Raw genomic sequence first — 113,408 nt, 5'->3', positions numbered from 1 at the left:
TAGATATTAGGAAGAATTTGACAGGTTATTAGAGATTTCAGATTAAAAAAAGGAATCTGGAATAAGTTGAAATCTAGAGATTAAGTGGACATCACGCAATGAACTCTGAAATGGTGATGGCAAAATTAGTGCTTAGCTTATACAAAAAGTTCTTATATCTAGTGTATACGAATACAAAATATGAAGTCACTTTGGGCAAATGTATGGATATTTTGTTTGACTCTTTACTATAAAACCTAGGTTACCTGATAATCCAGTTGTTCCCATTAGTGGAGTCATACTCAGCAAAGGAGAGGACATTTATCTTCCCATCAGTGTAGATCTGATGTAATAATTCTGGCATCTTCTTTAAAGACTGTACATTCTATAATGTATGTAAGATCTTGGTGTAGGGAAATATTCTTTAGTAATGCCTCATTATCATTAAAGTGAGGGGGAAAGTCAATACTTTTTTATCCAGAAACTCCTATCTATATTAATTTTACAGTATTTAAATCACTTCAGAATCAGCACAAAAGGTAATAAAGCATTAGAGATGCACTTTAAGTAGACATAATTACTGAATATCAGAATAATCTTCAAAGGTTTATGTCCCCAACCTCAATGAGAGATTTGGTGATTGCTGTCCCTGGTTCGTGCCATAGATTTCAGAGTAATGGGAAACATAGACAAAAGAATATAGTATGTGTGTACTCTAGAGAGCATAAAAACAACACTTGGGACACCTGGGTGGCTCAGCGGTTGAGCATCTATCTGCCTTCGGCTCAGGTCGTGATCTTGGGGTCCTGGGATCGAGTCCCACATCGGGCTCCCCACAGGGAGCCTGCTTCTCCCTCTGCCTGTGTCTCTCTCATGAATAAATAAAATCTACAATAAACAACACTTGGGTAGCCACCATGTAGGTAAAAAAGCCTGTTGCTCCTGCCTCAGATCTCAGCTCACGTTGCCACTCTGGAGGAAACCACAATGCAAAATTTTGGTGGGAACTATTCCCTCTTTTTCTCTAGTGTTACAACCTATCTGTATTTTTCTAAGTAACATGGTGATGGTTTGCCTGTTTTTAACAGTTACTATAAATGGACTCCATGTGCTTAAAGGACTTTTTCAGTACTGGTTTTGAAATCCATCCACGTAGATGCATATAACTAGAGTTCATTTAATTTTCCTTCCCAATATTCAGTTGACATGAGGGTCATTTCCAAATTTGAGATACTATGAGTAGGACTCTGTAACTGTTACTGTATGTATGTGTCTCTGGGCATATGTGTGAAGAGTGAATCCAGGTGGTAGGGTCAGGTACAAGCGCGATGGATACAGATGCCAAGCTTCCCCATCCCACCAGTGGGGGACCTTCCCCATCACCCTATTTCCAGCCACGTTTCAACAGTCTGATGGATATATCACTTCACAGTGTTTTACTTTGCATTTCCTTGATTATTTTATGAAATTGAACATATTTAAAACCCTTTTTATTCTGTTTTGTTTTCAGTGTATCTTTTTCTTACTAATTGGCAGACTAAACAAATTTTTGTCATCTGTGCTTGCCTAATATGTTCAGTTAATTTTCTTTTCTTTTCTTTTTTTTTTTTTTTTTTGGCCCTGATTCATAATTTAATGGCTGTGTGGGCCTTGGGCTCTTATTTCTGGCGCTCACGGGCCTTTATTTTCATTCTGTTTTTTGTGATGCAGTTTTAATGTACCGGATTTCCAGCTCTTTTTTTCCTTATGATTTGCATGCTTTGTGGCTTAGTTAAGCCACACATTTTTTAGTTTTACTAATGAAAAAAGTTGATTTCAGTTTCTAACAGTATTGTTCATGACTGGATTCATCCTTCCTACCCTGAACAATTCTAAGCAAGAAAAAGAAATTCGGGACTGTGGCTTTTGTGGCCTACCAGAGAACTTACTGATTTAATTTGGTTTGGTTAGGATATACACATTTTTGTAAGTTACTGTTAACACTGAACCAATACCATGATGTCCACATTATAGAAATGGATTCCTGAGAACCCTGTAACATTAGTTTGGGATTACAAAAACTGTTCTATTAATCCACCATTTTAAAGCAACACCTTTTAACAACTTGGTACTGCGATCACCTTGTATCCATGTTAATAGAAGTATTTGATGGTACCTCCCTCTCTGCTGTGATTTCATTATGTCCTAATTTTTTGGAAATTAACATTGAAGCTACAGAACAGCCTTTAGTTTTCTTCTGAGGATATTCCAGAAAACACCCATAAAAAGCAAAAGAAAGAAACAGAATGACAGTTTTTATTTGCTAGCATTCATTGCTAGGTTAATTTATTACAAAGACAAGGATATTCTGTTGAACTTGGTTATAATTAAACACACTATTTCAATTCCAGATCATTATACTTATTTTGTAGGTAGGGGTGGAAACAGGAACTTTGCACCAAGCCCCACAACCAGCTGTGCTTCAAGTGAGTTTTAAAATTCATTGGTCCCTTCCTTGAGGAGGGTCTGGCTCATGAGAATCAGGAACTGGTACAGCTTCCATGGTGATCCCCACTAAAAACAGTATCTAGAGGACCATAAACTTCTGAATGTTCATTCATTAAGGTTCCATTGTAAAACTGAACATCCTTTGTGGTCCTCATCTGCTAGTCTTTTTATTGCATGTCTGGAAAAATGATCAAAACTAGACCTGCAGTTTTGCTAGTGCTCAGGCCTTAAAGCAGGGCTCCTCACTTGAGTGCACAAATTAATGCTATTAGGTCCAACTGTGAGACAAGCTTGATTATAAATACACAATTTTCAGAGTGACAGGCACTTAAAGTTCATTAAGTAAAATACAAAAATAGGTTATATTAATAGGAAATACTTAGTGTTTATCAAATTATAAATCTAGGCTTTTACCATTTTTAAAAAAGTACTAGAAACTGAAGAGATGACAATTGAATAAAGTGAACAATGCATTTTTTCATTAACTTTCATTCTGAGCACAGAACAGTACAATCTAAGAAAAAGACTTACCACAAAGCACCTAAAATAACATTTGTAGATGGGTAGGAAGGTTGTCAACCATTTCTGTTTCCCTCCCATCTCTCAGTATCAAGGCATCCAGAGGACATTCCACAAACGATTGTCAGCATTCTGAAACCAGGTCGTGGGCCTGTATATCAAAGAAGTTGAAAACCTTTAGGGGGGTAGCTCTCCTTCCTGGGTGCTCGTCCCCCAAAGGCCCAAGAGAGTTATGCTTCAGATTCTGCGCCTCTATTTTCACTTGGACTTCCGTCACTGTCATCTGGTTGATCGTTTAACAGTACATATTTTCCATCATTGGTTAGTGGTATGGACAGCATTAACTGAGCCAATGCTTCTGGATCCTGAAGTTAGAGAAGTTTAAGAAGGAGAAAAGAAAACGCTTAAAATGCACTTAAGACCCCCCGCCCCCCAGGCTTGGCTTTCATGATGTTTGTAATCTGGCCTCATTCCTTCTGTGTGTGCCTTCAAGGGAAGTCTCCTTGCTTCTCTGAAAAAACTCAATTGGCATTACTTCTAGAATCTAGCGCAAGGTTTTGCTCTCAGCCAAAAAATATTGTTCATGTAGACAAATCATAATCATCTTCCCAGGAAGAGTCCAGAGAGGAACTTCCTTTACAGTACCTTTGTTTCTGGATCTTTAACTCCCTTCTGTCTCGCTGTCCCAAGAGCTGGCAAACCACGGCCATGTAGGCTCACCGCTTGTTTTATATAAAGTTTTATTGGAACACAGTATTCCTTTACATACCGTATATGACTGCTCTGGTGTTCCAAAAGATGTAAGCCTAGAAGGCTGCCGTCTTGCCCTTTACTCCTGATCTAGACCATAAAACACTAACTCGCACTGCCTGCTACTATTTCGTGTGTGTTGGCCTTAGTCCTTGGCCTTCCTACCCCCTCACCTCCTAACGACTGAACTGCCAGTGTGGTACTCACTAGCTGCTTAAAATAAAATGTAAAAATCCAGGTCCACGGTCTCATTAGTGACATTCAATCTGCATATTAAGCAGTGCAGATACAGGCCATTTCCACGACCGGAAGCCTCACTGCACGTGCTGAACCAGAAGCCTCCTGCAGCAGGACCTGTATCGCTCACTGCTTTAATTCCAACGTTTTTCTTTTATAAACTCGGCTCTCAGATATGTGTTTGGTGAATGGAGGACTGTAAGCGCCTGACAGGGAGGGGAGGTATGGGAACCTTCACATCTAGTGCATTTCCAGGGGAGTTCTGTGATGCTCTGAGGAGCAGAGCCCTTGAGCAATGGTAGACGTTTCCATCACCTTCATTTGAAAAGGGATATCTAGCCAACAACAGCAAGCAAAAAAATCAATAATATAAAACAAGAGCTGCAGCAGTGGTATTTATTAAGAACTCCATGTGTGCCACCTGTGATTGTGGACCTGGCTAGTCTGGTGGTTAGAATGCACACAGGAAATCTGATTTGGCCATGCTGCCTAGTGAACATCCTTTCTTCTTTTTGAGAGAAATCTGAGTATGTATATAGATCTTTGGAGCAATTGATAAAACCAGGACTAAAATGCACCTTACCTTCTGAACCTCAATGATTTCTTTTCCCAAATTAATAGCATAACATATCTGCAAGACAAGAAAAGCAGTGTTTGGCAAAGGTGGAAAAGGATAAAGAACGTTAGGGGAAAACTGATTATGGAAGTCCAGTGAGGTCACTGCTCAAGGACCTGGCTGTAGGAGAATCATCACACAGGGCTTCCTGTTGCCAGTGTGTGCAGGTTCAGTGGCAACTGAGGTTATCCCAGAGCGTACATTTCTTAAAGGAATATCTTACTGCTTTCTCTCATAGTCAGCCACAGCATGTTCATGGGCATGACAGCAAATGGGTATTTGCTGAAAGAAGAGTTGGTTAATTTTGATTAATTCTAAGTAGTGAATACATTCACAAGATTTTTCATAATAAACAAGAACAGTTTCCTGATGTCTGCTTCCTTGGCTTGCCCTGAAACTAGATTTTATTTATTGTAACTTTTGTTTTAATTTTAAAAGAAGAAACTTGAAGGCAATTGCTTTTAACATTTCCTGACACCTCTTCTAAATAACCATATCCCACTGTGAACATTCTTCATCACTGTTTAGGATGACGTGTACTTTCTATGGGGAAACCATATTCCAGTCGGTTTGCTTTCAGTGGGGCCTTCCTAGACGTATTCTCTAAACTCACTGCGGAAACAGCATAGTCATCTAAATATCCAGGGAATGGTACAAAAACCCCTTTAAATCTCTGTCTGGACAGATTATGGAATCCTAAGATGAAAAAAATAATAAGACCTTTTCGCCTTCTGAGTTGCTTTCAAAAATGTATGTGCTGAGAGCCTCTCCCCCTGTGGATTCAGGCGTGCGGACCACGAAGCCAACCAGCCTCTTGTTCTCTTGATGAGCAGCGAACTGGGTGACACTGGTGAGTTCAAACTGGAAATAACAGGAAGAGACTGAGTATCACACAACTGGAATTCAAAAACACAAGTCATTCTCCCTGGGAAACATCACGGAAAAGGTGCACTAGTAGAGACAGATATTAGATTTGGCAAGAGTGATAAAGTGCCAACTTTGACTTAAGGAATAAACTAGTAGAGTCCGTATGTATGCAGGTACTTACATTGGCCCTTGTTACTTGAGTCTGAGGATCTATCAACCTGAAATTTTAAGAGATTCATTACATTACACACGTTGGATAAACATATGCTTAGAAGTGTCTGTAGAAGTTCAGAATGCAATCACGAATCTCCAAACATGGAAACAGAAGGCCTGGCTGAGGCCAAGGTGACATGGCTCTGTGTGACTGTCCACAGGGAAGGAGCATGTGCCATGGCTCCTGCCTCTGTTGAACCCATGTAGTTTAAAGCTCGGGGTGTATCTTTACAGAAGAAGACAACAAAGGGAGAATTTCATGTTTCGGGGCTCATCCAGGAAGGCAGCTTTGTCATTCTGCAGGGTGCTGACGTAGAGCATGGATGGGTTGGGTTCTGCACAGCACGCTTCCCAACAGACATTTATTGACTACAGGCTTTCCCTTGCAGTGTTTGATAAACATTTTTTAAAAATTAAATCTGGAGTGGGGTGAAAGTAATGGACAGATTTTAACAAAACTATTCTGTGTCTGTCTGGATGTGCAGAGAGTACTGTTTATGAAGGTGTCCACGTGCATTCCCTGAAGGGCACTTAGAGCACCACCTAGTAACAGGTTGATGTGTCTGGGAAAACACACTGCATCCCACTGTCTACTGCTGTCATATATACATACAAATCTCTACTTTCTAAATGTGGTATATTATCTATTGCTGATTTGCTATAAATTCTGTGGGTGAAAGCAAAAAGTCTATTATCTGTGTTTAAAAAAATGGTTATAATTCCATTTATGTGAAGTGTCCCAAACAGGCAAATCTATAGACCTAGAAGATTAGTGGCTAATGGCTGCCTACAGCTGGGTGGGCTTCAGGGGAAAGGGAACGGGTGCCAATGGCTATGGGTTTTCTTTGGGGAGGATGAAAATGTTTGAAAAGAGTTTACGGTGATGGCTGCACAATTCTGGATATACTAAAAATACTTTAAATGGGTGAATTGTATTTAAGTCATATCTCAGTAAAGCAGTTATACATGCAGTCATACTTGTTAAAACACAGGGTTTATACTCAGAGGACTATAACCTGGCTGCTCAGCACTGATTTTGTGCAGGTCACCCTGACTTCTCAACTGCTTTGTTTGTAAAACTGGGATAAGAAGCCCCACTTCAAAGAGGTGGTAAAGACCAGGAGAAAATGTGTATGGAATTTTTAGTAATCTACAAAGCTAAATAAATGTTATATTTTTATACGTCCCTATTAATGAATATGAATTTAAAGATAAAAAACATACATCATAAACAATTTCCCTCAAGTTGGGTTAAGTTTAGGTATTTTGCAAAATTTTTTCATAAATGCAAACATATTTGTAACAATCTAAATCAGGTAACATGGATTTCCCTCTTAAGGTCCAATTTTCTGTGGGACTTCTAAATTGTCCCCAAATGTGAATTCCAGTTCAGGGATGCGTCTGGGTGTGTACTGCGGTAAAATACACCGGACATAAAACTGATCACTGTTGACATTTGGTACATTAACCCCATTGTACAACCACCACCACTGTCAGATTCCAAAAGTCTTTCATCACCTCACAAGGAAACTCCGTACCCATTAAGCAGTCCCTCTCCATTCATTCTCCTCTCAGCTTCTGGCAACCACTAACCTGCTCTCTCTCCCTCTGGATTTGCCTACCCTGGATCATTCGTGTAAATGACCATACACAGTGGCGGACACTGTGAGTCTGGCCTCTTTCACTTGGCAGAATGTTTTCAAGGTTCAACAATCACCACGTGCGAGGACTTCATTCCTCTTTAAGGCTGACTCGTATTCTACTATATGTAAAATACCACGTTTTGTGTACCTATTACTTTGTTGGCAGACGTCTGGATTATTTCCATTCTTTGGCTATTGTGAGTTACAAACATGAGTGTAAACGTTTTTATTTGAACACCTGTTTTCAGTTCTTTGGGAATTCTGGGTTTAATTCATGGAGCACTGCCAGACTATTTCCTATAGTGGCTGGACTGTCTTAACAATTCCCATCAGCGATGGATTCTTAACTAGTGCTTTTATTTTCCTTTTTAAAAAAATTACAGCCATCCTAGCAAGTGTTAAGTGATATCTCACTGTGGACCTGATTTGCATTTCCCTAATAACTAAGGACACTGAGCATCTTTCTTTGTGTTTGTTCGCCATTTCTATATCTTCTCTGGAGAAATGTTTACTCAGGTCCTTTGTCCATTTTTTGTTTTGAGGTCTTTTTGTTGATTTCCGTATGAGTTCTTTATATACATGATTTGCAAATATTTTCTCCCATTCTGTGGGTTGTCTTTGTACTTTGATAGTGTTCTTTGATGTACTATCATTTTTCACAATACTTTTGTATGTATTTACTCTGATCTTTTTGGTGGAGATTATAAGAACAGGGAGCCAGTGCCCATAAAAGGTGCAGGACATGCTTGGAGAAAACCTTTAAATAAATATGTTTTATTATAAGGTTTTAACCTTTATTTTATAAGGTTTTATTTATAGGAAGTTTATTCTCACTATAAGGTTTATAATAAAAAGGACTGATTTTAATGAATGGGAGAAATTATATTCTGATTGTTAATGAAATCCTGCTTACCTTTTTAGAAGCTAACATTTATTGAGCATTTTCTTTGATGCCAGTTGTGGTTGTAAATATTTAAGTGTATTTTATGTGTATTAACTCCTCATGACTGCACTATGAGGTGTGGATATGGTTATTTTCATCTTACAGCCGAAGAAACCGATGCACACAGGTTAAAACTTGCCCAGGTCGTACAACTAACAAAAGCCAAAGCCAGGAATAAACTAGACATTTTGACTCTAAAGCAGGGCTGCTGCTCACAGAAATAAAATATAAGTTTTGTACATAATTTAAAACTCCCTAGCCACATCAAAGAGTGAAACCGGGAAAGTAACATACTTTATTTAATCTAAAAGATCTAAAATACTACCAGCTAGACACTTTATTAATATAAAAGTTAATGAGCTATTTTGCATTCTTTTTGGGGGGTTGGTATGAGATCTTAGAAATGAGTTCTGTATTTTACACTAAAAACATTTCAGTTCACAATTTAGTTCTGTTGCAAGTGCTACACTGAGTACTCCTAGATGGTGCATATGTTAGCGAAGCCTACCTATGCCAACCGCGGCTTGATAGTCCTCTGCCATCACCCATCTAGATCTTATTAACCTGAAACCCCAAATCATGTAGTTAACATCACCTGGCTTTATTTTTATCTCAAAAAATATTAATCAGATTCTACTGGTGGTGGTTTAGTCAACTCAGGTAGGTTCGTGTTCTGTTTTCACTGTTGTGAATTTTAAAAAATAGTGTATTCAGAAATGAAAAAGACCCTTTCTTTTTCAAGCTCTGAGATACACAGAGCAGCTCTGGAGTGATGGCACCTTATAAATAGTAGGATTCACTCCACTAAATTTTGAAGGTATCCATTACTTAGGGGAGCAGCTTCTTCCCAACATACCTTATAAGATTAAAATATAAAAAGGAATAGGGCAGAGATGAGTAGCATCTTCACTTACTCTGATCAAACGAATATTCTAGTATGAACGTTCTAGATGAGTAAATGTGCCTTACATGGGCAATCTGCCAGCACGGTAAGACCGCCCGAAACAAGACAGCATACCTCAGGGTCTGGCTGGTGACCATCAGGTGCGATTCTGTCATTCGGAAGATGTTGTGAATAGCCCGAGCAGCCAGCACTTGTCTCATTGCTTCATAAATCACTTCGGTAGTGGTGTCTGTTTTAACTGCCATTGATCCCAAAAACCGAACTATAAACATCTGTTGCAGAAGGGAATCTGCAAGACAGTGACTTCCACTCAGGAGCACATTCTCTTCCTGCCTGCCGCCAGTCACCGGTGCCAGGCATGGAACGGGCTGCACACCTCAGGTCCGCTTTGCCTCCTACAGAGGCTTTCCACCAAAAGTCTCAACACTGTGCTTGAATAAATCCACACTGCCAGAGCCCTGAAATCGCCTATCATCTACATTTTGTCTCAGGAACTACTACAGGTCTAGAGAAGCACCTCTTAGTGCATCTATAGAATGAGACCTTAGTACCAGATGACATCCTTCTAGCACTAAAACTCTAGGTGACTAATGCCGGTGGCACTATATGCATCTTTTCTCTGAAAATAAGAGCTTCTCCACCAAGATGATAGAAAATTCTTGGGCCTACTGACAGAGTCCTAAAGAAGAAAATATCTGAAGAACAGAAGACCTGATAATTGGGGCTCCTTCAGTGTGTGCACATCAGGCGTTGCTGCAGGGCAGTGAGGGCACCCCATAAACTAATGCACATCTTAAACGACTTTCTTATCTGATTCTAGTGAACCAGTACTGGCTTCCTGGTCATGGCATGTAACCGACAAAACTGAGTAACAGCAACTGTGACTGCAAAATCACGAAGGTTTAAAGGCTTTTTTTTTTTTTCCTTGTAAGAACAATAATTCATTTATCTACCATTTTACACAAAGATGACTGCTTTTTCCTCACTTGCCCTATTAGTGTCCTTGCCCTTCAAAATAAGTAACAAGAGATTAGGAAAATGTAACTAGTAAAATTATAAGTAGTTATTTCCATAAGAAGATAGTTTCCGTAAATTTGACTTTATGGTGTGAATTATATAGAAGGTCAGCCAGAGACAAGCGGAGGGGCAGATCTGAGGCAGATCCTCCCTCCCTCTCCACTGACCCCCTTTCTGGCTAATTCTGTAAGGAGTATCAACTCTCAGGTCCTACTTTTAAATTTAAGGCCATTTTATTCTAATGAGTCTCAGGCTTCAGTCATGAGGCAGTGTGAAAATGAGGTCTTGGCAGCACTTCTAGCTCCTAAATTGCCTTGGCTGGGAACTCAGGTTCTGCTCTAGGGAGCACCAAGTTTCAGTCAGCTCTACTCTAAGGATGTACATCACGTGTCAAAAATCTGAACTTAAATTCCATTTACACATATCTTCAGGGATCCCTGGGTGGCGCAGCGGTTTGGTGCCTGCCTTTGGCCCAGGGCGCGATCCTGGAGACGCGGGATCGAATCCCACGTCGGGCTCCCGGTGCATGGAGCCTGCTTCTCCCTCTGCCTGTGTCTCTGCTTCTCTCTCTCTGTGTGTGACTATCATAAATAAATTAAAAATATTTAAAAAAAAATAAAAATAAATGTACACATATCTTCAAATTCAAGAATGAGCTGTGATGTGTGTCTTTGGCTAAAATGAAACAGCATATTTATGACTCACCGTGATTGCATTTTGTTGTGACCATTTCATTCTCTCTGGATCTGTTTTGGAGTAATCTGATACCTGGTTTAGGCTCGGGAACTTTCTATGTGGGAGTCCCAGAAAGGGCATGGATGAGGCCAACAGTGCAACACTTGCAGAAAATCTGCCCACTTCCCCTCAGGTTTGACCCAAGACCTGCCTTAACTGCACAGACCTACTGAGTTTCCAGAGGACAATCAGTGGGTCACAATTTTGCTTCACAGTCCAAGTCCTGGCTCCCTGGACCGTGAGTGCCCGTCTCCTTTCAGTGACTCGCGGCATTCTGTGAGGGGGAAGGAGTGCCCCAGCCACTCACCTTCTGCTTCTGGGAATGTCTCGTCCTCGGTCTCACCGAAAGGGTTGATGCGCCTAGGGGAACCGCCAGAGTCCGACAATCAAGACCTTTTCGGCTAAAAGGACGCGAACTCCCGAGCTCTAAGTCAGAACAGCAACAGCCTTGGCAGGTGGTTGCCGGCACCGAAGACCTCGAGAAGACCTCGAGTTTCCTCTCGTTTCTCCAGGAGCCCACCCCGCACCCCCCTCGGGGTGTACCTGTTCCCTCTGTTCTGCTCCAGGAACTCTGTGGCAGGAAGGACAATATCGAACTGGATGGGTGTCCCGGGTGCGATGAGCTCATCGGCCTTGGGGACACGGAGCTCTGCTGTGGGAACAATCCTGTCATTCTCCATCTCGGAATTTCTCAGGTTCTGGCTGGAGTGTGAAACGGGGAAATCACATCCCTCTTAACCTTGTGCCTTTGCAAGCAAATGAGCACGTGCTCAGCGCGGTGTGACATCTACAGACCAGGGTGAAGACTTCAGCCAATCTTGAACTAATTTTACAAAGAAAGCTTCACGGAACAGCATTGGCGTCCTTGGTTGGACTCCTTCCGGACTCCGGGACCCTGGGACACCCCCGCCCGGCACAGCATTCTGCACCACGACGTGCCAGTGCCGGTCAGGACGTCACCTAGGCCTTCTCTGGCCTCCTCCCTGGGAGGCAGGCCTAGGCGCAGGCTGCAGCTAAATCGCGCTCCTACCCGGCCCCCAGAAGGCACTCCCAACTGCTCGGTGCATGAATGAACACATCCCAGCTCTGCCCCCGGACGCACCCCACGCTTTTCCCGGTAACCTTCCCAGCCCGGCACCCTCTTTCCAACAGCCGCTCGAGCTCCCTGTCCTCCGCCGAGCTGTGTGCAGCCCTGTGCCGCCCCGGGAGCCCGGCCGTCCCGTGCACGGAGCTGCCCAGAGCCTGCGGCAGGACAGAGGACACGGCCGGGGACGCCACGGGCCGCGTGCTCCTTCCGTCGGTGTCACGATGCCGTCATCTGACCGGTCCCATCCTCACACCCCTCCCCGGCCAGAGCGCAAGCTCCTGCGGGAGGCTGACGGCGCCAGGTGACCTGACTTCCTAGCTCATCTGGCACGAGGCCCCGGGCACCTCGCTCACCCCGGGTGTCACTGCACGGAGTGACTGGCACGGCCCCGCCAGGGGAGTGCCGGCGGCCCGGATGGACATGCTGCACGGGCGGGGCCCGCAAGGAGACCCCCTGCCTTCGCCCCCGCCGTCACCGTCACCGTCACCGTCACCGGAAGAGGAGTGTGGTCTCGGGAGCCGCGGGAGAGCCCAGGGCCCCGCCGCCGAGGCCCCGCCGCCAGCTGGCACGCCCTGTCACACGGCCTCCCGCCCAAACAGCAGGAGCCACCCGGTCTCCTCCTCCGGGGGCTAGGTTCGTAGGTGGGGAGCCCCGAGTAGAGGCTTCGCGGGAGAAAGGGGAGGGGGCCCACGGCCTTGGCTCCCAGCGGCTGGGGAAGAGCGCGCGGCGCGGCGACCCACCAGGCGAGGCCCGCACTGCCAGTCGAGGGCACGGCGCCCCGGACGACTGCACACACGAGTGACGCGGGGCATCACTGTGACCTCCGGCCACCACTCTGGCAGACACGCTTTGCGATCAAGGTCCCACAGCAAAGCGGCTCACAGTGGAGCTCTCCTCCTTGAAGCTCCTCTTCCTTGGTTCCTCCTCACACCACTTTCCTTCTTGTTTCGCGGGGGCTTTAGCAGGTTCTTCCCTCCACTCCAGACGCTGGAATTCTTGAGGCTTCTACCCGAGGCCCTCCCTCGATGGCCTCGTCTACCACCACAGCCGGTGTCCACATCCCCAGCCCTGGGACTCCCTCAGGGCTCCAGACCTGCGTCATGGGTTGACCGCTTGACAACTGGGATGCATCACGGGCTCCGCAATGTTACATCCAGAAGACAAGGGACTCTTGGTCCCCACGAGCAACTCCTTTCCTCTCTCAATATGCCACCATCCATGTAGGTGCTCAATCAGATGACGGTCGTCATCTCATGTGTCCCTTCCACTCACAACTCACTGATCTCAAGTCCTACACATTGTGCCTCCAAAACAAGTCCCCAAATAAGTCTCATCTCCTGTGCAGAGACCCTGCCTGATATAAGATGCCACCGCCATCACCTGGGCTGCTGCCATAGGCCCTGACTGGACCCCTGCTTGCCCAGCTCTGTGTGCTGTCGTCCATCGTAGCCACAGCTGCCCTCAGACAACATACCGTGGATCATCTGTCTTGACACACACACACCTACCTCTCTTCCCCCTCGACAACTCTCCAAGTTCCTGACTCCCCAAGTTCCTTCGTGATCCATTCCTGCCTCCCTCCCTCCCCAACCTCACCTGGCTCCCATCCCTCTGTGCCCACACTAGCCATCCTGGACTCCTTTTTCGGTTCTTCAAGCACACTCTGCTCTCTCGGCTTCTAGCCTCCGTACCGGCTACCGGAGACGCAGGAATCCGGCTCTGCTACTGCTCATCTTTCACCTCTGGCTACATACTATCTCTGCAGGCAGGCCCCTGTGCCAGCGCCTTCGCCTTTAACACCAGAGCACTCTTCTCCATTTTCACAAAATATTTATTTACCTTCTGCCTGTCTTTACCAACAAGACTCTGCGACCTAGCCCAGCGCCTGGGCCCAGAGCAGCTACTCCACAAACAAATGATACTTTAGGAGCCAGATAATGCACGAGTCCTGGAGGCCTCGGGCTGCAGAACAGCAGAGGCCCACACGGTGCTCACTTAGAATTGAGTGGCACTTTGTTCCCAAGAATAGCTTCTCCGCTCCCCCGCCTCAGTGGCATCCAAACATTCATTCTTCACGAGCTGACCCTCAGGGACAGAGGAGCCCACCTCCAGCACCCACACCCTTCCAGTCTCTGTGTTGGTTCAGCTGGCTGGCTAGAGGTCTGTTTTGTTTGTTGCAGGATTCTTCTGTGTGATTTACTGATTCTACAACTGGGAGAAAAATCAGTTGCTGAATAATTAAATCTAAGCTACACGTTTTTTAGGAGACCAAGCACACCTTTAATTACTAACGCTAGTAAACTACACATGGCACTCTAGAAAGAGTGCTGCTCGAACTGGAAAGGGACCAGGACGGTGGCCTAGTTTTGCATCTTCTCGTATCATAAAGTCAGGGAGACAGAGGCCGAGGGCCGAGCCATCAGCATGTGCCCAGCTCCTACCCCCACAGCCCCCGGGGAGCAGGCTGGCGTGTGCACCCACGACAAGGCTGGCAGCCTAGCTGGCTGGCCCGATCAGTATTTCCATTTCCACTCAAGGCCCTCCTTAGAGCTGCCTTTTGTGAACACACTGCCTATGGAAGGGTTGCACCCAGCACTCAGGTGTGACCTGTTGCCTCTTGCCCCTTTGTAAGCACCTTTCCTCAGGTTCTGTGGTTGTTCCAGCTGCGTTGTGTGGGGCGTCCCTGCCCTGCCTTTCTCCCTGCACACCCCAGATCCAATGTGTCCTACATGCACAGAGCCGCAGGACAGCCTTTCCCCACCCCTCCTCACAGCCAGTTCTGCCCCACAGCACCCAGTCCCCTCACAAAGGACCCTGGCTACCCTCTGGCCTCCTCTTCCATGGCTCCTTCCCACGCACCCAGGGTTCTGCGTGTGCACACTGGCGCCCCGCCGCACGGCACTGAGACTAAGCTAAGGGGGTGAACGCTTAGCTTTCTTTCTTTTTTTTTTTTTTTTTTTTTTTAACGCTTAGCTTTCTGATGACTTCTGTCTGGACTCACAGATAATATCTGTGAAACATTTATTTAATGGGGTTCTTTCTACCGTGCTGCTGAAAATGGACACCAGATACAGTCCTAATTTTAACTTACCTTTGGCATGACCAATAATACAGCCCTTTATCAGTTAACTAAATGGTGGTAACTGCCATTAAGTTAAAAGGTGGGATTCTTGGAATAACCTGAAAGCTATATTCAAAACAGGAGCGAAGCTGGATGCATGAAAATATTCACTATACATGATAATAGCAGAGGAAAAGGATGCCACCTAAATAGTCAATGGCTAATAATAATAAATCATGAAAGTCTATAGTGACAAAAAGGAACAGTAACAAAAAATGTAAAAATATGAAAAATATACGTGAGAAGGCAAAAGTAACACACATGTGAAAGCACCTGTAACACAGATGTGGAAAGGGTGACTTTGTCCCTTATTTTTTAAAAAAGGTTTGTTTTGGTTCTAGAACGTCGTCGTTGCTGACAGAAAATGTGAGAAGCCCTGACCAGCTGACCCTCGAGGCAAGTCGTGTTTGCTTGACTGCAGCCGAGGTCCAGCAGGCAGGATGCGCTGAGGTCAGGCGGCTGCGGCTCCTGGCTCTGCCCCTCATTGGTGGTGGGATCGGGCACATACCCCACCTCCCCAGCAGCCTGAACTCCACCCCTAGGGGGGCTATGAGGACAAAATCACTCATAAATACCCCGGAACCACTTTCCCACGGCATTTAGTTACCTGGGGCACGAACTTTCGTGCTTTTTTCCAAAACTTGTAATGGGAGTTACTGCTTGGAGAGCCGTCTGATTCAACTTGATGGCAACTGCCTACAAACGCACAGGAGGTCCCGCTCAGTCCAGGACGGGTGCTCACCCTTCACACTGAGCAAGGCCGGGGGTGCAGGGGAGGAGGCACGAGTTACCTCTGGGTTGTCGGTCAGGTAGATCTGTCTGGAGATGTTGTTTATGGCACATATCCACTGTGGAGAGAGGACAGTAAAGAGTCTGCTGGAGCCCAGTCACCCGCTAGACTAGGACACAGGTGAAAAAACAAAACCTTTACCTCTTCGTTTTCCTTTCTGCTTTCTGCCTGGAGGATTATTCCCCTGAAATAAAGTGCATCCAAGTCAGTGCTTCCCAAACCCCTGTGACTGAGGCTTATTCACAGACACTGAACTCAGTGGTGGCCCCACAGGAAGGGCCAGGAGGCAGCATGACAGGAAGGAAAGACAATGGGGTTCTGGCTCGCTGTTCCATCACCGTGTGATCCTGGACACACACGTACTTCCCCTGGGCCTGTGCTTTCTCATCTATAAAGTGAGCAGCTGGGCTCAGCTCTACCAGCTAGAGGCTGTGGGTCCTCAAGCATGGACATCTCGTGGGCTCTCAGACGCTGGAGCTGCCAGGAGCCCCTGGTCCCTCCTCCCAAACATGCCCACAGGGGTTAGCAGACACTCCACACCTCCCTCCCCATGGGGGGAGACAGAACGGGAGGCAGGTAACACTGCCCTACCTGCGGTGGGGGCTTAACCCTTTCCAGGGACTCCACATCTGTGGGAGGTGGGGAGCATAGATCCCACCCCTGTCTTATATCTGAGAAGACCAAGGAGTTAAGTGACTGCACAGGACCACAACTGGGATCCCGGTCTGCTCCTGCCACCCAGGAAGAAGGACAAAGTCTGAAACCACCCTGCCTGTCCAGCAAAAGGTCGGCTTGCACCAGCTTGCCCGGACATGCTCCTGTCCACTTAGGATCTCAGCTCAGAACCCCACACGGAAGCAAATGCAAATCCAGCAGCAGCAACCTAAGGATGGGCGGCTCTGGCCCTTGGAGCACAGTTTCGAACTACGGCTCAGAGGGGTCCCCACTGTAGTGGGATCTGTGAATGACACCAGGTGACTTCTGCTGGGTCCCGGAAGCTCACGGGGGTCTCTGCGGACAGTGCCATCACTGAGCCCACCATCCCATCTTCAGTTTCAGCTGCGGGGCAGGCAGGAGTGGCCACAGCCTTCCCCAAGCCTCTGTGCTGACAAACAGCTCCTTCCACAGCTGCCTGCCACACAGGGGTCATGTCTCTTCCAAAGCCATGGGGCAAATCTGCACCGGGACCCCTTAAATAAGGCAGAGTGGATCCCACAGGGGGCCTGTGTGCTTGCTTAAACAGGACAGAAAAGCTTCCTCCCAAAGAGCAGCCGGCATGGAGGGACGAGGCCCTTGGCAGGGTTGGGTGGAGTCACTATACTCGCTCTCCTCCCAAGGACACCCGTGTGGCCTACGATTTTCCGTTGGGCGTGGTGATCTGGAAGCAGTATCGCCGGTCTTCACAATCCACCGCCATCACGGAGCAGTTGTCCAGGTCCTGGATCAGGCCTCCTGCCACGGCGCCCCGGGGTTGACACATGAGGTTCCCACCTTGTGTGAAGAAGTAAAGCCTCTCCCATGTGGTAGTGACCAGCCCTGTTTTACTGTAAGAATTGTGGTTTTAGAAAGCCTGCTGGTACTGGGGAGTGCACCCAGCACCTCAAGTTCTTGCTGCCTCTGGATGAGTACTAGTGGCATTTTAGAAATAATGCTTCTTTACATTAAAGCAAAACTGCTTTGGAAATAATCCAAATGCAAAGGAGCGGAAGAGGTACCACTTAGCCTGAGTGACCTGGAAGTTATGGGCTCTGCTTACACGGGAGATGCTGGCCCAGGGCCAGCTCCGCTGTGGGATGGCACGTACACACCCACTGGCAGCCAGACACTGGCTCCTCCCGAGATCTGGAAACAGATCAGTCCATCCCCACTGGAAACTGGAAACCTAGGTGGTCATTTCTCAAAGACACAGAGCCCAACTGTTCTCAGTCAAGAGAGAGTCACCAGGGCCACCGTGGCTCCCAGCACCCCGAATCCTGTGGGACTTTACCACACTGAGTTTTGCTCAAACTGGATGTTTTATGGGCTGCTTAGAGGAGGAATATCCAGTAACTGGCAGGTAACACCAACCTTGTAGGGTACTCTAGCCATACAAACTAAAGGAGAGATTTAACTCATGATCTCGTTCCACCTTGGTAAGAAAACAGCTGGCAATTTCTCTCTGTGGAGTCTCCATTTGAGAAATAGCACTTACTTGATTCAGTGCTGATCAAGTAGCAACTATGTGCAAGGCACTAGGTTTCCTGCTTCAATAATTACAATTATTTCCAAAAACCAGTAATAGCTAACATCTGAGTGCTTACTATCTCCTAGGAATGACCTACTAGGAACGTTCTTGTAACACCTTTATTTAGAAGGTGTGATGAGCAGCTCTGTTCTGTGGGTGATGCAACTGAGGCCCAGCTAGGAGGCCTGACTGAACCTAGGTCTTCACCCCACCCAACAGCCTCCGCCTGCTCTTGGACACAGGAAACCTCCTCATCCTCCCTTCAGTTCAAAGTGCCCAGAGTGTTCCAGTGTGGATCAGTCTGTGTGAACCGGGATGACCTGAATGCTTGCTGGCCCACAGACTCTGGCCTTAGCGGCAGGCCTCAACCACACAGCAGTCACCCCTCTGGGGCCTGGGCCAAGGGTGGGGAGGGTCGGTAATCCTATGGTCCATGATGATGCTGGTTAAGAGTGGGCTATCTGCACAGGCCCAGAGTGACGAAGGCCAGGGGTGGCCCACTACTCCCCAACCTGCCCTGCCCCCACCCTCCACTGAGCGGATGCCCTGTAGCCACTCTGAGGGAAAGCTGATTTCAGAAAGAGCAAGCAATGGCATTCTCACTTTCTCAGATTAAGGTAACCAGCCTTCTGGATGAGGTTCCTGTTGATCTGGGGGGCAGCCACATCAAAGTCTGGGGCATAAATAGACTCATCAACGGAAAGCAGTTCTTGCTGGGACACCCGCATCTTCTCTGCTTCGGCTTCCAGTTCCCCCTGGATGCTTAAGACAGAAGGTGTCAGGTCAGCTGCTCCTCACTGGCCGGCCTAGCACCAACCCAGCACCACCCAGAAGCAGATGACAGAGCCGTCCCCAGGGCTTCCTGCCTTGTGAAGAGAGCTCAGGCTCCAGACACTTGGGGGTTGTGGGGACTTGATTCTGCATTGCTAAGTGTTTATATGACTGCTATTGTAAATCAGAACATAGGAACACCACTGGATGATGCCTGAACCCAGTGAAATAGCTTCTGCAGTTTCTCTGCTGACAAAGTGGTATCCAGGTTCAGAACTGTTGGTGCATTTTTTTTTAAGAGCCATTTATCCATTTTAGAGTGTGTGTGGTGAGGGGAGGAGTGCATATGCATGTAAGAGCGGGGGCAAGGGCCAGAGCTGATGTGGGGCTCCACCCCACCACCCAAGATCACCACCTGAGCCAAAACCAAGAGTCAGTTTAACTGACTGAGGCACTGAGGTGGACGTTTAACTGACTAAAGACACTGAGGCGCCCCACGCTCATGCAAATCTTAGGAAAAAAGCTTTGATCAGCCCATTCTCAGGGCTACAGGTGCAGACCACCTGCAAAAGAGTTGGAAAGGAGACAGCAGTCATTCCTGCCGCCCTCCCCCCCAGCCCCCCTTAGGTGGAAATGGCCACTGGAGATAGGAAATGAGAAGGTAGAATCAAGGTGCAGTGACAATGACAAAGACAATGTTCTTCCTTTTCTGGTAGCCATACCACTGCCCAAGACCGCAGGGGCCGCCAGCCAAGGACTGCCCACGCTACGCAGTAAGGGTGGGAGGCCAGTGTCCAGGCTCTGGCATGTATGCACGCTGAGAGGTGGAAAACCTAGAAGCTTTAGCTCCAAAGAAGCAGCTGTCCTTTCCTCCCACAGAGCAATGCCCCGATAGCTACCCTACCCAGTGGTGAGCCTTGGATATAAAAGTCCTGAACACCATCTTGCCCAACGTGGCCCATCCACGTGAGACAGCGAGGCATACTTCCACTCTTCCATGGTGTTAAAGAAGGTAAGACTGAGTTACAGATATTACAGTCTGAAGGAGCTCTGGCTGGCCAGCCAGTCCACTGTTTCTCAAAGTGAGTTCTTCAGGATTTTCTCTCAAAAGGGTTCTTTAAGTCTTATAAGAGTTTGTACGGTCCATGCTCTCCCCTTGGAGTCTCACAGTGTACATAGCCTATATCTTAATGCAGCTCAAAGCGAACAGTCTATCTAAATTAATTTTGGCTTTTTTGACATTTGAAAAGAACAGCTGGACACCCCTCTGGTAGCCTTAAGACAGGCAAGCTGAGAACAAGCCTCATTGGCTCACCTGCGTGTCACTGCCAAGACCGGGAGAGGAGAATGAGAGAAAAAAGCAGGACAGGAGGTGGAAGGAGGGAGCCAGAGTATACAAAACCACTTAGGTTCTTAAGCTTTCCAGGGTGAGAAGCCCCCTTGAAGACCCAGAGAAAGATTAGGACTGCCTCTCCCAGAAAAACACTCATGTGTGCCAGCATGACGTCCTGCACACAACTCCAGGGAGCGGTCAGGGACTGCCCCTCCTGCTGCCCACAAACCCTGAAGACTCCGCTTCCAATACCCAGCTTGAGCAGGGCTCCCAGAACCCAAGGGCAGAGTAGGAAAGTAACTTTCAATAGGTTCTCTTCCAAATTTTTTTTTTTAATAAGTTTAACTGAATATCTATTAGAGCAGCAGCAGGAACCCAGAATAAAGGTAGAAATGTGTCCCCGTGGGGTTAGGGACTAATCTGGCTCTTTGGGTGACTGGAAAGGCCACTGTGTTGGTTTAGGCTGGGTTCTGAATCCCCTCACATCTCGATACAGAGGAGCAGGGCACTCACCTCCAGGGGAAGGAGGGCAGTGCCCTGGAGCCCTGAGCGGCACAGCAGTGTGGCAGCAGCACCACCCCCTGGCTGGAGAGGAGTGGCAGTATGCATCCACTCACCAACCTAAAGGTTAATCTGAGTGCTTTAGTTATTGGAACCAGGAGGTTCAAGTGCTTCCGGGTTCAGCTGGGAACACTGCCAGGGGGCTGTTGCCTTCCTAATGAACTAGACCTTGTTAGGCAGCAGAGGGACAACTCACAGACCTGGACCAGCCCTTGAGAGAAGGCGGCACAGCCAGGGTTTCACGCTTATCACATGGAACTGCCGAAGTGACTACTATGCACTTGGGCTAACCTGTACCAGCTCACAGAGATAATGACCGGGGTTGGGGGCTGGACAGAGGCTGTGAGATTTGCAGGGAGATACACCACAGCATCTGAAACACCAGCGCCAATGTCCTGCCATCTATAAATAATAAAATCTAGTGCATGAAAAACTTTGAAGCACAGATGGTTCTCCTAGGACACAGAAAGCCAGGAAATTCTGGGAGCTGAAGCAGGGTAAGAAAGAGGCAGTGAGAGAGGGCTGGGGGAGAGAGAAGGTGAAAAGTGACAGTAGGTGCCTTGCCTTCCTCTCTCCTAATATTTGGTGGCTAACAATCAGATTAAAAGGCAGGAAGCTAAAATCGGATTTCAAAGTGCTTTCTGGCCTCATCATAAGCCCAGTTTACACCTCTGCTGCCAGTGGCCAGGGACAAGAGCTCAGTGACTTCTGGGAAGGCACAGATGCCTTCAAAACTGCAACCTTCCTGCATGCTCATATGAATGCTGAGCTCTGATTTTCTTGGGATTTATTCTTTTTTCAGCATTTGAGGTACATGTTTACCTAAACAGAGTCCACTGGTTCACCTTAAGGTATTTTGAAATGCACGGACCCCAGTGGCTCAGTCGGCTAAGTGTCCAACCCTTGGTTTTGGCTCAGGTCATGATCTCAGGGTTGGGAGATGGAGCCCTGCATCAGGCTCCATGCTCTGTGTGGAACCTGCTAAAGTTACTCTCTCCTCTCCCTCTGCCCTTCCCTGCACTTACTCACTTGTGCTCTCTAAAATAATTTTTTTTGGAAAAGGTATTTTGAAATGCAACATCCTCAAGAAAGTGAGTGGCCTTCCTCCATTTTTCCACACACAGTAAAATCCTCCACTCCTACTTCCATTTTGTCTGTCTGCTTATCAACTTATCTCCTCTGTCCCCTACTTCAGAAATCACGGAGTGCTCCCAGAACCAGGTCTGCAGTGCGAGTTAAACAAGCCTCCTGTCGCAGACACTGGCAATGGAGGCAAAGGGCGTCCAAGCAGCCATAGCATCAACTAAATGTGGCAGGACAGCCTGGAGACAGGATGCTGTGTTTTTAAAAAATAAGCCTTTGCAAGGCTGAAGTGCAACTTGTTAAATTAATTCAAAAGCAGCTTAAAGCCTCATTTATCTAGCATAAATTGGCAGCTAGCTTCCGGAAGAGTCACAGCACTCCTGGCGATGAACCCCATGGCCCCAAATGGGAAGCCAGACCACTTCCAAATCTACTGCAATCCTACACTGGGTCCTGGCTTGCAGGATGTGAAGGCTGGCTGTCAGCAAACACGAGACCCTCCCTCAGCACAGGACTGGAACTTGATGGTTAAGTCCCCTTCTGGACAATTTCTCTTTAGCTATCTAACCTGTTCACCCTCGGTGCCCCCACGGGTGGGAACGGTAGAAGGCATTACGTTCCAACAACAGTATTCCCGAATACTGGCAGCTGAGAAGGGGGCTGGCTGCCCAGACCTCACACAGGCGGGGCTTCCTGGGGCCCTCCCTGCTCCCAGAGAGATGGATTCAGCAGGAAAGGCAAAGGCCCACCAGACTGGAGCGCAGCCTTACCTCTGAACCATGTCCGCAACTGAGGATAAAAAGTTGTTCATACTTTGGGAAAACATCTCTGCTCCCTTCTTGAAAAAGTTAATCTGAAAGACAGAATCGTGATGCTGAAAGTCGTCTAGGAAAGGGGCTCAGGGAGCACAGCCGGTGTGAGCATACAGCACAAGGGCAGCTCCAGAGGCCGGCCTCATCGTGTGCATGTGCTCCTGGGCTTCATGGGCCTCTGCTGGGCCCATGCCAGTGGAGCTCCTCCCGAAGCCCCAAGTGCACTGCAGACTAGCTCTTACTGAAAGGCCATCAACACCAGGGATTACGTGAGTGCTCTGCTTGGCACATACCAGGCCAGGTGCATCAGTCGTCACTACTGACAATTATCTTTGACATTCTCATCATCAGCTCTTTCCCTCTAAATTCTCGACAGAAAGCTTCTAGGGGGCAAGGAGGTTTTCACCTTTGTGTCTCCAGGGGCTCCATCGGTGAGTGACACATGACGTGCACAGCACCAGCAAGAAACTGGCGAGCACCGGATGTAGCGCAGTGGGTGGTGCTTAGAGAGGCCCACCCTGAAGGCCACCGCTGACCCCTCTCAACAAGCCATATGCAGCTCGGAACACGAGCTGGACAGATGATATGGTTGAGACACTGCGAAGGGGAAACAGGGCTACAGACCCTTAAGAGGTTCTTCTCACCCTGATGTCAACCCAGAGGGGACTGTGCGTGTGGACGATGCAGCGGAGCTCTGGGCCCAAAGAGGCGCTCGACACAGGTGAGCTCCCTTCCTGCCCCTACGTCCTGGGATGCATGCTCTCTCTGCCCAAGACGGGGGACCCCAGGAGGGCTCAGTCTCTTTGAAAATAAAACTTTAATTGCTGGCTTTGGGGGGACAAATAGAAGGAAGTCCTGACTTCCTGTGACTGCTGGGTATTCACATCCCAGAAAGTCTGGGTTGCCTCACAAATCCCAAAGGTTTGGGGAATAGGGGCCACCTTGGTGCACTACTGACGTCAATAACCATCTGGTTCCAAAGCTCAACTCTCCATTTCTTTCCATGGCCACGCCTTTAAAACACCTGGATACTAGGTGCGAACTGCTCCATCTTACGTGCTATTCACAGAGCTAGAACAGCTGCAAGCCCAGGTCGTGAATAAACAGAGAAAACACTCAGCTTGGATGTATTTCTCACGCTTTATGCCAGCTCATGTGTCTGATCTGGAAGCAGCCCTTGCCCTGAAAGGTGGGCACGGAACTCTAACACATGCGCCAATGAGGCTGACAGGTGTCACCAGGGCAGCTCTGACAGGAGGCATCCTGGGGACGTATGTGCCCCCAAACCCTTGGTTTTCATATTATAAAAACAAGATGATCACAGTTATCCTCATGTGAGGTATAATAATGCAAGAAGCTGCTCTGGCCCTTTTAATCATAACAGAGATCATAACCTTTTAATCATACAGAGATCAAAACAGTAAATGCCATTTGGAATCTCTGAAACCTCAAAATCAAAGTCTATTAAATGAGCCTTCTGCATTTCTAAGGACACAGCCTCACAGTGGCTTTCCTCTCCTTTCCCTCCCTGAACTCCTTGGAATTTATCCTCTGAATTCCACATCTTAGCTCTTCTATTCTGTAAGCTCCTAGGGCAGGGGCTCATGCAATCCCTACCACAGTCTGATCTGAATGAATGGAAGGGAGGGATGAGATCTTGGCCACCTTTCATAGGGTCTACTCAGTGAATGTGACACTACTGTTGATTTCTGTGATCTCATAAACCTGCACATAGCTACAAAATCTTGGTTTGTTTCAGGCATGATGACTGATTCATGATTTCATTGCAAACCTGTTTAACAAGGGCCAGGGAAGGCAGAAATAAAGTCGGACAGCTTGCACTGAAGTGGGTGGTACTGAGAAGCCTGACCCAGATTCACGTGCCTTTCGTGAGCCACAGGAAGTACAGTGGTCACATGACTATCGGCTAACAAGGGTGGACACCCAGTCAACGCTAATCTCAAAGGGCTGATGAGTCAGAAGGAGAGTAAATGCTTTGGAATTATCCAAAAGATTCATGTGGTTAGACATCAACTGGTCTAGGCAAAGGAGCTATAATTTTGGCAGGATTCAAAGTCTGCAAGGGGAGGGACTATTTGGTTTTGTGTCTTGAAATTTGGGTATTTTGTGCTTAAAGTGAAACGTGCCACTCTCCATTGTCAGACACCTGCCGCTGTGGCCTCCCACCCCAAGGAGAAGGTGTGCTCTGTCCATTTCCCCAGGCATATTGGCGCTCTGTGCTCTCGAAGCAGAGCCCCCTCTCCCTGGGGCGGCCTCCACTTATCAAGTGCAGGCTGGGAGAAGCGGTGTGGTCTTTACGGTAAAGCAGGGTACTAGACTTTGTGAGGCCCCTCCCTCACCAACCAGGCTCCCCAACCACTAGCAGATCAGCCTGCAGCTGCTCAGCTCTCTGAGGCTCTCAGTCCAGGGCCCCCGGGCCTCTAATTAGTTAGGACTACCACTCCACCAGCAAGGGCTGTCAATCCTCCCTGGACAGAGTGACGGGGGCATTAATGAAAGCATAGCCAGGCGCTCTGCCGGGCAGAGCTGCGGGACCTAAAGAAGGAGGGAGGTGGGCAGCGGAGTGGGCAAGGACATAGCATGGGCACTAGCGCCCACAGCAAGGAAGCTGGATGCTGTCAGGAGTCTGCTGCGGATGGGAGCCCACGGCTGGATGGGCCTAACTTTGGTTCTCCCCAGCTTTACGCAGATGACACAGACTACAGCACTCTCCTTAAATATCACCTCTGAAGAGACAAACTGACTTTAGTCACCTCGCCATTCAGCAATGTCATAATCACATTAAGAAGGAGGATCTCCTGGAGACCCGGGATCGAATCCCACGTCGGGCTCCCGGTGCATGGAGCCTGCTTCTCCCTCTGCCTGTGTCTCTGCCTCTCTCTCTCTCTGTGACTATCATAAATAAATAAAAATTAAAAAAAAAAAAAAAAAAAAAAAGGAGGAGGATCTCTGCCCTTGAGGATCCTCTCTTATTCCCCTTTCCCCGAATGCTACTGATGCTGTTTTTTGAAACATTCGTATTTTTAAAACGTATTTAAAAATAATAGATGCTCTTATTATAATAATAGATGTGTGTATTTTAAAGAGTTGCTGACTTTTTTCTTTTTTCTTCTCAACATTCTTCTTCCTGACATCCCTTTCTGTCCCTAGATTATCAACTGAAAGAAGATTCCTGGGTGTCTCTCTGGCACGCTGGAGCATGGTGGGGGAGGGGCAAGCCCGGCCCAGAGAGGAGGGGCAGAGCTGCCTGGCCAGGGCCTTAGCCTACCGCCAGAGACTCCTGGCAGCCACATGTCCAGGAGATACTAATTGGGGGGAGAAGCTGCCCACGTCCCAGACAGAGGCTTCAGCAAGCGGTGGCAACGTTTTGCCATGCCCCAGAGGCCAAGGAGCCGGCTGTGACCATGATGGCAGCAATGATAAGAGCCCAGCCCTGGGTGGCCCTCACCACGAACACAGTGCCCTAGGCTGTCAGCCCAGCTCCAAGCAGTCAGCTGCTTCTTTGAATGGCAGACCAGGCCTGGCTCTCACTTGGCTCAGAGACAAAAGGGCCATGCCAGCCCCTCCCCACAGGAGACCTGGGATTGAGGCCATCACTACCAGCACGTACAGCCCAACAAGTCCAGCTACTGATGAGCCAGCCCGCCTGGAGGCTCTCTGTGTGCTGGATCTAAGGCAGGCTCCAGGGTGGTAGTGTGTTCACGTTTCTTTCTCTGACAATGCTTTGGTTTCTCCTAAACACGACCTCTGCATGAAGGCCAAGCTGCTCTCCCTAGCTGGCTCAGGGCTCGGCCCTCAGGGGAAGGGCATGGCTTACCTGTCCGTGGGCAAAGCCTATCATGGGCTCCATCATGGCTACACGCTTTCTGTACTGCAGCGCATTGAGGGCACAGTAGTACTGCAGAGAAGAAAGGTGCTGCTTCCGCCGCGCCGCAGCCACCTCTTTCACAACCTCAGTCTTTGCCTGGGGGAGAGAAGGGAGGAACACATGCGTGGCAGTTCTGTTAGAGCATGATCCTACGACAATGTGCGTTTATTCATGAGACCCATTTCTATGACCAATACAATAAAACACAGACTAGGCCCCACCTTGAGTTTTAAAAACTCCCACCTAAAAAATACCAACATAACAATATATCCGTGCTTGTGGGGTTGCCCTGGGGTGAAGATCCTTTAGGAGAACAATAGAGTGGCATGCATGGAAAGCCACAAACATTTTAGTTCACTCATTAATATTGTATCCCAAGGAAATAATTTAGCTCAAGGAAATCATGCAACAGAAATAAGTTACGTGCATTAAAATGTTCAATATCATCTATAGTAGCAAAAAAACATGAGTTGAAGCAGAGTCAACACCCCGAGCAAGAAATTCAGGTAACCTGAATAGGTATGAGGCACACAAGCAGGAGGTACCAAGCTGGAGTTGAAATCATTGTGCAACTGTAATTTTACAATGGTTTCAAGTTGGTGTTTAATAAACCAGTTTGAAAAGCTAGAAAAGGGAGGTAGAAGTCTACTTAGGAGATTCAGAATAAGTAATTAAAAATCTATGTATATTAAAGCAGAGAAAGAATTCATTGAGGTACCTCTCAAGGCCACGAATTTCACAGTAGGAACACAGAAAAGGAGCTTCAGTAAACAAGGTGAAGAACAACATGTCAGGTAGGTTCTTACCTTCTCGTTTTCCTTTTTTTTAGGAAGCCTGCTATATTTTGCCATTGAGAGGTCATGCTCTGAAAATAAAGAGGCATTTTAGCACCCAGATGGGTTGAAAGGCAAGAACATTCATTCAGCATCTCCACCCACATGAATACTAAACCCACATGCTAAGAATCAGAGAATGCCTACCATTACTGGCGAGTCCAAAAAGATCCTTTAAAGTGCTAACCTCTGGAGAAAAAAAAAAAAAAAAAAAAAAACATCTTAGAGCAAAGAAAAATAAAATATGCCAACCCAGAGTTCTGTGCTTCCCCGAGAAAATAAAAGTCTATGTGTGGAAGGAGAAAAGCTTTGCGAGCACCTCCTCTGGACCTCTGGCCTCACAGGGCTCCGGCCTCCCGGCTGGGAATCCTAGTCTGACTGGATCTTGTGGCTTCAGCTGCATCCCCAACTTGGGGATGCAGTGACCCTCACTGAGCTTCTGGTCACTCCCCGTAGATAGCATCCGGGGGGTCTGTAAAGCAGAGGGCACTCTGGGGATGTGGGCTCTTCATGGAGACCTGGAGTACATACCTAAGCTCCGATTCTTCAGTGCCCAGAAAGTTTTAATACCTCTTTCCTCAGAATACCTGGACCATACCTAGAACCTACAAATGCCCTGTTGCTGCCATTTTAACACGTAGCAAAGCCACCACTAATAAAGGAGTATGGGGTGCTAGTTTTAGTGAAAAAGTCTGAAACCATCTCATATCTGGTACTTGGGACAAGCCAACCACCACCACTATCCCAGGTGGGTACTGCACTGTTAATGTGGCGTAACAAAGTCCAAGACCAAAAAAAAAAAAATGAAGAGGTCAATAAAGGAGGGCTGTCCCAGGTTAAAAACTTTAAAACACAAAGACACCTAAAAGAAAGCAACACTTTCTACAACTCTACCACAGTCCAGTTTTGCTTTGTCAAACAAAGGAAAGCATTTTCATAACTTTTATATCGTTTTTCAGTTTGACTCAAAACTGCCTCCAGTTTGTAAATTTCTCTTCACATTATTCTGCCTCTTTCTGGTAATGGGCTGCTTTCTGCCTTTGTTGGCCTACATTTCCCTTTCTTCTTCTCTCCTTCTCACTTCCTATTGGAGCACTTTCAGGGTTCTTGTCTTCTGGGGTCAAATAGCTTCCTTACTATCTCTAGGTTCTCTTCATTCAGTTATGTACTTGTATTGGTGCATAAATGAAAAAGGCAGTGAAATATCAGGTAAAAGCTATCATGCAGTGGGGAGGCCAGATTCTAATCTGGTTCCCAGGCTAACTCAGGTAAGACCTGGGCCAAACCCTTCAAACTTGTGTATTGGCGTCATCAGAGAATATTACTTTGATTCACAGTTTCCATTGATACCTAGAGGCTTCTCTTTTTACTACTATTAGACAGTTTTATTCTCTTAAAACAAACAAAATCACCATCCTGGGCAAATACTATTAATCCACACGCTGAGCCCTTCGGGATTAATGAAGCTCTGGTCATGACCCTCTCCTCCAGGGCTGCCTCCCACGCACAAAGCTGAAAGACACAAATCTGACAATGTAGGTCTGGGTGGTGTGGGGGGTGGAGAGGGGACTATTTTCTGTCTAAAAGACTTGGAATTTGTTTTCAAAATGATATCCCCACACATTTCTATTATTTTATTTAGAGAAAGTCTTCATGAAAAATGCTTTCAGTTCATATTGGATGATCAGCACAGGACGACATGGAGCTTTGGGAGTTACATGCACTTACAGCAACATTGAAAACCATGAAAACCCCTGCTCAAGCAAGGTTTCTCCCTATACAAGCTGACATCTCATTTCCTGTTCTTTGTCAAGTCTTAGTGCTGTCAAACTGCCCCTGGGAAAAGGTGATTCTGTTCTACCCCTGCCCCCTACAGCCTCAGGTGATGTGATCACAGGAAATCTCCAAGGTGGGGGAAGGGGGGGACACCCTCTTTAAGATGTATTGCATCTTTTCTGCCTGAACAAATTTTACGTTTTAAGGTGATATATATATATATATAATAAATATATAATATTTTATATATATATTTTATATATACTATATTTTATATATAATATTATATATATCATATATAATATTTTATTTATTTAAGAGAGAGACTGAGCACGAGAAGGGGGGCAGGGCAGGAGGGATAAGCAGGCTCCTCGCTGAGCAGGGAGCCCAAAGCAGGCCATCCCAGGATAAGGACCTGAGCCACCTGGGCAGCCCATAAGGTGTTATATTTTTAAAGAAGAGATACTATATTGAACAGATCTCTTAGTACTCAGGTTTGGACTTTTTGGGCAGCAATTTCTTACATCAGTGTTCTAGAAAATACAATTCTTTAATCTCTAAGCAATGGATATTTTCAATGACATAAAAAACAAAAAGACTAGGAATTCGAGATTCCATTTCATAATATCAACTACATTTTTCCAAGATTTTTAGTTCTTTTTTATTCAGTTTTTGGCTACCTTGATTTCCCAGAGATATAAAATTATTCTAAAGTTTTGTTCTTGTCTTTCGCTGAAGAACCAAAATGAGTCCAAAAGGGCAACCACGCTCTCTAACTAGTCCCAGGTATGCCTGCTCACTAACATGTGAGCTCCAGGAGATCTGCCTTGTTCCCGGCTGCAGCCCAGGGTCTGGCACAGATAAAGCAAGGTCCCCGCCCCTCCTTCCCTAAGCCACCCACTTTATACGCCAAAGCATTCATGGCTCCCCCAAAACAGTATGCCTTCAAAATGCTCCGAACCAGTAATATAAGCCTTGTCATCTCTGCCTCCTTGGTAAACACTACTCATCTCTCAAAAGCCAGCACAGAGATCACTTTCTCCAGGGAGCCCTCCTTGGTACTCTAATATCAAAAGGGTAATAACACCTTCCTGTATGCTGTTTTTATTCCTTGTACCTCCCTGTCCTGCTGCCCTCATTACATGTTATGATTGTCTGTTTCCAACTCCATTTTCTCAGCAGCCTATAACCTCCTTTAGGTGATCTAAGAACTTAGTGGGGATTCAATGAAAGTTAGCTAAACTGAAATGCTCAGGAAAAAAAGGGCATCCCATTTTTCAATGATGCATGCATTTAAAGAAATTAGTACAGTCAGAACAATTATGAAATGAATTGATATTCTGAAGGTAATTGGCACTGAACTCAGTAACTTTACCTGTGAGATCCTTTTCTCGAAATTGTATAATAGGTAGAACCATCGTGTCTGCCAACTGTTTAGCCAGCTCTGTATGGAGAACATTAAGCTGAAAAAGAGAGAAATCTTACTGAAAAAAATTATATCCACTATTACTGACACAATCTGATTTTGGCACAGGATCATACTGAACTCTTCTGTGTGGTTCAAGAGTTCTGTTACACTCCCTTGGCAAGTAAACAACCCTTCATAAAGCTGCAAATGATATAGGCCTAGAGATACTAAAACTGAATGCAGGTTCTAACTGACCCAGTATCAGTTAGGTTTACTAAAGGAGGCCCTGAGCCCATGGCTACAGTCTGTTTACTGTAAACCTTGGTTCTGTGTTCTCAGTCGGAGCCACACCCGCTGGAGGAGGACACTTTCAGTGTGCTTCCAGTCAAGGCAGCTCACCAGGAGCACTCACCGCAGGTCATATTTACCAGGCCACCCTGAGCTCTCTCCCTCTTAGAAGGGGGCAAAGTCACACTTGAAAGACCGGCCTGCTGGGAGCCCATTAACCCTAAAATCAAAGCAGCTGCAGGCCTGGGAACTACTCTGGAGAAAGAAGGCTCCCCACTGAAACCTCAGATCCCAGGCCTCTGTTCTTCAGAAAAGGATCTTTCCAAGAACAAGATGACTGTATTCAAATGTGATCCCCCTCACCAGGTAATTATAATGGCTCCTGATTCTTTCTCTTCTTCCACTTTGTCAAGGCCTTTCTTTTTTTTTTTTTTTTTAATTTTTTTATTGGAGTTCAATTTGACAACATATAGCATAACACCCAGTGCTCATCCCACCAAGTGCCCCTTCAGTGCCCATCACCCAATCACCCCAACCCCCTGCCCACCTCCCCTTCCACTACCCCTTGTTCATTTCCCAGAGTTAGGTGTCTCTCCTGTTTTGTCACCCTCACTGATATTTTCACTCATTTTCTCTCCTTTCCCTTTATTCTCTTTCACTAATTTTTATATTCCCCAAATGAATGAGACCATATAATGTTTGTCCTTTTCTGATTGACTTATTTCACTCAGCATAATACCCTCCAGGTCCCTCCACGTGGAAGCAAATGGTGGATGTTTGTTGTTTCTAATGGCTGAGGAATATTCCATTGTATACATAGACCACATCTTCTTTATTGTCAAGGCCTTTCTAAATCCTGTTGTAAATGGTGCAGGAGAAATAAAAGTCATCCCCCTCAGTGCTACCATTTTTGAGTACTTTTTGCATGCCAGAGTTACAGGTTTTATATCATTTGGTTCTCACCCACTCCGAGAGTTAGGTTTTATTTATTATACCCATTTAACAGACAGGCAAACAACTCTCCAAATCCAGACTGCAAAAAAAGGTGGAACAGCTGGGATTTTCATCCTACTATACCGTGTTGGATATAAAGTCTTTTATGCTCACAAATGTTTGGTAGTCTGGACATCAGCAATGAACACAGATATTACTGAAGATGTTCTGGGATTCCTGCTTGGTGAACAAAAGGGAAATCACCCAGCAGTCTTTCTTGGCAGTATGCATTTGGCAGTTTCTTTCAGCGGTGACTGGGTGACCGCAGTCACATATGAAGCCCTCATGTGCACACAGTTGTCCCTCCAACAGATCTGGTCCTTCAGGGCTGTGCCTCCATTAGAGCTGCTTTGATAAGCTTACAGACAATCATTTGTCAGGCAGGGGAGCTATCAGCCAAGCAGTTAATGGTCTATCTTTCAATCAAGCTGAAGCATGGCAGCTTTATTCTGCTGAGAACACATGAAGACAGCCACACCAATAAATGCCACCAGGACAAAATGTGTTAACTATTTTTCCTGAATAGCTTCAGTAAGAAATGTATTTTTCTACTAACAGTTAAATGAATGAAAGTCAACAAGTATACCTATTATGTGTCTTGCTACGTGTTCAATACTATCATATACATCACCTAATTTAATCTTTACAATAACCCAGTTAAGGTGGGCTTTCTGGATGCTGCCACTTACAGATGAAGAAACCAAAAACCAGGGAGATTAGGTGGCTTTCCAATTATTATGCTCTTCAGGAATGGCAAATTTCCTACCTACTCATTGTCTTCCTAATTTCTTAAGGATCAAGGAGTTTGTCACCAACTTTTTTCCCATCCAGCTTCTGAGAGGTAAGGGACAATCACTTCTAAACATAAAGCTTTTGCTCAGTAGAGTGGAAAGGGACTACCTCTTGGAACTTCAGTATTGTCATCCTGAAAGTAAGGATAATCCCATCTTCCCTGCATGGGTACTGTGAGGACAAAACAGAAAATACTCAGAGTAGAGGGCCTGACACATACTTGTTAATGTAATCTGTAATGATGACGACTTCCTGTCTCAGGCACTCTCCATGGAACTGATCTAGAAACTCTGCCTTTGAAGAAATCCACAAGGGCAGAAACCTCTGTATGTGTACAATACGAAATGTCTGGTTCCTAGGCATTCCATTAAAAATAGAAGCCACACAAATCTCTACTTCTAGTCAGTTTTTTAATTTCTGAGTCAGGTAACTTGTCTTGAGACTTTTCAACCTAGTATAGGCCCAGGTACAGAAAAACACCTGAAAAGCTACTCAAAAGCTTCCCACCTGAGCTGCTCATGCATGTAGGTTTCCACACCTGAGGCTGGTTTTGAGAACCCAACAGGGCCACCATACCACCTACTAAATCACATTTTCAGCCCTCCAGCCTTTGGAAATGATTCACTCCTCACCAAGAGAATCATCATTCCTGCCTGTGAAAGGAGGGTTGTAAGTATCTTAAACTGGAAATATCAGTTCTGGGAGTTTGACAACTAACCACATTTCCTTAGCAACTAGCTCTAGTCAGGAAAACACCTGACTTCAGGGGTGCAGCCCGCTGCTTCTCCCCCTGCACTTCTTATTCATGGTCAGACATTCGTCTCCTCACTGCCAAAAAAATTACTTTTTGCTCCTCTCTCATTACTTTTTTCCATTCACGCTCCTCCTCTTCTGGAAAAGATCTCCATCCATTTTAAACATACATTCTAAAGAGAGAGTTGTGAGAGAAAAGATATGTTCAGAAAGAACTGGATGACATGTGTCCTGTATACTCCTAGAGCCTAGAAAAACACCTACCACACAGGTGTTTGCTGAATGAATAACAACTTGTTGGTCTGATTTGTTGAATGAATGACAATGTAATCAGTACAACTTTATGTGAATATTAGTTTCTCATTTTATGAACTGAAGACAGTATCTCCTTCAGGTAAATGGCACTTGCATACTCTTTTTCACTTATTCTTAAAAAAAGATTTTCTACTCTAAGTATTGCAGGCTCCTTGAAAGGTGAAATAATGATTTCATACAGACCCAATTCTGCAGAGGGTTCTGCCCAGCATCAGTAGCATCTGAGCTGGAGTGTTTATTACAATTAGGATTTAAATGCTTCTCTTATAACAATACCTGTTTTTCATGAACGTTCCAAATGTATTATACAATACAGCTAAAAGAACAGTTGTATGAAACCCTCTGGGCTGTGGTGAATCATACCTACCCTTCTCCTTCCCCCAAAGAAATGTCCATCTGAATATGTGGAGTATTCAGAAACAAGGTCTTTGCAGATGTAATGAAGGACCTCGAAATGAGATCATCCTGGGTTATCCAGGCAGGCCCTAAATCCAATGACAAGTGTCCTTTTAAGAAGAGAAGACACAGATGGAAAGGGTGAAGTAGAGTGGGAGGAGGAGGCCATGGGCCCAGTCAGAGGCAGAGACTGAAGGGATGCAGCCACATGCCAAGGGCCACCAGAAGCTGGAACTTTTCCTTTCCAAGGATTCCTCTTGGGCCTCTGGAGGGAGTTTGGCCTTGCCAACAACTTGATTTCATACTTCTGGCCTCCACAACTGTGAGAGAATAAATGTCTACAGTTTTTAAAGCCACCTATCGGTAATTTATTACAAGCAGCCGGAGAAACTAATACACCCTTCTTAGGAAACTGAATTCTTAGAAATCTTTTTCTTAGTCCACTGTTCATGTATAACAAAGCCTTTCTCCTCAAACCAGAAACAAACATAATCACATCCAACCTGTCCCGTGAAATGAGCCTTGGAAGAGCAAGTTGAGATATTTAAATAGATATTTAAAAATGGAAAGTGGGCCAAAACAAAGATAAAAGAAAATTCCAGAGAGAATCAAATAAAATTTTGCCATGTTGCAATCTTACCTCATCTACCACTTTGGAAAAACAGTGCAGTGTAGAAATTACTTCTTCGTCCCCTTTGCCGAGAGCAAAATTCTAAGACCAGAGAATAAAACACCCAGGTGTTAATGCTTGGGGAGTCAATGCTCCCACCTCACCCACATCCCACCATCCTCCACACCAGCTACCATTCTGCTCCCAGGCACACATCATGTCATGGTGTTATTTGCAGAAAACTAATATGCTCACCTCATCCTGCCCCGGCAATGCCCTCAGGCACCCCTGCCTGACTACTCCTTTGTTGGCCATCACCGTTCTGTCTGGACATAGCACTATCTTTGAATTTATTCCCCAGAACTGGGTTATTTCCTGGAATTTGTTTCATTTGTAGCCCCTCAGACCATGAATTCTCAAGGCAGTGGGTTACATACGTAGGCTAATTAGAACATATCCTACAAGACTTCGGGATAATCACCAATTAGAATTTACCAGGGGAAAGGAAAAGGCAAGACAAAATAAAATAAAATAAAATAAATGAAATGAAATGAAATGAAATAAATAAATAAATAAAATAAATAAAATAAAATAAATAAAATAATAAAATAAAATAAAATAAAATAAAATAAAATAAAATAAAATAACATAAAACAGGAGTGGATCATGGACCAAAAAAATCAAAGTCTCTTAAGGATGCCCTTGGGGAATTCCTTAAGAGAACTCCACTTACGAGAGTCCCGAGCACAGCATCCTATGCCACATAAATAGCCAGTTACCTGTTTTTCATATGCCAGCAGCTGCTTTGAAAGCTGTTGAGTGGCCAGGCACATCTCATTCTGTGGGGAGAAGAGAAAGGCAGGTAAGATGTGTCCCACACAAGTATAGTCACTCACACACACACACACACACACACACACACACACACCCACCCATGTCACCTCAGGGAATTCCTTAAAAAATGTATGTTTGTGTCTGTAAAATAATAATTTGTTCAGAAATTATTTGGAAAACAAGACCAAAACAAATTTAAAAGGTTAAAGCTTACTTTTCTCCCACCATTTATAAATTACTGTTCCTTCTGGTCAGTCAGTACAAAAATGTAACGAGCAACTACGCTGTGCCCAACATCCAACAACAACGTGGTTCCTGTCCTCATGGGATTTATTGGGGAAGCAGACATCAAAAAATAGTTACAGGTATGATGAGAAGGAAATCATTGATGTGTTAGGAGGCTCTAACAGGAGGTCCCAGATGGTCTCTAAGGAAGAGAGGTTCTAAGCAGACCCCTGAAAACAGACTAGGAGTTAGCCATGGGAACAAGTTTTCCAGAAGGAGGGACAAGCATGTGGAAAAATTCACAGTCTGTCTGAAGAGCCATGGAGCAGAGTGTAGCTGGAGCAAGGGGTACAGGCGTGGAAGCAGGCGAGGCTGGCAGTGCAGGCTGAGTGAGGGCATGCAAGCCTCCACGGTCCAGATTTAGACTTTATCCTAAGTGCAATGGAATTTCAACAGCGCGGTGACATGAGCAGATGCTGCAAGCCCAAGAGTCCTAGGTAGGTAATGCTGGATGGGAACACGGGAGCACAGCTGCAATGTCCTGGGAGGCCAGTTTTATGCCACCTTGCACTGGCCTGTATTGTTCATTATTCTCTTCTCTGAGTTATCCCTCTAATCTAGGTACAGGGCAGTTCTGTACCACTAGTCTCCCACCATTGATGTCCTCTGCCTAGAAAAGGTATCTTAATGTTTCTAAAGCTCAGTGAAAGCTTCTTTTCAGATTCATGACTCACTCAGAAGGATAGAGCCACAGGGTCTGACTGGAGAGAAGGAAGGGTGGGCACCAGCTGGCCTTGGCCTTGGGCTTCGCTTACTTTCTAATTCTCCTGGGTTTGCTGTTCCATTAGGGGCAAGGCCTAAACTCTGCAGGAGCTTGTTTTCTTTACCATGGTCCTCCTTTGCAAGACCCATCAGAATCCTAATCCTACTTTTTTCAGCCCTCTTTGCTGACAACTAGCCAACGTTCCCTGACTTCCTTCATCAGCCCCAAGGGACATGCATTAATCAACCCTGAAACATGGCTCTCTCCCTTTTTCCCTAGAATAAAATTAAGCAAATATAATAAAAGTTCTGGCTTTGGCATCCTACCAGGGTGCCACTCCTTTCAAAACAAACCAGAGCTAGTGGCCACAGAGCCAAGAGGAAGGCAGGTGAACAAATGCATTTAGGGAGGGGTCTGCAACAGCTCCCAGCACATAGCAGACTCTCAACAAATGTATGATGAATGAACGAACAAACGAGATTAGAAGACTCATCTAAATTCCTGGTTTAAAACAATACTTGGAATCAGGGGTCATGGGAAGTACTTCCTACTCCTACAAGGTAACATCATGAATGGGAGGGCAGACAATAAAATACCAAGAATAGACAAGCATGATTCAGCTAAGAAATACTGCCTGTCAATCACCTCCAGCAGTGCTGTCTGGAAGGTCAGAGGGCACGGGAACAAGGGCTTCGGCCTACTCCCTGGGCTGATTGCCTGCGAATCAGAAAATCCTTCACTCCTCTTCTCAGAGTTAGTGACGGAGGGTTTAACGTGGATTTGTTCAAGTTACTTTGGCATCTGCCTGGGGGTAGCACCATGTGGACTGGGATTTGCAGACCTACAGAATCATCCTAGCAGCAACTAACACCATGCCAGATGCCACACCATGTGTATTCCACGCATTACCTCATTTAATTCCAACAATCCTCTAAGGTAGGTTCTGATTATTAACTCAATTTTATAGTTAAAGAAACTGCGGCACAGAGAGGTTAAGATGCTTGCCCAAGGTCACGCAGATAGTCAGCAGCAGGGCTGGGATGTGAACCCACGTTTGTCCCATTCTGTAATCCACACACTTAACTACTATTCTCTAAGATCCCAAGTCCTGCTAAGAGCTAAGGTGACCTACACTTTAGCCTCAAGTTGACAATTTTTTTTCTCTAAGGGGCCAGAGACGTTACTTTTGCCTTGTGAGATATGGCACAACTGGTGTCACAACTACTCAATTCTGTTGTTGGAACACGAAAGGAGCCATAAACAAGACAGAAATGAATGAGTGTGGCTTCCTTCATTTAATCATTATTTACAAAAATAGGAAACCAGCCCAAGGGTGCAAATCGCTTGCTGATCCTGCTTTAGACATTAAAGATCTCCAGAGACCTGCCTCTCAGGAGGCTCTACATTAAGCTACACTATTTCCAATTCAAGGAACATTTTCTACTCTTTTAAGTCATTCTTTATTTTAGCTAAGTCTACAATATTACTGCCCCATATCTATATCCTTTAGAGACTGGAAAACAGACATGATAACTACCCTCCTTGCCTTCAAAATAAGAAGTGGGCTACTTGAATTCTTCTCTACCACTTTGTGGCAAACACTCCAATCATCATGGAAAAAGCTGCCAGAATGCAGAACCCTGGACTGTACCAGGCCAGGGGAGTGCTCGTGTGTCACCTGCACAAGGCCAACATGGGGACACGACAGTCAACAGCTGCTTTCCAAAACCACTGTACACAACTGGACACTCTGCCAGGTCTCTCCTGCAAATACCTTATGGAAATACTGTGTATTTTTAGACAGCTCTGATTTCAGGCTGCAAGATTCTGTTCTGCCAGTATGATCTCACTGGCGGCCTGTCACGGCCCTGAAAAGAAGTGAACTTCTGTACAGAGCACAGTCCATGAAAAATCTTCTGAGCTAGACCAACTTTAATCTTACTCATACTTAATCTATCATACACAGAGGTTCTATGAAATGTTTTGCCATCATCAGCCAATTAATCCACACCCAGTGAGGTCGGCACACACAATTATCTCTCCATCAAGGCTTGCAAAACTAGAGCTTGGGTGCAGAGTAAATATCAGTAATAGTGATCATGCAGGCAGCTGCTAACACTCAGTGAGTCTTTTCTAGGTACTTGATGGTACTGTTAAGTGGTTTTCATATATTATCATGCTCAATCTTTACAATGCTTCCATGGGGGTAAGGACTGTCCCAAGGAGACAAATGCTCAGAAGGGATAATAACTCTTTAAAATCACATCTAGTATCTGGCAAGGTAAAGACTTAATACAGATCTGCCAGACTCGAAACCTAAATGCCACGTTTTTAACTCTATGCCATTTCCAACCCAAAGTGCAAAACTGTTACCTGGCTGGTCCTCAGTGGGCAGGCCTCACTGGGCCTATGGATGGGAACATAAATCCCACACCTTTCTAGCTGTGGTTCAGCAACAGAAGTAGCCTAAAATTTAGACTCTAAATGGAGTTCCACAGGTAAGTTTTTTGTGACATTCTGGAACCACTCTCTGGCTATTATCTGTGCTCATTATTGATGCCTCATAAGAATCCTTTAAAAAGATAACCCAATGGAGTATTTACTGACAGCATCTCCTATATTAAATAGAATCTCCATGGCTCCTGCCAAGGGAGAAATACCAGTGGTCAGCAAACCTAAAAGAAGAACCAAGCTTTTAGCAAAGGAATATTTATCTTGGGGTGGCACAGAATGCTCATGGAACTGTAACAATCACCCCAAACCACCCAAAGGCCCCTGCTGGTGGCACATCTATGGTGAACAGTGATGGAGAGGCTGGGCTCAGGGTCAGAGGGAATCCACTGGGGTCAAAAACCACAATGTAGGCACTTGCTCCCACCCAGCAATGTTGCCTCAAGCCCAGTCGTGGAACATCTCGGTCAAACCACGTGCTTGCCACAGAGCCAGGGTCCAGGATCCCTCGAGCTGGGTCATGCACAGGAGTGGTGAGGGGTGCCCACTGTGTTGGGGGCTGGCCATGAGGGGTGCCTCCTGAGGATGTGGAAGCTACTCTGAAGGGAACACGGGGGCCCTGAGGAGCATGGGCAGGGGAGTGACAAGATCCACCAGGAGCAGAGGAAGGATCAAGACTGGCTGTGGTGAAGAGGAATAGAGAAGGAGGCATAGCAGGAGGGTCAGGAGGCCACCTGAAGAGGTAGAGCGAGGGAGGCAAACAGTCTGAGCCCGACGCCATAAGGGAGAAGGTGATGGAGGACTGTGAGGTATTCCTGAGGCAAGAACAGCAGCCCACAGGGAGTGAGGAAGGAGGAGCAAAATCCAAGAATAGACCACAGTGGCCCTAGCTGGGAAGCTGAGGACCCATGGGCATAGCACACAGTGGGGGTATGCTGGCACTGGCATTCAATGCAGATGTCCTGGCCCCAGTTCAGGCCTTTATTTGACACCTACGAGCCCTCAGCTCAGATGCTCAGAGCAGCCAGGCCTGGTGCGGGCCCTGGAGACAGTCTGCCCTCTGGGATGTCACAGTCCAGAGGGACAGGGAAACCGCACTCAATGCCCCAGAAGTGCTCAGGGCAACAAGTGCACACGGCCCTGGGCACTCTGGTACGCTTTGGCTGAGAAGGGAGGGAAGGAAGGGCAGGTGCCAGAGATGTAGCAGTGGCAAAGCAAAGTCCCAAGCCATGTAGAGAGCCTGGCATATTCTGGAACAGCCAAATGCGAGGCTAGAGTAGGCTGATACTCAGTTTGTGAAGCGCTTTGTGCACCTTGCTGAGGAGTTTGACCGCAATCGTCCAGGAGCCATGGAAGCGTGTGAAGATGAGGAGGGAAGGGAGGTTTTGCCGGAGGAGGGGCTGAAGCGGGGGACACCTCCCAAGGCAAGAAGACACACCAGGGGAGTGTACATTAGGTAAAAGCTGAACACTCATTCCCCACAACACCAACAGGCAAATGTCTGGAACAGAGACCCAGAGACAAGCACTAGAAATGGATTCTCAAATGGCCAGGCTGTCTGAACGGCTCTTACCCCCGGAAGCAAATAGAGATAAAGCCAAGGAGGATTCCAGGGCAATTTTGTAGAACACCAAGACTTAAGGGGCAGGAGGCAACAGGGTGCCAAGAAAAGAGAAAGATCTAGAAGGACGGGCAGAGCACTAGAAGGAGACTAGAAGGGACCTTGTCACAAAAACCAAGGCAAAACCGCTTCAGGTCATTAAAGAATCAGAGGCTGCTCAGGGCCCGAGGGAGAAGAGGCAGTGATTTAGGCACATGGCCACCCTGCGGAAAAGGGAAGAGGGAGGCCAGGCCCAGGTGGCTTGAGACGCAGGCATCAAACGTCCAGCAAGAAAGTGAGGAGAGCAAGTATAGACTGCTGCGTCAACAGTCAGGCTCAGAGGACTAAGCTTCTACTAAACCCAAATAACAGTCCCAGTGTAATGTGCCCTCTTAACTATGGTTATTACAAGTCTCAGATGATGATTAACACCCCTCGTGCCAGGAACTGATCTTAGCACTTCACAGGTCACTCTAATAACCTTCACAACAAACCAATGAGGCGGCCACGATTACAGCCTCTGTTACCTGATAAGGAAATTCAGGCAAACAAGTTACCCTCCCAACACCACACAGCAAGTGGCCAAGCCAACACTGGAACTCAGATGTGAGTTCAGGGTTACACACTTAACCCCTCTACCTAAGTGAAAGAGCCTCACCCAGAATCATCTTTCATGCCAATCTGAAGGCCTCCAAAGGCTTCATGAAGAAAAGCTGTAGGTCCTGCATGCAAAACAAGAGCAGGAATCCAGGTCTCTGTAGTGGTTTCCAGAAACTATTCAGGCTCTCTGCTCCCTCACACCTTAAGCTACATATGTATTTCTCCTCAGTCCCTGAAATATCAACCTCAATTTGACTGGCTCTCAGGACTATTAAAATGCACAGACTAAAACAGTTATGCATAAAAACTAATTCAACTAGGGAAGTTACTTTGGGATACAAAAAGGAATTGGCTCCCACCTCTGACATAGTGTGCCCCCATTTCTATAAGGGACACATTCCCAGACACTCAGTGGATGCCTGAAATTGGGGCTAGTGCTAAACTTTATATATACTGTTTTTTCCTACATACATAACCTATGATAAAGTTTAATTTATAAATTAGGCACAGGGAGAGATTCACAATAATAACAAAATGGAAAAATTACAACAGAGTTGACCCTTGACAACATGGGTTTGAACTGTGCAGGTCAACTTACATGCGAATTTTTTTCTGTAAATACATACAGCACCATAAATGTATTTTTTCTTCCTTGTGATTTTCTTAGTAACACTTTTCCTCTAGCTTATTTTATTCTAAGAATACAGTATATCATATATACAACATACAAAATATGTGTTGATCAACTCTTTATGTTACTGGAAGGCTCCTAGTTACGCTTTGGGGAAATTAAAAGTTGTGTGAGGATTTTTCAATTGTGGGGGTCAGTGCCCCAACTCCTGCACTGTTCAAGGGTCAATTGTATACTGTAATAAAAGCTATATGAATGTGGTCTCTTTCTCAAATACCTCATTGTGCTGAACTCACCCTCCTTGTGATGGTGTGAGGTAAGATGCCTACATGGTGAGATGAAGTAAGATGAATGAGGTAGCACCAGGCTACTCCTGAGCTTCTGATGATACGTCAGGAGGAGGAGCACCTGCTTCTAGACCACAGTTGACCACAGTAGGTAATGGAAAGATCAGAAACTGAACCCAGTTAAAGGGGGAACTGTTGTGCTACAGGGCTGTTTGGCTGTCCTATGGTTGGGATTGTTCTATAGTGACAAGAACAACCTCTGAAAGCTCCTACTTCCTTTGCCTCTGCTGCCATGCCACTTCTAGAGGCCAGTATGTCAAAAGAGTAGTGCATAGCGGTTCAGAGTGAGAGTGCAGGCCTTGGAGTCAAAGACCTGAGTGCAAATTCTAGGTCTGCCACTGTGACTTTAGGCAAATTATATAACCTGAGTCTTAGTTTACTGATCTGCAAACACATGCTATAGCAATACCACTCCTTTCTTGTGAGAACTAAATGAGATTCTACAAAGGAGATGCTGAAAAATCACGGACTATCGCTTCAATCTAGCACTTAAATCAAATAAAATTTAAAATTTCCCCCAAACCAGCTACAATCAGCAAAAAACGCTCACAGAACTTTCTTCCAGTTTTCCTCACTCTTCCTCTTTCTAAAACTGAGGTCCAATGGCATTCGCCCTATCAGAATACAGAAATTTATCATGTGGTCTGATTCAAAGTACCTCTTATGAACATTTATCATCTATCACCAGCATAAATCTGGTTTTTAAAATATAATGCAAAAACATCTAAGTACCTGTATTTTTAAAAATGAAATTATAAGACCCTATTAATTGAATTCAACATGTCTAGGGGCAAAATATTTAAGGAATAATGTTAAATAAATCAAGAAAACATATCTTAGGGGGAAAAAAGTTGAATGAAAACATTGATAAGTATTACTACATATACATATATATACCCACACACCCACACATACATGTGTATAAATAAATTGACCAAAGAAGAGTCAAGAAAGGTTTCTTTTTTTTTAATTACAAAGAAACAAAACAAGATACCTAAGCCTTGAAATAAACCTGAACACCAACTGACCCTGACGGAACTGATCTGGATGCCGCTGGCCACTGCTCGAATGTGTCGCTGAGCTTGGCAGCACTAACTGGCCCTTCCCGCCAGCTTCTGCTGCAGGAAATGCCGAGGCAGGAGGAAGGGTTTCTAGCCAGTAGAGAACCCACGTGATGATCATGTGGTGTGAATTAAAAGCCGGTTTACAGACTCTTGGAATTCACGACCCACTTAATTTTGGCAAAATGTAGTTTTCTGGCTCAAAAGAAAAAAATACGCATAAGAAAGCATTTGGATATCTCCAAGTAAATGATTCTGACAGACGTGGAGAGGCAGAACAGAAGCTCTTGGGAGTAACAGAGACACTGTCCCTTAAGTTGTGGGGCTCCCAAACCTTAAACAGGAGATGATAATATTCAACTTACTGAATAGCAAGTTCAGGCCCAAGTCCAGTGGAAAAAAATTTCTATTTTCTTAAATTTTGAGTATGTAGGGAAAAATATAAAAACATACTATATAAATAAATAGGGTTTTAAAAAATCAACATAGTATGTCCCCAGTTTCTGAATGTCTTACCAAAACAAGTACAATCACACATGAGCACATGATTTGTTTGGGTTTTAAAATCAGTTCCAAGTAAGTTATATTTGCATAATATAGTATAGATTGCAAATCAGTATCTCCAGCCTGAACTCTAGATCTGAATTTTCAACAAGCTGTCTTTCTCCACTTTTGATGTCCCACAGACATCTCAAAATCAGCCTTTCAAGAAAGAATTCAGATTGGCATCCTTGCCATTACACAGACATACATTCACACCATCCATATCTTCCTATGTGCTCCCGACTACTCACCCTGTTGTTCAAGTCAAAGACCTGGACATCATTCTTGACTTATCCTTCACATACGTGCCCTTCACATCCATTTAGTCACCAATCTGCCTCCCGAACACCTCTGAAATTCATCCACTTCTCTCCATTTCTATTGCTACTTCCAAGGCTGCCCCAAACTTCATAGCTGACAATTTGGGCTTCAGCTTTGGGCTGACCTGCTCTGCCTTGTATTAATGGGGTGGACTTGGACAAGTTACTTGTCACTGGAATCCTTAAGTCTCCTAACCTACAAAATGAGGATAATGACAACAATGCCCACCTCAGAGTTGCTGGGTAATTTAAATGAAGCGATCCATGTAAAAGTTGTGAAATCATCCCCAAAAGCTATGAAATATTCAATTAATCTCGACTGTCACAATCATCTTCTCTTTGGGTGCTATGCACAATTCCTCTGGGTGAGGCGACCTCCTCTCCTAGTGGCATTAACACTCTTAGATAAATGTTTTCTCTGTCTCCTCACCTAAACATGAGCTCTCTAATGGCAAGGACTGAGTCCTCTTCCCATATATAATATGAATGAATGACTAATAAGACAATGATAATAATGAATGATCATATATGAATGTTAAGAGCTATATAATAAGAAATGACTACACAAAATTATTAGTACATATTACACACTGAATGTATTTCTCTAGAGATCATCAATGAGAAAAAGAAACATTAATGCATACAGGTTTAAGTCAGCAAGGAATCGATAATCAAAGGCTCAGCTACCATAATATTCTGACATGCAACATAATGAATTTTAAATAAGTTCTAAGTTTTCCCTTAGAAAATAACATATACAGGCACTTCTCGATCTTAAGAAGATTCACTTTTGCTACTCAGCAATTTATTTTCCATTATTTGGCAAGTCAGAGATACTTGTTCCTCAAAACAAAGAAGTCACTCGATAGTTTCAGAAGTGTGACCCAACCCTTTTTAGAGGAAGCATGTGGAAAACCCTCTCTACCCGCCTGCCCTGACGTCTAAGGCTCCCATTTATGAGAAAGACAAAGAGGATACTGACCCCGGTCATTCACAAGTAGGAAGAGGAGATTCAAATGTTTCCCTCTGGGGCCGAATTTTTTAAAAAATTAAAACCAGGGATGTGCTCCTTCTCTACTGGTTTTACTGGTTACAGGAAAACTGCCCTCTTTCTTAAGCAGTGAAAACAGATTGTCCTTAGTGTTTTTCATGTGAACAGAAGTGAGGAAAACAATTCTGATTTTATTTCCAAATTTTAAACGGTATTGTTCTGACTCAAATTTCTCAGCCTCTTGAGAGAAGTTCAAGATGAAACCAGGGGCCCCTACTCTACTAGTCCTCAGGTGAGGGCACAGCAGGATACCTGGGCTCCATAGACACGCTGCATCGCCTGGAGCAACTGGTTGGTATAATCCGTGAGTGTGCCAGCATCTTCTTCAAATACACTCAGTAAAGAGCGAGTCTACAAGAAAAGAAGAAAGGAAGTTAATTTTATCTCTAAGAGGAAAAGTTACAAAGGAGGTAGAACAAACGAATGAATGAATGAACGCTCCTCTCTGAAATGGGGAGGGAAGGTGCCTCTTCTCTGGCTTTATTCTTTTACTGAGAATACTAGTAAGAGTTGATTTCTGGAGCTTTAATTTAGAACTACTTTTCTAATCCTTCAGACTACAACACAGGGGCAAGCTGAATGCAATTTATTTGAGTGTTGGGGCCAGAGAAGGAAAGCCAATTTTTAAAAAGTTAAGACTCAAGGGCTAATATCTGCTTGGACTCAGCCCCTACCTAAGCACCAGGAGAGTCCATCTAACTGGGGAAAAAAAAGGGGGAGTTAAAAAGGCAGCCTCTCCTTTCCAGCCCATAAACTGAACACAACACCAGGCCTGTGTGTTTACCTGGGGTGTGGACGCCCAGCAGTGCATCACCCCAACAGCTAACCATCTGTCTGGTTTTCTGCAATCTTAGACATCTTGCAGGAGTGCGTCATTCTTTCCACTTAAAATGCTACAGTCAATTTCCATGTCTTTCATCATCTTTTATTCAAATGATTTTAAACTTGCAGCCAGGAAATTTCATGCACCCCAGGTCCCCCAGCAGCAGATCCGAGCACAAAACTGAAACAGTAGTTTAACAAAAATGGGAGCTCAGTTCCTTCAGGAAGGCTAACTACACAGTGCCCTGAAGCAGCTGAGCAATGTCATTAAATGGAAGGCAGTTCCTATTACTCTTGGGCACAGAGCCTGACACCGTTGAACACTGAAGAAATATTTACAGGACGCCTGGGCAACTCAGCTGGTTAAACGTCTGCCTTCAGCTCAGGCCATGATCCCAGGGTCCTGGGATGGAGCCCTGCATTGGGCTCTCTGCTCAGAAGAGTCTGCTTCTCCCTCTTCCTCTGCTTGCTGCTCCCCCTACTTGTGTGCACACGTGCACTCTCTCTTAAAAAAGTTGTTTTTACATATGAGATGGAGTCAAAATAAGTATCAACGTGTCACATAAGTGACCATTATCTACTGAAGAGACTTTACTGAATGTGTCAGTACAGTGGAAATTTAAAATATTATGTCAGCAGCACCAGGTGGCTCAGTCAGTTGAGCGTCAGTTAAGTGATCATCAGGGTCATGATCCTGGGGTCCTGGGATCAAGTCCCACATCAGGCTCCCTGCCCAGTGGGGAGCCGCATCAGGCTCCCTGCCCAGTGGGGAGCCTGCTTCTCCCTTTCCTTCTGCCTACTGCTCTACTTGTGCTGTCTCTCTCAATCTGTGTTAAATAAATAAATAAAATCTTTAAAAAATAATAATAAATAATATAATATTATGTCAGTGATAATGGGATCTCTAAAAATAACCCCTTAGGCACAAAATGGACAGTAAGTTACAGAAAAGCTTTTAATAAAATGGTATCAAAGCACTTTACAAAGAACAATCTATTAAGGCTCATTATTTCCCTGTAAATGAATTTCAACTCCTTCTTTCTCTCAGGTAAGAGAGTGGTGATTGACCTCAAAGCACCCTCAGTCACCTGGGTATTTAGATCGTTTTCTATCCTGTATTTTGTTCCCCAAACTCCAATGATGCATTTTGCAGCAGGACACAATTGTCCTGGCTTTGCCTGAGGCCCTGGAAACTAAAACTACCTTCTCTGAGATCAATGTACTCCCTTCAGTATCAATCCTTATCAACAGAGGGACCAGATGCAATGAATACAGAAAATGTACAGCAGGTTTTTAAGAAGCTCTCAATGACAACCCATATCAGAGCTCACACACTATGTAACTCTTGTGCCGGAGTAGAATTCTTCAAACCTTCTAAAATTAAAAACAATGGAACAAAACACATTTTACCAAACAAGGTTCATCATTAGTATGCATATACACTTTGACTTTTTTCTGTTCTATTCCAGTCTCTTCCATCTGTAAACATACATCATGATTGTGTTCCACTGGCTCTCACAATCAATGCATGGATGTCAACCAGTACATGAAAAGCGTTGGTTCAGAACTCTTCATTCTATCTTTTTAAAATGTATTTTTTATTTTGGAAAAAAAAAAAGATTGTATTCATTCATTGATGTATGCATTTCTGCCCTCATCCAGGATCTGCCGAAACACTGTGCTGGAAACTGTGTTTCAGAGGTGATTAGAACCGACTGTGTTCTTCAGGAGCTTAGAGCCTGCTGCACCTCTCAAAGTATTCGGGATCCCCCTGGTACCATGTCAGTCCTGGGTCCAAATTCAGCCTCTAACACTAATTTGCAGAGTTCCTGAGATAATGAATATATATAAAGTGTCTGACAGTGTGTGACATATGGCAATAGCAGATGATATGAACTTGAATTGATTGCTTGCTACAGGCTGTACGCTAAGGGCTTTCCATGTAATTTCATTATTTCTAAGTGATATCTGAATTTATTGAAGATATAGAGAGAGCAGATATGGATGGAGCATCTGGGAGAGACTTGGAAAGGAAAGGAGCATGAGTCTCTATGATTGCATTTTAACACCACAGCAGTATTTATCTATACAGTTATCTATAAATGTTATTAGTAAAGGACCTTTTTTGTCTCTTTGTATTTATGGTGTCAATGCTGTAGGGGCTCACTCACGTTTATATGATTCTGGCATCTTTCTTTGCTATAACCAACATGTCTAGGAAAACGAGAAGGAAAGAATGATACAACTAGATTGAGGACATTTAATTTTTCTAAATACTACTGATAACTGTCCAGTCAAGTCCTACTTATTGTTTTTAAAACTCTTGGAAATAAAATAGAATGGAAAATGAGAAGATGAAAGAGAAGCTTTGTCGAATGTTCTCCACAAAGAGAAGAGACAGAAAACAAAAACTCCCATTTACTCTGTACCTCCTGCATCTGAGACATAGTGCTCAACACTAAATACTTGCTACTTCATTTAATCCTTCCAACAACTTTATGAGGCAGATACCATGGATATTTAACCCTACTTTACAGATAATAAAACTGAGGTTCAGCAAGGTTAAGAAACTTGCTCAACCTCCCATTGCTGGGAAGCAATCCAGCTGGGATGTCCATCCAGGTTTGACCAGGATCATTGGCCACACTTCACTGGCCACTGCAGGAGGCTGCACCTGTCACCCAGCTGGCTGAGCTTCAACGGGCGTGCTCTGTGGTCCACAGCCCAAGTCCTGCCTGGAGCTGGCTTCTCTTTGGTCATCCTACCGTCATGCTCTCACCTATAATAACTGCCAAATTTATATCACAAGTGTTTTGTTTTGTTTCCTTATACTCTGGACATGTATGTTTACCATGACCCCTATTAGCCCTGGCAAGAAAAATCCAATCTTTCTAACTAGGCTACAATCACTACTGAAAAAACATCCTGCTATCTTAGGCACTGTTCTGATTTCCACATTATCAGCTCTATACCTGCTTAAATTTATATCTGGAACAACAGGAATATTCTACAACTGGAACATACAGAAGGAGACAAAGGGGCAGCCGAATGTACACCAGACATTAGACTCTACAGAAAAGTCCAAAAGACCCTGATGCATATCACTTATAAAGATAATAACAGCAATCGTTTATGGAATTACCATGACACACAGGCATGAAGACACTTTACACACCTTATTCATTCTTCAGGACAATTCCATTAAATAACTATCTTTACGCCGAGCCAGAAAAACCAAATGCCCTAAGGATATAGCCTCAGCTCCACAGCATCCCTCCATCGTAAAGAATCTAAGTATTACCTAATAAAATAGTTCTTAGACATTTTTTGTTCTCCAGAATAGCATCTGATTATATAATGGCATAATTTTAATAACTCTGATTATAAAACATACACATTATTCTCCACAATGAAGACATAACCACCAGGTTGTTTTGAGGCATCTTGCTTGAGTCTAGAAAGCCTGGTTTGGTCAGGGAGGGCTGCTCCCAGTTGGACCACTGGTTGCATAATCTCAGAACTAAGTCTTAAGTTTCCCTGTGCTTCAGTTATTCCAACTGCAAAGGAAACAAACAAACAAAAATCAAGAAAACAGCAAGCAATAGCGCCTCACCTTATCTTTGGTCTTCACCTTATCTCAAAAGCGTACTACTTACACAAAAGAGAATAAGCCCCTGAAGGAATCTACGCTGCAGCTGCTCAAAGCTGCATTTGTGTTCTTATCAGAGCGCATTCACACAGTACTGGCGCTGCTTTCCTTATCTGTCTCCCAGTACAGACTGTGCACCATGGAGGGCAGGCACTCTTACCTTGTCACTATATTCCCAGCATCTAGTAGCGCCAGACAAGGAGCAGAAGCTCACAAACAGCAACAGAGACAAGTATCTCTGTCTCCAAAATATTCTGCTTCTCACGTATTAGATATAACCAGAAATAATATGTGTATGCACAGACTAGTCTTCGACACACCATGCAGTACTAAAAAGGATGAAATGAATAGATGTGTCTAAGGGCGGTCAACTGCTATTCAGTTCTTCTTGGGTCATTGAGTTCAATTACAAAAGCTTTTGTGTTCACTTAATGAATCATGTGCAGGTTGCTGCAGCAACCCTCATAACTACTCTTCATAAAACTAGAAGAAACAAACAATAGATGGTTTCTTAGGATCTTTTCCTTTCAGTGAAACATTTTAGGTCCCCAATGATAGAAGGGTCAGGTGCCAGGTAGCTGGGCCAACTTGAACAAAATAGGCAGACTGCCTGGGTTCCAATCCTGGCTCTGCCACTGTCTGGTGTATAATCTTGGGCTGGCTATTTAACTTCTCTGCTTCTTGGTAATTTTAATAGGAGACCTACTTCAAAAGATTGATGGGAATATTAGGTGAGCTAATACAGGTAAAGGATTTAGAATAATGCCTGGTACATAAAATGCATGTGTGATATAAGTGTTTGCTGTTGTTTTTATTCTGTACACATAAAAGGAATTAGATCTGCTTTTCTCCACTTCCTAATCTATGAGTCTCCTCAGGAATAAGGCCGCTTTAGGCACACCCCCCATATAAGACTGCTAAATAAACACGTTCTGATGATTATCAAAGAACTTCTTGAAAGTTAGCTTCCTCTGAACAACCTATGAAAAATCCTAGTAGAGTGACACCAAGTCCCAAAAGCAGTAACAAATTCCCTACATTAAGAGGAACATTATACAGGAATGGCAATGCCACTAAACTTCCTCTTCCACTTATGAGCTCAAAGTTATAAATCATGCAATATGATAGAATTTTAAGCTTTTAAAGCTCCTTATAAATCACCTGTTCCACATCCCTCATTCTGTAAATGAGAAAACTGAGTCAGCCACAGAATGAGAATAAGCGACTTGCCCCAATGACATGGTAAGTTAGTGACAGAGCAAGAATTAGGATGCAGTTTTCCTGACTTGTTTGCCAGTCCTCTGCTTCCTCCCAGCTGAGAAAACCCTGCAAAGCACTCAGAAAAATGGTACATATGCACTTATATGAGAGTCAGAAATGCAGAATGTGACCTATCAGCGAGGGCAGCATAGAAGAATCAGTGTTTTCTCTCTGACCTGGCTCGGCCAACACCACGATCAGTTAGGAAAGCAATATATCTGCACTTTTGGACTGTAAAGCAAACGGAAATCCTCGTTCAAAATGTTATCGTTAGAAGTTCTACATTATTATCTTCATATCTCACATAATGTGTGAGGTACAGACAAAAAGACTTCTCCAAAGGGCTTCGGTCCCATTAAAATGCCACAAGTTTAGAGCCTTCAAAGAGGTCTTTAAAAAGTCGATCAGACCAGCGGATGCCAATTAGAAAAAGAAAAAAAAAAAAGTCACAGCTTGCTCAAGTTTCTTACTTGCCTACCTAAGATCACAAAGAAATGGGCACAAGGCAACGAAGCACACAGTGCTCTGACACTTATTCTGAACCGGCAAGATGCAAAGTGAGTGTAGGTAAGTCCATCAAAAAATCATCCTGGGTGCACCTGGGTGGCTCAGCTGGTTAAGAGTCTGCCTTTGGCTCAGGTCATGATCTTGGTGTCCTGGGATCCAGACCCCTCCCGCTCCCTGCCCGGCGGGAGTCAGCTTCTCCCTCTGCCACTCCCCCCTACTCTGCTCTTCTCTCCAGGTCAGACACATACATAAAATCTTAAAGAAAATAAAATACATTCCTCCCGGGAGTGCAATTTGCTAAGAAAAAGGAACCGAATAGAGATGGAAAACAGGTTAATCTCATTTGAATTTCTGAAGAGTTGAGACATCGCGGGCTAAAAAGACTTATGAATAACCCAGGGATACAGAACCAGGAGAGCTGATAGGAAGCCAAAGCCGGGGAAATGCTAATGGCGAACAGAAGTTCCCTGAAGAGAAGGGCATTGAATTATGAACTAATGTCATTCAGCACTCATCCGCTACATTTACACGGCAGCTCTCATCTGCAGAGCTCGAAGGACTTAACTTTGGTCTCGCTAGTGAAATCCCTCCGTGCGACAGCGGGGCAGGTGCTGTCATATTCTCTTGACAAAACAGGAAAAGCGTGCGGAAGGGTCCCGCTGGGAAAGAGCTGGGCTCTCTGCCTCCCATCTTGGCCCTAAACCCACTAGGACCCATCGCATCAGTAGCAGCAGTAATAATACTAACGATGACAACTTCTATACAGGACGGTGCCCGCCAACAACTTTACTGGCATCCTGACAACTCCATGAGGCGGGTACAATTATTGTCCCCGGGTTACCGATGACAAAACTGCGGCACACAAAGGTCATTTGTCCGAGGCACTCAGCGGAGCGGTGGAGCCGGAGTTTAGGCCGGGCAGCGTCAGTGTCGGCTGGTCCGAAGGGGGTCACGGCACAAAGACTCGGGCGGCGGAGGGCTTTCTCGGGTTCTCTAGCCCCGCCTGAGGGGTGCCCCCTCCCGGCCCCCGGGCGGCCCCCTGCGTGCTCCCGGCCTCCACCCCCGGGCTCGAGGGGCCGCCCCGGCCTCCAGTCCCCGCCGGGCGAGAGCACCGGGGCGGCGGGAGGTACCTGGGGGCTGTCCTGCAGCGCCTCCTCCAGCAGCAGCTTGTCCACGGCGGGCATGGCGGCGCGGGGCCGGACAGAAGGACGGAGTGCGGGACGCGCGGCCGCCAAGGGTGCTCCGGAATGAAGCTACGAGGCACACTCTCCGTGCCTGCCGCGGCCCCGCGCGCGCCCACGCCTGGCCAGAGGCCGCCTCCCGCGCCCCGGCCCGCCCCCGGCCCGCCCCCGGCCCGCCCCCTCCCCGCCCAGCCCTCCGCGGAGCCGGATCAACAGGAAGTGTGGCGAGCGCGCGGCCGCGCCGCCGGAAGTGTGGCGGCCTCGCTTCCGCCGCGCCGCGCCGCGCCTCGCGGGACCCGGCCGAGCCTAGCGCCGGCCTCGCGGTTCAGGGGTCGCGGGAGGTGTCAAGGTGTTCAGCGACGTAGTCGGGTGCGTGGCGCTGGTCGCGGCTTATTAAAGCCCCAAACGGGGAACTCGAGGGCGGAACGATAAGGTTTTATCTACTTGGCACCTACTCGGGAGACTTTCGATTGGAAGGACTTAGGGGCGAACAGGTGTTTGCCGCTGTGACCCTCGCCACTTCCTGAACGGGAGGGAAGAGCCGGCACTTGCCACACCACCTTTTCTAGATAAATCCCAGTGCCCCGTGACCGCTCGCAGCGCAGAGGTCACCTAATTGTAGAGGAGGAAAAATAAAAAAGGATAGTTGAATCACCTGCGTGCGCCGTTCTTCCGATGTAGGCATGGTGGAAACCAGAGCTCTAGGATTGGAGCGGTAGAATCGGACCTCGTCCTCAGGGTTGCCTGTGTTTTCTCATTTGGAAAATTGATCAAGCTGCTGTTTAGAGCTGGAAGGCATCCATCATCTAGTTCAGTTGTTCTCATTTAGAGGTAAGAAAACGGCCCCCAGAGTGAGGGACTTGGTCAGGGTCACACAAGGAAAGGTGGAGGAAGAGGAGGGAGGAGGGGGGAGCCCTGGGGGAGTACCTGCAAATGGACCGTGAGGTCTTCTTATATCAAAGGCAGGGGTTCAGAAGCCCCTTCCCTAGGAATCCGTAAGATTCATCCAGTAGAGGGGCGTCTGGGAGGCTCAGGGGTTGGGCGTCTTCCTTTGGCTCACGGTCCTGGGATGGAGTCCCTCATCGGGCTTTCCTGCGGAGAACCTGCTTCTCCCTCTGCCTGTATCTCTGCCTCTCTCTATGTCTCTCATGAATAAATAAAATCTTTAAAAAAAAAATTTTATCCAGTAGAACACATTAGCAAAATCAACAGGCAGGATAGGATAACATTAGATGCTATAGAAACACCGAGGTGTTTAAGGTACAGGCTGAGTTCCAAACACCTCTGAAATTCTGATGGCAGGCTGCCTGGTCACTTGGAGACTCCAGGGCCATTATTCCCAGTTGGCTGTAGCCAGCACCAGCCTTTCCTGAGCCATCGTATGGCCTCCATAGGAAAATCATCCAGCATCCTTTTCCCTACTATATTCTCTTCTTGGGTAGATTCATGCTCACACCATGTTTCTTCCTTCTCCTGTATTTTCTATCATTTCTATCATGAGAACCGTTCAGTTAATTTCATCTTATCTACTCTCTCAACTGTCTCCTGACCAAAATCCTCTTCCAAAGGCCAGACTCCAGCTCTTCCTTCCCCGTCCCTGGCCCCAGAGATCACTACCCACTCTGAACAGCCATCTCCTTGATTGACATCCAAGGTATCTTACCAGGTAGTGCCTTTTCTTTCTCTGTATAGATCCCACTCCCTGTGTAAATAGTAAGCCTCTCAAGAGATTAGTGCATCATCTTCTTTTTATCTGAATACTGAGACATGGGATAACAAATACTAGTTTGCTGTTTATGACACTCATCTCTTACAACTCTTTTCCAATTACTTAAAAGAAGTTTCCCCCCAACCATCCATCTTGCTTTGTTCTCATTCTTGCACCCAGCTGAAAACAATTATTAATTGCCTGCCAGACAATAAAGATCCTGCTGATGATAAGAATGGTGTAGGATTATAGCAAGAGAAAGAAATGCATACACTTTAATATGAAAATAGATGTTAAAAAAGACACAATCCCCTCCATGATCATTGAAAGGTCTCAGAAGTCTCCTAGGGAATCACCACAACATTTTTATGTGCCACCTTATTTCCTAATTAAAGTCACTTTTCCTCGAACACCTGTATTCAAAATTGCTTAAGTGTTTTTACACAATGCCATTACTTTTCTACATTTTATTACTACATTATGGGTAAACAGCCTCAGTGGGATTTCTTGTCACTTAAGTGTCATTTATAACTTTGTTTCTATAGGAGGATTCATCCCAAATTGAAAACAACTAAGTTACAAAACCAACTCTGGGAATACAATACATTTGCAAATTGTTCATTCATTCATTAGTTCATCTAATCATTCATTTAATTAAATGTAGACTGCTCAATATGAAGCACTGTCTCCCACTTACTTTACTGTCTTTAAAATAAAATGCCTCTCATATAAATTCTGAAGCCAAATATCCTCCTCTTCAACAGATAATCTGTGAAAAACTATGTAAGGAATTTTTATGAAAACATGAGAAAAATTTTAAATGTTTCATGTAAAAGTATCTGTCCCTATTAAACTATTGGGAGGGTGGATTTCAAACATCCATAGCCACTGTATCTGAAATCCCTGGGTGACAGGAAGTTCAAAGATGGACAGTTTAGAGTTTCCATGTCATCTGGGGAGAACAATAATGAACTCCTGAGCTGGAGCCTTTTACCTACTGAAGATCAGTTGGGAAAAAGACACAAGTTGTTTTTTAGAGATATTGATATAGAGATATAGATATAGGCACCTATCTAGATTTCCTATATTAATCAGGCCTTTTTCCATTGGAAATGACAGAAATCTAACTCCAGTTAGCTGAAAGAAAACATAAAAGTCTGAGAGAAACCGAGAAATAAGGAAACTACATTTTTTCAGTTATTTGTAAACTGAGGAGAATGCCCTGGAAAGGTGGGGGGCAACTGAAGATAAAAAATGATATGACAATTGTAGGAGCATGGTCCTTGAGTAAACAAAAAAGGAGTGAGATCCAAATCACATGTGATGGTGATAGAAGCAGGGACAGTGTGCTCAGACTGATACATGTGACAGGTTGGTAGATTAAATGGAGGAGGGTGAAGGAGCTCTTTTCTGATTGCTTTTATTTTCTCAGTAGAATAAGAAGCAAGTCCATCAGCTCAAAATAGTGATGGTGAGTGGGTGTTGAAAGTTTGAGGAGAGAGGAAGGGCTATGGTAAAGTCATCGTGGGGAATGGGAAGATGAGGCATAAGTATCAATATCCTCATTTTACAGATACTACAATTGAGGCTCAAACAGATGACATGACAGAGCCAAGGTTCTAAGGGCCAGGACTGTGCCTGCTCCACTCAAGAAATTGAAAATATCTGTCCACGCCAACACTTGCACATGGATATTGATAGTACCATTATTTATAACAGCCAAAAAATGGGAAACAGCCTGAATGTCCATCAACTATAGGTGGATAAACAAAATATGGTATTATAGTTCCATACAATGGAACATTATTATAACAATATTATTTCATATTATTAGGTAGTAAAAAAAAATAAGAGTACTTATACATGCTATAATGTGACTGAATCTTGAAAACAATATGCTAAGTAAAAGAAGCCAGACATAAAAGGCCATGTATTACATGACTCTAACTACACGAAATGTCCAGAACAGAAAAGTCCACAGAGGTCAAAAGTAGATGAATGGTAGCCAGAGAGGCAGGAGAGAGGAGGAAATTGGGAGCAACTGCTACTAGATATGGGGTTTATTTTAGGATAATGAAACGATCAGGAATTGGTAATGATGATCATACAACCTTGTGAATGTGCTAAAAAAACACACACACAATATTGAATTGTACACTTCAAAATAGCAACTTTTTTGATATGTAAATTATATCTCAATTAAAAATAAAAAATAACTTCTTTTTTAAAAATCAGGGATTCTATTATTGAAAGAAAAGAGGGAGAATAACAATTTGGGGACAGTGGTCTTTGTCACAATTCCCTAGAATGAGTTAATCAGATAAGAGTCTCTTTGGACTATTTTTGGGTTAATGGAAGAGTAGAGAAAGAAGGTTCTATAAAGAAGAGGTGGTATAATAAACAGAAGCAGTCTTGACAAATAGTCACAGAGAGATGCTCTCAAGTTCCAAAGCCTTGGGCTCAGTTTGTTATCACCTCCTTGTGACTCTCGCTGGGAATTAAGACTTGACTTTCCATTTGAACTCATAAAACAAGATGAAGTTTAGAAAAATGTTTCACTCATAAGGTCACTGACTTTCGACTTCTGCAAAATTAGCAACTAGGCCCTCTGCTACCAGTGACTTTTAAAGTGGGAATAGTCAGAGCCTGGGAATTGCTCCAGAGAAATCACTGGCCTATGAGGCTTTTGGTCATTAATCAAGAAAGTTGGAAGTTCGGTAGCATGAATGTCACTGACTCTGTCATTTGAAGCTCTGCTTCAAATTTATAGAAATGTATAGAAAAGAATGCTAAGAAGGGTGTTTGGGTGGTTCAGTCAGTTAAGTGTCTCTGCCTTTGGCTCAGGTCATGATCTCAGGGTCCTGAAATCAAGCCCTATGTTGGGCTGCCTGCTTAGCGGGGAACCTGCTTCTCCTTCTCCCTCTGCCCCTCCCCACACCACTCATTCATGCTCTTTCTCAATTAAATAAATAAATAGGGGATCCCTGGGTGGCTCAGCAGTTTGGCACCTGTCTTTGGCCCAGGGCATGATCCTGGAGTCCTGGGATCGAGTCCCGCGTCGGGCTCCCAGCATGGAGCCTGCTTCTCCCTCCTCCTGTGTCTCTGCCTCTCTCTCTCTCTGTGTCTATCATGAATAAATAAATAAATCTTTAAAAAACACATAAATAATTTAATAAATAATAATTTATCTTTATTTCTTAAGCAGGGTTTTTTTTTTAAAAGATTTTATTTATTTATTTCACACACACACACAGAAAACACAAATGGAGAGGATGGGCAGAGGGAGAGGGAGAAGCAGACCACCAGCTGAGCAGGGAGCCTGATATGGGGCTCAATCCCAGATCCCGGCATCATGACCTGAGCTGAAAGCAGATGCTCAACTGACTGAGCCACACAGGCGACACAAATAAAATCCTTAAAAAACCCAAAAAACAAAAAACTGAGAATAATGAACAGATATGAGGGAAAACATGACATCATAGAAAGATCCTGACTTTGAAGTTGGGCCTGCATCTCAGTGCTGGCATTGTGGTTTATGAGCCAGGAGATTCTGTTTAACAAACAGCCTCAGTTTGCCTCTCTGTGATATGGGAATGACGTCTATCTCAAGTTCTTTCCATGGCCACCTAGCCACATGCCCTGTATTCATCAGGACTCTCAGTCACAGGTGACAGAAACCTAAGTCCAATTAGCTTAAGGAAAACATGAAAAGCTAGAGAAATTGATGAGGAGTTTGAGGGAAGGCTGGATTTCTTAGACTGTGTCACCAGGAAGGGCAAAAGTGAGCTGGAACCTCCCCAACTGGGAACTCAAGGACCTTGGGGTTTTCTCTCCACCACCTGTCCTCCTCTGTTGGCTTCGTTCTCTCAGATCTGAGACTCTGGGTGCTAGAACCATGTCTGCTGGCAGTTGCAGACTCCCATCTGGCACAGCTTTAGTCTGAAAAATCCTAGTTAAGGATTCTGATTACCCAGGCTGAGGACAGACACCTACCTGCCTGCTCCTCTGATCACTAGCTGTGGCTGTATGTGCACAGGTGCACATGCTACCAGGTACAAGGAAGGGCCCCAGTCTAGGTCAGGGCCATGCCCCTGAGGCCAGAGGAGGTGGAGTCTGTGACAGCAAGAAGGTGGAGGGGGAAGGACCACACAGATCCATGCATGAGAAATCTGCCCCATGTCCCACACTCAGCTTCACCTTCAGCCCATCTCACCTCCCTCAGCCATCCACACTTTCTCTTCCTCCTACTTCACATCTCAAGTATTACCCAGTGATACTTGACATCACCCGGTGGCCGGAACTGGAAATCTGGAAGTCAACCTGTGTTCCTCCTTCTTGCTGACCTTCCTGTTGGAATGAATCACCCAACCCTCAAGCTGTGCCCATGAACTCTTCACACTTCAATCCCTTCCTCTCCACCCCATCCCTGCTCTGGCATAGAATTCATCAACCTTTGTCTGTGCTGCAGTGATAATGGGTCTTCTTTCTCCTTGTTGTATCTCCCTCTATTCTAATTTCCACACTCTGGTGACTGTTATTTTTCCAAACTGATACAAGTGATAAAGAGACACTTGCTGTGTCTCTTCTCTGCTCAATTAAAAAAAAATGGCTCCCTATTAATGCCAGCTACATAATTTCTGGTGCCAGGTGCAAAATGTTCAGAAAACAAGGGAAAAATGCCACTGAATGTACTGAAATATGAAGATTTTTCCTTTCTTCTTTTTGTAGTCTCTGTCTCAATTTATCATGGTGTTTTTATTTGCCATTTAATGTTGTTCTCAGTAAAGAAATTATCATACTATAAATTATTAGCATGAACATTACTATTTATTATTGTACAGTGCCAATTTTAAAGACAAATCTAAGAGCCTTTAGCTCATATATGGACTCACTGAAGTGATACAGTTCATATTTTGTGGCCCAGTGAACAAAACTAACCCAAATTTTTTTTTAAGATTTTATTTATTTATTTGAGGTAGGGGAGGGGCAGAGGGTGAGGGAGAATCCTGAAACAGTTTCCCCACTGAGTGCAGAGCCCCACGCCAGGCTTGATCCCAGGATCATGACCTGAGCTGAAATCAAGAGTCAGCCAATTGAGCCGCCCAGGCACCCTTAACCCAACTGTTTTTTTTTTTTTTAAGATTTAAAAAAATTTTTAATTTATTCATGAGAGACATAGAGAGAGATGCAGAGATATATATATATGCAGAGGGAGAAGCAGGCTCCCTGCAGGGAGCCTGCTGTGGGACTCGATCCCAGAACCCTGGGATCACAACCTGAGCTGAAGACAGACACTCTACCACTCAGCCACCTAGGCATGCAACCCAACTGTTTTTATCTCACTTCTTAATATGGACACATTCTATGAACACTCAGTGGAAAGTAGTGGCTTCCAAAACATGCTTACTTTGCCTTTGCTTTGAGCTGCTAAACTCCCACCCATAGTAGTTCCTCTGGAATTCTATGCTTTTGGAGTATCATGAACACTACCTGTGAATGAAGCAGCAAGATAATGCCAACACACATACTGCATATGTCTCCTCTGTTCTCATGCCTACTGCATTGTCCCACTGGACTTCACTTACAAAGCACAAGCAGAAAGAAAACATTATTAAGAATTTCAAGATGGCCTAGAACAGAGCAGTAAACCAAGCATGGGGCCTACCTGAGCATGGAATCCTGCCAGACTTTACAAGGTCATACACCCACGAAGCCAGTTCTGCTTCCTATTTTCTATAGAGCAGGTTCCAACTGCTTCAGAGGAAATGCCAGGCCCGTTATGATTAGGCCTGAGCCTTATCTCCTTCCTTTATCCTGTCACCTACTTTCTCTGCCGCACACAATGTTTTCTCCTACAAGGATGAGTGCCTTAATATTTTCTCTTTCACCATTCTCATTGCCTGAAATGTTTTAGGTCCTCTGCTTATCTTAAGTTTGAGTTCAAAGGCTGTCTCCTCTGTAAAGACTGCCTCACCTCTACCAGGAAAACAGAGCTCTTCTCACGCATCTCCCTGCACTCCAGTACAGCCTGTGGTCACCATACATTGCAGCACCGTTGCCAAGATTGTAAGCTCTTCCAGGGCAGGAACTGTCTCTTTTCTGTTTTGAGTTCTCAGTGTCCAGCAGTATGTCTGGCAAATGATAGGAGCTCACATGATAGAATATTTATAAATGGAATGAAAGAATGAAATAAAGCCTGGCATACAGTAGGCATTCATTCACTAAATGATTCTTTCAAAAATACCTACTGAGTACCCATGATATAATGGGCTCTGTGCCATATCTGTCCTCCCTTCAATGAATTGTGAGTGTCTACTGCATGCCAGGGCTGATCTACAGAGCTAGGGACACGTGATGAGCAAGATAGGAAAGGCCTCTTCCTCCTAAGACCCTACCCTCTAGTTGGCTCTTCATAAATGTCATTTCATCTCCTCCCCCTTTCCCTGTGCCTCCCAAGAGGTAACCAAATCAGTCATACATATTTTAAGACTTTCTCTGCTTTTACCTTCTACTCTGGATTTCCTTTCTCTGCGCCATTCTCAGGTACCAAGGGACGGATGCTTGATCATGCCAGAGTTGTTTGGCTTTGTTATTTGTTTTCAGCCCCTGTAGCAGTTACCATAGAATGAACAGGAAACCAGCCCTGTAGCCCCTGCACCAGCTGGGGTCATCTCACCAAATTATTCTAGAGATTATTCCCCCAAATCACTGACTGCTGACTATTGTTTCCAATCTCTTCCTCTCACCTAAGTGCTTTTCTCACAAGTTTGAGGTGTATTTCCTTGTAACACACACCATATCTGGTCATAAAAACAGCATGTGCCTCACTTGGAGTGCAGTTAGATCCAGAGCTTAGCTCAGACCAACCAGAGAGAGAACAGAACTGTTGCCAGGATGCCTGAGTTTTTGCTAACATAGGCTATCTTCCCTCCTCCCTTCCCTTTTCCCTGACCCTGCCCTTGACCTTCTACCCTCCTGTAATTTCTGAGTATTTTTTAGTAGGGAAGAATGTTATGAGAACCTTCTTTTATAAAAGTACCCTTACTCATACAGAGCTTATGTTTCCCAGAGTTCTCCCAGCTGAGATGAAATTTTTCAACCTTAATCATGGCTAAAAGAAGAAATATTTTGGAAAGTCTGAACAAACTTACTTCAGAAACTATTTATGACTTAGAGTATTAAGTTGTAGAAAGGTTTTGGGTGAAGAAGTTGTGGAAGGATCATCCTACTGAATTGTGTCCCTGTTGCCCCAAATTCATATATTGAAGCTCTAACCCCAATGTGATAGGATTTGGAGATGGGTCCTTTGGGAAGTAACTAGGGTTAGAGTCTCCAGGGTGTGTCTCTCATGATGAAATTAGTGGCTTTACAAGGAGAGAAAGAGGAAGAGATGCTCTCATTGTGAGGAGAGTGAAGGTAGCCATCTGTAGGCCAGCAAGAAAGCTCTGACCAGGAACTGGATCAGCCAGCACTTTGATCTTGCACTTCTCAACTTCCAGAGGTCATAACTAATTTGCACACATCTCTGTTCAGTGCCAGTCACTGTTGAATAGTTTGAGTCCCTGCAAGGCATGTCAGGGGTTAATTTGACCACATCAATCGCTGTAGCCACTCACTGCACATTGTTGATTTAAATGGTGACCTCAGCTGAGCTCGGACACATTGGAAGTGACCACAGGTTGCTGGATCCAATGAGTGCTTGAAATCATTCCCAATACATGAATAGGTTTTCACAGAGTTCTTGTTCCTAGAGAAAGTATCGTTATGGAGAACTCAGCTCTTAGTCACAGCATTTTGGTTCACTTTGCAGAAGGTGTTGGAGGAGATAATCAGGAAGATGTGACCACCAGTTGGTTCACATGCTGGACCTAGGCAATCAGAGGCTTCTCACACTCTTCCCTGTCCTTGGAATGCACATTCTGCCTACCGTTCCCACAGAGGAAACTGTCCCACTGGCATAGCCTTGAGAGAGTAAGGTGTTGTTAGAACACAGAATGGTATAAGTGACTGAACCCAGTTAAGGCCTATATATAAACGGTAAGATGCTAGTGGGCAGGTACCGAGATTTACTATCTCACAACTGCCCCAACGAAACTCATAAGTAACTTCTCTTACTTATTCAGCCTGCCACCTACCAATCTGGAGTGGTCTGCCCTTTCTTCCATCTCTCCTTGTCCTCCAAGTATGGGGGCCAGTTTGTGGGCCAACAGAAGGTCACTGAAGACTTAAACAATGCAGATGGGATTGTCCATCTCTAGCCTGAAATTGCTCTACAGCAACTTTGCCTATCAAATGCAATATTTTGCTTGGGAAGAATGATAATCATAATAATAGCAAGAAATATTGCAATAACAGTGATATAGAAATGGAGGTTCATACATGCCAGATGTTGTGCTAAATGATAAATATATATATCAACAACCATGCATGGTATGTATCGTTATTCCTATTTTATGTGTTAGGAAACAGAGGCCTATAAAGCTAGCTTGGAGGTGGAATTGAGATTTGGAGCTGACTCCAATGCATATGCTTTGCTTGCCACACTGCACTGCTCCCTGCAACCAAAATGCATTTCTACACCTGGATCTTGCTTCCTGGGATATTACCCAATTAATAATTGATGTGAGAAAAGTGCAATCCTGCTGATCCAGGGAACGATGAAAATGCATCATGAAGTAGGACTCCTCTAACATATTCCTTTGATCCAGTATCTTAGGAAAAAATTCCCTCAAATAACAAATTGATTTGTCAATTTGTTATTAAGAGAAAACTTTTTTTGAGGAGAGTCAGAAAATCTTGGGAAAACAGAACCTTCATTCTTCTTTTCCTTATTCAAGCGAGTACAGCAGATATAACTAATTCTCTTCTTGGTGTGTCAAGGCCATTTTTCATAAGCAGGACTTGTGATTGTCTAAGATAAAATAGTGTCATCTGTGCAGCAGGTTACTCACAGGGAGCTTTTGACTCTGTGTTAACTGGCCTAAATTACTTTCCTTTTTGTTTTATTTCTGTTTCTTCTGGCTTTATCCCTCCTCGTAAGCAGTCAACTCTCACTTTTCCCTGAAGACACAGGGATTTCATCTGGTTATACCTCTCCACATCCCCTTCCCCATTTCCCATATCTAATCTGCTCTTCTTTGAAGGCCATCTTGAGTTTATTGAATTAGGAGCTTCATTTTTCAAAGAACTCCCACCACTGTGGGTAAGGGTGTGCAGTGACCTCTAGACTCTCCCAGTAGGCAACATGTGCAGGCTTATGATGATGCCTCTTCTTACCACGATCTCCTTTGTTTTATTCTGGATTTGTGACCATGTTTTTTTAACTATTTCAGCCTGCTGCGATCCCAGACTTTGGACAAGATGTCATTACTTATATAGCAATAATAGATGCTTTGACTTCCAAGGAAGAGACAACCTTACCCAAACTGGCTTAAATACAATAAGGAAATGTATTATCTCATCTGACACTCAGACTCGATAGGACAGGCTTCAGGGTTGCTTGATTTAATGACTGCAGTGTTATCAGAGACCCAGATCTTTCTATCTCTTGGTTCTGCCATTTCTAGAATGGCTTACCGTTATAAGATGGCTGTTAGCAGCAACTAAGACATCGTGTGATGGAAGTGAAAGAATAATTGCTACAAGCATGAACGATAAATTTTTCTCTTTAATCTGATTGGCCAGTTTAAACAAGCCCACCCCTGGACCAATGACATCTACCAGGGGAATTCAGTGCTCCGATTGGCCTAGATCAAAAGCCAGCAAGTGTTTTCTAAAGAGGAGTAGGCAGGAAATATTTAGGTTTGGGGAGCCATACAATCTCTGCCACATGTCTCAACTTCACTGTTGTGTCACAAAATCAGCCAGCGGAAATAATGGGTGTGGTTGTTTTCAAACAAACATTACTTTTTTTTTTGAAGATTTTATTTATTTATTCATGAGAGACACACAGAAAGGCAGAGACACAGGCAGAGGGAGAAACAGGCTCCCTGCTTAGAGCCTGATGCGGGACTCAATCCCAGGACCCCAGGATAATAACCTAAGCCAAAGGCAGATGCTCAACCACTGAGCCACCCAGGTGTCCCTCAAACAAACATTATTTACAAAAACAGGTAATAGGGCCATGGCCTGACCTCTGACCTAGACTAATGAGGATCCACTCCTGATCCTGGAGATGAATCAGCATCTCCAGAGTCAGGTGGGGTGGGAGTGGACATGTGTGAAGAACTAGGAAATAAGTTCTGTTAGGAAGGAAGGGGGATACTAGTAGCAGACAATGGTTCTCTGCATTGCCCTTTGGAGGAGTAGAGTTTAAGACTACTACCTTTTCAACTCCCATGAGAGCAGAGAAGGACTGTGAATGCTGGCGGTTTATTTATATAAATATCACTTTGCTATAGCCTATCATTTAAATAATGACTTTAAGAACCACTCTCTTCTTGCTTGTCTTTCCTTATATCTGGGCTCTAGACTTACATACTTTCCGGAAGGTGACAGGTTCTCCTGTGTCTGTGTACTTGCTCCTCCCTTTCTTCAAAACATGCTCTCCCCTCCTCACCACCATTCTCTTGGTTATAACCTAGTCATTCCTTCAACCTGTTGGAACCTTCCCTTAGTGTGGTACTTCTCATTTAAAGGCCGCACAAGCGTGTACATACCTCTATTAAAGCACATGGCACCCTGTCCTGTAAAGATGTGTTTACCTGTGGGTTTTCCCACCTGACTGCGCCTGGAGTGCTTGTCCCGTTGTGTGCCCCAGTCCCTGATTCACCCACCCTACACAAAGCAGTCCCTCCATGCATGTTTCTTGAATGAATGAGTGAGCATGCATGCATTGGATGATGAAAGGAAATGAATTGCTCTTTCAGTATGTTTGGGGTGTCATCATTGAGATCACGATGAGTAGCAAAATGTATAAATTATTATTATTTTTTTTCTGAATGCTTTTCTTGCTGAGTGCAAATTTCAGAAGTTTGACTCTCTGGTCTTTATATATGAATCAGATTTGATGATTGCCATGTGCCTGTGTCATTATGTGTGACTTCAGACTTCAGTTCCACAGCTCTGTCTATGCTGTGAGACTCCTTTCAATTCCATATTCCCATATTGACAGTCGCCCCACCCCCCACACCATCAACCTACTTAGGAAGAGGTGAGTTTCTCCAGCCCTTGGCTCTCTGTAGGGAAGTCACTACAGGAGTTCCTTACTTTTCAGTGTTCTTTGGATCTCTTCCTGGGGTGTATCCAATGGTCACCATGCTGATAGCAGAATTCCACTCCTGGACAATTTGCTATTTGCAGCATTGACCTTCACTGGATTTGCAAAGTGAAGCCCGCTGGTGGGCAAAGGGTTCTCCTGAACCCCTCCCACAGCAAGTCTCCAGTAGTGATTAGCACATGGGCTTTGTGGGGAGGACCATTCTGCTTTTGGGCCCTATTTGGCTATTGGCTACTTACTAAGCTTCTCTGATCTGCAACTACCTCACTGATAAGGTGAAGGTAATAAAAGTCCCTATATCATAACGTTTTTATGAGGACTCAGTAAAACAATGGATATAAAGTATAGCATAGTTACTTCTTACTTACTGGCGTATAGTAAGTCCTCAATAACAAAAGCTGCTAATTGATGCCCAAAATGTGTGTGTGTGTGTGTGTGTGTATGCATAACTGATGATATTAATAGAATAATTTTCCAGTTTAGAGATTCCAGATAAGACTCATCTAAACCTCTTGGGCAAGGTTTTTTTTTTTTTTTTTAATAATATGAGCTGTTACAAAACACGCCAACCAAGAAGCAAGGAAAAGCAATACAAGATCAGGATTAGGTTCAGCTGTGAGTAACAGCAACCTCAAGGAACCATGGTTCATTTGTCTTTCACATAAAAGTCTAGAATTGGCAGGCTAGGATCAGTATGATGGCTTTATGCTACAAGGTGCTCAGAGAGCCAGGCTCTCTGTATTTTTTTTTTTTTATTCCCTAGCTTTAATGAGGCAAAATTGACAAATAAAATTTTATATATTTAAAGTATACAATTTGATGATTAGTACATTATGAAATGGCAACCACAATCAAGTTAATTAACACATCCATTATTTTACAGTTACTGTGTTTTTTTGTTTTTGTTTTTTAAGATTTTATTTATTTATTCACAAGAGATACAGAGAAAGAGAGAGAGAGGCAGAGACACAGGCAGAGAGAGAAGCAGGCCTCCCTGTGGGGAGCCTGATACAGGACTCGATCCCTGAGCCAAAGGGACTCAACCACTGAGCCTCCCAGGTGCCCCACCATATTCTTTATAAGACATTCAAGAAACAGGACATTATACTTGGCACCAATACACATGCCCTGGGGAAAATAGATAAATAAGAAATAGTTACTTCCCCAATGAAATTAATACAATGTTTCATGTCCTGTACCAGTGGTGATTACAAAGTGTTACTAGATATGGAGGAAGAAATGATTAAGGCTTCTGGAGGAGGTCATGGGGGACGGTCTGAGGACACCTCACAGAGAGCAGCTTTTGTTTGGGATATTGGCAGATAAAGATAGCCTTTCTAGAAATGAGCAGATACAAGCCAAAAATCAACCATTGGGAGCATTCTTAGCTGTAGGCAAGAGATCCTTGGCTCAAATAAGTGGGTTCAAGCAAAGAGGGAGAGATGGGGAATCCTCCTCCCCATTCTGCGGACCCTAAGGGACCAGAAGGAAAGAACAAAATGATTGTTTTTTACTTTCACTAATGAAACTTGGCTAGACCTCTATTGCCTTAGTCCAAGTCCTTTCCCCTGAAATATTGGACACTTTTTATGCTGAAGAACAAATACAGTGTAACGTGAATGGGGCAGAGAGCCCCTATTCAGAGACAGATTAAGAGTATCATGCTGTAAAATTAGCTGATGTAGGCATGATACAAAATTTCTGCTAAAATAATAGAAAATAATCTCATCAAGAGAGTGATCAGAGGTCTGGGGAAAAAGCTTTAATGATGCCCATACAAGCAATGTCACCTAGTTTATTATTATAAGTGGAAAAATGGATTGGTACTATTAGATAGCTTTCCTGAATCATCAGGCATTATTGTGGAGGAATTCAAATTTTCTCGTTTTTGGCAATGTCTGGTTCCACCCTGTTACTGAAGCTTCTTCGCCTGTGGACATTGAGTTATTTTCTGCACTGTATACACCTAACATTTCAAGTTAGAGTTTGCTTTCTATTTTGCCCCAGCATGACACATTCTCATATAAGCTCATATGTGCAACCTGAAAAAAACTTACAGTTGACTGTGAAAAATGTCTTGATAAGGCTTTCATCACACATCTAGAGAACAAATTAAACAACATAGATACTGAGGCTACAAAGCCACCATTATAAATGTAGATGCTGCCACGTGTCAAAACTGAATTCAACAAGATTCTTGGGTGGCTCAGAGGTTTAGCGCCTGGCTTCAGACGGGGGCGTGATCCTGGAGACCCAGGATCAAGTCCCACAGCAGGCTCCCTGCATGGAGCCTGCTTTTCCCTCTGCCTCCCTCTCTCTGTCTCTCATGAATGAATGAATGAATGAATGAATGAATGAATGAATGAATGAATAAATAAATAAATAAATCTTAAAAAAAATTAAAAACTGGATTTAAAATAATGCAAAGACTCTTCTTTCTAAAAGAACATAGAGTAACTCCAGAGTGACACCAGAATCTAGAGAAGAAGGGGGAACACATCCAGCCATCCGAAGCACCAGCATGACATAGACCTCCTGGGGCACGCTTGGAACGTTTGAGAAACCCAAGTACAACCAAGAGAAAGATACAAGTCTGTGAGCAAAATATGCTGCTCTCAGCAGGAAAGATAAGGGCAAAGCAATAGCAATCACTTTAAGCTGTTTTGTCCCATTTAAGGGAAGTTCTTAAAATGCTAATAAACTTGAATGGCCCATTTTGAAGTAATTTCACTACATAATTGTCCAGAAATGCAATAAAATTTTCACAGGCAATAAATATCTGTCATCTTCAACTAGTAAAATTCCTTGTTGCCTAGTGGTTTTGTATTCTAGGCTGTTTCTTTTTCTCCACATTTAAACTTGTGATTCTCTTCTGTTTTTTGTATTTTTGAGAGAAGGGTTGTCATGAGTTCAATGGAGATTTGCTCTCACTTTTTTGGATTTTCACATTCTGGGAACTTTTGTTGTTGAGTCTTAAGAACCCATCAGCCTCTTGACCAGGGTCATCCTCTATCTGAATCAGGACTAGATTGTGTGCAAGGTAGCAAACAGCTGGAGCTGCATGCAAGTCTCTGGTTTGAGTACTGCTGCTGCCACTGTCTAGCTGTGTGACTTTGGACAGCTTACCTAGCCTCTCTGTGTCTCAATTGCCTCATTATAAAATGCGAGTGATAAGAGTACCTACCTCACAAGGTTGCTGAGAGGATTAAATGAGTACTTAGTGTTAAAAAAAAAAAAAAAAAAAACAGAATTCAACTGAATACATTTTAAAGACCTTATTGGTTTTATTCAGTGACCTTATTCGTGAATTGGGCAGCATCCAACCTAGCAGGTAGAAAGGAGCTCTAAAGAACTATACAAGGCAAGACATTTTATAGGCAGAAGGGAGCTGGAACGAGGAAGTTATATTGGATAATAAAGCCGACTGATCATTGCAAAGTTACCTTCCTAGAGAGGATGGCAGAGGTCTTACCAGGCAGATCACCAAACTGATGCTGGTCAGGTGATTCCTGATTGACTGGGATCACTGGGATCAACTCCATCTCCCAGAGAGCTGAAGCTATAATGGAGTTTCTGCGGGTTTAGTATAAATGGCTCCATTTTGGGGCTGTTGTGATGTCTAACACTAGCACATAGTGAGTACTCAAAGAAATGCTAGCTATGGGGCACCAGCGTGGCTCCATCAGTTAAGTGTCCAACTCCTGATTTTGGTTCAGGTCACTATCTCGTGGGTCATGGGATCAGCCCCACAATGGGCTCCACACTCAGCAGGGAACCTGTTTGAATTTCTCTCTCTCTCTCTCTCTCTCTCTCTCTCTCTCTCTCTTCCTCCCCTAAAATAGATAAATCTCTTTTTTTAAAATGTTTTTTATTTTATTTTATTTATGATAGTCACACAGAGAGAGAGAGAGAGAGGCAGAGACATAGGCAGAGGGAGAAGCAGGCTCCATGCACCGGAAGCCCGATGTGGGATTCGATCCTGGGTCTCCAGGATCGCGCCCTGGGCCAAAGGCAGGCGCCAAACCGCTGCGCCACCCAGGGATCCCTCTCCCTCTCTCTAAAATAAAGAAATAAAATATTTTAAAACAAGTTTTGAAAATTTTTCTTTAAGATCAGAAACAAGACCTGACTAGATTTGTTTTGACCCCATCTCTTCAATATAATGTGAGAAAAGCAATTTGGTAAGAAATAGAAATAAAGGACATTCAAACTCAAAAGGAATAAGTAAAATTATCTCTGTTTGTAGATGGCATAATCTCATATGCAGAAAACTCTATAGATTACTCACACACATACAAACTGTTAGACTAATGAAGAACTCAGCAAAGTTGTAGGATAACAAGTCAACACCCCCAAATTAGTTTTTCTTTGCACAATGAACAATCTGAAGAGCGAATAAAGTAAATAATTCCATTTGCCATAACAATAAATGAATAAAATACACAGGAATAAACTTAACCAAGGAGGGGCAAGACTTTTACACCAATGACCACAAAACGTTGTTGAAATAAATTAAAGATGACCTAAATAAATGGAAAGACATCCCTTGCTCATGTGTAGAAGCCTTAATATTGTTAAGATGCCTATATTACTCAAATTTACAGAGTCCGTGCATTTGACTTTCAAAATCCTAATGACGTGTTGTGAAGAAATAGAAAACTTCTTCCTAAAATTCCCATGGAATCTCAAGGTAACCCAAAGAGCCAAAATAGTCTTGAAAAAGAAGAATAAAGTTAGAGATCTCACACTTCCTGATTTCAACTTACTACAAAATTAATCAAAACAATGTGGAATTGTCATAAAGACAGACATAAAACTCAGTAGAATAGGGAATCCCTGGGTGGCCCAGCAGTTTAGCGCCTGCCTTTGGCCCAGGGCGTGATCCTGGAGTTCCGGGATCAAGTCCCACGTCGGGCTCCCGGCATGGAGCCTGCTTCTCCCTCTGCCTGTGTCTCTGCCTCTCTCTCTCTCTCTCTGTGTGTGTCTATCATGAATAAATAAATAAAATCTTTAAAAAAAAAAACAAAAACTCAGTAGAATAGAACAGAAAGCCCAGAAAGAGACTCTTACATACATGGCTAAATGATTTTTAACAAGGATGTCAAGACCGTTTAGTGGAGAAAGGAGAGTCTTTTCAACAAATGGACCCAGGACAACTGGATCTTCACATGGAGAACAATGAAGTTAGAAGTGCTTACCTCACTTTCTATATTGTGGTTGATCACATTCCTCATTCTTTGGTCTTTGTAAAGTCCTGGGGGGTACTCCTAAAGACTAGTTATGGATCTGAAGACTAGTCCTCTATCTGAACTGGGTTACATGACTGCCTTAGTTTGTGTTCTTTCCAAATCGCACTCTAAGACAAGAATTTGAATAAAAGTAGTTTACTTGGCAGGGGCACCTGGGTGGCTCAGTGGTTGAGCGTCTGCCTTTGGCTCAGGTTATGATCCCGGGGTTCTGGGATCGAGTCCCACATGGGGCTCCCTGTAGGAAGCCCACTATTCCCTCTGCCTGTGTCTCTGCCTCTCTCTCTCTCTCTTTCTCTCTCTCATGAATTAATAAATAAAGTCTTTGGAAAAAGAAAAAGTAGTTTACTTGGCAAGCACAAGGAACATTGGTGGGAGAATGGTCAAGTGCTTCGGGGAAGGAAAAGAAACTAGTAGAGAGTGTGGTATGGAACCAGCTACCTCAGTAGGCAACTGAAATTTAATTCCACAGAAAAATTCTGGGCAATGGTGTAAAACACACATCTCAGAATAATCCCACATGTGGTACAAGGGACTTGGGAGTGCTGTGAGAGTAGGAAGATGGTGTGATAATTTCCTGGTGTTTCTGGCCTGCTGCAATCACAGGCCAGTTAAAATGCCTTTAGTTGTTCCAAAAAGAGCCTTCAGGTCCCTATTTGCCTTTGCTAGGAACCCTGTCAGCCTGACCACAGAGCTGGGTTAGGGCAGTAGGTGGAGACACTGCTGGTGATGTGCTTTGGGGTGTTGGGGTTCAGAGCCAATGGCCAACAGACAATTCTTGAGGCATTTTTGGTGCAAAAAGGTGGTTTTATTAAGGCGCAAGGCAGGACCTGTGGGCAGAAAGAGCTGTTGCCCCTGGATTGTGAGGAGCAACTGAATACATAGTATGGAGTTGTGGGAGATAAAGGCAAGTGGAAGTTTCCAAAAGGACTTTCATATACTAAAGAAGACTCACAGGATCCTGAAGTCCTAGCTATGATCAAGCTAGGGTTGTTTTTCCCTTTAGCAAAGCATTAATGTTAAGACAGTTGGGAGTTTCCTGGAGAAATGTTATATCCTGCCTGCCTCAAGTATTTGTCAATGGGCTACAGGTTATAAGGAAATTTAATTTTATCTACATTTCCTTCTGCCTTTGTTCCCCGCATAAGTAGCAGCTGCTGTATTAACCATGCAATCCCTGCATTCAAAGCAGGCTAATCTGATTCGTATTCCAGCCTGACCATTATTATAGCTGTAAGATCTCTGCAAATTTTCACCTTTCTCAAGCCCAGCATTTAATCCTAAAAATTAACACCAGCCTTATGAGGTTGCTGGGAGCATTAAGAAAATGTGTGTCAAGAAAACCCTGGCACATAGCATGTGCTCAATACATTTTATATGCCTATAAAGTTCTGGGAGTAGTGAGACCAGGCCAACTGCCTTCTTAGTGAAATGTAGCTTTAGCAAGGCCAGATGCTTCATGGCTCTTTCTGCCCTCAGTCTGTGGTCTAGTCCAATAAGCAAATTCCAGTACAAGTCTTTTAGCTACTGGGTGTGTGACCCTCCTCCAAATGGACATAAGGAAACCAGAGCGACGTTACAGGTTTCCAAGGGAACTGTTTCTCTCAGTATACTAGAAAGACTCCCATATTCTCTTTACAATTTGTGGCCATGCGTCATTCCATGCCTAAACAATGAAATCTGCCTGGACAATAGTTCTTTTATGGAAAGAAGAATGCTGTCCAAGAGAAAATCTTCATTGTTTGCAAAACCTCTGCAAGGAACCAGATATAAATTGTTGATTTACCTGTGCGCCTATTTTTCAAATGGAAAAAGAAACATCTTTTTAAAAATTGATGTCATACTAAAGATGCTGACATTATACAGGTTTATCTTGATTCTTTTTTACTATATTATTGACATACTGTGAAAAGTCCTATTGCATTTAAAAATATTTTTAAATTTAAAAAATGAGGACAGTAAATAGCTGTGTTTAGATTATTCAAGACTATTAGGATAGTCTTGCATGGCTCAGTGACTGAGCATCTGCCTTTGGCTCAGGTCTTGAGCCGGGGTCCTGGGATCAAGTCCTGCATCAGGCTCCCCAAAGGGACCGTACTTCTCCCTCTGCCTGTGTCTCTGCCTCTCTCCGTGTCTCTCATGAATAGATAAACAAAAGCTTTAAAAAAAAAAAAAAAAAACAGACTATTGGGATAAGAGCTTGTGGTACTTTTTTGTTTTCTTAAAGATTTTATTTATGAATCTTAAAGATTCATGAGAGAGAGAGAGAGGCAGAGCCACAGGCAGAGGAAGAAGCAGGCTCCTTGTAGGGAGGCTGATGCAGGACTTGATCCCAGGACCCGGGATCACGCCCTGAGGCAAAGGCAGCCGCTCAACCACTGAGCCACCCAGATGTCCTGTGGGATGAGAATTTGATTAGCATTCTATAGCCAATGTCCCAACTGACACTACTGAAAACCCACTTTGCAAGAGCACAAGCTAAAAGAAACAAATTATTCAATAAAAATAGACAGTTATTAAGTTTTTAAAAGGCTGTCCTTTTCTAGCAATTAATGTCAAGAAAGGCTTTGCAGTATCTCAAGCAGACTCCCTGATGAGCACAGAGCCCAATGGGGGCTCAATCTCATGACCCTGAGATGGTGATCTGAGCTAAAATCAAGAATGGGACATTTAACCAACTAAGCCACTCAGGCACTCCTCTTCTGGGTGTTTCTCAGCAATGGACCAAGATTTGCTTTCTGGTTTGAGGTAAGAGCAGTTGGTGCCACAAACAGCAAATGTCACTGGTTCACTTTCCACAGTCTCTTCCTAGCCTGTGCTCATGTGGCCCAATTACAGCAAAGAACATCTTGGAAAGTTACTAGTTCAAAATGGGTCTTGATGTAGGAAAGGATGTTAGGGTTCAAAGCTAATGGTCAAGAAAGAATTCTTGAGACGTCTTTGGTGCAAAAAGGTGATTTTATTGAAGCACAGGGACAGAACCATGGAGAGAAAGAGCTGCGATGGAGTTGTGAAGCGTGGCTGATTATACGTCTTCAAGTTGGGAGGCAGTTAGGTATAGCGTAAGTCTCCAAGGAATTTTGGAAGCAAGGTTTCCAGGACCTTGAGGGGGTAGCTATTGTTAGGAAGGGGTCATTTACTACTGTCTAATAAAAACCTATTTACGAGAGCCTCCAGATGGATATTGGTGAACCATATGCTCGGGGGTGATTGCCAACATGTACCTTGGAGGGATAGCAATAAAGGAAGTTTCTAAAGGAATTTTTATATGTCAAAGTAGACTTATGGGATCCTGGGGGTCAGGTTAGGATTGCCTTTTGATTTTAGCAAGATATTTTTAATATTTTTTTTTAATTAAAGTTCGATTTGCCAACATCTAGTATAACACCCAGTGCTCATTCCATCAAGTGCCCCCCTCAGTATTAACATCAAGGCAGCTGAGTCCCTAGAGGAAGGTCACTCTGCCTGTTTGAAGGACTTGTCAATGGGCTGTAGATGGTAAGGAAATTTAATAATTTTTCTTCTGCCTTTGTTTCCCACATCAGGTCTCCTTTCAGTATTCTTTAGTATTACCATATGTTAATAGTAGACTGATTTCTTTCGAGCCTTGTAAAGAGCTGTTGGTTTTGTTTTGTTTACATGATAAATTTTAACTTTTCTTAATTTTGGCCTGTTTACTTAGTCACCTGATTACTTGTACTAGCTATTATGCATGATACCCAAAATTGTACATCCCATTCTATTTAGGGAGACCAGAAACCCAAAATATAATGCTCTTCACTTACAAACCCACTTAAGCCCTAAGTTGGGACTGAGATTTCTTACTTTTGTACTTGGCAGAGCTTTGATTTTTTTTCAGTCTCTATCCATTTGGTTCCAGAGTTCATGCATTTTCTTTTATATCACACACCTCTCCAGCTGAGTACAAAACTAAAAAAAAAAAAAAAAGAAAGAAAGAAAGAAAGAAAGAAAGAAAGAAAGAAAGAAAAAGAAAAAAGAAAAAAAAAAGAAGAAAAAAGATCTTTATCTTTTTTGATAAGCATACGATTAGTGTTGATGATGCATCAGGACTAAGAAATAGGAAATTCATAACAAACAGGCAACAGTAATGATCTCTACAGTGCTTGAAATTGATTAGGAATTATTTTCATAATCTTAATTTTTTTATTTATTTCCTTTTTTCTCTAGTGATTTGGCATTTATTTCCTTTACCTTTTCTAGTCATTTTGGCATTCCCAAAAAACACACATTCCTTATTCATTGTATTTACTTTCATTACCATCATTGAAACACCTTGTTCCTATTTCCTCAACAAATAGCTAGAATTTGAGTAAAATCAAGACATAAATAGGCCTCTGTGGGCTGATGCGGGAGTCCTATCCCTTAGAAATTGTTTTTTTATGAGAAAACATGTTCCAAGTCTAAAAAACCAAAACCAAACCAAAACAAAACAAAACAAAAACAAATCAGAACACAATTATTTTGTACATTGGACATGGCTGATTTGTACCAGGTTAAGAGAATGGATTGGATGTAAGATTGGCCAAATTCAAATCCTGGTTCTGCTTCTGGCTAGCTGTGTCATTTTAAGCAAGTTTCTTTATAACTCTGAACCTCCATTTCCTCTTCTTTTACGTGGGAGAAATATGAGTTACCAACTGTAGAGGGCTGCTATGAGATATGAATGATATAATGTGTGCAAAGCACCTAGTAAAAACTCAACAAACACTAGCTATTACGAACGTGTTCCTAATGTCACCTCTAGACCCTAGACTACACAAGTTGAAACTAGAAAGATCAGGGCTCAGGTCAACATCCCTTCTAGAATGATGCCCAGTGGTTTATTACAGACAGGTTTGCACTAGTATGACCCTGGAAAATCTATTGTCCATGCTATTGGACAATAGCATTTCTCCTGGAAAATGTCACAATCTTTTGTGTCTCTGTTTTTTCTTCTTTAGGATAGATGTAAGTAATAATAAAACCTGCCTTTTTCCCCCTCCAGCTTTATTGAGCTATAATTGACACATAACATTGTATAAGTTTGAGGAATACATTGTAATTATTTGATATATGTATATATTGAAAAATGATTGTCACTATAAAGTTAGTTAACACATCCATCACCTCACATAATTACGACTTTTTAAGTAGTAATAACATTTAAGATCTATTCTCTTAGCAGCTTTCAAGCATAAAATATAGCATTGTTAACCATAGTCACCATGCTGCACATTAGATCCCCAGAACTTATTCATCTTATGGTTGAAAGTTTGTAGCCTTTCACCAGCCTCTTCCTATTTGCTCCACCCCCAGTCCCTGGCAATCACCATTCTGCTATTTCTGTAAGTTCAAAACCTGCCTCATTTTAACTCACAGGACTACTGAGAAAATAGAGAATCTTTGCTCAAGGTCTTTGAACTGAACAATGCCACACATAAGGTGTCATGAATCTCAGGCTTGTGCAATTTTACATATATACTCATTCTTCTGAGTGAGTGAGAGGACAAGGACAAACGAGAGAGGGTGCTACAGCCACTGGCTATGGATTTACTCTGAAATGACTGGGTTCCTTACATTTCCTCACTTACCCACAAGCTTCAGTTGCATTGAAGAACTTTGGAGACAGATTGATTCAAGGTCTAGTCCCAGCTCTGCCACTTACCAGCTATGTCACCTTAAGTAAGTCACTTAATTGCGCATGGACAATAGCAGTATTTCCCTTATAGGGCCATGGTGAGGATGAAATGAGATGTTGTACACACACACTTAGCACAGGCTCAGTGCTCAAAACATTAGAGATGGTGATGGTGATGATCATGGTGGTGGCGATGATGATGGTGATAATGGTAATGGTGATGTTAGTGATGATGGTGGTGACGATGATGGTGGTGGTGATGGTAGTGATGATGGCAATGATGATGGTAATGGTGATAACAGTGATGACAGTGATGATGGTGATGGTGGTGATGGTGATGATGGTGGTGATTTTGCTAACGTACTGCTTAGAATTGTCTGCCCTTAAATATCTCAGCTGTTCATTGTGTTTTCCAAGTTGCTGCTGCTACTGCAGCCATAGGGGCTTAAAATATGACCTGAGCTCTCCAAAGATACTCTCTTCTCTATTTGCTAATATAATCTTTTTCAAACTTTTGCTCAACTAAATTACACTGGTGGTTCCATATCTTTTTTTTTTTTTTTTTTTATGATAGTCACACAGAGAGAGAGAGAGAGGCAGAGACACAGGCAGAGGGAGAAGCAGGCTCCATGCACTGGGAGCCCGACGTGGGATTCGATCCCAGGTCTCCAGGATCGCGCCCTGGGCCAAAGGCAGGCGCCAAACCGCTGCGCCACCCAGGGATCCCCATATCTATCTCTTATTTTACAAGCCTCATAATTCTTAAAGCAGAGAGAAAGGGAAAGAGGTGATGTCAGACAGTATCTTTCTACATTTTCCCTTTTCATTTAATGTATTAAGTTTTCTGCTTTTTTTTTTTTAAAGGAATGTTGATGCTGGTGGAGTATGCAGATTGTCATTTTAATGGATCCTCATAGCATATGACAAGATTTGACAAAGTTTTCAAAAATGATTAAGTCTGTCAAAATTCCATTCTGTACTTTGTCAAGACCTATCATCATAGTCTACAGGTGTAAGGACTTGTCAGATAAAAGCGTTGTCACAGCAGAACTTAGTCAGTGCTCCTCGGGCCCCTGTGCCACCTTTAACCTGAGTAGCTACAATTTTCTATCCTGGAATTGCAGGTAAGTTTTCATTTGAAAAGAGGTTCCACAGCTAAAATGTTTGCACTTTATATACATGCACGTCTTCCCTTAGGTTCATACAAGGTATGTATTTACAAACAGGAAAAAATTCTAAGTAGCCAGGTAGGGTGGGTCCGAAATGTCATGGAGGAGTGATGAAAAGCATAAGGGGAAAAGTGACATAAAATAAAGACAGACGACAGGGCACATTTGAGTAAGGGAGTACAGTTTTAAACATTTTGTTGTTGTTGTTGAGGTAGTTTAACATACCCAAGAGATATGAGTTCAACCATCAGCTAGCTCCTTGAGGACAGGAACTGGGTTTGAACATCATTAGGAACTGACCTGGCAGACATCAGGTATGGCTGAACCCAGAAGCTCTAAGACTGTTTAGTTACTGGTCTCCTTCTTTTTATCTCTAGGTTCTGCTTTCCTCTGACTTCAGGTTCAGGCAGGATTTTGCCAACAGCAGTGGTGCCTGCCTCTGTGATGGTCCTTAGCTAGTGATCCTGGAGGTACAGGATTAAGGGGTAGAAAAATACTCTTCCTGATATTATTAGGAACAGTTCTTGGCTTGACTCTCATTAGCCTGACTTGAGTCATGTGCCCATCTCACAGCCAATCACTGTGGTTAGCGGGACAAAGTACTCTCATTAGACATGCCTGGGTCACATGCTCACTCTTGAAGCTAGGGTGAGAAAGTGAATCCTTTTCGGTGGACATGAACTTGAGTGGAAAGAAGGGGTGTTATCCCAAAGGAAAATCAAGATGTTATTCTCAAGGGGGGGGGGGAAACAATTGGTATATATTATCCCCCTGAGGCTACCCTCTCCTTTCTCCTCTGGTTCCCTCTGAAAATTCCCAAAAGGGAATAAAGAATCTGTCAAAAACACCAGCTTTGGGATAAGACTTTCTGTGTTGAAATTCTGTTACTGCCACTTATTCACCTGGTGAATCCTAGGACAAATGACCGAATCACTTTGTGCTTCAATGTTCTCTTTTCTAACATAAAGATAATAATAGCATTTGTTTCATTCGTTGCTGGGAAGATTCAACGAGATAAGCCAAAGCAACACTTGGATGCTTGGATCTAGTAAGAATATAATCAGTGTTATATTTCGTAGAAGCTCTGTTAACGATCATCTATTTAATCTATCCATATGATTAAACTCCATTCTTCATGCTCTCTTAAAACATACAGATAGACACCCACAATGTGTCTACGGAATGCTGAGTGTCCAGACACTTCTGTTCTTACCTTCTGAGTTACAAGTGGCCCAAAACCCGTTTATTTCAGTTGTGCTTGTTATAAGTACATATTAATTATTACTAAACCAATGTCATATAATTGTGAAAGAGTTATTTCTGTGAAACCTCTTTTGGATGCTTTGTAGATATTTTGTAAAGATTTAGTTAAAGATGGATCGCTAACAAGAATTGCTACAAAATATGATATGAGCACAGCTAATGTAAAAGATTGGGGAAAATAGTAAAGCTCTAGAAGGACTCTGCCTACAAAATGGTTTATGAGTGTGGTTTATTCAAGAAACAGGATACAGAACTCTAATCACAGACTCAAGTAAAAGTCTGGCTGTAGTGCATCAATTGATTGGTGATTGAATATACAACTATACGTTTTAAATTTTAAATTTTTTTAAAATTTATGATAGTCACACAGAGAGAGAGAGAGAGAGAAAGAGAGAAAGAGAGAGAGAGGCAGAGGGAGAAGCAGGCTCCATGCACCAGGAGCCCGACATGGGATTCGATCCCAGGTCTACCAGGATCGCGCCCTGGGCCAAAGGCGGGCGCCAAACCGCTGCGCCACCCAGGGATCCCCGTTTTAAATTTTAAATGCAAATCATGCCTAAGGTGTTCATGGATTTTTTTATGAATCCATGCTCTAGCTAGTTTTGTAGAGTAACTACACAATAACCAGTCTCAATAATTGCTTTAGTAGATAGGAGATAGCATCTTCTGATTATTATAACCTTCCCATACTTAAATGATCTAGTCTCATCGCCATTACTTTTTAATATCCTACTTACCTCTCAGCCATTTACAATCCAGCATCTATAACCATCACTCTTCTGAAACTTGTATCTATAAAATTGCCAACCTCAATTCTCTATTTGCCCTTAAAAAAAAGATTTTATATATTTATTCATGAGAGACACAGAGAGGGGCCAAGACACAGGCAGAGGGAGAAGCAGGTCCCTGCGGGGAGCCCAATGAGGGACTCGATCTGAGGACCCCGGGATCACGCCCTGAGCCAAAGGCAGATGCTCAACTGCTGAGCCACCCAGGCGTCCCTCTATTTGTCCTTTAAACGCGGAGGTTTCTTAGAATTCTGCCCCTCCTGAAATATTCAGACTGCAGGGCCTACTTCCAAATGCCTCACGGAGCTGAAAGAACTAGGAGTCCGGGGGCCCACTTTCCAGTGTATCTACTGACCACTCACCTGATACAGGAACTGGGTCCTTGACCGTGGATGCCTTTGTGGGCACGAGTACCCTCACGGGCCCCTGCACGGCCTCCACTGGGCCTGGTCCGGCCTTACCTCACGTGCTCTCTCACTGCTGCTGCAGCAGGTGAGCTGTGGCGTGGGGTCGGGAGCAGAGGAACCTCCTCAGCCACCTGCTGGGATGAGCCCTGAACACCCTGGTGTTGGGCCTGTGTCTCCCCTGCCCTCTGGAGAATTCCTCCAAACTCCCTCACTGCCTTTCCCTGTCAGGTGGATTCGCTTGGAACAATCTCAGTGTCCTGGAGAGGTTTGTAGGAAAAATTGTCACAGACTTTAAGATGAAGCCAAAGATTACTTAGTGTCTTCAATGAAACACAATGTGTTATCTAGTTCGTTTCTTTTTTTTCAGGATTATTGGATACTATGGGCGCTTTGTGCCTTTCATTTTCCTTGAGGGATTTTTATGACTCTGTAATTTGTCAACCACTGATAGTAGTGTATGCAAGTCTCTCTCTTCTAGAACAATGGTTCGTTCCCTTCTCTTCACCAGGAGAAGCCAGTGTTGGATTTGACAATTCACTTTCATTCTCAGGACTGATCTATGCAAGTGTGGTACTTTGGGTTTTTTTTTTTTTTTTTTTTTTATTTCAGAGAGAGAGAGAGAGAGACAGGGGAGCACAAGTGAGGTGAGGGGCAGAGGGAGAAGCAGACTCCCCGCTGAACAGGGAGCCTGATCCCAGGACCCCAGGATCATGACCTGAGCTGAAGGCAGGCTGAGCCTTAACTGGCTGAGCCCCCCAGGGGCCCCTCAGTGTGGTACTTTGAATTCTTTTGAACATATTGCAACCTCTTCTGGCTTCCTCATTAATTAATGAGTTAAATAAAACTTTTGACAAGCATTCATTTTATGTTTAAGTGGGAGTCACGATTATTACCTTCTCTAAGAAAGTATTCTTTAGCAGCTTCTAATATTTTTGATGCTCCAACAAATAGCCTTTGTCAGACCAGAAGTCCTGTTACGACCTCTCCCAGGACAATAGGTACTAACCTTCCTCCCATTTCCCGCACCAAGAGAAGCCACCTACGTAATTCTTCCCAGAACCGAGAAGCGCTGTACCAAGATGATTTGCTGTTTCCATTTTTAAAAGGATCTGGCAACTCATAAAGGGCAACTTCTCTCCCTCAAGTTCCTACTAACCAGGCACCTCCGTGTAGAAGTTCACAGATTCATTTTTCACATTCTGCATAAACCTGTTAGTTTGTATCCTTGGATCACCCAACCTCACTGTCCATTCTCTGGCTCTCTTAGACTGAAGACAGGTCTCTTGCATCTTTATAGTCTCCACAGTGCCTCAAATGGTGCCTTGCATAGAGTGGTGCCCAGAAAATGTTTGCTGAATTTACTTCATGTTGTGGGGTGAAGACAAAACAGCAGCCAGGTAGAGAGCAAGGGTCTTAACATATAATATTAGGCTGCTGGAATTTTATAATTAAAAGGAACCATAACCATCTTCTAGTGGATAGGATGAGAGGAAAAATAAAATGGGAGAGGTAGCAGTGGATCAGCAGCCATTTCTGCTGTCCCTTCATAATGCCAAGGTCACTGGCTCCCTTGCCGCTCCGAGGGACCAACACGTCCCCACACTCCTACAGGATCTTAGTGTACTTGGATCAAGAATGGGCCTTTATGCAAACAAGGCTGAAACTTCGTATCATTTCGAATCTGGGACATACCAAATGAACAAAAGCAGAGTAATTACCAGCCAAATAATAACCTGGCACTTGCTGTGTAGGAATTCTAGATAAAGAGAAAAAGTGTTCTGTAATACTTTGAGATTCCTTTTTAGCCAGCACTCAGTGATCCCAGAAGAGACTAAAAATACCACCAAAACTTCTTTTCATGAAACTAACCCGCCATGTCATCCATTTAATGGAGAACACATGGCTTTGGCCATTCTTCTGAAACTTATTTTGATTACAGAAAAATCTAAAAACAGTGCTGTACATGGGCATAGAAATGAGATGCTGGTTCTTTTATACAATTGTAAATAAAATAATACAGAATAAGTGAGTCAGTCCCATTCATTGGGGAGTGTCAAATTTAAAATCACAGACCTTCAGAACTACGGAGCTGGGATTACCTCAGATTTTCTGATTTAACACCAATGAAAAATACAATGTTTGTATTTTGTGAACATGTTCCAGCATCCACAGAGAAGAATCTAACTCCTCAGGAAATAAACTTTCCATCATTAATTGAGCACTGTCCATGTCCTTCAGCCAAAGGAACTTGTTCAGACCCCAGAAACACACCTACAGTTGAACAGAATGGGCTATTGCTCCTTGCAGACACACACCGTTGGAAACCATGTGACATCTCACTAAGAGGGTGTTAGAAAAAACTTACAGAATTTGAGCATTGGTTGGGTAATCTGGGGGAGGATCTAATGAAGCAAGGCCCCACTCTAGACCGGGTGCCATCAGAAAGCAAGGGCAATACCAAGACAGGGCATCTCAGTAAATCTTACCTCCAGGGAGAGCAGACTAGACTCAGGGAAGAGCTATCATAGTAAAGTAGTGGCCATCCATGTTAGCAGAGGCGGGGGGGGGGGGGAGGTCTGGTATTTTGTGGGCTGCACAGAAACCTTGTTTTGGCTCACTTTATCATAGTCTCGGAGGCACCTTATCTCTGTCATTGTGCTGGGAGATTGTGTTCAATAGAACCACGTGGCCTGCTCGAGGCTCTGGATGCTAAAGATCTGAGCCTGGGTGCTAAAGGCTGCTTTCTCCACACTATGTGCGAAGCACTTCCCAAAGATTATTTCCTTGAATTCCCTTAATTCTATGAGGCAGATATTCTGAGTCCCATTTCACAAGTGAGAAAATAGGGGTGTGAAGAAATTAGCATTAGCAGCAAGTAAATGGCAGGCAGAGTGAGGATGACAGAACCTGACTCTAAAACCCACACACTATGAACATACCACATGCGTGATGCTTGGATGCCTGAGAAATGGGGGAGAACCGGGGGCACCGGATAGTGTGTTTCGGGGATGGGGAGCAAGCTGGACCAAGAACCTTGGCTTCTGACTTTTCGTTTTCCTACACTTACTGTCTCTGGAACCTTCAACATCCCTTAGATCAATCATCTATCATTCCTGTCCATCCCCCCATCCCCCCAGCAATCCTGCTCCAATAATATTTATCTCTGATCCATTTCGCCACCTCTCCTTGCCCCATCACACCTTGGGACCTGCCATTCCTCCTAGTGTGCCATCTCTAGAAATTAAAATTCTGAAATGTCCCTCTTATCAAAGCATTATACATCAGTCTACCTCTTCCTTCTGCTCTTTTATCTTTCCCTCTGTACTCTACCCTATCCATCAAGCCTATCACCTCCCTCAAGGCTCATTTTATTTTTTTCCCTTTCTGCTTTGGGCTGCATGACCCATCAATTAATTCACCAGATCCCTAAATCCACTCAACTCCTTGACCTTCTGGTGGCTCTCAGTTCCGACTCAGAGATGGTTCTCAACCCCCCTGCGTTGGATAGGGTGTTCAGCTCTTTCCAATGATTAACCCATTTAACCATCACAACAATTCTATGAGGTAAGGACTATTATACCCTCATTTTACAACGAGGAACTGAGGTTCCGAGTAGTTAAATAACTTGCTGAAGGTCAAACTGCCAGTAGGTGGCAGAGTCAGGATTTGAACCTATGAGGTCTTGCTTGAGTATCTGCTGCTGATAACCCTATTTTCACTGCCTTACCATTGCACTGTCCTGGAGGTATGTCTTTTTTTCATTGCTGCCTCTGGTTATTCTATAGTTTTATAGACATGCTGAGTTCAACGCCTGCAGAAGTATTCACTCACAAAGCAAAGTTCATCAACACCTATGCCTTCTGCTCCAAATGTTTCTGCATGCTTATCCGATCTCTTTTCTTATCAGGGTGATACAGCCATTATTTGTAATGGAGTAATTTGATTTTCTGTGTATCTACGCACACTGCCAGCTAACCACCCCTCAAAAAAACATGAGACACTTGACCTAGATTTCCAACCTATAGGCTCAGATTCTAAATTAATGCTAGCCAAGCATATGTAAAGTGCCACCATTTGCATGGCAAGTATGCATCACAATTTCTGTTGTTCCCCAGGATGGGAATTTATTGAACTTGGTACCATAGGAGCCAGTGACACTGACCTTCATTTTTCACCCATACTGTGTACTTGGTCTGACTCCTGTGAGCAGAACTCTTGCCAATCTTTCCCTGGGAGGCTGAACCATCTTCTCTTTTCTGTCCACTGGCTGGAATTTCCCTTCATCCTTGGTGAAGTTCCCCTTGGAAATAAAATAATGCCACCCCCTTGAGATGCATCTTGTTGCTGCCTAAAAACCACCATTGGCCATCCCCCACCTGTGGGCATGAGCCATTCTGATCAGTGAATCAACTTTTTGTGTCATGAACACATGCTGATACACTTGAGAATCTACTAAAGGTTTAAAAGACCTGTTTACAAATGTACATATCATTTAAATAAGTATTTTAAAATTTTGCATACACTTTAGGTGTTTTCAGCTTCCCTGAATTTTTTTGTACCTAGCATAGTATCATTTTAGCATAGTACATAGTATGGTGTCTCAGATGTGGCACACAATAAATATTTGTGAAATTGAATTACATGGACTAAATCACAACTTAATCTTTAGTGCAAAAATAGATTTTTTAAAATTCTCTTTTTCCAAAAAATAAATTCTGTAAAGTATCTTTCTCAGTACCTTGGCCTCAGTAGGAACAAATACCCTTCTCACTTAATTTGACAAGGATTCAGAATTTACAAAGTGAAAAAAACAAAAACAAAAAACAAAAGCAAGTCCCTCAAAATCAATTAAAAGGCATAAAACTGAACATATCTACAGTTTGGATATTCCTTATTACAGTGGTTCTCAACCTTTCCTCCTAATTCAACAAAGCCATTGGGAACTGTGGCTTACAAACAAACAGGGTCCAATGGGGATTGGCCAGGGGCCACATGTCCTTGGAGGTCACAGATATATGGGGAAAGTTATAATTTAGAAAAGCCCTTCAGGAGATTGTAATATCTCTACCTCTTTATGTTCCCATTTCTGTCAGTGTCCTAAAATAACAAAGCCTACTCAATCATTAACTCAGTTTGGCTTATTGGCCACTAGACCTGCTGTTCCTCAGTTTATCTGGTTGGGAGAATAGGGTTCCGAGTTAGGCTGCCTGGACTGGAATCTTGGCTGTTACTCAACCTCTCTGCTGCAATTCCACTGTCCACTGGCTGTCAATAGCCATCTTTTCCTCCCTCCCTGCTAATGGAACGTGGATCCGTTTAGATATTGTCAATCTCATCTGACCTCAGGAGGTCCTATATCTTATTCTGGTCATAGGATATAAATAATGACTGGTCAAAATCATCATAGAAATCTCTGCCCCTTTGGCCAGAAATTGCTCTAAAGGTAGGTTTGTTATTGCTAGAGAGATGTCAGGGCAAATTGGCTGATGGGTGGGGTGAGGGAAGAATCCATCCCAATTATAAGACAAATCCTCAAAAGAAGAAACTCTCCCTCATTCTTCCTGTCTGTCTGATGGACATAATCCTGGAGGTGTAGCAACTATCTTATGGCTTGAAAAGGAAAGTCAGCATGCCAGGAAGGAAGGAGTGAAAAGAGAAAGAGTTCAGTAGTTTAGTTATATTGTGGGGCCTCTGCCTCAGCTCAGAACTTTGGAACTTCTTATTCAATGAGAAAAATAAACAATTCATTTGCCAAGCCCCAATAAATGTTGTTATTTTTAGCTGAATGCCTTCGTATCTGATATACCCAGTGTATCTAACTTATAAAATGAGAATAAAAATCGTACCAACTGAAAAGAAAGAAATAAAAGTATCTGTTTTCACATAATATGGTCTCATACGTAGAAAACCATAAAGAGTCCACAAAATTACCCCTTTTAGAATTTTTTTTTTAAATTTTTATTTATTTATGATAGTCACACAGAGATAGAGAGGTAGAGACATAGGCAGAGGGAGAAGCAGGCTCCATGCACTGGGAGCCCGACGTGGGATTCGATCCCGGGTCTCCAGGATCGCGCCCTGGGCCAAAGGCAGGCGCTAAACCGCTGCGCCACCCAGGGATCCCCCCCTTTTAGAATTAATAGACAAACTCAGTAAAGTTACAGCATATAAAGTCAACACACAAAAATTAGTTGTATTTTTTGCACTGACAATGAACAATCTGAAAAAGAACTAAAGAAAATGACTCCATTTACAATTGTACCAAAAAGAATAAAATACTTAAGAATAACTTAACCAAGGAGGTGAAAGACCTGTATACTGTCAACTATGAAACATTCTTGATAGAAATTATAGAAGGCCTAAATAAATGGAAAAAAATCCTGCATTAATGGATCAGATGACTTGATATTTTAAAGGTATTAATATTACCAAAGTACTCTACAGATTCAATGTAATCCCTACCACTGATTTTTTTTTTCAGGAGTAGAAAAATCCACGTTAAAATTCATAGGGAATCTCAGAGGATCCCAAATAGCCCAAACAATTGTTAAAAAGAACAAATTTGGAGTCCTTGCATTTCCTTATTCCAAAACTTACTACAAAGTCACAGTGATCAAAACAGTGTGGTGCTGGCATAAAGGCGAACATAATGCCCAAAGAAATAGAATAGAGAGCCCAGAAATAAACTCTCATACACGTAGTCAAGTGACTTTTGACAACTGGTATATATACCCAAGCGAATTGAAGGGGTAAAAGGGAGACAAAAAGTTATCTGTACAGTCTTGTTCATAGCAGTATTACTCACAATCATCAAAAGGAGGAGACAACCCAAGCATCCATCGATGGAAGAATGGATAAGCAAAATGTGTTCTATCCATATAATAGAATATTATTCATCCTTGAAAAGGAAGGAAATTCTGATATGGGCTACAACATGCACAAACCTTGAAAATATGCTAAGTGAAATAAACCAGAAACAAAAGAACAACTATTATATGGTGTCACTCACATGAGGTACCCAGGATAGTTCAATTTAGAGAGAGAGAGAAAGTAGAACGGCAGTTGCCAGGGGTTGGGGATGGGGAGACATGGGCAGTTAAGAGTTTAGTTTGGAGTCTGTGTGAACGGAAGAAATACTTCCGTGGGGGTGGGCTCAAGGACTTGGTCATTAATTCACAAATATAAATTTCACAAGAACCTCCTGGAAAGGCCCAATAATTTCCACACAGGTTTGATATTGGGTGTGTCTTTAAAATCTGAAAAGGTAAACATTAGATTTCAAGTGTGCTGTACTGTACCACTTCTGGCTTCTTAAGCAGCCATTTCTTATTTCTTTTTCTCTTTTTTTTAAAATTATTTATTTATTTATGATAGTTAGAGAGAGAGAGAGGCAGAGAGAGAAGCAGGCTCCATGCACCAGGAGCCGGATGTGGGATTCGATCCCGGGTCTCCAGGATCGCGCCCTGGGCCAAAGGCAGGCGCCAAACCGCTGCACCACCCAGGGATCCCCATTTCTTATTTCTTAAGAAATGCTCTTTACTACTGGTGGCAGTGGCTTTCTTTTAATTTATTTTAGAGAATAGCAGTCAGCTGCTTTTGGTTGCTCAAATGAATTAGCTTCAATTTTTAGACTCAGTTGTGGGAATTATTCCAGGAATATTTACTTTAAGTAAGTTATTAAAAATAGTTGAGACATGAAATAAAGGTTGATTTTTTAAGGGTCAGCAGGAAGAAGGAAGAATTAGCCTCTATGATAATTTTTAATTTGAAAAATACTTCCATATGAAGAATGCTTCCCCCCTAAATTCTTGAGATTACACAGCTCATTTCAAGAGTGTCTCCTGTTGTCAACTACTACAGATTCTTTGCTTTTGAAACATGTTAGTCTGTATAATAAAGGAAATGAATATGAATTTACTTTGTTTAAAAAACAAGGAATCAGTCTCAAAACAATCATCAATGCTTTCCCTGCAATAATGTGACAAAATCTAAAGAGAAAAAAATTTAAAAATCATTATTCCTGGAAAGGAAGAAAATTTATTTTTAGATCTTCCTGATGATTGACTGCAAATTTCTCTAACATTTATTCTGGTTCTAGGAATTCCTTCCTTACACTACATTGTGATAAAAAAGCTCATTTCAGAAAATCAGTTTTAAAGAAAGAGCAAAGCAAACACCAGAGAAGGTAGGCGTTTTCTTTTCTGATGTCTAATGGGGAACAGAATGTTAGTCTCAGTGCTGGTGATCGATCACATTGTGAGAAAGCCAGGGTTGAAACCTAACTCATGTTCACTTAAGATTTCTCCTTCTCTTCTTTCATTTTCACATGTACCTTCACTGCTCAAAATCTTACTTGAAAAGTTGTATTCTTTTATTTTTTTTTTAAGATTTTATTTATTTGAGAGAGAAAAGGAGGGGGAGGAGGCAAAGGGAGAAGCAGATCCCTGCTCAGCAGGGAGCCGTGGGGCTCAATCCCAGGACCCTGGGATCATGACCTGAGCCAAAGGCAGATGCTCAACCACTAAGTCACCCAGGTGCCCCAGAAAAATTGTATTCTTTTAAACAAGATTTTTAATTCAAAATGAACTAAGAGGTAAACAAATACCCTTCCTTAGCTCCCGAGCCACTCAATTACCCTTCTTAGAGTCAACCAATGTTTTTAGTTGGTCATATATCCCTTCCTCCAGATATTTTATGCATTTGTGCGCAAAAGCATATACACACATATATGTACCTCAATGCCTTTTGAAAAATTACTTTGTATTTTGAACTAGTTTATGAATCACAAGAAGCTCCAAAAATAATGCAGAGAGCTCCTGTGTACACTTTACCCAGCTTTCCCAGTGGAAGCACCTGAGGGCAGTACAGATTCAACACCAAGAAATGTGACATTGGTATCATTGGTACAGTGCTGCCAACTGTGATGCACACCTTATTCTATCCATTTGTTTTTATGCATCCTATTTTCATATAACAGCATATTATGTTATAAAAATAAAGCATATTATATGAGCATTGTAGCATAAATTTTTAAAAGACTTTATTTATTCATGAGAGACACACAGAGAGAGAAAGAGACACAGGCAGAGGGAGATGCAGGCTCCCCGTGAAGAGCCCGACGGAGGACTAGGTCCCGCCATCCCGAGATCGCGCCCTGAGCCGAAGGCAGGACCTCAACCGCTGAGCCACCAGGCGTCCCAATAGTAGCATATTATTTACTCTGTTTGGCATCTTGTTTTTCTACATTTAGCAATATAAGTTGGAAATCATCCCATATGAAAATGTAAAACTCTTCTTCATTGTTTAAAAAAAAAAAAAAAACTGTAGGGTACTTACTCCATGGAAAATAAATTTAACCAGATTCCTATTAATAGGCTCTCAGGGGACACCTAAGTGGTTCAGCAGTTAAGCATCTGCCTTCAGCTAAGGACGTGGTCCTGGAGTCCCAGATCGAGTCCCACATCGGACTCCCTGCATGGAGCCTGCTTCTCCCTCTGCCTGTGTCTCTACCTCTCTCTCTCTGTGTCTCTCATGAATAAATAAATAAAATCTTTAACAAAAAATAGGCTTTCAGATTGTTCTCACTCCTTTGCAATTAGCAACAATAATGAATAACGAATAATTCTCTGTATATGTTTTTTTGACATATATGAGTATATCTGTAGAAAGAATCCTTAGAAGTAAAATGACTAGATCAAAGGCTATGTGGATTTATAATTTTGATATTGCCAGATTAGCCTCCAGAATTTATTATCCGCTGTTTTCAACATTTTATGCTTTCCTTTAGTAGGGCCTGCTACTTTCTCTGAGTTAGTACTGAGAAGGGAAGTAAATGGTAAGGTCCCAATTGGAAACTGTTATATATGGACTTGCTGGTTCCGGCAAGGGGAGTGGATTGCGGACATGGCAATCATCCATGATTGGGAGAGGCAGGGGGTGTAGACCATGAATTTGGATCCATGAACAGCACAAAATGAGCATGGAACCACAGTGAGTGAAGATCAGCTAGAGGACTGTGAAATTCAGGGGTGCAATGCTCAAGGGATCCCTCGGGGGGATGGGATTCAACCCCCCATTCCCTCCTCAATAGATGTATAGAAAAAAAAGCACAGCTTCATCTGCACAGAACTCTTTTTTTTTTTTTTTTAAGATTTTATTTATTTATTAGAGACACACACACAGAGAGAGGCAGAGACACAGGCAGAGGGAGAAGCAGGCTCCATGCAAGGAGCCTGACGTTGGACTCAATCCCGGTCTGCAGGATCACGCCCCTGGCTGAAGGCAGCGCTAAACCCTTGAGCCACCAAGGCTGCTCTGCACAGAGCTCTTAATAGTTGTTACCTCTGGCCTATTATGGGATTGGGAATGGGAAGAATTTAATTTTCTTCTTGTGTACAGTTCCAAATTATCTTTTTTTTTTCCTTCAAAAAATTTAGTACTTTGATACTGATGAGGTAAAATGTGGTTGAAAAAGTAAAGAGAAGGGGAGTGCCTGGTGGCTCGGTGGGTTGAGCCTCTGCCTTCCACTCCAGTCATGATCCCGGGGACCTGGGATCAGAACTGCTCAGGAGGGAGCCTGCTTTTCTCTCTTTCCTTCTGCCCCCCCCCCCCCCCGCCCCCAGCTCTCTAGCTAGCTCTCTCCCTCTCAAATAAATAAAATCTCAAAAAAAAGTAAAGGGAAAGTAAATTCATAAAGACGGAAATGAGAGGGGTGGGTTGCTAGGTAGCTAGGAGGGGGAAATGGGTATCATTTAATGGGTGTAGTTTTCAAAATAAAAAAGTTTTGAATATTGGTTGGACAGCAATGTGAATGTATTCAATTCTAGTGAATTGTACACTTAATGGTTAAGATGGTAAATTGTACGTTATGTGTATCCTATCATACTTTTTAAAAAGGTAAAGGGATTTTTAACATTTTGAGGCAGAGTTTATTATTTTTTAAAAAAGATTTTATTTATTTGAGAGAGAGACAATGAATACAGGCAGTGGGCAGGGAGGGCCAGACGGAGAAGCAGATTCCCCCCTAAACAGGGAGTCAGCCAGGACTCTGAGATCATGACCGAAGCCCAAGCCAGACGCTTAACCAACTGATCCATCCAGGTGCCCCTGAGAGGAAGAATTTAATTCACCACTGGAATATAGCCAAGATTCAGATAAAAAAACCCTCCAAATATTTAATAAGCACATATGGTCGGGCCTTGAAATACACTGATCATCTGAAAATTGTAAGCCTTATATTTCTCAATGAGGGGAAAAAAGAGCCAGTGAAAATATTCCTGGTCATTTTTTCATGAAAATATTGTTTGATATCGATCACAGTTTTAGGATATAGAAGGCAAAAAGAAAAATCTAGAATTTGTTCTTTAACAGGAATCTCCATCAAAATCCTGAAATCATTAAGTCAGAAAAGCTCTGATGTGTGAAACCTCTTACAAGTTTATTGTTATGAATAGCCTACTAAGTAGATTTCTGAGCAAAGATTATATTACCAGGGATAAAGAAGGCCAATTAGTCAAGAGGACATGATAATCTTAGCTGTTTTTAAGAGTCATGTGTCTATATCCCTGGTATTCTAATTGAGAGCCGCCAATGAAGCCACCAGTTGAAGTGACAGTAGGAGCAGTTCTTGCAAAGCTAGAGAGGTCAGTGGAAAATTCAGTAGATATCCATTATGAAGACACTTGGTTTTCACCCAAGGATGAAAAGGATATATACAAAGACATGGTACAGGATATTTGACATTAGATTACTCTAGGAGGTCCAAGAGATGCCTTGAACAAACCTATACAATGTCCTTTCCTTCCTGCTCTCAAGAGTGTTTATTATTGGCATTTGCACGAGACTAGAAGCTATCAATGACACCTCCAACATTGACATTTTTTTAAAGATTTTATTTATTTATTCATCAGAGAGAGAGAGAGAGAGAGAGAGGCAGAGACACAGGCAGAGGGAGAAAGAAACAGGCTCCATGCAGGGAGCCCGACGTGGGGACTCGATCCCAGGTCTCCAGGATCGCGCCCTGGGCTGAAGGCGGCACTAAACCGCTGAGCCACCGGGGCTACCCCAACATTGACATTTTGATTGATTTAATTTTTCAGGGACAAGCCAAATAATTCTATGATAGAAGTATGGCTGGTCACTGATACAGTGCATCTGATAAAGCTAACATATATATATATTTTTTAAATCACATTTGTTCATTTACTTAACAAGAGACAACATGCTTTCTACTACTCTTTACAGAGAGTGACCTTTTGCAAAGTGTAGCGCTTTGGTGCTTGATCACTTCCCATTTCCATGACTCTAGACCTACAACTTCTACTTTGGTTTGCACGACACATTGAAGGGACTACATGAGCATGTACTGAAACAAAGAATGTGAAAAATGGCATGGGCTTCTATTTCTGTATTTGTCTGACAACGATTGCTATGTTTCCACTCCAGATTTGTTTCTATGTTAATTTCTCTGCCTTTAACATGGCTTCGCATACATGATCTCTTCACATTTAATTCAAAAGGTTTTCTGCCACTCGAGTTTCAAGGAGGCATTGTGCTCACACCTGGAGGACCTGGTGTAGGAAGTGCCAGTCTTTGCATGCGCTGTGATTATAGTCTCTGTGGTGTGGGTTCGTTGCCCATACACAAACAGGGTACTAAGGGAAATCATCTGTATCACCCTTGTGGAATTCTAGCTCATAGGAATGATTTGGAATCTGTTTCATATTTTCTTGAGGGTTTGATGGGTCCCTTGGGGAAAATTAAAAAGAGCTATTTAGAACTAAGGAGTGGACTTGGAAACCTTTGCCTTCTTCTACAAATACTTTCTGACTCTTTCTCTTTTGCATAAATAACCCCCCTTCTTCCAAAATAGACTCTTTGGCCTTGGGGAAAAATTTGTCAGCTTGATTTGCTGAAGTAAACATTTTATTTAGGAAAAAAAGTTGCCTAGAAAATGGTTGCAGCCAATTTCCATCCTCTCTGAATGATAATAAATTTTTGGCAAAACTTCTTTTTTTCCTACTTGGTCACCTGCTGTCTTTGCATAATTACTTAGCCATTTCAGACTTGTATGTCTTTTATTCCCCAACTCCAAGGGGGCAGGTGGATCTTATTCTCTTTGGATATGCTTCATGCTTAGTACCACAGCCTGCAGATAATATAGATGCGACAGGCATTTGCCAAGCAAATGAATAGATGGGTGAATTAATGACTGCTCAGAAGAGTGACAGTCTTGAGTTCATCTGTCAATTTTTCCAATTTACTGTGGACTAAATTATAATTTGTTTTCTAATAAAGTAGTCTGTAAGTAGGCATCTCATATGTAAGCACATTTGCATCTTGAAAATATTAATGACAGGAAGAGGCAGGACAAAGTTCTTGGACAAATGGTCTCCTAAGTTAAAAATGCAAAAATGTGAAGAGTCTTTGGGAACAAGTGTGGAAAAAAGAGAAAAAGAAGTTTTTAGAGAAATGGGTGACCAGCAGGTATGGCACTTCAGTGAGTGAGGGCCCGCATTGGCCTAACTAGCATGGGCTTTGTAGTAGTCTACAAATAATGGGAAACTTCATTAGGTAGCTTAAACCCAAAAGCTGATTTGTCTCTTGTGCAGGGGGAGCAAGTGCAGGACCAGTATGGTGGCTCAGTGACACCACCAGGGACCCAGAATTTCCCATCATTCCATTCTCCTTCCATATAAGCCCTTATTCTCATGCATCTCATCTTGGGGTTGCAATAATATTGCTGCATCTCCAGGCCTCACATTCCAAATTCTAAGCCAGAAAAGAGAGGGGTGGGTGATAGGCAGTGAAGAACGAAGGGGCAGAAGCACCTCTCTTTTTTTATTGAGGAAGCAATGGCTTCCCTGGGGACTTTTGCCTGTATCTCATTGGACAGAATGGTGTCCTATGACCATTCCAGCTGCAAAGTAAACTAGGATCTTGAATATTTCAGCTGCCCTGAATAAAATTGGGCTTCCTCTAGTAAGAACAAGGGTGGGGATAGATATCTGTGAAACAACTTCCATCTTTCAAAACGTGATTACATGGTTAGAACAACCTGGTTGGTGAAGCTGGTTAGTAACTGGAATGTACCCAAGTGACCAGCTGAGGCCAGAGGAGAGGTACTAGTTCATGAGACTTCCATGGCTGGGAGGCCCACTGAGAATTACTGATCAGCCTTCTGGGGCAAGGCTGTGGTCTAGCCTGGTCTGGCCCTGAAAAATAACACAGATACCCAAAGCAAAGGATCTTGATTCTCTACTTTCCAGGAAAGCCTGTAAAGAATGTTCTGGCATTCAATTGATGACAGAAGCAATTGGATAATTAGGAAGCAACATGGAGAGTTTTCATAAATGCCTGATCCCTGTGTTAATTCATAGTATCACAAAAATTCAGAGGTAGAAGAGACTTCGGAGATCATTATAATGTCATCCTTCATTCAACAGGGAGAAAATGAAAGCAAATAAAGGTGATGTAACTTCCACAAAATAACCCAGACAGCACCAGACCTCAGCCTTAAGAATCTAGGTACATTTAACTCTCTCTGTTCAAAATTATGTTCTCTACAATGCTTCTCATATGGGGAACAGCAAAATCACCTGGAGCGCTGGCAAAAGTTTAGGTTCTTAGGCCCAGCATCCAACTTACTGGATCCACATTTCCAGGTATGGCCATCGGGAATCTGAACGTTGACCTGGCCTCGCCTGTTGCTCTGATGGAGGACCTGAGCTGAGAATCACTGGTATCTTTCTGAGTTCCTACCTGCAGGAATTTCTGTCATGACTCTTGTTTTATATGCTCACTAAGTTGCTTCCATCTCTAAGTGGCTAACGGCAGGATATCAGGCCAAGAGTATGGCATGGAGGAGGATGAAAAAGAGCAGAAGTATGTAAAAACTAGAATCCCAAAACTAGAATCTAAACAGTAGAAGGTTCATGCTCTTTGGCTAGTGGCAGTGGAATGTTACTATTAGGGAATACTAAAAAATGTTCCATTTGGGGCCAGCTCAGTCTATTTCATTAAGATCTATATCAAAATGGTTTTTTGCCACCTGATGGCTGCCATCATGGGTCACATGCATGCTCCTGGGAAGGGCCTGTCCCAGTTGGCTCTACTTTACCACTGCAGCTTCCCCACCTGGCTAAAGTTGATGTCTGATGATGTAAAGCATGCTATTTACAAACTGGCCAAGATGTGCCTGACTCCCTCACAAATTGATGTGACTCTGAGAAACTCACAAGGTGTTGCACAAGTATGTTTTGTGATAGGCAATCAAATCTTGAGAATTCTTAAGTCCAAAGAAATTGCTTGTCCTTGCTCTTCCCGAAGATCTCTACTACTGGATTAAGAAGGCTGTTGCTGTTTGAAAGCATCTTGAGAGACATAGAAAGGATGCTAAATCTGACTGATGTTGATGGAGAGTTCCATTTATTTGTTGGCCTCATATTATAAGACCAAATGAGTACTCCTCTCCAATTGGAAATAAGAGTTATCCACAGCCTCTGTCGTGGTTGCATAAACGTGTCTGTGTATTCAAGCAATGAAGTCATTGTCTATCTAGAAAAAAAAGACCTATATCAAAATGATTTCAGTTCTTAACAAAAACACTCAATATGTTGGCTGCTGACAATCAAACTTTTCAGGAGAGAACCAAAGCAGTAAAAATGTTAGCTTGACTTACAGATCTTTTCACTGAAGGAAGTGAAATGAAGTACTCAGTGTATGGGACATATCAGATGGTGAGTAGGAATGTAGTTTCTCAGTCTGTCTTCCTGTAAAAGTAGTTGTAAGACTTCTTCCTCACTGAGCTATGTTTCCACTCCAATGGGAGTTTTTTTTTTTTTAAATGATAGTCACACAGAGAGGGGCACAGAGACACAGGCAGAGGGAGAGGGAGAAGCAGGCTCCATGCACTGGAAGCCCGACATGGGATTCGATCCTAGGTCTCCAGAATCATGCCCTGGGCCAAAGGCAGGCGCTAAACCGCTGCGCCACCCAGGGATCCCAATGGGAGTTCTTTATTACCCAATCATTTGTTCTCCATTATTACTTTCTGTGTAGCTAAATGCTAGCAGGTGTCAGCATTGCTTGGAGGCCTGGTATTTACAGGATAATTGGAAGAACTAGAATCTTGAGGGAACACACAATTCCTTTAATGAGAAATTAAACTAATGGACTTTTATCTCATTTGCCTGGTGCAATGGTCCCTGAAACCATTGATGATCAGAATGCTCTGGAAAGCTTTTAATATATTTTCACTGTTGATTAATTAATTTCAATTGTGAAAGTTGTTCATGCTACTGGTTAGCATGATAATAACTCCAAAAAGTGCAGAAGGGGAAAATTGAAAAGTAAATCCTCTCTCCTCTACTTTGCACTTCCTAAAATAAGCCCACCATTTTTAACATTATTTTTGTGTATTGTCTTCCAAATCCTTTTTGAAAAAAGATTTTATTTATTTATTTGGCAGAGAGAGAGAGAGAGAGAGAGAACAAGCAGGCGGAGTGGAAGGCAGAGGGAGAGGGTGAGGGAGAAGCAGATTCCCCACTGAGCAGAGAGCCCACTGTGGGGCTCCATCCCTGGCCCCTGGGATCATGACCTGAGCCAAAGGTAGATGCTCAACTACTGAGCCACCCAGGCATCCCTGTTTATAACTTTTTTTTTTTTTTTTTGCAAATATCATTTCTGTATCTACAGTTTTGTCCCTTGCTTTTCCAGGCTGCTGTCTCTTGGACACCTTTGTATGTAGCAAGTTGTAACTACACTTCAGTCTTTCGAATGGATGTGTTTTCCATTAAAATGACTGATTCGTTGGATCAAGTGAAGCCCAGGGATCTGCATTTTTTAAAGAAGCTTTTCCATTATTTCTGATGTAAGCTAGGCCATGCACAAGCATTTAGAAACCACTGTCTTAGCTCAGGTCAAAAACATGTTTTAAGATATGCCATTTTGATGTTTGGCTGAAACTTTTCATTAGGATTAACTATGTATTCCTTCCCACTGCCTGATAAGAATAAGAAATAAACAATTGCCCACAAAGTTTTTTTTTAAATGATAAAATTCTGCTATACACACAAGGCAGGAAAGTTTCCTTGGTAACTGGTGGCAAGTATGGAAGATAATAGCTGGAATTTGTGATAAGATTAAGGCAATGTTTCTACTGGAAGAGTGTCATAAAGAAGTCATCTGAACATGGTACTTACAGGTCTGAAGGCAGAGCCTGGAATAAACACCTGATGATCATAGATAAGGAGATGAATAATGGCAAAGTTGTTAAAATTAAATACCACACCCTTTTAAAGCTAGAAATATTTATCTTCTGTCAAAATCATCTTTACCTTGAACCTGAGTCCTGGTGAATTGTCTTAGCCATTTTTTTTTTTTACTGTTAAGGAATAAAAACTTCATTTTTAAAAAATGCTATCCAAAGCCATGGGGAGGTTTTGAATAATCTTCTAGGAAACAATGGCAAGTCACTAAACCTGCCAAGGAGCTCCTTTAGGGCTTCTCAGCATTAGTAGTTTGTCATCCCCCAGGAGTAAATTGTGTTTTTGTTTAGGATGAATCTTGGCCAGTCAAATGAAGACTTGCCAAGAACACCAATTAAAGCAATATAAGTTAGAGTCTATTTTATCCCTTAGGAAGGATTACAAATGGTATGGAGGAGAGGACTTGACACTATGGGTCCATTAAATTCCTTAGCTTGGAGGAAGGGACCTGCCCCTCCAAGCTGAACATCTCCCTAGCTTCTGACAAGTTGCAGAAATGATGAGCTCCCCAGGCATGAAGATTAAGCTTTATTTTAACCACATTATATTTTCCAGAGGAAAAACATAATCAAACAAAACTCATAAGATCTTTTAAGCATATATATATATTTGCCATGCATATATAGGAATAAAAGCTGAACACTTTATTTTCTCTCCTTTAAGATTTATTTTATTTTTTTAAATTTTTATTTATTTATGATAGTCACAGAGAGAGAGAGAGAGAGGCAGAGACACAGGCAGAGGGAGAGGTAGGCTCCATGCACCGGGAGCCCAATGTGGGATTCGATCCCGGGTCTCCAGGATCGCGCCCTGGCCAAAGGCAGGCGCCAAACCGCTGTGCCACCCAGGGATCCCCGATTTATTTGTTTTAGAAAGAGATAGAGGTGCACGAGTGGGTTGGAGTGAAAGAGAGAATCTCAAGCAGACTCATGTTGAATGCAACTCAAACTCAGGGTTTGATCTCAAGACCATGAGATCATGACCTCAGCTGAAACAGAGTCAGACACTCAACCTGCTGAGCCACCTAGGTGCCCCGAAGCTGAATGCTTTAAAAGAACATTCTCAGAGATTCCAATTTGGATTTTATAAGCTATGGGACTATTCCATTGTGGAGATGACCACCTTAAGAAATCAAACCATATTTGAATGCATATTATAACTTCGAGCTTGGCCTTCTAAGTTGATTTCCAAAGGAGCATTCATTAATTTATATTTTTATTAGTCACTATGTCAGTTACATTCCTTTGATTGCAATTACAAACCAAGTCAAGTTAACCTAACAAAAATGGGATATATTGAAAGGAAATGGGACAGAATCAGAAGAGGAATTTATTATATGAATTGATAGATAATGGCAAAATAAAATTAAATAAACTTTTTTTAAAGCTAAAAGTATTCCTTTCTATCAAAATCATCTTTAAACTTGGGTCCTCATGAATTTCTCTAACGGCAGTTAATATTTTAGTTAATAGTAAGCCTTAGAAAAAGAGTAACCAGGGAAGCTTTGGAGACTCCATGTGCAGGCTTTTTCGGGCATTGTCATCAGGGTGACAAATCCAAATGCTTTCCACCCTTGTGTCACTCTGCTCAAGAGTCAGTGTCCCAGCAGAGAGTTGGATTGGCCCAGCTTAGACCATAGTCCACTCCTCAACCAATCCTTGTGTTTGACGAGCTCTCATGGCTCATGGTCCTTCAGGACCACAGTAAATAGGAAATGGAGAGTTACCCAAAGGAAAGTCAGGTTCTTGTGACAAGAAGAGGGAAGAAATGCTAAGCAAACAAAACCCAGAGCAGTCCACCACTGTCACCTAGTGTATTGATTAGGAAGAGTTCAGTGGCAAATAGCAGTACCTAATTGTGACCAGTAGACCAGGATTGAGACAAACATTATGTGTTCACTACCTGCTAAGAAATCTAGAAGCTGGTGATCCCAGAAAATTTTCTACAATTACTCATGATGTAAACAGGGAAATTGTGGAAAGGTAGGAAGCAGGCCATAAACTGAGGAAGTGAGAGCAGCTAGAAGGAGCAGTAGGGAGAGAATCAAAAAGTAGAGTTTATTTCTATAATTGGGAGAGATCTTCACATTCTTAAAGCCAGAGAAGAGGTAAGAAATGATGCTCCTTGTGAGAGAAATGAGAGTAATAAAAGTGAGATGTCTTTTTTGGCAGCATGGAGTGGAGTCTAAGGCTCAAGTAGTGGGGCACTCATTTGCAGAAAAAAGTGTATATGGGCACTTTCATATATGGTATGTGATGTTTTATTTTTTTAAAAAGATTTTTATTTTTTTAAGAGAGAGAATAAGCATTGGGAGGGGTAGAGAGGAAGAGAGAGAAAGAGAGAAGCAGACTCCCTGCTGAGGAGGAAGCCTGATGTGGGGCTCAATCCCAGGACCCAGAGAATATGTGATATAGGTTTTGAATATAGGTGAGTTTCAGTGGGGTCCAGAGCCAATGGCCAAGAAAGAATTCTTGAGACATCTTCAGTGCAAAATGGTGTTTTTATTAAAGCATAGGGACAGGACCCATGGGCAGGAAGAGCTGCTGCCTGCTGCTGCCTGTTGCCTGCTACCTGCTGCCTGCTGCCTGCTGCTGCCTGCTGCCCTGAGATTGTGAGGAGCAATTGATTGTATACTTTGGGGTGAGGGTAGGTAAAGATAAGGGAAGTTCCAAAAGGACTCTCATATGCTAAAGAAGACTCACGGATATTGGAGGCCTTGCTGTTGTCCTATCAAGTTTGTTTTTCCTTCTAGCAAAGCATTAACATGAACCGGTTAGGAGCTTCCTGGAGGAACATTCTATTCTGTCTGCCTCAAGTATTTGTCAATGAGCTACAGGTTATACGGACATTTAATTTTGTCTATATTTCCTCCCACCTTTCTTTCCCACATTAGTATGGGGTTGACAATGCCATTTCAATTTTTCATCGGTATGGCCACATTATGTGAGTGCCCCAACTGCCCAACCCTGGTGATACAGCAAATTAGAGGGGAAAAAAGGTTGCTGATTTTAAGTGCCCTTATTCTACTTTGCTGCCAAAGGGTTCTTCTGTTGGTGCTGTTCACCCCCAGTGACACTAGTGAAGCACCTCTCAGCACCATGCGGTGTGTGATCTGAGGGCCAGGTCCCTGCTTCTAATGGCAGAGTCTGAATTGATCTCATGTATGTCCCTGGCAAGTTATAAGTGGCAATCACTTCAATTTATTGTGTAGGGAAATCTAAGCCATGATGTCTAACAGCTGATAAGAGCTCACTGGATGGCAAGAGAAGCTCAAATACAAGTGCTGTGCATTTCATGGTGACATGGGATTCCCAAGGGGTAATTTCTTCCAATTCTTTTTTTTTTCCTATATTGGCTTGGGAGTCTAAGGAGAGAGAAGGTCAGGAAACAGTGCTTCATTTTCTCTGCACAAAATTTCTGTGAACAATCTCTGATCTGGTAGATTGACTTCTTTTTCAACAAGCACTGCTTATACTAATTCTGTGACTCAGTGAGTATTTGCTCAGCATCCATCAGAGAAATAATAGCTCAAGTTTATCAAGAGCTTACCATGTGTTTGGCCAAGCTCTGGGAATGTAAAATCAAATAAAACTTTGACCTTGTAGAATTTATATTTTAGTGGGGGGATGGGGAGAGGGGATAAACAAGACATAATGACACAATGTGGTAAAGAGTGTGCCTAAGGAGGTATAGAGGAAGGAGGAATTATTTCTTCCTGGGAAGATAAGAGAAGATTTGCCAAGAAGGTGACATTCTATGGGACTTGAAGGTGGGGGGTGAAGGTGCAGGATGGGGAATGGAAGAGAGAGAGGAGAGAGTGCCATGCAGGGGCAAGTGTGTTGAAAGCTGGAATGGAGTGCTCAGAATTCAGTGCTCAGAACACAGTGCTCACGAAGAGGAGAGGTGGGAGATGGGTTTACAAAGCAGATAGAGTCAGATGATAAAAAGGCTTTGTTTGAATGCCCACTAGGGAGCTTAACCTTTGTCTCCTTGGCAGTGAGGAGCCAAGATGGGATGGCCCCATCTTGGAGGGAGTGATATGATGAGGCATGTTGGGACAGAAAGACCCCCTGGAGTGTGGCTGCTTCCTCTCCTGAAAAGCCCCTAGACCTCTCCATCTGGCTGGCACCATTCATATGTAAAGATTCGGCTCCAGTGTCCTCTCTGTAGGGAGCCCTCCCTGATCCCCGTGCTCTGGGTGCCTTGGCATCCTACATAAACATGGATCATAGCACCCGAGGTACCACATCACACAATCGTTTCCCTGCTAGCCTAAGCATTGTTGGGACTTGGCCTCCATTTCTGCTTCTGGTTCTGCCTGGCTGTGTGGTCAGCAGCTGGCACAGTCCTCAGCCTTTCACAGTTACTCCCTAGAAATGTTTATTGTCACATGAAGGAGAATGAGCATCCCTGCCTTTATAATTTCTGAAGCAGTAACATATAATAAGTACGATTGATTGAATACTTACTCTTTGTGAGGCACTCTGTGATCTCAGTCGATTCCCATACAACTAGTTGGTGACAGTGACAATAACATTTTAAAAAAATATTTTATTTATTTATTTGTGAGAAAGAAAGCACAAGCCTGGGGGAGCAGCAGAGGGAGAGGGAGAAGCAGACTCCTCACTGAGCAGAGAGCCTGACCCCAGGCTCGATTCTAGGATCCTGAGATCGTGACCTGAGCTGAAGGCAGATGCTTAACTGACTGAGCCACCCAAGTGCCCCAACAGTAACTTTTCTCTTACTATTAACACTGTCACTACCACCACCACCACCACTACTACTACTGAAATCACATATGGCTCTTACCATGTGCCAAATACACAGTTATGATATACATATGCTAACTCATTTGATTCTCATAGCAACCTTCTGATGCGGGTATCATTATTCTCCACCCCCCCCTTTTCTTTTTTACAAATAAGGAAACTAAGACAGAGAGTGAGTAAGTAACTGGCTAGTAAGTGATGAATTAGATTTGAACCCAGGCAGTCTGGCTCTAGAATCGGGGTGCTGTCTATTGTTTAGATTACATACATATCGTAGGTTTGAAGAGGTTAGGGGGCTTCAGACTATCCAGTGATAAAGGTCAGGAATTGATCCCATTTCTGTCTGGCTCCAGAGTCCTAAGGCTTCAATTCCCTGCCCTGTTCCACTGCAAACATAATATGAGTGTTCACCGGGGTTATCACTAAGACATTTAGAAAACTGGGGGGATCCCTGGGTGGCGCAGCGGTTTGGCGCCTGCCTTTGGCCCAGGGCGCGATCCCGGAGACCCGGGATCAAATCCCACATCGGGTTCCCGGTGCATGGAGCCTGCTTCTCCCTCTGCCTGTGTCTCTGCCTCTCTCTCTCTCTCTCTCTCTGTGTGTGTGTGTGACTATCATAAATAAATAAAAATTAAAAAAAAAAAAAGAAAACTGAATGTCTGCAGAATGAAACAAAGCATCATAGAGAGATGTCTGATGCCCGAGCAGGATCAGAAGCAGCCAGTTGTGGGGGAGGCTGGACAAACTCAGGGTGGGTGGATGGAGAGTCACTATGAAATTGGGATTCAGAATGCAACTTTCATCTAGGAAGTTTCCAGCATGAGACACTGTATCTGAAATCACCGTTTAAGATCTTCAAGCTAGGAACCACTATGTCAGTTTAATGGAAAAAAAATTTTTTTTCCCATCATCTGTTGAAGCATTTAAGATCAGAAAGTGATGTCCTCATTATCTCTCTGAATCCTGGCAGATTTCCTTAACTAAAAGAGCTTGAATTTGGAAATCACTTCCTTTAGAAATCCCTTTGAGTCCGGACACAGGAGTCCAAATTCCATGCACTTTAGCTAATGATTAAATGCCTCCTTTTCATCTTCCAGTTCCCCTCCCTCTTTTCCAAGCAATTTAATCTTAATCATTCATGTATATTGTTTAGTTAGTCATGGCAACGAGGCCATTTGATTGACCGATTAACAACTAAATTTAGACCCGATATTGACAGTCCAGCTGTGTTAGCCAGTTTTGAGATCGTAGCATAAAGGTTTAAGTGATCTACATGAATTGACAATGCACTTAGAAATGATGGTGTTGTAACCAAAGAAATTTCCTTGTGGTGTTAGAATACATCATTTTGGCTTTCAAATATATGTATAAGGCAATCATGGGGGTACAAACGTAGCTCATCTGGTTTCAGTGAAAGCAGTTTATGAAAAAAATAATCCAGAGGGGAGAGGAATTCCTTTTGAAGAAAAGGACTTTTCAAGAGAGATGTAGATTTCAGAATTTCAATATCAAGCTTCCTTTTATTTCCCTGTTTACAGAAACAAATGTGTAATTGTTAAAATCTCATTTCTAAAACTGAATTTAAAAAATGACAGTCTGTTGCAATGAAGACTTCATATGTACCCATCTAAAACATCACCCCCGGTTTTCCCCAAGACTGGATTGTATTTTATAATTTAAAATACATGATCTAAAAATAAATAAATAAATAAATAAATAAATAAATAAATATAAAAATAAAATACATGATCTTCAGTGTAATTCAAGTGAAAGAGCATTTACAAGTTTAACATTAAATGTGTAAATGAACATATAACATTGAAAGAGTCTTTAAGCCATCAAAGATTATTTAACCATGTTTCAAATCTTCAAAAATAGTACGTTAAAAAAATACACAGGGGCACCTGAGTGGCTCAGCTGGTTAATCGTCTGCCTTACAGCTCAGGTCATGATCCCCAGGTCCTGGGATGGAGCCCCACCTCTGGCTCCCGGCTCAGCGGAGAGCTGCTTCTCCCTCCCTCTGCCTCTCTGCCCTCCTCCCCTCCACGTATACACACTATCTCTCCTTCTCACAAATAAATAAATAAAATCTTTTTAAAAAATATACAATTTCAGGCAAATCACTTCCTGCTCATGGTTTGAATTCCTGATCGAGTGCTCATCAATTCATCATCCACTCCACACAGGCTAATAGATGTCTTTCACATTCTCAACGTTCACATATCCAAGGAAAATGCTCTTAGTTGCTCCAAGAAAGTGAGGATATTTTAATAGTTCGCTTCAGAGGTATGGGCATGACACTATTTTACATGTGCGTTAGACTTTCATCGCGGTGCTGATAGGTACCAACGAACAGGCTTGTCACTTGTCTGCTGTAAATCTTTTCCTAATTCCTCCTCATTATTATAAATAACCACTGACTTCTGAATAAAGCCTTTTATCTTAGACCTTAGTTAGAACTAGTTTGTAAGTTCATGGGAGCACAAAACAATGTACAAGCTTTTATAATGTAAGAATATTCTGGAATAACACCAAATGTCAAATGCAGTAACATCTCCATCTGTATGGAATACCTCGAAGAGGCAAATGCATAGAGGCAGGAAGCAGACTAGTCCTTGCAGGGGTAGGTGGGGGGCTGGCAATGAGGGTAGGGAACAGGGAGTTGGCTGCTCACTGGCACAAGGTTTCCTTTTGGGGTGATGAGAACGGAGATCATGATGACGGGAAGACTAAATGCCACGGAATTGAACAGTTTAAAATGGTTTACTTATGCTATGTGAATTTTACATCAGTTTTTTTTTTTTTTTAATGATAGACACACAGTGAGAGAGAGAGAGAGGCAGAGACACAGGCAGAGGGAGAAGTAGGCTCCATGCACCGGGAGCCCGACGTGGGATTCGATCCCGGGTCTCCAGGATCACGCCCTGGGCCAAAGGCAGGCGCTAAACCGCTGCGCCACCCAGGGATCCCATACATCAGTTTTTTAAAAAATGTAATAACATCAAGTTGTGAGAACTGGCAGTGACGAGTAGTGAAGGAAAAGGGTGCTTTATAAGGAAACTGAAGCCACATGCCTACTTTGGGCTTCTGTCCCACTTCCTCCCTTTAAAAACAGTTAACTGAGCCCGGATGGCTCAGCAGTTTAGCGCCGCTTCAGCCCAGGGCCTTGATCCTGGGGTCCTGGGATCGAGTCCCATTCAGGCTCTCCGCATGGAGCCTGCTTCTGTCTCTGCCTCTCCCTCTCTCCCTCTCTCTCTCTCTCTCTCTCTGTGTGTGTGTGTGTGTGTCTCTCATGAATAGATGAACAAAATCTTAAAAAAAAAAGTCAACTAATTAGATGTCAGTCTAGAGAAAAGGAAGCGGCTACATGGTGTGAGCCCTCCCAAGACATCCCACCAGAAGGGCATTTTGAACCACATTTCTTGGGATTTGTTCTTGTTCTGAAATCCTAGGAAATTTGCTGAGCATGTTTTTATCCACCTCGGGGCTCTGCCGATTCGTTGGTTCCAAGCACCAAGACTTGGTGCCCTGAGGTGGCCATGTCTGAGTGAAGCACAAAGCTAGGGAGCTTAAGAATCCGGATCCTTCCTATCTTCAGGTGTCACCTTTAACGTCACCACAACCATCTAAGTAGCTTCTCTACCTGTGTTCTTATCTTATTTATTTATTTATTTATTTATTTATTTATTTATTTATTTAATTATTTATTTAATTTGAGACAGAGAGAGGCAGAGACACAGGCAGAGGGAGAAGCAGGCTCCGTGCAGGGAGCCTGACTTGGGACTTGATCCCGGGTCCCCAGGACCACACCCTGGGCTGAAGGCGGCGCTAAACCGCTGAGCTCCCCCCTCCCCCAGATTAGCTCCTCAGTGGCATGGATGGATGCTCAAACGTATTCCTGGGGCATTGGTCCATATGCTGAGTGAGGTGCTGGAGAAGTGACAACAAAGCCCAACCAGGCCTGATCTCCACGCTAATGAACAAAATCTACTGAGAGAGACAGATGTTAAGCCAAGAGTCACACAGAAACCTAAAGCTACAACTGTCAGAACTGCTCAGAGGACCCAGAGGCTCTGTATTAGGAACATTTAACCTTGTCAGGGAGGTGAGGCAAGCTTCTCTGAAGAAGGAATATTTGAATAAAGCTTGAAAGTCAAGAAGAATTAATTAAGCAAAGGAGAGAGAGACCATTCCAGGCAGTGAGAACAGCCGGTGCAACGGCCCAATGGCGACAGGGACAGGAAGAGAACAAAGAAGGCCATGAATGGAGAATAGAAGCAGAAGTGGATAGAGGTCAGACCAGGTGAGGTCTTGTAGGCCAGCCTTAGGATTTTTGTCTTTATCATGAGAGTAGTGGGAAGCTCTTGAAGATTCTAAGGAAGATGGGAAGGATTGACTTGATCAGATTTATATTCTGAATAAGGCTCTACTGTAAGAAATGGAGAGGGAAGAGAAGCCGTCCTTGATGCCTGACTAAGATCTGGCCTCCCTTTTCTCACTCTGAGCCCCAGAGTCTGGACAGGGAAATGGGGTGGAGCAGGCCTGGCCAATCGAATTGCTGTACCCATTTGTCCTCAATGACTGGTTCCTGGGCGAGCAGGAGGTGGAAAGTTGGCTCAGTCAGAGTGACTACGGGGAATTTAACAGGAGTTACGGGCTTTCTCTTTGGCCTTGAACCTAAGCACACATGAAGAGCTGCTACTGTTGTCTTGCCACCACAATGTGAAGAGTCTGATGCTACCAGGGCCCTCAAATGAGACCTGAGAATGAGGCTAAGCTGAGAGATGGTACGAAGCTGAGTCCTGCTGGCTTTCAGTATCTTGTTAAAGCACGATTGAAGTGGTCTTTGCTTATGTACTTTTTGGTTTCATGAGACAATATTTCCTGTTTTGCTTTTGCCACCATTCACCCAAAGAGGGAGAGGGCCAATAGGCAGTAAGGGAGCATGCCCATCTGCTGCTTCAGGACTGAGGGAGAGACAGAGACTCCTGATTCCACTACTCCTGCCAAGCAGAGGGGGCATCAGAGGGGGAGCAGGAGAGAAATGGTCCCATTGCTGGGAAAAGTATTTCAGATACTTTTGGGTATCTGAAAATCTAATCCAAGTAGAATGGTTTGTGTAAATTTACCCTTCCCTATGCTAGAAATGGTACTTTTGTCTCTAGGGTTCCTAGTAAAGTTCCTTTTGGAAGCTTAGGTCTTCTCTGGCTAATATAGAGGGGAAAGGGGAGGAGCCAGAGAACCAGAGAGGTCACAAAGACCTAGAAGCTGTGGGATGGAGAAGGAGGGGTGTGGCAGCCACTGAGGCCAAGCATCATGTCCAGGGAGATGTGCCTGTGGCCATGCCCAGGGTAAGATGTGATTATCCTTCTCTACCACCCAGGACAGGGGCACCCCACAAACTACCTTCCAGCATTGTTTCCCCAGCCAGCGACTCCAGGCTTCTCAGCCAATTTTCTGGGTTTTCAGAGCCAAAGGAGGAGTAGTATCTGCAAGGGAGGAGGAGAGTCAGCAAGACCTCATTGGTTTAGTCTGTCTTTCAGGATGAAAGAGAACAGTATCGTGGAGAGAGTGGAACAGGAAATGAAAAGCTGTGGGTTTAAGTTCTTACTCTGATAACTAATAATGGAATGGGGAGCTAGGCCCCTCTGTTCTGTTTCCTCAACTCTTGGATGAAAGCCTTGGATTCAATGTCCTTAAATCAAATGCTAAACACATTAACATGGATAACTTCCTTTAAACTACTCAGGAAGTGAACCCTCTCTCAACTTTTGGGGAGATCACCTCCTGTTTCAGTCTGCATGGGAAGCAGAGCTCCTTACTTCTACCTCAGCTGAAGGGAGGACAGGTTCTTTCTATCTCTGACCCTAAATAGCGTTTGACCTTGGATCTTCCCTTCTGGGGCTTTGAGTCTTGACAGAGTGGCCCAAGGTTCAGAGAAGGTGGGGCTTGGGTTTGTGACAGGAGTGGTGGGGGGTAGAGGCAGTGGCCAGTCTGCATGCACTGAGGCTGCATTGTCCCCAGCTTCCTGACTGCTTCCCAGGTGTGTTTCCCAGCCTTCATATTAAGTCTGTAAGCCACGCAATAGAACCGACACCCTGGAGTTTTTATGAGGATTAAATGAGATAATTCATCAAAGGAGTCAGCATTGTGGCTGACTCATGGGAAGGCTCAAAACATTCATTATCATTGTTTTCAGAAAGATGATGTAAAATTGTCTTGAAAAACCAGCCCTAAGATTAATAATGTCTGTTGAGTTAAAAAATGTTTTTATGATTCTGTCTCTTACCCCTCTGTGTTTATACTCGCACAAAGACATTACCTACTCTCATAGGGCAGTGAGGAAGTAGAGGGTGGGACTTCATCCCTGTCCTCAAGGAGCTAACAGTTTAATCAGACACATACAACTTTCAAGTATTCAGTGTTGTGTGTTAAAAAAAAGTCATTTGCAGGCTGAATAATAGCATGTGCCAGAAGGAAACCTGTCAAAACATGTTCAAATGTTAAACATGGAGAATGACAGGGGAAGTCCCGATACATTTCAGACCATCACTCTCACAACTCTCTCCAAGAGCAGTCAACATCAGTAGTAAAAATATGGGTACATTTAAAAAATAAATTCATTTGGTAACAAAAAAGCTCTCAACGATTCATGGATTAATAGGTAATGGAAGTCACAAAGTATTTTTAACTGAACAACAGTGAAATTAATGAAATAGCAAAACCTTTGAATACAACTTAAACAGTATTGAAAAGAAAAGCAAGCCAGCAAGTAAGCAAGCAAGAAAGGAAAGAAAGAAGGCTTAAATGAGTTTGATGTTTAACTTAAGAAAATACAAAAATAAGAGAGTAATTTCAAAGAAATTAGAAAAAGAAACTAATAAAGATAAGGGCTGAAAATAAATAAATAGAAAACAAAACAAAAAATGATGGTCAAAAAATTAAAAGAGGATTCTGAAAACTCCAGTACGTTGGGCAAATCTAGAGCAAAGCTAATCAAGAAAGAGAATGTGCAAATAAATGTCCTTAAATCAAATGCTAAACACGTTAACATGGATAACTGCCTTTAAACTACTCAGGAAGGCAGGAGGGGACACAATCACAGATATAAAAGAGATAAAAATCATAGATATAAAAGAGATAAAAAGTAAATACTGTGATCAATTTTATGGTGTTTAAAATTAAATTAACATTAAAAATGTCTATTGTAGGAGATACAGGTGTGTTTCCCAGTACTCTCGTAACACAACTCTGTGTTATGATCCATTATGAAACTCTGTGCTCTGCTTTGATGTGTTATGGTGTGTTATGATGACACAGCCTAACATCTTAGTAGCTTAAACACAACCAAAGTTTCTTTTTTGCTCATGCTTTGAGTCCAGTGTGGGTGTGGGTGTTGGTGTGAGTGTGGGTGGGGACCTGCCTGATACAGTGACTGAGGGATCCAGGCTGATGAAAGATGCAGCTCTTCCACACGTGCTTCCAGGGTCCTTGAAACTGGAGAATCTAGAACTTTCTGCCAAGAGCTTCTTGTGCAGAGGGCTTGGCGATGCACCCCTCAGATCTCCTTTCCAGAGAACCTGCTGTGAGGAGTGGAATTGGCTGACAGCCCCCAGCTGTTGGCACCTTTGGGACTGTGGCTGTGTTCCAGCTGAGGCTGAGCTCTCTGTGGGCAGCTCACAGCCCAGCCGCGTGACTAGGGCCTGGCCATCTCTGCCCAAAAAGGGGCTACCCCACAAGCAATCTGCATTTAAAGTTCTCTTTGGCCCAGGCCAAGACTTTTTCAGAGCGGCTTTATAGCCTGAGCCTCTTCCTATCTGGTCCTCTTTCTATATCCCCCTTCACATTTTTCCCATGGGCGTCAGACCTGCAAGGCAGCCTGGAGGCTTTCCCTCCCTCCTCCTGCTCCTGCTGCCCTGGATCTTTCAGGCAGTACCCATAACACATCTCTTTAAAAAAAAAAAAAAAAAAAAAAAAGATTTTATTTATTCATAAGAAGACACAGAGAGAGGCAGAGACACAGGCAGAGGGAGAAGCGGGCTCCCTGCAGGAGCCTGATGTGGGACTCGATCCCAGGACCCTGGGGGTCAGGACCAGAGCCGAAGGCAGATGCTCAACCACTGAGCCCCCCAGGTGCCTCTGTAACGAATCTCTTGTATGCCTCCCTCCTGACGCCCAGCAGACCAGAACTCACAGAGCCTCTGAGTCATATTTCACTTTTGTTCACATTTCATTGGCCCAAACTAATCATAGGTCTGTGCCCATCTCCATGGAAGTAGAAAGCCTAATCCAGAAGAGAACTAATTCGGAAGAGAGAGTACAAAGGGGCACATATGTGCTATGACTATGATTATCTGGTTAAATAGCTATTGATTACCCCCGTTTCCTTGCTGGCAGGGCCCCAGTTTTGTTCAGGTGTCTATCCTGCATTCCCTGTCATGACCCAGGAACTTACCAGAGCCAGTTACAGCTATCGTATTTACCTTCCCAATGGTTGGATCAGGAGGAGTCATCTGATCTAAATCCTGGGCAAAGCAATGGGAGACGAAGTGTTCCCAAAGCCTCTCAGCTTTTACCAGGGACCCAAAGTGGGGAAAACCCCATTTGTTGCCGAGTTCTGTTGTTTGTGGATGAGCTATTCAGGGCTGAGGCAGCCATCTTGCAACATGTCAACAGGGAAAAGGAGAAAAACAAAGATAAAACTTGGCTGGCAAACTTTTTGCAGGGGACCCTTTATGGAAGAAAAACTATGAAAACTGAGACTTATTTAGCTCCATGTTCTCCTACATCTTGCTTTCTTTTCCTTGCCTCACACCATGTCAGTTCATGTTTGAAGAATAAAAATAACAGCTCAATAGTGTGATTTAACTGGCACAGAGAAAGAAGCCAAACTGACCCTTCAGGAAATGAGACATGCATTAATGATTTTCTTTTGACTCATTGTTTTTGAAAACATCCAAATCCAATTAACTGCGGTTTATAAAAATAAAATAGATTCCTAAAAAGGAAAAAGGAGATGCTAGACTTATTCTTTCACTCCACATTAGAGACAGGACTGACATCTATGGGGCACTTACTGTGTCTGACACTTTATGTGGAACTTTGTGTACATTGTCTCATCAAATGAGTTTGCATTGCCCTTTGAGTAACATTTTAACTCCTGGGGCCCTTGGGGGGCTCAGTGATTGAGCCTCTGCCTTTGGCTCAGGTCGTGATCCTGGGATCCTGGGATCAAGTCCCACATCTGGCTCCCCACAGGGAGCCTGCTTCTCCCTTTGCCTGTGTCTCCGCCTCTCTGTGTGTCTTTCATGAATAAGTAACTAAAAGAAGAAAATCTTAAAAAAAAATTTTTTTTAACTCCTTACAAAGCCCATCATATCCACTGTGATTTGGTTTATCTCCCCAAATACCCCTCTCCATCTTTGCTCTGGCCCTGTCATCCTGGCCTTTTCTTTTTCTGTGTATGAAACATACTCAAGCATGTTTCTGCCTCAGGGCTCTTGCACTCACCATATCCTCTGCCTGGGATGCTCTTTGCTTGGCCTTCACATATTTGATTTCTTTACATCAGTCACACCTCCGCTAAAATATCCATTCTTTGGAGGGGTGTTCCTTGATGATCCTACCTCAAATAGCACGTCTCCCTCTACCCCTAGGCACCTCTTACAGTCCTCCGCTTTATTTTGTTTCCATCATACTTAGAGTATCTAAAATTATCTTTTATTTGACTTTGATCTGTCTCCTCCCACTACATTTTTCCTCTGTGCCTTGTTTCCTGCTATATCTCAAACATTTAGAAAAGTGGTTAGCACAAAGGAAACATTCAGTGTTTGTTGAAAGGCTGAATAGATAACACACTCTATAACCTTATAAGGCAGAGCACCTATCATTTACAAGGGTCAAGGTCTTCCAACCAAAGACCACCAGGAATACCCTGGTAGTTAGACAAGTTGGGTTTGTTGCTATTGAAGTGAAAGAGAATGCACACCACAGGGAACCATGAGACATCTCAATAAAATGGGGTGTTAGAAAAGATTCTTTAGGATGTGGGTTCAAGTTAGTTGGTTACAGTTGGGGTTTAAGAAAGCAGGACTTTTGTTTTCTGGATTGGATGTTGTCAGGAAGCAGGGACAATTCTATGATGGGATATTCTTGATAAATTTCACCTCTGAGGCAGGAAGTCTGGAATGGGGCCGAAAGTGTCAGTGGTAGGAAAGCAGGAGATCATTCATGTTAGGCAGGATTGAGTGAGGCTGTGTTTCTAGTTTGCCAGTGACCCTGTTTTTGTCATACTCAGGCAGGATTACTGAGTGGTCTTATTTTTGGTTTCACTTCCTCAGAGTTAGAGGGTGGCCTTGTCTGATATTTGTTCTGTGCAACTGTGTTTAACAGAAGAATACAAAGGCCTTGCAGTGTCAGGCCACTGACTGGATGTCCAGGTCTGTTTTTCTCTTTCTTGCAAGTGTCTTAGGGCTGGAGTCCAGCGTCAGCACAGAAATAAGCAAGGGTATTTCCTTTGGCTGTCTGATAGTCCTCCACTCGTGCTATTCCAACCAGTTCTGGATTTGTAAGGAGTCACTGAACAAAGATGCTGGAGGCCAAACTGGAGAAACAGTGTTTCTAGAAGTCAGACAGCTCAGAAGCACCCTTATTTGCCCAAGAATAGTTACCATCTCAGGAAATGCCCAGGCATATTTTCAAATGAGGGATGGTGTACCCCGAATGAGAAGATCACTCCATGCTCACCACTGCCTCAAAGGTCATGTTCAACAGTCTGCCAGGACCTCGGTTCTAGGTCAACGTTGTCACTAAATACAACGGTTTTGTTTTAGAAAATTCTTTTAACCAGAACCCCAGCATCCTCTGGGCTCCCATAGCACCCTGTATTCCTCTGTCACTATCCCCACTATGTTGTAATTAATTTGTTTATGATCTGTCTGCCTGATTAGCTTGTCTCCTACATGTTTGTATCACTGGAACCGAATTTTAACAGAGGACTTGGCACAATCTAGGTTCTCTATAAATATTAAGTGGATTTAAAATGGAGATTTAATTCCTGGCTTGAATTCATCTCACAAAACACTCACTTTTTAAAAAAGATTTTATTTATTTATTCATGAGAGACACACACGCACAGAGACACAGGCAGAGGGAGAAGCGGGCTCCGCGCAGGGGGGCCCGACGTGGGACGATCCGGGTCTCCGGGTTCAGGCCCTGGGCTGCGGCCGGCGCTAACCCGCTGAGCCACCCGGGCTGCCCTCAACACACCCGGAGAGCCTGTACTCGGAGGCAGGAGGACTCGAGGATAAATCAGATAGTCCTTCCCTGCAGGGAATTTGTATTCG

The 113,408-nt window shown here is 43.5% G+C and overlaps 1 protein-coding gene and 1 pseudogene across 4 annotated transcripts; one reads left to right on the top strand and one right to left on the bottom strand.

The window, feature by feature from the left end:
- Positions 1 to 2,265: 2,265 nt before the first annotated feature.
- Positions 2,266 to 52,718, bottom strand: APPL2 (adaptor protein, phosphotyrosine interacting with PH domain and leucine zipper 2). 4 transcript variants are annotated; one of them, XM_077914791.1, is made up of 22 exons: positions 52,540 to 52,717; positions 45,424 to 45,522; positions 35,525 to 35,584; positions 34,776 to 34,847; positions 30,566 to 30,653; positions 27,562 to 27,603; positions 27,388 to 27,446; positions 26,531 to 26,677; positions 22,651 to 22,733; positions 18,736 to 18,894; positions 17,264 to 17,452; positions 16,050 to 16,092; positions 15,910 to 15,966; positions 15,726 to 15,814; positions 11,454 to 11,612; positions 11,218 to 11,270; positions 10,595 to 10,756; positions 9,273 to 9,447; positions 5,637 to 5,673; positions 5,309 to 5,449; positions 4,556 to 4,603; positions 2,266 to 3,350 (listed from the first exon to the last, which is right to left on the bottom strand). In XM_077914791.1, exons 1-22 carry the CDS (start codon positions 52,591 to 52,593, stop codon positions 3,216 to 3,218), a joined length of 2,151 nt encoding a protein of 716 aa, XP_077770917.1. In that variant the 5' UTR covers positions 52,594 to 52,717; the 3' UTR covers positions 2,266 to 3,215. The 4 variants fall into 4 exon arrangements, with proteins under 4 accessions (XP_077770917.1, XP_077770918.1, XP_077770921.1 ...); XM_077914792.1 differs by having other exon boundaries at positions 2,266 to 3,136; XM_077914795.1 differs by lacking the exon at positions 17,264 to 17,452 and having other exon boundaries at positions 52,540 to 52,718.
- A 42,373-nt stretch (positions 52,719 to 95,091) lies between these two features.
- Positions 95,092 to 95,544, top strand: LOC144323024 (small ribosomal subunit protein uS15-like; annotated as a pseudogene).
- The last annotated feature ends 17,864 nt before the right edge of the window (positions 95,545 to 113,408 follow it).

The sequence above is a fragment of the Canis aureus genome, chromosome 11 (genome assembly GCF_053574225.1).
Source record: "Canis aureus isolate CA01 chromosome 11, VMU_Caureus_v.1.0, whole genome shotgun sequence".
Classification (NCBI taxonomy): domain Eukaryota; kingdom Metazoa; phylum Chordata; class Mammalia; order Carnivora; family Canidae; genus Canis; species Canis aureus.
The sequence above is the reverse complement of the archived record's forward strand: the minus strand, read 5'-3'. Positions and strand labels throughout refer to the sequence as shown.

What these genes read in the sequence shown, in the direction of transcription:
- APPL2 (XM_077914791.1), bottom strand. Translation starts at nt 52,593, where the DNA reads ATGCCCGCCGTGGACAAGCTGCTGCTGGAGGAGGCGCTGCAGGACAGC. An exon ending in AAAAAAAGGAAAACGAGAAG is followed by an intron (nt 26,678 to 27,387) that starts GTAAGAACCTAC and finishes TCTCTCCCCCAG; the next exon opens with GCAAAGACTGAGGTTGTGAA. An exon ending in CACGAAAGTTCGTGCCCCAG is followed by an intron (nt 11,613 to 15,725) that starts GTAACTAAATGC and finishes TTCACACTCCAG; the next exon opens with CCAGAACCTGAGAAATTCCG.